This window comes from Chroicocephalus ridibundus, chromosome 12 (assembly GCF_963924245.1).
Source record: "Chroicocephalus ridibundus chromosome 12, bChrRid1.1, whole genome shotgun sequence".
NCBI lineage: Eukaryota > Metazoa > Chordata > Aves > Charadriiformes > Laridae > Chroicocephalus > Chroicocephalus ridibundus.
Genome location: NC_086295.1, coordinates 4,742,656 through 4,867,242, shown reverse-complemented (window position 1 = coordinate 4,867,242; position 124,587 = coordinate 4,742,656). Strand labels below are relative to the sequence as shown.

At 47.6% G+C, this 124,587-nt stretch overlaps 4 protein-coding genes across 7 annotated transcripts; 2 read left to right on the top strand and 2 right to left on the bottom strand.

The window, feature by feature from the left end:
* Nucleotides 1-5,565: 5,565 nt before the first annotated feature.
* GMEB2 (glucocorticoid modulatory element binding protein 2) lies at nucleotides 5,566-23,783 on the bottom strand. 2 transcript variants are annotated; one of them, XM_063350223.1, is made up of 10 exons: nucleotides 23,651-23,783; nucleotides 20,453-20,644; nucleotides 15,641-15,738; nucleotides 14,715-14,842; nucleotides 13,188-13,291; nucleotides 10,829-10,986; nucleotides 9,099-9,170; nucleotides 8,388-8,525; nucleotides 7,694-7,816; nucleotides 5,566-7,487 (listed from the first exon to the last, which is right to left on the bottom strand). In XM_063350223.1, the coding sequence occupies exons 2-10, from the start codon at nucleotides 20,581-20,583 to the stop codon at nucleotides 6,841-6,843; spliced, it is 1,599 nt and encodes a 532-aa protein (XP_063206293.1). In that variant the 5' UTR covers nucleotides 20,584-20,644; nucleotides 23,651-23,783; the 3' UTR covers nucleotides 5,566-6,840. The 2 variants fall into 2 exon arrangements, with proteins under 2 accessions (XP_063206293.1, XP_063206294.1); XM_063350224.1 differs by lacking the exon at nucleotides 23,651-23,783 and having other exon boundaries at nucleotides 14,715-14,837; nucleotides 20,453-20,479.
* Nucleotides 23,784-28,251: 4,468 nt separating this feature from the next.
* STMN3 (stathmin 3) lies at nucleotides 28,252-46,579 on the bottom strand. Its single transcript, XM_063349901.1, has 5 exons — nucleotides 46,282-46,579; nucleotides 37,042-37,137; nucleotides 36,406-36,581; nucleotides 35,396-35,587; nucleotides 28,252-34,460 (listed from the first exon to the last, which is right to left on the bottom strand). Exons 1-5 carry the CDS (start codon nucleotides 46,298-46,300, stop codon nucleotides 34,401-34,403), a joined length of 543 nt encoding a protein of 180 aa, XP_063205971.1. The 5' UTR covers nucleotides 46,301-46,579; the 3' UTR covers nucleotides 28,252-34,400.
* A 5,758-nt stretch (nucleotides 46,580-52,337) lies between these two features.
* Nucleotides 52,338-103,079, top strand: RTEL1 (regulator of telomere elongation helicase 1). The gene is made up of 36 exons (XM_063349977.1): nucleotides 52,338-52,369; nucleotides 52,781-52,898; nucleotides 54,041-54,239; nucleotides 54,604-54,697; nucleotides 55,624-55,705; nucleotides 56,311-56,371; nucleotides 56,607-56,682; nucleotides 57,406-57,490; nucleotides 58,652-58,717; nucleotides 60,608-60,761; nucleotides 61,081-61,119; nucleotides 61,778-61,856; nucleotides 62,964-63,061; nucleotides 64,376-64,431; nucleotides 66,837-66,911; nucleotides 67,800-67,881; nucleotides 71,981-72,113; nucleotides 72,272-72,385; nucleotides 74,703-74,743; nucleotides 75,869-75,954; nucleotides 76,738-76,815; nucleotides 77,526-77,603; nucleotides 79,984-80,127; nucleotides 80,956-81,071; nucleotides 81,887-82,010; nucleotides 83,102-83,255; nucleotides 84,839-84,993; nucleotides 87,343-87,438; nucleotides 89,412-89,622; nucleotides 90,895-91,032; nucleotides 91,598-91,714; nucleotides 93,567-93,809; nucleotides 95,414-95,590; nucleotides 96,177-96,362; nucleotides 96,875-96,978; nucleotides 102,123-103,079. The coding sequence occupies exons 2-36, from the start codon at nucleotides 52,797-52,799 to the stop codon at nucleotides 102,195-102,197; spliced, it is 3,918 nt and encodes a 1,305-aa protein (XP_063206047.1). The 5' UTR covers nucleotides 52,338-52,369; nucleotides 52,781-52,796; the 3' UTR covers nucleotides 102,198-103,079.
* Nucleotides 103,080-107,615: 4,536 nt separating this feature from the next.
* TNFRSF6B (TNF receptor superfamily member 6b) lies at nucleotides 107,616-119,007 on the top strand. Of its 3 annotated transcripts, none has more exons than XM_063349980.1 (5): nucleotides 107,616-107,729; nucleotides 111,187-111,366; nucleotides 111,914-112,292; nucleotides 114,499-114,696; nucleotides 118,072-119,007. In XM_063349980.1, exons 2-5 carry the CDS (start codon nucleotides 111,325-111,327, stop codon nucleotides 118,347-118,349), a joined length of 897 nt encoding a protein of 298 aa, XP_063206050.1. In that variant the 5' UTR covers nucleotides 107,616-107,729; nucleotides 111,187-111,324; the 3' UTR covers nucleotides 118,350-119,007. The 3 variants fall into 3 exon arrangements, with proteins under 3 accessions (XP_063206050.1, XP_063206049.1, XP_063206048.1); XM_063349979.1 differs by lacking the exon at nucleotides 107,616-107,729 and adding an exon at nucleotides 110,636-110,743; XM_063349978.1 differs by lacking the exon at nucleotides 107,616-107,729 and having other exon boundaries at nucleotides 111,030-111,366.
* The last annotated feature ends 5,580 nt before the right edge of the window (nucleotides 119,008-124,587 follow it).

Sequence of the window (124,587 nt, the reverse complement as noted above, 5' to 3'; positions counted from 1 at the left end):
TTCCTGCCCGGGAAGGAGCCTCCCAGCCTTTCCTCGCAGCTGCCATGAGAACAGTTATCGGTCGGGGCTGCGCGGGGGCCCTGTCCCGGCACAGGAAAGGAGCGGTCCCTTCCCCTGCGAAGGTGCAGCCCCGGAGCCAAGCGAAGCCAAAGAGCTCGGGAAGGCGCCAGCTCCGGTCCCCAGCCCCGGCACTGGGACATGTAAGAGCGACGGAGCCCGTCCTCGTTTGCGTTGCCTGTGGGTAGAAATCATCCTCTCCGCAGCACCGACTCTAAACCACAGCAAATGTCTCTGTAATAGCCCAGGCACCGCCAGACAGCAGTAAAAACCCAGAAACAAAATACTCTCGAGCAATTTCCGCGCCCCCCACAAGATGCCAGAGCCAGGACAGAGAGTGCCAGGCTCACCCGGGGAAGAGCAGCCTCGGCACTGAGGCTTCACTCTGATTTTACAGGTGGATATTTGGAGGTTCCACTGTGATTTTACGGGTGAGACATTTTCCCCAGAGCTCCAGCTCCAGGAGCGAGCAGCTTTCACTGCCGTAGATAAAGCTTCTGGCCGCGCTTGGCGTGCATAAAAGGCGATAGCAACAGAGAAGAAACCCAGGGGAGAAGCCGGGCTCTGCTGTTACTTAATCTCTGGCTGGCAGAGAGGAGGAAGCCTCTCCGGGCCGGGCAGCCGCAGCTGGAGCAGGGAGGAGGCAAAGCTGCGTCACCGCATCAGCAGCATCGGGGTGGGGGAGAGCCGAAAGGCAGGGTTTGCCGATTTTAGACAAACAAACATCCAGCTGAACACCCTGAGTTTCGGTTTCCATTCCCGAGGTGACATGACTGACAGCCACAGAGGGGTTTCCCCACGAAGCCATCGTTGCTGCCCTGGGGGGGGGGCGGGCCTCAGCTGCAGGCCCCCCCATCCCTGGACACGCTGCGTTTGTGCGCTGCACAACTGTCTGAGGACAAGCTGGGACCCGGGAGGGCCTCCTGCGAAGATGCTCGTGCTCCGGTGCCACCCCTAAACCAGCCCAGAGAAACCCAGCGACTGAGGAACCGGCGATTTCTTGCAGCCCCCCGCTCCCTGGCAGCCCCCGGGCAGCAGCGCCGGCAGGACCATGGCATGGCCCTGCTTGCACGGCTGCCGGCTGGATGCCCGGGCGGCCCTTTGTGCATCTTTCCCAAACGCTGCAGGCTGCTCCTGCGGGTACCCAGAGGAGAAAACGCAAGTGGCTCTGCTTCCATCACCAAACAATCCGGAGAAAAACAGGGACTTGGCATGAGTCATCCGCAGCCCTTATGTAATTTGTCTCTGGATGCGAGTCCTCCACACCCGGCTGGGAGCGGAGCAGCCCCGGGCTCCCCACAGGAGGGAAGGGGAGCACGGCTGAGCACCCGGGGGGACCCCGGGAAGGCAGCTGCCGGCAGCATGGGGCTGGCAGAGCGGGGACGTGGGACCCCCAGCCCTGCTGCAGGGACCCCAGGCTCACGCGGTGGGCTGACCCACTGGGATTCACCCCGATGCTCCAGTTGTGGGGTGCACGACCCCCGCTGCAGCCCTGGGAGCCCACCCCGGCTCCGTAACAGCACTCGGCCGGTAAGGGCAGCCTCACCGGGGAGGCCTCGGGACGTCCCCAATGCAGAGCCCCAAATCTCGGTGTTGCTGTCGGCGCTGTGGGGAGAGCCTGCCTCTGGCCTGCAGGCAGGACATGCTCCCCGTGAGTGATGCTTTACCACCGCTGCTGAAACCGGGCAGAAGAACCAGGAGACAAGCCAACCACACGCACCCCGGGACTTTCCCCTGGCCAGGGCGTCTTGCTCAAGCCCCAACAGCCGCATCCTTTCTGCATCCAGCCCAAGGCCAGTTATCCACAGGTGAACCGGGAATCTCTGTTTACAACTGGCTGTAGATAACTTCCCCTTGCTTCTCCTTCTCAAGCCTTAGCCCCAGACCTACCACGAGTTACCAACGGCCCTGCAAGTGCCCAGCCGCCCTCCGCAGAGCCGGGAAGCACCGCAGCACACTCAGGAGAGGCACAGCCCCCCCCGGGAGTGGAGCACACTGCCAGGGCATCCCAGAGCATCACAGCCGGTCCCTCTGGGGACACAGGGCTGCACCGGCAGCACCTCCCTGCCCGGCTGCCCCAAAAGCTGCTGCAAAGGGAGGGGAGGATTGCACCAGCCAAAATCTGTCCGCTGAGCTTTGTTGCTTGGATTGCTCTTTACACCCCTAGGAAGCATTGCTTTGCAGGGCAAAGTACACCCACACCGGGAATGCTTTGCCGGCGAAGCGATCTCTAGTCTCCGGGACAGGTAAAGGTGTGTGGAGCCGGGCAAGAGCTGCTGCCGCCTGCCAGCTCTGTCCCGGCACTCGCTACTCTTTGCCACGTCCCCAGCACAGCTCACACCAATGTGGAGATGTCACAAACCCTGTCCCACCCCACGCTCAGATGCCACCTCTCAGACACCCTTAAAGAGGAGCCAGGAGGCCCTTCCAGCCATGCCTCTTCAATCCAGCCATCTCCTCTCAAACCACAGCCCCTGGACAACCTGGATGGGTTTGTCCAAAGCAGAGGCGGCTGGTGCAGGGCGCTCAGCCCGCAGCTCTCGAGGGCTGGGCAAATGCATCACCGCTTTCCAGCCCCCGGCACTGCGAGGGGAAGGTGCCCCTGTGGCCACGGAGGGACCTTCACTCACCGTCGCAGCGCAGGAGCAGAGGGCTTTGGGCTAGAAACACAGCCTTGGGTCCGGCTCAGCAACGCTGCTCACGCTGGAGAGGCAAGAGGTTCACAGTGATCACAACCCTTTATATTTCCTCGGTGCTGTCCCAAGTACAAAGATAGCACGGAAGAAATGACTGCGGTATCTTAAGGTCAGGCACGCTGGGAGGGAAAAGCCTCCGATTAGGCAGGACTCCTCCTAATCAGCTGTGGCCCCGGGTTCAGGCTCAGCTGAAACGAAACAGAATCTAATGCCTTAGAGGAATAAATCATTTTTCTTCTTGATTGCGTATGATAACTCTTCTAAATACAGCTCAAGGAGTTGGCTGCTATCAGCGCTGGGTGCAGCCGGGTCCGCCCCAGCCGTGCCATGGACGATCAGACTTTGGAGCTCACCAGCCCCGCGCACACCCTGCCCATGCCGGGCACAGCCCAGCCCCGCACGGCACCCCGAGAAGCCCTTGGCTCAGCTTTGTAACCACCGAGTGCTTTTCTAAATTAAAACCGGCGCTTTGCAGGCAGGACATTATGGGCAGCACGGCAGCGGGTGCCTGGTGCCGAGTTTGCTGCTGGTATCGGAGACGGAGATGGCATCTGGTGCCAGAAGCAAAGCCCTGGCGTTCAGGGACAGCCCTGCCACCCCACCTGCACCGTTTCAGGCTGCGGCTTTCAGCGTAGGCACGGCTCCAGGGAGATTTTTCCCTGGGATGATGCTGCATCCACCCACCTTCAAATCCCAGGCAAAGGGTGGAAAAATAACAAAGTGACCCGAGTGCTCCTGAACAAGAACAGATGTGCAGAGTCCATAAACCCCAACTTTTTAAATGACACCTAAACTACCTCCGGAAAGACGCCGCTGCTCACAGCATCCACTGCGACCTGGGGACGCGCAGGCTGGACCGGTGAGCATTCGAGGGCTCCCCACCCACCGGTGGGCACACGGGCAGGACAGACAGACGTCCCTCTTCTGCTTCGCCCGCCTCATCTCAGCATCTTTTCAAACTCAAAAAGCCTTTTGAGGTAACTGCCCCCCGACACCTGCTGGTTTCAAAGCAAAGTGCTCCCTTCCTGATGGCCGTGTCCGTCTCACACGGGTTGGATCTGACAACAAAACTCATTCTACACAAAATTTGCTGAAACCCCCTGAAAATACCAAATTGCTGAAGCTACGGCAGCTCCTGCCCTCAAGAGAGGATGTGGGAACCTTCACCCAACCACAGAGGCATGAAGAGCTCCCTTCCAACCTCCTCCCTGTCCTCCAGGAGCACCAGGGACCCCAGTGCCCACCGCAGGGGCTGGGGGACACCAGGACCCCCAGCACCGCTGAGCCATGTCCTCACCCACCCACCCCAGTGACCGCAGCTGAATGGGCTGCAGAGCGGATGCCGTGCCAGAGCAAAACCCCCCCAGCCCCACACACCTCCTCACCTCCAGCCCCATGGAAGGGGCAGCCCGGCCACAGTCCCCCTCCCCGGGGTGGGGAATTATCGAATCACCATAGAAAGGTTTGGGTTGGAAGGGACCTTAAAGACCATCCAGTGCCACCCCCTGCCCTGGGCAGGGACACCTCCCACCAGCCCAGGTTGCTCCAAGCCCCGTCCAACCTGGCCTTGAACCCCTCCAGGGATGGGGCAGCCACAGCTTCTCTGGGCAACCTGGCCCAGGGGCTCACCACCCTCACAGCAAAGAATTTCTCCCTAATATCCAATCTAAATCTATCCTCCTTCAGCTTGAAACTGTTACCCCTAAATTAGTTAATATTGATTTACTAGGAGGAAGTAAGCGACAGTCGAAGCCGGCCGGCCTGGCAGAAGAGGCAGAGTTAGCCAATATGGGGTTGATTTAATGGTTTTGCTGGGGCTGTGACACACAGAACTGGAAGTTTCCGAGCAATGACCCCTTGGCTAACGAAGAGGGACTCTGAGAAATGGACTCTGCATCCATGCGGACACACAGCATCCATCCCTCTGCTGCCGTGGGAATGAGCCAAGTGTCCGCTTAAAGCAGAAATGCAGCGCAGCAACCCCGGGGCTTCGTCTCTGGGCTCTTCCCCTGGAGCAGCACATGCACACGAGCTCTCCGCTCCATCCCCTGCTCCCAAAGGTGCCTCCCTGGAGCTCCGGGACACGCCGGCACAGCCACAGCTCCTAACTCAGCCCAGGCAGCCCCGTGCCACAGCCAGGATGGAAGATCTTCTCCATGACTGCTGCTCTCTTCCAGCCTGGTCTTGCAGGGTGGCACCAACCTTTCCAGGTCCTGAAATTAAAAGCATCATCTGCAAAGAAAAGAAAATAAATCCTTCTATAGCATGAACACGTTTGGGATAAAGCCGCTCCCGCTCACAGAGGTAGCACTGAAATTGCCCAAACTCACAGGTCTGGCAGGGTCCGCACCAGCGCCGAGAGGTTTCTTTTCCTCCTTCCAACAGGACAATCGCCCTCTCCTAATGCAAAACTCGCTTCTTGTCTGCCTTTAACAAATCTAAAGGGTTTTTCCCCTCAACTTTCACTTCTCCCAGTGTTTTACCAGACCAGCATCCCCAGAGACAGCAGATTCAGACAAACAAAGCACCCCCTTGTCTTCCCTGTGGTTAATAAACCCCCCAAATGCAGGGGCGCATCCCAACCCAGCCACTCCTGAAACACCCAGGACACAGCCAGAGCATCACAACGTGCCCACCACCCTCAAGGGTTCGGAACATCTTTACACATGTGCAGACAACATGTATAGAGTACACAGATGTGTGCATTTATGCTTAAATAAAAGTGAAAAAGTTTTCCTGCACCAACCTCACCCCGCTTTGCAACCCCGGCTGTGGCAACCAGACGCAGAAATACAATAAACCAGCAGCGCTCTTTCAAAAAAAAAAATATTTATTAGCTCATTAAAGTGACCTGTCGTCGCTGCTGCTGCCAGATCAAGTTTGTAGAAACCCCAACACTTCAAGCACCCGCCTCCTTCCAGCCAGAGACAGTGTGAAATCGCTGCAGCCGCACGGCGCGTGTCCGGCCTACAACGGGACCAGAGGAGACTCGCAGCGAGTCCAACGGTGGAAGGAGAACGTGGGGGGGGTCATCACCTCATTAGAGAACGGCTGCTCGAACCCGGCGGGGAGGGAACGGCAGCGCCCGGCTCCCGTGGGATGAGGCGCCCAGCGAGATGCTGCACCAGGGTCACACCTCCTTAATGAAGCGCAAGCTCCTCGGAGCGCTGCCATTCAGCTCATCTCTCTGCACGTTCAACAGCACGTCTCTGCCTTACAGCACAATCTTCACAACAAAAGGGCTTTGCTTAAAGTTCCAAAGAATGGACTTTTTTTTTTTTTTCTTTTTTTTTTTTTTTTTTTTTTTTTTTTTTTGGAGAAAACTATAAAGAGACCCTAAATCCTCAGAAGTTACAGCTCTTCTCGGCCCCTCTGGGGTTTCTCTCTCCCTGCTCCTTCCCCCAGCAGACCTGGGCAACCCACCATGACCACTGCCACGACAGCTCCCGCTTGTTTCCACCACCAAAAGCCAGCATCACACGCAGAAGGCAACCTCCTGGGGCTTGCACCCGCGCTGCCACGCAGACCCTCTCCCTGCTTTCAATGACCACACGCATTCCATGGACAACCCGCTCTCACCGTCCCCGCTCCCTCCCCGGAGCCCCCTGGGGACGGGGAGCAGCCTGACACCTCCCATCGGATCACACCAGACCCCTCGGCAGCCGGATCGGTGCCCACTCAGCGCTTCGCCCGCTTTTCTTTTCGCTACCACCTTCTCCCTGCCCTGTGCCCTGCTCCTGCTCTAACTGATGCTCCTCCAGCTACGCCTGCAGACGAGGCAGGGCTGACGATCTAGAACGGAATAATTATTCCAAGAGAACGGGGGAGGAAAGCTTTATAAAAAAAGTAACATTTTGGGTTTTTCTCCTCCAATCAGGGCAGAGCATTTTTGCCTTTCCCTTCTCCAGGTATCTTTCCTCCCCCACCTTCCCTCTGACCTGAACCTCCTCATTACCGACGTGAGCTGCTCTGAGTCTCGTTAACCCGTGCCCCTCATTACACCGCTCCTCGTCCCGCAGCGCAGCCAGAGAAAAGGCAGTTCCACCCAGAGCGGCACGGCCAGCGTCCCTCCAGGCAAGTCCCCCTTTCACTTCTGCTCTGCTTCGTCGGCCACTGCGGTCACCTCAATGGCGGCGGTGGCGTGCTCATCCCCGGTGGCCTCGGTGGCACCAGAGGGGACAGTCACGACCGTACTCCCACCGGGAGCCATTTGTGTCACGTTCTGGATGGTCGTGCCAAGTCCCGGCAGCGTCAGCAGCTGGAAGGGGCTCACCACCTTCACGACCGTGCTGCCATCCTGGACCGCAGCTGTGCTCAGCACCGTCAGGTTGGAAGCGTCCGGGTGGATCTCCACCGTACCAGGGAAGGTGGAGCCGGCGGAGGCCAGTACCGTGTACCCTCCCAGCAGCGGGGAGGCCGGGGAGCTGGCGGCAGGAGGCTGGGACGGGCTTTTCCCCAGCACCGAGGGCGGGAGGGCTGAGACAACTTTGCCGAGAGGGAGGTTGGTAAGCTGGGAGACAGGCACGCCGGGGGTGACCGCGAGTTGCGCCGGCTGGGACAGGACTTGGGAGGTGATGGCAGCTGGTCCGGAGGTGGCCCTGGTCAGCCTGGGACGTTTTAAAGGCGTAGGGACGGAGACGGGCGTGAGGGTCATCAGGACGTTGTTGAGGTGCTGTGATTTGTGCTTCAGCTCCTTCGCTCGCTTGCGGTGCTCGTCACACTGCTGCTCCAGAGCTGGAGAGAGAAGAGGGTCAGCTCAGCCCAGACCTGGGATGAGCTTCCCAGGGAGCATGGCAATGCCTGGAGCAGCAGCAGCCAGTCCCACCGCGGCTGGTTTAACGGGTGCCAGCTTTAACCCAAATCCCACTTTCTTACACAGAAAGAAAACATGCTGGCAGCGATGAGAAGTGCCGGAACACCAGCATGTCCTGGGGGCATACCTGCCAAATCCCGCGTGTACTGCTCCCTCGAGCGATCCATCTGACACTTGTGGCTGGCCAGGACCTTCTTGACCAGATCCAGCATACCGAAGTTCTGGACTACGTTGTTGAGTAAAACAGCATCTTAAAAATAAAGACACAGATCTTTGAGGAAGCAAAAAAAAAAAAACCTACGCGGAGTATTTATAGCTTGGTAAAAAGCATTACGACAGCAAACACACTCAGCTGAGACAGCCAAAATCTGCAGGAGGGTAACGCAAGAGGCTGGGGAAGAGGATAAGACAGAAGAAGCCATGAGAAAGTGCAAGAGGTCACTAGCGTACCAACAGTCCCCTCCTGCTTAGCAGGGGTGATAAGATATCTGCTGGCACAGTAGCTGCTTGCTAGATCATTACTTGATGGCTTAAATTCCACCTCACTTCCTGAGCCAAGTGTTTGTCTAGACTCAAAGCCAGCAAATAGGAAGCCCCAGGCAAACAGAATTAGAGAATTAAGGCCACCAGAAGCATCCCCAAGCACAGCTGAAAGCCTGCCCGGAGAGCAGCCAGAAACGAGATTTACTTAGGATGAACTATATCCCTATTGTGCCATCCAGATATCCCTAAGGAGAAAAAAAAAAAAAAAAAAAAAAAAAAAATCCACAAGCTCCTCTCAGTCCTGAGATGCCTCTGAGCGCCTGTGCCCAGGTCCTCACCCCCGAGCTGCAGCGGGGGATCCTGCGCTCGCTGCTGCAAGCCCTTCATGGTCTCCACCAGCTCCTGGTGGAACTCGTGGATCACTTCTTCCAGGAGACCCGTGTCCTTCAGGCCTCGCCAGAAAGCAAAGGTGTCATCTGGAGAAAGAGAACACAAAGGAGAACCTCAAAATCCTTGGAGGGGGGTTTTAGTGGTGATCTGCTCTGAGGTCCCCTTCTGGCCCCTACGAGGGTGAAGTCCTGCTGGGCTGCAGGCACAGGGTGCTGGGACAAGAGGGTGCACCCGAAGGAGGGGCAGCTGGAAAAGGACATGCTTTCCCCATCCTCTGTCACAGACGAACAGGACACCAATGCTATAGAAAAGCCCATTGCTCAGAGCAACCACAGGAGCAAGAATGATTTTATGGCCCCTCTGATTTATTTTATTTTCCTCCTAGAGCCTCACCAAGCATTTGGCCTACGCTTGTGGCATCTTAGTGCTTAGAACAGTTTCATCCCAAGACAACACTGTGGTCAGACCGCACACAGGCAGGACAGAACGCAGCGCATGCGCTGGTAAGCGGCAAACGAATAATCCCGGTGGAGGCTCAAGCAGGGCTGCTCCGGCAAGAAGGGAGCTCCTCATCCCTGCTGCTTCCCCCTTTCCCTACATCTCCATCCTCTGTCCTGGATGCGCTGAGCCCAGCAGGATCCCAGGATCCCAAGCCATACCTCCAATGCTGGTGCTCCAATCGCTGGCCTCCTCACATGTTTCTATGGTAATTGTAGCCGGAGATCCATTCACTGCAACCAATAGCAAAAATGAAAAGAAAAAAAAAAAAAAAAGTCCTGATTTTTATCTGTATTTTTCACAGGCTGTTTCTGCGGGAAGCACTCCTTCACTGCATTTCTGGAACTTCTCCTTTTTATTGCATAGGACCCCTTTTATTGGAACGCAGCTCTCAAAGCTGAAGGGAGGGAGACACCCAAGCGGAAGGTGAAGCCGCATGCGGTTGCTGTGCCAGCAGTACTTATTTTTCCACACTGGAGGGCAATACCCCAGGGATCGCTTCTGCAACCCTTGCACAAGAGCACATGCCCAAGAGCAGCGTTTCCCTCCTGGCCCTCCCTGCACACACACTAGTACTGCTGAGGGCAAAAGTCAAACACATTTAGACTCTGATTTTTTTGGGCAGTCCTTTTTTGCCCAGCTTACACTTTGCAGGACTGGGATGCCTGGAGGGTTTCTAAAGCCTCGAAGGGGAGAGCATCCCGCCGCTGCGCAGGGATGAAGGGGGGCTCCCCTCCCTCCCTCCAGCTCTGCTGAATCTCAGCGGTTTTGTTACCATAGAGCCAGGGAACCGGCATCACTCGAGCCATGCGCAGGAGCGGGATGAATGGGAATCTGGCCAGAGACCCACGGTGCTGCACGGAGCGTTTGTAATGCTCAGCCGCTGCCATTAAATCCAATTACTCTGCAGCCTTCAGGGCGCTGGTTATTCCAGTGCAGCCCAGCAGCGTGGGAAGCGTCTCCCTGTTAGCGAGCTGATGTCCACGTCTAACGGGAGGGCTCAGGACAGGCTGCGTCGTGCATTGTCATCCCCACCGCAGCACTGGGATGTGGTGCCCGAGGCGCTCCGCGGAACCGGCCAAGGGCTTGCTCTGCCCTTGCTCTGCTCCCACAGACACCATCAGGAGCTCGGGACGTGGGGCTCTTTGCGGGCTGCTCTTAACTCTCAGAAACAAAAGGAGTTAAAAAATATAGATGTACTTAGAAAGCTTTCCAATAAAATAGTTGCCAGTAATTATAGGTCAAATTAAGTGTACGGCTACAGCTACGTAGCCACAACATCGTTTAAATCCAGTTTTACAAACTACATACACAAATGCAGATAAAAAAAAATAAATCTGTTGTACCCTCTAGTTCTCTTTAATCTTTCATCAGCAAACCCGATAATAATTCAGCCAGGGAGCCTTAAATGAAAACCCCTAAATTATTCTGGAAGCAGTCAGGTTAGAGCTGGGAGGAGGAGGGATTCCTACCCTGGCACCCTGCACAGCAGAAGCCGAGCTGATCCCTGCGGACACAGTGCCCGACCGGCAGCAAGTAGAGAGGACTTCATCGAGCAACGACTACAGTTCCCTTACAGATTAATTGCAGTCTTCTGCTTCAGCTACACAGTTTGGGCTAAGGCAGGAGGCCAGAAGGGCAGCTCTTGGGGTCACGCAGTGTTGCAGAGAACTAGGTGAGTTATTGCATCTCTGCCGAGATGCTCTAACAATGACCCTGCCTAGCTCTGCTACGGGGAATCCTGCAACAGAGCAGGGAGAGAAAGCAGAGGATAAAACAACCCGCAAAGCCGAAAGGAGAGGCAATCACAAGGGGCATTGGTTACACGGCGTTTGTTGTGCTTTAATGCTTCAAAGCCCCTGTTTAGGGTGCGAGGAATGGCTGGACGTACCATCTGCAGAAGCGGGAGTTAGAGGGATGTACTCCGTCGATGTCTGGCTCGTCAAGGACACCCTGGCTCCAGTCAGGTCGATTTTGGTGCTCCGGCAGGTGTTGGAACAGACCTTCGTGTGCTGGTAGAAATCCAGCTCTCCCGAGTCCATGATTTTCCTGCAAGTCAGGGAGCAAGCACAGGGACAGGCACGTCAGCGGGAGCAGAGAGCTCCGAGACGCGGCTCCTGGCAGCCTTCACCCTCAGACTTCTCAAAGTCCCAGATGAAAAGCAAAAGCCAGGAGAGCAGGCACAGGCAGCAGCCTGAGTTTCCCTTGACAAGTCCCCCCGTGTCCTGACCTTAGAGGTAGCATTAACTAACAGTTAATTAAAACAGCATCCACAGCCTGCTCTGTACTGGCGACACGCACAAGTCCAACCACCACGCAACATTCCAGAGATGGTAAAGCCTTTCAGGAAGCTGGGATGGGAAGGAAAAGGCCCATCGTGCTGCAGCTGTGGCAAAGGACTGGCGCAGATCCGGTTTCTGACCACTTCCCTGCCACAACCTGCATCCTCCTGTGGGATGGAGAAGGGGAAACGGGACTTCAGCCCTCTGAAAAGGTTCCTCTTCAAGTCCAACCCAGAGAGTATGAATTTCCTTAGTCCAAGAAAAAGTCCTTTTCTTTGCCGCCGGAGCACTCAACTTGGGCTGAGAGGCTCAAGAGACACATGAGCTTTTCCTAAGGATATATCCCTGTAAAACTAAACACACTTTGAGAAGCTTCAGCACAAACCACACTGCTCTCAGCAGACCTTCTGCTGGCTAGAAGCCTTCAGGGAAAACTTACTGTTTAGACCCCAACCACTGCCATTCCCATAACGGCAGTGAAGCGGGGAGAGCTCTTCCCTGTCACCCCAGGCTATGCTCCCATGCAGCGGTTTTATCCCTACCCTGTGACACTGTACAGGGTCCTCCTCCCCGGGATCTCCTGATCTGCTCTGAGGACACCCCTCACCTTTGTACGAGCAACACACACCAACCCCCAGAGCGCCCATGTGTCCCTGGGGCTCCCCACAGCAATGGCAGAACCACCCTGTCCTTCTGCTCTTCCACCTCCCAACAGTAAGGCAACACTTGGCCTCCAGACAAGCTGATTTTGGAGATGGTCCCACCTCTCTGAACAGGCTCTTCTGCATGGGGGTCTGTAATTTTAACTAGGAACCCGTGCCGGGACTGATGAACTCCTGGTTTGTTGAGGAATAAGGAGAAAAGAAGGTCCCAGTCTGGTCCCACCAGCACCCTTCCCCTGCAGCTTCCAGCAGAAGGGTCAGCTGAAGCCTCAGCCCAGGGTGAGACAGCAGGAAGTCTCTTCCTTCCCTTTTTGACTCTACACCTCAAAAAGAAATGTGGCATAACCCTATTTATAAGCTAAAATAAGGCCTTTCAGCTTAAGCAAAGGGGGTTGCAACATTGGCATATGTGATCTTCCCAGTCTAAGCACATTGGCTCCAAAGTGTCCCCAGGCTTTGCTGGCCAACAACAACCTGAGCTCCCATGGGCCACTGGGCTTGCCTTCACACATTCCTCATGAAGTTTTGTTTGGGTTTTTTTGTTTGTTTGTTTTGGTTTTTTCCTTGAAAGACCTGTCTTGCCAAAGCATAAGCCTATTATGCAAAATCTACAAGACCAAAAGCTGCTTAGAAGGAATATGGGAGATGCCTGCACTGAAGCAGAATAATACAGGCAAAGGCAATGTCACCCTGTGAAAAGAGCACAAAACCACTGACAACTCCTGGGCAAAGAGGTGATGCTTTGTTATCCTGCCTACAGGCAGAGACAGATTTTAATTAAATCACAGTCTCTGGCTGGTGATAAAGAAGACCAGAGAAGAATTAAATTGTTGTAGTTAAGACTAGAGAAGAGAAATGCTTGCATAAATAAGCTTTAAGTAAGTCCTTGGGGAAAAAAAAAAAAAAAAAAAGTGATGTAAAGCAGACGTGCTGCAATGGGAGCGTTAGTTGATGACCAGACTGACTTCCAGTTGGTAGGTCACACTGAAAACCCATAGACAGCATGGCCCGACCACCAGCAGCCATTAAGATTTTCAATGACCTTATGCCAGCTGAGAACTCAGGGCAGTTCAAGTCCTAAAAAGACCAGGGAAACATTTCTTGCCCCGGATTATTCCCTAGGCACAAGGACAAAGCAAAGCTGCACAGAACACATTTGGGGCCAGGCTGTTAAGACAAACGTCCAGCGGTGCATTCGCTCTCCCAGCGGAACAACTGTGCCAAAGGCTCTGTTCTACCCCACTGTTATCCCCCAGAAAGAAGAAGTCTCCATTGTTGTTCTGCAGATACAAACGAAGAGACTAACCGGAGCATGATCCCGTTCATCCGGATCGCCCGCTTCCAATCCTTCAGGGTCGACTTGCCTGCCAAGTGGACAAACTCCTTGGGACTAATTAGGTGATCGTCAAACTGCAAGAGGCAGAAGTGTGACATCAGCGTGACAAGCCATAAAACAACGCAAGCGTGTCCCGCGAGCATGATTCAGCAGCGGAGCCAGGCTGCCTGGATGGCATTTCCCAGTGCCCAGCAGTGGAGCTGCACCACAGCCTCAACGTGCTGTTTAAATAATAGCACCAAAACAGATGGCTGACACACACTTCTCCACCTTAGAGAACACTGACCGGGTTAAGACAATTTAAAGCCAAATATTGCTTTCATGGTCGATTAACAGCTGCTCAAAGCCAAGGGTGTGGGGTGTGTACAGCACAGAGGAGTTTGCTAAATGCCCAGCCCAGGCTGTGAAAAACACCCGTAGCTTGTTCAAAGTATCATTAACCGCAGTGAGCTGGTGACACTCCCACTAACAAGATCTGGGCTGCCCACGGTGACGTTTGGATCCAGGGGCACACTATGCCCTGCCCAACTGAGGGAAGGAGAAGCCCATTCAGTCTTTGACCTCCTGCTACCGAGACCAACCACTGATACCAGTGAAACCTCTGGCCTCTCTCATGGCACACACCCATTTCTACCGAAAACCAGCTTTAGGGAGTTGGCATACACTGTGTCAGCTGCCAGCTCTTCTCCCTTCTTTCATTGTCCTCCGTACCCAGCTGTGTCTGAACCCATGTGCTGAGCTAAAAGCAACCTGCAGAACAAGGCAGCCCTCTAAAAAGCTGCTTTACAGCCCCTCTCAGAAAGGATTTCCCAAGACCAAGCCTCCTATGTTGACTAACACAGAGCTCACTCACCATTACTCATGAGAAACTGGTTCTTCTGTACAAGTACATGGGCTTTGGTGCAAAGAGAGGACTAATTTTAGGCAGCAGCAGCATTATCTGTGGCAGTACCTGTCCTCTGCCTCTGGGATGGAAAAGACCCTCTCTCCTACGAAGGGCAAGGACCATCCTTTAGAAATCCCTCTTGCAACAGAGCCCAGAGGCGGCACTCCCTCAGTGGGATATTGTTTAGTCTGTGTACAATGCCCGTGATGGCTTACGACAACATCACTCATCATATGTTCCTGAATTCATGCAAATTTTAAGCATGAGTTATCCAGGACACAGCAGAAGCTCTTCAGTAGGTCCCCCACCAATAAGCTTCTCAACAAATTCTCAACTTCCCAACCGAGCAGACACTGGAAGTGCCCAAATTTCTCCAACTCTCCAATAAAGCAGCTAAATTGAGGCAGCATCTCTTCAGCCAGGACTGCTCAACTTGGCAGAGAAGACCAGTATCAGGTACCACGGTACCAAGAAATTTCCTCCTCTCCCACCACAATGTGGTTTTGATGCAAAGCAGCTTATCGAAGTCCATCAAAACCAGGATAAGTCAGGTGTGCCTGCATGTGGGCATGGGAAGGCACAAATCCAGCGTCGCAGCCCTTTATTCTCACCTGCACACACTTCACGTTGATCCCGGGGCACACAAACTTTCTCCAGATGAGATTGGCTTTGCTGTCCCCGCAGGTGATGGGGTAGACAATCTCTGCCTCCAAACTGTCCTCATCTTCAGCCATCTTCACTTCTCACAAGGAACAGAGGAAGGGAAAGATCCAGAAGAAATGTGAGTTGCAGCCCCCAGTTCACCACCCCAAGTCGCACATCCAGTGATAAAGCACTTTTGAAGCTCAGGATTAAAAACATAAATGTATACAACGCACAGTGTGGTGCGTTGAGGTTTCTGGCTACCACTCAGTTGCACTTCGCTACTAAAGCATCCAACCACCCAAATTTCTCAGGCAAAACAGCACAGGCAGATTTATACTGATCTGGCTGCAGCTGAGTGCACGAAATCTGAGAAGTCAATGGCCAGGGCTGAAAAAATTCCATTCGTGATAAAAATTAAAGGAATGATGTTGTTCAGGTAATTACACATTCACCTTTGGTTTTAGAGCACAAATGTTTTTAAGGCAACTCCAGCCCAGCTGGTTACAGTCTTTGCTTGCAAAATTCACTTTTACTTGTAACCAAAGCTGGTGAATTTGCTGCAAAACTGACGTCCCCCATCGCAAGCTGGAAGGGCAGGAGCCGGCGACGGCCAGACACAGGGTCTCATCCTGCACCAGGAGAGGGCAGCAGCAGCCCAGCCAGCAGCCAAGAGCTCCCTTCCAGTCACCCCGCAGCTGCTGGGCTCCCCTGGATGCTGAGGAGAGCATCCCTGGGGCCCCCAGGAGAGCATCCCCGGATGTTGGGGACAGCCAGCAGCTCTGCACAGCAATGGCTGGACCTTCTCGGCCAGCACCAGTGCAGGGTTGTGCCACATTGGGGTGGTGGAGCTGGCGCAGCTCAACCGAGGGGCTACTGCACGGGCTGAACCTACCTAGGACCGCTTCCTTCAGATGCGTGGAGGCTGTAAAGGCAGCAGCAGCTGCAGCAGCTGCATTTTCGGTCTCCAGCGTATCTTCGTTTATGTCACCACTGGTAAGAGAGTCAGAGAGGCAGAGTTAAGCCACGTGGATGTGCCACCCCCACACCCAATGCCCCACGGAGATATTGCTTCCAAAGTCACTCGGACTACATTTTCCCACAAGAGCAAAAAGTCAGCTCTGTTTTTGAGAGGCTCAGCTCTGTTTTTCCGTACGGAGATGAAGAGCCCCCTCCAGCAGGCAGGCATGCCAGCCCGCTGCCAGCAGCCCAGCCAGCTCTGCCTCGCCTCCCTTTTAATCCCATCCCCATGGAGCTGCCTCCGGCACAGCCCGTGCTGGGGAGCTGGCGAGGAGGGATGCTGTCAGCACAGCCCCTCGCTCAGAAGTCGCTGCCAGCTTCTGGCAGCTTTGCCTGAGAAGATTTCCCCAGGAAAAACATGTGTGAAACATGCTGCCGCTGTCTGGGCAATGGACTAGCTGAATCCCCCGGTACGCGGGATGCTCCCAGGAGCAGGACCTCAAAGAGCCACAAACATGCTATAAAGGAGTTTGACAAACCCTAACAGCAGATCCATCACCAGAGATAATGTAACGTGAGCTATAGACTCTCACAATGAAATCTCTAAGCCTTTTACAACTCAATATACCCATAATATTAACTAATAGCTGGATATCCGACTGCTTTCATCCTCCAAACCCAGAGATTTCAGGCTTCTCTTGGTGCTTTGCCAATGGAGACACACAACTGGTCCTGCACAGCATCCGCACCCCCACTGTTCACCCACTCCAGCTCTCACTGCAGCGTACAGAGCCCCAGGCCCCTCTAACGAGCTTCAGTGCACACTCAGATGGGAAAGGCATTTAGGGGACACACTCCTCGCCGCCTCGGCTCCCAGCAAGGGAGGAAGCCCGTGCTGGTACCCTTATGGATCCAACCTGTGCATCCCAGCCAGGTCTCAGCATGGACCATTCCTAATGGGCTTTAAGATGTGCATTTGGTTTTGATATTGAAGATGTCAAATTACAAGCAAGCGTGTCCAGCGGGGGGGAAAACCAGTTGACTTTTCACATACTTCAACATATAAATTTCCTAAGGAAGACTGCAAGGAGAAAATAAACTTGAAATCTACCCCAGTTTGGTACCACGGGTGAATTATAAGAATGGTCCTAGTGACTCACTGGCAACCGCATTTCCCACCCGCAGTGCCACAAGGACAAGCAAATTCAAGAGCAACTGGTTTTTCCATGCTGGCCTCTTAACAGATTGCTCCAGGGTGGAACTGCAGCTTCAAAGCATCCCTCCCCTTGCCAGCCGCAGGGCAGGTACCTGGTGGGGAGCAACCCCGAGATAAGGGAACCTGCGTGGGCGGCAGCTCAGCCTCACCGGGTGAGTAACTCGGGAGACGCGGCTTCCGAGAAGCGAGAGCTGAAGGCAGCCCCAGTTGTGGAAGAAAGGCACCACAGGATGCCACACTGCCGCTGCAGCTCACAGCGACCAACAGCCCAGACCCCTGGGAGGGAAAGGTGATGGACAACGCAAAAGGACTCGAAAAGGTAAACTCGGAGCTAACGCATTTGCAGACAGGTAACTATTACAGAAATGGCAGTTCGACATGAGAAAAATGGAAGAATTGTAACCTGTTTTTTCTTCATCAGCGTGCTCCTTGGTTCTTGCATTTCTCCAGATGCATTTGGAGAAAAGCCAGCAATACTACTTCAGCAGGACGACAGGGATGCAAGACAGCAGCCACGTCCCGACGTGCAAAGCCCAGCACTCCACAGCCCTGACTCTGATCTGCCTCCGCCCGCCACCAGCCCAAAACTCTCCACTGACTTGTCAAAAAGAAACACCCCAGCAGAAAGTGAGCACTTGAAACAGAGCTTCCCCCAGGACTCCATCACATTCGCACTGCTGCAAAAAATGACTGAAAGGCACTACTGGATTGGGAGAAATAAGCCAGCCCACACCTTAAACTCCATCCTCCAGAGAAAAACAAACAAACCAACTTGAACAGCTTGTATGAAAAACTCAAGCAACAAGTCTGTGTCTGCCATGGACATGTAACTGGGAGTGGGGGGAAGAAAACCACAAGAAAAGGTGAGTTTCTCCACGCTGCTTCCCCCATCCCATTCCAGAGGAACAGACTGAGGCAGATGCAGGAGAAAACTCAAACACCTTCCAAGCCCCAGCGGTGCATCCCACCAAGCCGGTCCTGCCTTCGCCGGTTGCCATGACGAAGCCAGGGGAAGGATGGCTCTTATCTTCCTCCCTGGGAGGATCCATAAACCATACGGGAGGGAGAGAAGAAAGTGCCTGCTGATAAAGCAGCGGGCTTGCGGCTCCTTACTCCTCCGCTCCTGCCTTGCCTGGAAACTTCAGAGAGAAAAAAAGTCTTCACCAGAAACCTGCGGTGGGGATGCTGATCAGAAATACAAGCACCTCAGAGCATCAAGTACAGATCCCTTCCAAATACAGAAGAAAAAGGAAAGTTTCTTGCTGATTATTACTATTTTCGCATTGCCCTCTGCCTTTTCCAGTCAATCTTAAAAACACGGGAACTAATGAACTCTTAACCACTGGTCATTTTTTTTTTTTTTTTAAATAGCAAAACCATACCCAAAGGAGCACTAGAAAAAGGCGCCAACCCCCAAACTGAGTCTGGCCGTGACCCCAGCCTCACGATTTTTAAGTGTCACATAAGACAAGTTCAAAGCTGGCTTCCCGCGCAGCAGTGACTGAGCCAAAGCCGAGGAATCCCAGCCCGTGCTTGCAGCCGCTTTCCTTACGCCAGCTGGGGCTGCAAAGGGAAAACAGAGGGAGAGGGAGCCAGCACCGCTCCGGCGTCTCCCCGGGAGGAGCGGAGCCCAGCAGAGGCAACCATCCAAGGCTACGGAGAGACCGTGGGTGGCTCGTGCTGCCACCCACCACCAGCCCCACTGCCCTGCTTGGCAAGGGGAGTCCCAGACCACAAGCCCAAGATCCACGTCCTTCCCATCGACCCACTGCTGTCCCAGAGCACGTGGGAGCGAGGAGCTTGCATGGAAAACCCTCAGGGAATCTCTTAATGCCTGCTAAGATATGCTCTGCTCATAGCTGCGACTAAATAAAAATCATCCTCTTTCTGCTGGGCAGAGCTGCCCTCCTCCTGACCATCCAGGGGACACCGGGAGGATGAGAAAAGGTTTCCAAAGAAAAATAGGAGGGGAAAATAAGAACGAAAGAAGACCAAACCGATTGAGCCAGCCTCTGCCACGATCCGTGTTCCTGCATGGCGCTGCGTTGCTGCACGTGGGTCTACAAATGCTCAGAGCCACATTAAAACCAGAAACTGTTCTGCATCCAAGAGAAGCCACATCCCAAGTTTCACATCTGGCTGCTTCCCTACCAAGGGATCTAAGGAAGTCAGTGTGGGCCAGAAGGCAAGAATTAAGAGGAGTGGAGCCTTTCGTCCCCACCATCACCCTCTCTTTTGGGAATGGAAAAGGCTCTCGGGAGCACTTGCAGACCCGGGATGCAGAGGAGGAGTGGGGCAGCTCCTGCCCGTGGCGTCTCCACTGCCTGCCCCAGCGCTGACAGCTCTCGCCCCTGCCTGCCCCTGCCTGCTCCCTACCGGAATTTCATCTGTTAATGAGCTTTATACGAGTTACAGCACAACAGGGCGAATGGTGCCCACGCTGTGCCCTGCTGCCCTGCCCCGAGCCAAAGGGAACCGACATAGGAACAGCAGGGAATATTGAGAAAAGGAGACGAATGTCTCTTTTTTGTGGACAGCAATAAACAGCCGCTCGCTTTTCAAGTGCAGGGACTTCTGGATCAGACAAACCTGCCTGGATCCAGCTTCAGGCGTAAACTTGGATTTTCTGTCCACCGAAAGAGCAAAGCACTAGAGTGTCTCTGGGCACCATCCCAGGAAAGACTGTAGAGAAATAAAGCAGAGAGTCCATCGCCACATGGGCCTCCAAGGTACCAGCCAAGCCCCTTGGCCATGGAAACAAAGACTTGACCAACGTGCACCTGAACAGGCCAGACCTGAACGAGCAACAGCCCCGAATCTGAAATGCCAACAAGAAAGGCAGAAATTGGGCAAAGCAGCAGGACTTTAAAAAAATCAGACGCACTCACTCTGTTTTTTTGCCTCTCCATCCAAGGCCACCTCTCTCACTGCTATTGCTGGCAGCGGAGGTTCCTGAAAAGAAACATGGCCCCAAACCCGCCTTGAGAAGGGGAGCCCTGCCCCTCATCTCATGCAGGCCCGCAGCTTAGCAAAGCCATCATTAAATAAATAGCAGAAAAACATTGATTTAGCTACTGGTGTCCTGTTCCAACCGGATTTGTGTCCACTCCAACATCCACATCCACTCAGAAAAGATGTTTTGGTTTGGTTTTAGGGTTTTTGTTGGTTTTGTTTTTTTTAAAAGACATTTCCCCCCATCCATCCAAAACAAACTGTTGCATTGCTTTTTATTCTGGGTAACACCAGCTTAAAACCACCAGCGGTAACTCAGCTTCAACAGGAAAAGTGGAGCCTGCTCTGCCCTGTAAGCTCGGAGCTGCCGAGCCCACAGCCCTGGGTATGGTCCCAGGGGTGTCAGCGAGGACCTAACGAGGAACTGGAGACTGCCCGGGCATCGCTGAGGTCCCCACTGTGAGAAGTGGTGCAGAAGTAAGTAGTAGGTGACAAAATAATGCCCATCCCAGATGGCTATGACCATGAGTGGGAGGTTTCCAGCACGTCACCTCGGTGTGCATCAACTCCATCTCTTACCCGTGCTGGGACAGGTTGGTGGTGACCAGCACCGTTTTCACCTCCTCCACGCCGCCTCCATCCACCGTGCCATCGGGCGTCGTCACCACCACCACCTCCTCCATGTGCACGCTGACATCCGGAGTGGCCATCACCAGGCGGGGGCGGGCAACGATGGGCAGCCAGGCAGGAGGGCCCTCGGTCACCGGCTGCCTGCGGAGAAACGAGGGGAAGCCCCATGTCAAAAGGTCTCCTTGCTAAAATTGGTCACGGAAAGACCATCGGTGCGGTGGGAACAAGGGGAGAGGGGGCTGCAGGGAACCTGCGCTCCTAAGAAGGGGATTAGCAAATCCCCAATGGCTCCATCCCAGGAGGAGGGATGAGGGGAGGCTGGTAACGCAACACACACGCTCCACAGGCTGGGTGAGGATGATGGGCACGGAGAGAGGCAAGAGGTGAGGAAGGACTGGGGCACGGGCAGCGAGGGGCAGAGTGGAATGGTCCTAGGGGATGGGAAGCAAGAAAACGGCCCTGGCATTCATCCAAACCTCTAGGAAGATATTTAGTTTGAAGGTGCGTTTCCAAATGTGTTTCAAACTACCTCGGAAGAATTTCACACTGCTGGAGGAGGTCGTCACCGTCTCCTCCACAGCAGAAACGGGGACTCTCCCCGTTCCTCCAAAGTCACACACAAAAAAAATCAAATTAAAAAAGCACTTCAAGCCTGCAGAAACAAAGTGATATCTGAAAACTGTTTCAAAGCGTGCATTTCTAATAAATCAGCAATAGTTTTAAGACAGCACTTAAAACCGACTTCAGCACCCACCCCTGCAAAGCCAGTATTTCACAGGCAAGAAGAAACCTGGAGGAAAAAAAAACCCGCAACCCCAGTTCACGGAAGGCACAAGGAGTCTGGCATCTTTACACGCTGCCGGTTGCGCCACATCCGCGGCTGCTCCAGCCTCCGTGCTCAGAGCACAGCGTCACCCACGGGGAAAAGCCCCGGTCCCCCGGGGACACATCGCCCACCTCTCCCGCCAGCTTTCCCGGGGATTTTAGGTAACTGTAGAATTAAAAGTAGTTTTAAGCCATTCAAGCAATAGGAGAAGAGAGGTCAGAAAGGGAAATAAATATCCTTTACCAACCCATGCGTATACACGCGTGGATAAACATCTTCCAAACACCCCTGTTATCATTAATGTTACAGGGACAGCGCGATAAAGCTAACATATACTATTTAGAGCCAAAAAGCTGTCTGCAAATCGGCTTCTGCTAAGATCTTCAGCCCTGTGCCACGAGGGAGCCAGGTCTGCGTTCCCCCCTAACGCCCGAGCGGCACTCGCCCGCACACGAACGCCCGGGAGTTGAGAAGCAGGGGACTACAAAGCATCTCCTACAGCACCTATAGCACGGTGCAGTCTGCACAGAGGCGCAAGGGTGTAGTTGTGCGAGCGCTGCCCTTGTCAACCTCCGGCTCCTCTGGAGTCCTCGGAGCACGGCGGAGGAGCCGCTCGGCCACCATTAGCCACCCGTGGAGCCATGCACTGACCCGGTGTGTCTGACCTGGCTCTGCAACGCCATTCACACCCTGCAGAAACACCTGCCTGACCCATGCGAGACAATCCACGGGGTTCACCCGTGCCATGTGGCTGAAGGTGGCCGGGTCCCTCCGACACAGCCCAGCGTGAAGTCACCAACACAACAGTTTTTGCAGCAGGACGGACCGAGGGCAAGGTGAGAATAACAGGAGGGTTTGCTAGAAACCAGCGTTTTAGCGCCTGCAGAACCAGGCAGGGCTGCAGCACACCAGCCACAGCCCCGTCCCCATCGCTCCTCCACCGGGACGGCAGCTCCCTGCGGCACCCGCTGCCTTTATCGAGATAAAAGCTGGGTGCCGCACGCTGGTGACCAAAGATGCAAAACACAGTGCAGATGCTTGGCTGCATTTTTTTTTTTTTTTTTTTTTTTTTTTTTTGCTGCTCTATCCCTACTCCTGCCTGCCGTTTTGGGGTAAAACCCCTCTCGCAGCCTTAGCGTTGCCCATGACGGGCTCTGCCCTAGTGCCCGCTTTCGGGATGCTCCCGACATCCCGCCCAGCTTGGATGGAGGGGCAGCTGCAGGGGCAGCACGGGGAGGCTGGAGCTCCCCAGGCGCGTGTTGTTGGGCTTCCCGCGGGCAGGAACCAGCGTGGGACAGGGAAAAACTGGGCTGAAAACACAAGAAATCAGCAGCAGTGGGGTGCAGCTGGGGGGCCGGGGGCTGGCAGGGAGCTCCCCCGGCTCTACCCAGGGCTCAGTGCACCCCCGCAGGTCTCTTGGGTGGCACTGAGCAAACTTTGGCGGCTGCAGGAAAGATTTGGGGTGAGGAAGGGGAAAAAAAGGGAAAAAGAAAAAAAAAAAATAGCATTGCGCCACTGGGAGAGGAAGGAGGGATTTTTGGGGTGGAGGGCACAGAGCTGGGGTGCTGCAGCGTGGGGAGGGGGGGACGACAGGGCTGCTTGGGGGGGGGTTGCACTGGGTGTGGGGGCGCACCGGGTTGCATGGGGGGGTGCACTGGGTGCAGCGAGCGAGGGGGGTGCACACAGAGGGGTGCTGAGGGGGATGCATGCGGGGGGGGCTGCAGGAGAGTGTGCTCGGGGGGGGGGGGGGGGGCTTCATCAGGGGTGCGGGGGGGTGGGCACAGCAGGTGGGTGTTGCACAGGGTGGGGGGGTACGGAAGGCGCAGGGGTGGGCGAGAGGGTGCACAGGGTGGAATGGGGGGGGGAAACGGAGTGCAGCGGGGGGATGCGCGGGAGGAGGGTGGCACGGAGGGGGGGGCACGGGGCGGGGGGGGGGGGGGGGGCAGCTCTCGGTGCTCCGCGTGGCGCCGCGCGGGGGGTTCCCTCCTCCTCCTCCTCCCTCTCCCCCCCTCCCCCGGCGGCGGCGCGCGCGCTCCCGCCGGCGGCGCCGGGCGCGAGGCCGGCGTGGGGGGGGAAGGGAAGGGGGGGGGCGCGTGGGCGCGCTCACGCTGGCAGCGCGTGAGGGAGGGAGGGGGAGGAGGAGGAGGAGGAGGAGGAGGAGGAGGAGGAGGAGGCGGGGGGGGGGGGGGCGGCCGGGCGCTGCCGCCGTCTCCTGCCGCTGCCGTAACGTCCTGACGCTCCGCAGGGACCCGCCGGCCGGACGGCGCGTGCGGAGGCCCCGCGGGCGGGCTAGGCCGGGGCGGGCCAGGCCCAGCTCTTACCTCAGGGCCGGGGGTCCCGCGGCCCCGCTCCGGCTCCGGCGGCGGGCGCTGCGGCTGGGCGGGCGGTGGGTGCGGGGAGGGAAGGGAAGGGAGACCGGGGTTGGGGGGGGGGGGGGGGGAAGGGGGGGGGGGGTAGCGGGGCTCCGCCGCGCGCGGCTCTCGGCCCCCCGCGCAGGCGCAGGGCCGGGCCCGGCTCCCGGGACTTATTTGGCGGCGGCGCCGCGGCCCGAGCCGCCTGTGAAATAGGTGCCGGGGAGCGCGCGCTGCGCCTGCGCGCGGGCGGGGGCGCGGCGCGCGCTGGACGCGGGGGGACCGCGGCTGGGGTCCCGGGTGTGTGACCTCCCCCCGGGTCCTGTGTGACACCACCCCCCCCCGCCCCCCGAGTCCTGCGTGTGTCACCCCCCGGGCCCTACAGGCCCCGCATGTCTCCTGCGTGTGTGTCCTCCCCGGGGTCCTGCATCCCCCCGTTGTCTGGGGTCCTGGATGACCCCCATGTCCCCCCCTCCCCGGGGTCCTGCATGTCCACCCCCAGATCGCTGGATGCCCCTCGTGTTTCCCCTGTGTGTCCCCCTCCCCGGGTCCTGCATGCCCCCCTTGTCCACCCTACGGGCCTCTGTATGCCCCCCGTGTCTCCTGCGTGTGTTTCCCCACCCCGGGCCCTGCATGCCTCCTTTGTATTCTGTGTGTCCATCCCCGTCCCCCCCCCCGGGGCCTGCATGCCCCCCAGGCGTCCTGCATACCCACCCTGTCACCTGCATGTGTGTTCCCCCACCCGGGGTCCTTCATGTCCCCTTTGTCCCCCCTCTGGGGTGCTGGATGCCTGCCATGTCTCCTGTGTGCCCCCCCCCGACACCCCACATGGCCTGCGTGCCTCCCCCAGCTCCCCACCTGCGTTCCAGGGTTCGTGCATGCCCTCAGTGGTGCGTGCCCCCCCTGGGGCTGTGCATGCTGCCCTCCCCTCGCATGCACCCGGCGTGTGCCTGCTCCTCCAAACGTGCCCAGCGCTCCCGTGTGCCCCGCCACGTCCCCCAAGGCCGAGTGCCGTGGGGGTGCTGGGTGTGCGTGCCTTCCCCCCCCTTCCTGTGGGTGCATGTGCACGGGCCAGAGGGTGTGCGTGCTGTTTGGGGGCGCAGAGCCATGCTTGTGCTGCTGGGCAGGGCTGGAGGCTGCCAGGTTTCAGAGGAGGCGTCAAGGTGCCATCGGTGACCTTCCAGCCTCTCCCTCCCCCGCGCCAGGCTGGCCCCGAGGGAGAGCTCCACATGTCTCCTTTCCAAGACGTGTTTCCCTGTTACGGTTTTAAGAACCCAGGACAATTTATTGTCATTTAGACAGTGATTTTATCACCCAGTGACCCCTCCCCACCCGAGAAGGGGGATCAGGAGAAAAACAAGGAAACACAGGGACTGCAATATAAACAGACTTAATAAGACTGAATAATTAACATTAATAATACTAAAGACCAATATTGATCCCAATACCAATATAAAACACGGTGTATTATCCTCAGCCCATTCCATCGGCAGGAAGCTGTGCACTCCCAGCAGGGGACAGCAAATGTCGGACACCGCGAGCCCTGCGGCTTCGGGCCTAGGGGTCTGGCACTGGGGCAAGGAGTTCTCTGGTCCGCCGCCATCAAGGGAGAGGGGAGCGCTACGCAGCAAACTTTCTAATTTATGTTGGGTGTGACCTTCACGGTATGAAATAATCCTGTTGGCAGCTTGGGTCAAGTGCCCGCGTTTCGCTCCTCCTTGTCCCTGCACCTGGTGAGCTCGAAAACACTGAGACTTGAAACCCACATAGCATAGCTGGCTGTCGAGTAAATATTTTCACAAATTCAGACACTAGAGTCTTCTAAAAATGCCATCTTCCCTAGCAGTAGAGGAGACCTTAACCGAAAAGTAAAATTACTGCCGGAGAAATTAATCCTGTGTTGCTCGGGTGAGGACATTCACTGGCGCCCACAGCACGCTGCGCGGCGCTGCTTCGCCTCCCATTCAAAAGGCCTAATAAAAACTAAAGAGATAAAGAAGTCCTCCGGCGACTCTTTTACTGTCCTTATCAGCAATGAATTATAAAAGGGGAGATAGAAAAGTGTGTTTTGCACCTGGAGGAGAAAGTAGCCATGTCCGTCTTTCGATGGAGTGGCAGTTTTTGACGCAGCCCAGGGACATGGTGCAGGTTTGCTCCGTCACCTCCCTCCTACCCCAGGTGTCTGCGAGCTGTCCCTGAGCTTTGCAGACTCTTCCGTGGGTGTCCTGTGCAAGTTGTCCCTGGAAGGAGGGGGGACACCACGTGGTGCCGGGGGTGCGATGTGCTCAGGCACCACAGGCTCGGGGGTTTTCTGCCCAGAAGCCGACCCCGAGCTGCTGCGCCCGAGACACACGGCTGCGTATCAGCGCTAAACATCGTGCTGCAATTCCCCTCTGCAGGGTTTTCCCCCGGCCACCTCGAGCTCTCACAGGTTTTGGTGTCATTTCTGCCATTTCTGGGATTGCCCTGCCGGCTGTGCCCGTAAGGTCTGGGGTTTGACTGACGTGCAGTGATTTTGCAGGGAGGCCTTTTCGCGCGATCTTACCACGTGGTGCTTTTTCTGCAAGCGGGTGGTTAACACGTTCTGAAAAAGGAAGAGCCAGACCAGAGGCCCGAAAAGTCATGAGTCCCTTTTTGGAAACGCTCTCGATGTGTTTTAGTTCTGTCGGCTTTTCACACCTGCTTGGCCAGTGGCTTTTTCTGCCTCGCGTTCAGCTGGTGTGGCTGGCCCCTCGCACGCGCGTTTGGTCTGGTTAGCAGCATTTTTCACGTGAATTTCTGTCTGATAGATTTGCAGTGGTTTATTTAATGCTTATTTTTCCCAAGGTTCTTCCTTTCCTTTTTCCATCCCCCCCATCCAAACCAACCCTGCCCGATAACCAGCTGCCAGCTCTGTTTTACTTTCCGATTTACCCAAGCTAATACTCACTAAAGTGATATTTCACAAGGAATTGTCTTTCTTTTCCTTCTCCAAGATAGCCAGCAATGCTAATTCACCCGCTGGAAGTGGTGACGCCCTTTTCCATGGAAGCCTGTCTGTATTTCTGCCGTCTCTGTCAGTGGCTCCTGGGGGCCCTGCGCTGGCAGCTGTGTCCTCGGGGCCTAAGAGGGGCTGGATGGGGCAGATAAAAGGTCCCTCTGCCACCATAACCGGCGCCCAACGGCAGAGCCATTATAAAAGCGGTGAGAAGGCGGCAAACCCACAGCAAGGCTGCTCTGCTCCAGTTTTCCCAGCAGCTGGTGGCCCCTTGGAAGGCAAAACCGTGCTTTTGCTGTCAGATGCTGGGCAAGGGGGTCCTCCCTGGGCTCCTCCGTGGGCTCCTCCCCAGCACCCAGGGCCAGGAGGAATTCGCCTCCTGGCACCTTATCTGCCTGCTGCTCCCCGGTCTTATCGGCGGGCAGGCTCCTCGCAGCCGTAGCGCCTGGGAGGTTGCTGAGAAAGGACGGCTTGTTATTGTTCGAACCTTCAGAAAATTACTCTGCAAAATTTTTTTCTATTTTTTTTTTCCTGCCCAGCTGTGCTTTTGCATTTACCTTGCCAGAGCCGCCATTCTCTTCCCCTCCCCACGCTCCGACGCGTGGCTTGAGCACGTTGTAGGGGTCCTTCCAAGAGACAATTAGAATATTTTGCTGTGTTGGATTGGTTTTGATCTTGGAAGAAACGTTTCAGTGGGTGACACAATCTGGTCCAAGACTTTATCATGCCCCGCCAGGCTGCACACGTGGGAAGAAGCTCGAGGGTGGTGGGAGCCTAGGCAACGCCTGCCTGCTCCTCCTGCCCACCCTCTCCCCGGCACATCCCATTCCTCTGCGGTTTTCTCCTTCAGATCACAGGAGGATGAAGGATCTGACTTGAATTAACTAGTTAGAAGGTGACCACGCTTGATCTCTCTAATGTATCTTGAATTTTGTGTCACTGATGCACTGTGACTATTTTCCTGAGACCAATGCAGGGGCTTACTTTACTACATCCACTTTTCTTTGAGAGCCTGGGTTAGTGGCCTGTCGCAAATCTCAGAAGAAAAGTGAGCAACGCTGCATTTGCCATTAGGTCGTTATCTCTAAAACCGGGAAGGTCACGCTGCAAAAATAGAATTCCTGTTTGTGCGGGCGGCGGTGTCCTGCGCACACATGGGGAGAGCATCGGCCGCCGCCGCAGCGACGACCCCCAGCACCGTCCTCCCTGCTCTTACAGAAGAGCTGCCCCGGGAGTTAAAATTGCCCACCTTCTGCCCTCCCCTCGGTTTAGCTTCTCCTACCCCAAGGTGGGGGATCCCTTCCACAGCAGCCGGGGAAGCAGCCAGGCCCCTTCCCCTTGCCTGTCTCCGTGGATTACAAAGCTCCCTGTGTTCAGTTGCAGCTTTTGGGGGCATTTTTGTGTATCGGGGCCCCAGGGATGTGATTTTGAGCGTTGGCCTCATGCAAGGTCTCCTGGGTTAGGGGTCCCTCTCCTTGGGAACCGCAGCCCCGCTCCCCCCCGCTGTATCCAGCCCAGGGGGAAGCCTGGATCGTTTCTCAGGAAAAGCTCATTAAGCAAGCACTGGTTTTCTTTTAAAAAAAGGAAGCTCACATGTTTTCCAGAAATGGATTTATTGTATTTGTAATTGTCTTATGTTTTTTCAATCTTCCTCTGTAAAGACTTTGCATACCCTCCCCTTGCCTGCCGCAGGGGATGTCAGCAGTACCCTCATTCAAGCGTTTTATTATTTTTTCCCTCCAAGAATGGCGATAAGCTATGAATCTCTGCATCTTTTATGCTGGGTGCAAAGTACTTGTTTAGCATACAGATGCTTAAAGTCGATTTTGTTAAATCTTTAGGTGAACTTTCCGTTTAATGCATTTTATTGATATTCTCACAATACAAAGAGAAGCCTCAGAACTGAAACAATCCATTTACGGAGAGAGACGGACACATTTGGTTTCATACCAAGTTTATTTCTTTTTTTTTCTTTTTTTTTTTTTTTTTTCATTTTCATAATCACTTCTTTTGCACAACAACAACCTCAAGTTGACAATGAAACGCACGCGGTAGACCGAAGGGAACCGGACAAGGCTCTGTTAGTGATGGAAAGTCCTTCCGCGACACCCCGCCGCCTCCCCCCGCCGGCCGCCCCCCCGGCAGGAGCAAAGGTGGCCCAGGCTGGGGCAGGAGGAGTGAATCCTGCCCGGGAGGGCAGCCAGGGCGCTCAGCCCTGGGGTTAGGGCTCAGCCCCGCGGCCACGCAGTCATCTTCCAAACCTCTGCCTGCAGCCCTGGGCCAGTTTATTCCTTCCCGGGGTGGACGGTTGCGTCCCACGACTTGGTACTTTGGCACTTTCCATTTTCAGAGCACTTTAGAAACATGGATGCGTTGGCTCTCCCGTGGTCCCCGTGGGGTGGAGAGCATCAGTGTCCCCTTGTCACGGGAATGGGGAAACTGAGGCACAGGGGATGCCGGGGCCGGGATGCCCAGCTGCCCCCCCACGCTCAGATCCCACCATCCCGGCGGCGGGTGGGGGCTGCTGCCTCCCTGCACCCCCGGGGACCAAGGAGCTCCCAAACGTAGGCGTTGGCCAGTGCCCCTCTTCTGCTTTACTTAAAGACAACTGACTACAAAGGTGGAGTTTATTGGTCTTACGATGTCATCTCATCCCTAGCATGGATAGTATGAAATCTCTAGCACCGTAAACAGCCATTCCCTGACTCATTTCAAGTGGTATAAGAGTGTATGTGCATATATCGTTTCCACGTACGCGTTTCTGTGCGCGTGTGCACAGCCGAGTGCACAGCCACCGCGAGGGAGGGGAGTAATGCAGCGGGACGGGACTGAACGAACCCCATGAGACAGGCTTTGCAGAGCCAGGGCCAGAGAGTCACGCTGGGCTAAGCAAAAGCAAGCAAGCTGAAGTTTACATTTTAAAAGGAGCAGCGATACCAACCTACCCCCAAGGTAGGATGCATGCAATCGTGAACTGCCACCGTCCCTGGAAGGTCGACTCAAAGGTAACCCCACAGCTGCGTTAGAGCAAGATTTTTTTAATGACTCAAAAAATAATAAGACAAAGAACGGGCTCAGTCCAGAAGCAGTCTGAGGGGCCAGCATCCTTGAAAGCACCCATTTACGGACAGAGCTGAGCTCTGCTCCAAGGGATAACATGAGCGCAGAGCCTTAATTTGGGATACGAGGCCAGTTGTCCCAGCTCTCACGCAGCTTCGCTCATCGCCCGGCTGTCGGTGCCAGATGGGAACCCATTTAGCTTCAGCTTCTCTGTTTTGCTCAGATCAGAGGCCCTTCTCCAGGAGAACTCTTTGAAACATCTCTACATGCACGTAATAAATTGTCACCATCTCGTCTTTCCTCCCTCACACAACTGCAAACGTTCGTGGTCTGGGCAGGGATGCTGCCAGCTGCCCGGAGGATGCTCTCCCTACCAGGCACAAAGTCTCGTGTCCACATGCTGCTGCAAAAGTGGGGCTGCTCACTGTCCTTACAAAGCTTGATTAATAAACATCTACGGGAATCAATGAAGAACCTCAAGCCCTGCCACAAGGAAGGTGGCCCCAGGAACTGGGGGGGGTTGCATGCCATGTCCATGACTGCAGTATGTGGGAAAGGTCCGGGAATGAGGGAGGCTGGGACGGTAAGGAAGTTAATGAGGATACTTAATTAGTCTCAATTGAGGCATGAAGTATGCTGCTGCACACAGCCATTAGCAGCCCTGGGAGATGGAAAGGGTGAAATATACCGTGATCCCGGGCTGTGCCGCGTGTTGCCAGCCGGGCATGGCACCGTGCGAGCTGCTGGCACCGGCAGCACCGTCCCCGGGGGTTTGGAGCGGGCGGTGGGTGGGTGGACACCCCGCGTCCGGCCGAAACCCCGGGAGTTGGGGCACGCAGCCAAAGCAATCACACATTTCCCTGATAGCGTCCAGTGGCACCGGACAAACGTCAAGCTCCCCAACATCCCTACTACATTCATCCGCACCGGGCAAACATCGCTCTGCTACACTGAATGCATCTGGCCCCACGGATGAGGTTGTTTCCTTGGCACGACGTGTCTCAGCAGCGGTAACAGAGCCGGTCCCCTGACGTTACCGATGCGAAACTCTCCCTGCACATCCCTGCTCCTCCGACACGGGAGCTTACCCTGCACTGACACGTTTTCCAGCCACATCCACTGTCCCTCACAGCACCGACCCGACGGAGGTGAGAAAAACCAGTCTCCTGGCGCTCACACCTGCATGAGCACTGTGTGCCGGGCCACTCTCCTGTGCATTTCCCATGGGATTTTTTTGCCAGACAAAGCTATTGCAAGAATAAGCCCCCACCTGAGATCTGGGCTGGCCTCCAGGGAGGGGGAGGAGAGCGGGCACGGGGCAGCACAAAGGACCGAGGTGGAAGATCCAGGCAGGAACCAAGTCCAGAGACTCAGTAGCTGTTTGGGGAGGACGGCTTCTGACCAGCACAACCTGCCACCGACCGCTCCTCCTCCAGCACACGCCAAACCTCACGGCTCCTCCGGCTTCCCCGGGGGCTGCAGGGAGCAGCCTGGACCCCCTCACACAAGGAGCTTTGGATTAACACTAAATTATATGTACCAGAATCGAAGCATCACCCCTATTCCACCTCTCAGCCCTTCCTCCTCCTCCCAGCACGAGGAGCAGCCCGGCCCCGCTCTCGCCGCCCTGCCCGCAGGACTCAGCTGCCTCCAGCTCCCGACTCCCTGGTTTTCCAGCTCCTCTCTGGTCCGGCATCCCACCCCGCCGGCACCCTGCCTTCCCCCGGCCCAGCCTCCCACTCCTCCTGAGCCCCAAGGAGGGAGTGAAAATGGTCGTTTCTCCTTGTTTTAAACTCCTGCTCATGAGTACAACATTTCTGATAATAATCATCATAATAATCATCATAATAATCATAGTACTAAAAACAGTATTTACAACAAGCTCCAGGTCAGAATTACACACCAAGCAAACACTCAGCACCACAGAGAGTAGGACGGGGTTAATATCTCGCAGGTACCTTCTCAGATCCCACCAACGCGGGAACACAGACATTTGACAGTTTCAACCATTTCTTACACACAAACATTTCGTTTAAATTACTTTTAGGTTCGTTTTTTTTTTTTTAAACTTTTTAAAATTTCTCGTCACTATATGAATGAGGTGATGCTGGCGGTGATGCCGCGCTCTACACAGATGCTTATCTAAGACAGCTGCTACTATAAACTGATCATTAGCTACTGTTAAGAAATTCAACCTTCAGTTTCCTTCCTCTTAGCCCCGAATCCTTTTTTTTTTCATCACTCGGCAGCGCTGGGGCTTTCTAACAGTCCTGTCCTGCCCCCCGCCCGGGTGGAGGGGATGGGAGTAAGGTAGCCCTTCCTTTTAGGAGCAGAGTGTCCCCTAAAATCAAACCGTGGCCATTGAGGGATCTCTCCCGAATCCTGCTGGGACTTCTGGGGAGATTGGCAAAGATCCCCGGGATTTGACCTCCAGCAGCTGCTGCTCTTTGGCTTTCCGTGGGGTTTCTGCAACCGCCTGATGCTCACCCCAGGCCGTAATCAGTTCTTTACCTAATTAAAGCACAGGGTAGGCAGAAAACTTCAGCTTCTGACAAGACTCAGTGACGATTTCTTTTTCAGAGGGGAGGAGAGGCAAGGGGATCGTTATTCCCCATGCAAACCCCTCACCTGCTCTAGCTCCTCCTCACCGCCTGGCACCGCCGAGCAGAGCACGGTCCCCGGGAGCCCCGGACTGGCGGAATAACAGGTGCCCACGTCTGCACCCCCTGCGCGCTTAATTATTCCCCAAGGATCCTCCCACCCCAGGAATCCCTCATCCCACCCACAGAATGGCTCTTTGGAGGCAGAGCGTGCAGAGAATGCCAATTACTGATAATGAAATGTCTCGGTGCCTTGGATGCCCCTTCGGTTTATTCCGGGGTCAGAGCGGGCAGCCAGGACGGAGGGGAGCCCTGGAGTAAATAGGGCACCCTGTGCCCTTTCCCCAAAACGCTGTCAAAAAAATAACAACCCAGTAAAATCTCTAATCACTGGAGAGAGGAGAATCCTTGTTACCTTCTGCTTCAAATGAAAGCAGCTTCCACCATCTCCTCTGCAAAACCTGGCCGTGGGACGGTGCGCCAGCAGGGCTGAGTCCCCAGCACCGCGGCCCACGAGGCCCCGCTTGCCGGAAGGTGGCCATTCCCTGCTCTTCGGATGCAACATTTCCACTGAGTTTTCCAAGGCAGGGGCGGAGCTGGGGCAAGGTGAGCAGGTCTGTGGATCTCAGCGGGAAGGTGGCAGCCCCTCGCAGTGCACGGCGGCTGCTTGGACCTTGGCTATCTCCATAAGCCGTGACTCCAGAAGATAAGAAAGTCCATGGGCTTTGACAGCCACCTAGTTAGATCCGACATTACTGCCACGCTTGCATGTTCTCTGCTCATCCCTAGCTTCATCAAAAGACAATTTTTTTCTTAAGAATGGGCCTTGAAAAGCTAAAGATAGACAAGGAGTGAGCATGGGGCCACCTCTTCACCCTTACTGTAGAATCGCTCCCCTCTTAGCTCCCTCTCATCCGAAGCCGTAGGTCTGTAGGTACCAGGCAGGCATCTGGCGTGTCCTGCCTGCCTCCCAGGGTGCTGCCTACAAGCCAGAGCTCCGGGGCTCATCTGGCCACCTCTGGTCTCAGTGTCTGCCTTGTAATGGCACCAAAGAGTCACATCTGTCTTTGGAAAGAGGGAAGGATGATTATTCGGTTCACTAAAAGGCTATTTCGCAACCATGCACTGTCTCTATTGCATTTGCTTTCTTACTGGAGTGAAACCACAAGCTTTGGGAGCACTGCAGAGCCCGCAGACCGAGTGCCCTCTCCCAGGGCTCCCGCGGAGCCGGGGATGCAATTGCTGTCTGTGGTTCTCCTGATCTGCTCAGCCGAGACCTGTCGGTCCCTGCTCTGCCGGGGAGGGGGCAGCTCAGCCTGTGGGCTCCTCCAGCAAGGGACAACCGGGCACCAGGCGGCGCCTGCTGTGACGGGGACCTTCCGTTTCCGTGACGTGGCACCTGGCACCGAGCTCTGGGTGGAGACCCTCACCTACTTTCACACAGCCTACCACAGAATCATCCGAGGATGAGGCCTTTGGGTCGCTGCCTGCCTGGGCTGGCTCCAGATACAGCCATGAGACAGGGGGGGCCGCAGGCCACGACTCCTGAGCCATCCCGTCCCTCTCATTCCTCTCTCCTACCACTGGCAAACACGGGGCTGTTCCCTATTCCACTTCACACACAGATATTATCACTTACTTCCCATTATTCTGAAGCTGATATTTGGCTCAGAGCAAACACCAAGAGGAGTAAAAGCCCCGGATAAGAAATCCGCACCCCCGTGACACTGCTGGTTGAATTTATTAATATCTTAATTTTTTTTTTTACATCAGTTTAAGAAATATTTTTTTTTAAAAAAGGACAAAACCCTCCAAAGAAGCTGTTTGATTGACTGATCAATTCTCTATTTCATGTGAACTAGTCGCTATTCTGCTTAGAGGTCCCTATGATCCGTGAATCCCCACAAGTACTGACGATTAAGGATGCAGAGATAGAGAAGCGTGTAGCTGGGGGACGAACACCAGGGGAGGGGGGGGATGGAGAACTGAATGTTGCATCTAGACAAACAAAATAAAATGTGTTGGTTGGTCGATCGGTTGGTTTGTTAACAGGAATCAGGTGCTAGATGTGTAGAAAAGCCCTTTATCCAGAGATCTCCTCCCGCTGTTCCTTGTTCCTGCGAACTTCAGCTGCGTGCAGTTCCTGCAAAGACGGGAGAGATGACACCAGGCTAACTCTTTCTGCTCTCGCAACCTCTATTTTCCTTCTTTCCTGCACACAGGATTTGCACCAGCCAAAAAAAAAAAGAGACCAGTTTCCCATCCGAGGCACCCTGAGGACAGTGGGTTACGCCTGCAAGCAGTGGAGCATCTCAAGTCTTATGAGGAGCATCTGAGGGAGCTGGGGGTGTTCAGCCTGGAGAAAAGGGGGCTGAGGGGAGACCTTATCTCGTTATAGATAGGAGGGTGTAACGAGGTGGGAGTCGGTCTCTTCTCCCAAGTAACACGTGACAGGACAAGAGGAAATGGCCTCAAGTTGCATCAGGGGAGGTTTAGATTTGGATATTAGGAAAAATTTCTTCACCAAAAGGGTTATCAAACATTGCAACAGGCTGCCAAGGGAAGCGGTGGAGTCATCATCCCTGGAGGTGTCTAAAAGACGGGTGGACAAGGAGCTTAGCAACATGGTTTAGTGATGGGTTTTGTCAGAGTTAGGTTGATGGTTGGGCTCGATGATCTGAAGGGTCCCTTCCAACCTGGGCAATTCTATGATTCTGTGATTGTATGATGTGCGGGAGCCTGGAGCTGATGCAAGCCCACAGTGAATGCATTCATGGCTCCCCTCTTCTGCAAAGCCCTTTGGCCACGCAGCCCCTGGACGCAGAGTGGGCCCGATCCTGTGCCTGTGAGCTTGCACTTATCAAGATCAGCCAAATGGTATTTCCTCTACTGACTGGAAAGACACATCCCCCCTTCTCACGCTGCTCCAGAGCAGAGCTGCTCCACAGCCCGCTTCCCACCAGCAACGAAACGCCCGCTCCCCTGTGCCCATTGCCCTGGGACGACCCCACAGGGACCAGACCCTAAACCCCGCCATAGGCATCGGCACCCAGCCCTCTCCCGGGACATCGCACTCGCCTTCTCGCGGAGCCGCTCCCTCAAGGCGGCAAGATGTGCTTCGCGGATCTCCCTGCTCAGCTCCATCTTGTAGTTGAGCTTCTCCTCGGCCAGGCGGCTGAAGTTGTTGTTCTCCTCCAGCGCCTTGTGCAGCACCTCCCGCTCGTGTTCCCGCTTCTCCGCCAGCTGCTTCAGCACCTGCGCCTCCTGGGTCTGCCGAGGCAAGGCGTCGGGAGAGGTGTGAGGCAACCAAAGAGGCTCTTCTAGACCTTAAGCTCCCCAGAGAGGCTTTCTGACCATCTCCTCTGCTCAAAACCACTTTGCTACCCTCCTCCATCCCATTCCTTGCTTGGAAGATGCTTTGGCACCTTTTTCCTGCTACGGGGCAACGTCTGCTGGGTCCGGTGCTCCAGGTGGGCAGGTGATGCCACGCTGTGCCCACCGGCTCAGCAAAACCGAGGTGACATCCATCAGGGTACGGAGTCCCCTCTCCGAGTGTCACCTCATTCTTTGAATTATTTCAGCTTGCTTTCCTCTTACCCGCCAACATTCACAACATTTATACTTTGTTTTACTCTGCCAATTTTCTCCTTTTCAGTAGTTTTCACAGGAAGACATTTTATACAGCACCTACAATAAAATATGTGGCACAGCCAGCTGTTAGAAACCCCACTCTGTGTTTAAGTTTGAAGTTTATGTGGGGTGTGTGACCAACTGCTACATCTCCTGCAGCATTACCTGGCAAGAACTGTCCCCCCTGCCCCCCCCAGCCAGGTCCCACGCAGAGGACCACGAGGACCCCATACTGTGTGGTTTCAAGAACAGGAGGACAATGATGATCATTGAGTCCAATTCCCTGCCTAAACCAGGCTGCAGAACCTCATTCCATGACTCCCACCTCTCACCTGACAATTTATAGTGAAAAATAATAATAAGCCATTTTAGATTGTTCCTGCTAAGCCAGTTTCAGGGTTTGGTGCAATTAGTAACCATCTCAGAAAAGTCTTTGCTTCCACAGAACATCTCATTACCTTCCTCCTCTCTTCTGCGGCCTCCAGCCTCCTCTGCAGCTCCTCCAGAGACAGGTCCTTCTTCTTGGGGGGGGAAGAAAGGATCGGGCTCTCGGGAGATAAATCTGAAGGGGACTTCAGGATCACTTCGAAGCTCTGGCCTGATGCCCTCTTATCCAGCTGCTTCACCTCCATATCTTTGGGGGGAAAAAAACAGAGACTCTGTGGACCTGTGACACTCGGGAGAGCACCTGAGGGCACCGAGCTCTTCACATAGGAATTAGGGTGTCCTGACCTGAGTGATTTTGTTCTGTCATCTCCAAAAAATTCCCAATCAGTGATCAGCTTCACCCCCCTCCAAGTCAATACAATTGATTTAAATTCACAGCGTAATTACAGAAAGGCCATATTGCTGTTAACGTCTTGTACGTCACCCCAGTACGAAGCAGGCAGCCTCTGCAAGCAGTTTCTTTCTGGGAAAATGTGGGTTGCATTAATAAAATAAACTGTGAACAGAGACTAAACAGAAAGAGCCCAGGCTGCGACATGGATTGCTGCTCCGGGATGGGACAGCCCAGCGCGCTGACGAGCTCTCATGTTGCCTGCAGGAGCATCACGCAAACGATGCTGTAGCTCCTGCGGGAGCAGGTTACGTACCTCCATACTGGTAGATGGTATTAGGATGGGGCTGGGTGTGGAAACAGGAGCAGATGAGGGAGAGCAGAGACAGCTCCTTCATTTTCTCCTTGTAGGCTGAAAAATACGAAATAGCAATGAGAAGAGAGTCCAATGGCAATGGCGGCTCTTTTTCATGGAGAAAGGAAGCAAGTAGACACAAGGAAACCCATTCGCAGCTACCAGACTCTATGGAGGCTTTTCCAGGCTGCCACAGCTTGCCAAAAGGTCCCCAAGGAGCATCTGTCCTAGAGCACACTAAATTAGCTGCCAGTGTGGCAAATGTCGTGGGAAGACACACAGCAGGAAGTTACCACATCTAGAGGTTTAAGTTTCTGTACAGGATTTTCCCTCCAAAGCAGCTGAAATGCTGCAGCCCCTGTAGTTAACCACGTCAGGACAGCTGCCCACCCCACTTCCAGGCTCAGAGAGAAAATGACACCCATCAATACCTGGAAACATTGCTCAGCCCCAGGCACATTCCTGGTATTTCACAATTCAGCATTTCTGCCATCAGGCTGAAGAGGCAAGATGCAGTTAGCTATGTGGAGAATAAATGGGCATCTGAGTGAAAAAACAGTTCAGGGATGCTGCTAACGGGGGGAGTTCCCGACTTCCCAAGGTACCTCCTTCCCTGCAGAAGCAGATGAGGGAGGGTGTACGTGGATTGTGTCACCACCTTGGCCCACACAGGCAGAGGTTGATACTGGTCTGCAATCACAGTATATGCTGTCCCCTGCAAAGGACAGGGAAATACACGATCCCTTTGACCTCTGCTCCTGCAAGCCCTCCAGTTTGCTCAACATTCCCGTGACTGGAGCACACCCTGCAGCATCCTCAGTGATCACAAGTGCACAAGGTGCTGCCCTAATGGCAGCAGCACCCAGAGTTTGCAGTGGGTCTGTTTCTGGGGCAATCTTCACCTGTATGTTTGGCGTTCAGTACATTTAAGACAGCGAACTGTTAGCACATACTTGACAAAAAAACCTCATAATAGGAGAAGGACTTGAAAACAGAGAGGTGCTCTGTCAGGCTGTCAATTTCTTGATCACATCAGCGTAACCCGCACAGCATCACTGCTATGTCACAGGTCAGCAGCTGAGGGCTCAGCAGTGGGTGCTGCTGTCTCACAGATGCTGGATTGGCTGCTCAGGGGACACCCAGGCACATGGGGACAGAGTCTTCATGGCCGTGTGTCTCGCTAAACCTGCCCTGAGCCTCCTTGTGCCATCCTTCCTCCTGCCTCCACCACAGTGCACAGGCATTCCAGTGTCCTGCCTTGGCTCTGCCTCTGGATTTCCCACACGTCCTTGTGCTTCTGGTCTTGATTTGTCCCTTCCTTACTGAGCTCCTGGTTCGACCTCCAGTCAGAGGCGAATCCGCAGGCTGGCTGCCGATGCCACCTTCAGAGCAAGAGCCTCCATCAAGCCAGGAAAGGGAAATCCCCAAAACTTTGTGATATGAAAAGGCATTAGAGGCAGAACACCTTTGAAAAAAAAATCATCCTGTGTACCATATGCCCCCAGGAACACCTTTCAGATCTTCTCCTCTGCCTTCCCGCAGCTACTCGGGTGAGAAAACAGCGGTTTTGTACGCCTAGTTCATACTTGCACTTATTTTTCCTCCTAGGTACAGAACTTCATCCTAACTAACACCCTCCTTTTGCTAACGACAGTCCCTGAAGCTCAGATCTTTACTGAGCATTTTCCAGTTTGCTCCATGTTCTGATTTTAATACCCTGCCCAGTCCTGCTCTTAAATGTAAACCAAATAGGAACAGTTTACATCAGCAGTTCCAGCCACAGAGCGGGACATCTTTGATTTTGCTCTTAATGAAAATAGTCTTTGGAAAGCCTCTGAGAGTGCTGTACTGTGCTAGAAGTCGTGGCATGCAGCAGCAGTAAGCTAATGTATCTCATAATGTGCTGCCGGGAGCACAGAGGAGGGCTCCCTGGACTAAATGAGAGACATTATAATTTAATAGAAACAAACCATGCACCGAGGTCATTGCTCTACCATTATGTCCAGTCCTGGGTGAAACCAAGACATTAAGCAGATGTGCCACATCCTTGACCCCCTAGTTTAATTGTCTCGTAGCTCTTGTTACAGAGCACAGTGCTTTCTATTTCATTACTTGAACTTCAGTAGGTCTCCCCAGTACTGGTTTCACGGTCCTCTGTGAAGATGAGTGCACGCTGCAGTCCCTGCCTTTCAGGAGGTCTCCTGTAGTGATTTCACAGCTGCCTCCACTCCATCGGGATCTTCCCTGTCCCGCTTTCCCTTCTGTAGAGCAAACTGACCGTCCCTCTCCGTCAATTAAAATGAAAAGGAGCGAGAGGACAAAAGGACACCGCTTCACTGAGAGGCTTTTAATGAGCTATGGAAGTGCTGTGAGTCCTTCTCCCGGCGCCGCAGCCTGCAGCTGCACCCCGGCGCCAGCCATCAGATGCAATTAGCAGTATGCGGGCACACGGGGCGGGGGAGCGGGGCTGGGGGCTGACAGGGCCCCGGAGACTGGGGGTGCGGTGGGGGGGAAAAGATCCAGAAGACCCCCGATCAGCCCTCACTGCCGGGAGAAACCGCTCCAGCCTCCCCGCTGCCGGGGTTGGGGGACACACGGGGAAAGCAGCGGGAACGGCAGCAGCGGACCGAGACCCCCCCGGCCGGGCCCGGGGAGGGTCCGCTCGGTCCCGGGACTCCCCCCTCAGCCCGGGAGCTGTCCTTTCAGCACCACCGCCCCGGGACCCCCCGCCCGGGAGCTGTCCGTTCAGCACCACGGCCGGGGTGCTTCGCGAAGGCCGGGGGCTTCGGCGTGAAGAGGGGGAAGGACCGACCCCTGAAGAACGCACCCCTGATCCACGTCCCGAGAAATAAATGGACGTCTGAACCGCCACCCCCGCCTCTCCCCCCCCGCCTCTGCTCCAGAGCCAGTGGTTACACCCGTGGGACACAGAAACATCCAAACCCTGTCCTCACGCCCTTTTGATCTTACACATTTAGTGATGAACAACAGGCGGTATGTGTGTCCAACACACTGTTAATAGGCTAAAATCACAAAATCATAGAATCATAGAATGATTTTAGTTGGAAGGGACCTTAAAGATCATTTAGTTCCAACCTCCCTGTCCGGGGCAGGGACACCTCCCACCAGACCAGGTTGCTCAAAGCCCCACCCAACTTGGCCTTGAACACCTCCAGGGATGGGGCAGCCACAGCTTCTCTGGGCAACCTGTACCAGTGTCTCACCACCCTCACAGTAGGGAATTTCTTCCAAATATCTAATCTAAATCTACCAGAAAAGGCATTCTGTGAGGAGAGGTAGATCCTCTGGTTCGGTAAATAAAAGGAAGAAACATAACCTCTGGGCCACTATTTAGGAGACTGCGTCAATGAAGATCAAACCCATGATCTCCTGAAGCAAGACTATGTCTCAATCACAGCTGCATCAGAAAGGGCATGCTTAAAACTCTCAGAGGTAAAAGATCAGCATTGCAAACCTCAGCACTAAAATTTACTTCAGAAATAACTGTGCTCACCTTTGCCAGCAGATATAAAATTTTGAGGACGTATTTATTCCAGCGGACAAAATCCTTGAACCAAGATAAGTTAAGAAAGCTGGCTGGCCAGAATATGACATGGCCAACAAGTCCCTTCCAGGAAAGACTGTATGTCTTCCAGTGCACAAATGTACATATTTTAAGAACAATTAGACAGGAAATGCTGAGCTTTTAATTTAAGCATCTAATTGCATTTTTTACTTCTGGTAAGCCAGTAAAAATAAATTCAGCTCACACTGAGCAAATCTGATCCTGCTCTGATTATATTCCATTACACACCCCATGCAACAATTAATCTTTATTAAAGTGTTTCACCTAACTATTCTCTGCACTGTATATATTGCATAGACAAAATTACTTTCTCCCTGTTGCAAGGAGAAGAAGGGAGATTATCTGGGCCTTCACCAAGCCACCCAGGGGGTCAGGGTGCACTCCACTTGCTTTCTCTCTAGCGACTCATTGCCTGTGCTCCCTCTAGTGCTGTACAGCACAAACTGCATTTCCATATCCCTGCTGCTTTGCATGAACACTGTCTACGGCATTTATCCGTGTACAGTGTTTATCTCCAATTTATCCCCCGGAGACACTACCCAGCTGCTTCCCAGCGGCTGTGGTGCAGGAGATGGAGAAACGGTTGGGGACGGGTGTGGTGCACGAGCAATGGGAACCATCTTTGCACCAGCGACGTGCCTGGACAGTGGGGCTCGCCACCTATTATTCATCAAAAAGTTCTGTTCTCTGCTTCCTAACCAGGTAAAATTAAACTGTAGACTGTTTGAGCAGCCTGTCTCTTTGCTCGGTGTTTAATGACATCCAGTGAAACAGAGTGAGGCCATTTAGGCACAACACCGATACAGAGTCATTCATAATGAACCAGAGGCACAGCAAGACTAATTTATCTGAATTCAGCCAAATTAAATGGATGAGACTGGATTAGCTATGTCTGATAGCAAGGTCAAAGGAAGGTTATTGCAAGAAAATCATTTGGTTTGCAAAGATAACTTTGGAGAAGTAAAAATTGCTTCCATAAGGAATATTATATCATGAAAAAATTGTAACAGTACAATTATAGACGTAGCCAAAGCACAAACAGAAGGTAGAGAAGCTAGAGAGACAGGGAACCAAGTCCTTCAGCACAAGGACTGCAATGCCACACACACAACAAAAGCAACCATAGTCCTCGATAAGCCTTGAGAATACAACAGACTCTAGACAGTCTCACCTCCTATGAATCCTATCAGGAAAATAACAGCCAGATCTTCACTTCAGTCTAATTCACTTCCATCTGACTGCTTCCCAACTTCCAAAGACAGGTCATCAGGAGAACTCACACAACCAGAAAACACTAGTGGGTGGTTTGTGGTTTTTTTTCAGATCAGCCGTTGTACCCCACATTGATGCCGTACACCATCTCAGCTGCTCTCCATGAGATTTGAGACCCAGAAGTTACTGTGGGCTCATGTGGAATCATCCATGAGAACAGGCAGATGCGAGGGTTACTCTGCCTTCTGTTGGACATCTGCTAAACTATCACCCAGGAACCATTTCCAATCACCCGGCTCCTTCCCCCCTAGGTTTCATTTGCATCTCATGAACACCACATCAACCTGTGTTATGCACAGCCAATGGATTAGCAAATCACTCAAGCTGTAGCACTGGAACATGTGGGCTGCCCTCAGGAAAATAACCGGGGAAATCTCCTCCTCTATGGGCTCAGCAAGAGAGAAGAGCCCAGGCTGTGCAGCAGAGACCCAGCAGCCTGGGTTGGATGGATGATTGATTGCCAAGAAGGAGAGAAGCACGGCCTGGGTTGCCTGATAAAGCAGAGAAAGGAGCCAAATGGAAGCAGCTGTCCCAGAGTGTTTGTGGATTTGGGGCAAACATAGGTTCAGACGGTCAGGTTTGGATAAGACAAAGTGCTACAAGGAGCAGGGAACTGGATAAAGCAGCAGTTCATGAAACAAGCCAACGCCATGATGTGTCAGGTACAGACATTCTGCTTGAACACAGACAGTAGTTTAGTCTCTTTGGGTCTTGGTTTCTTTTGCATTAACTGAGGATTATTGTACTTGCCCATTATACAGCAGCATTGTTCAAATAAACACATTCAGAGAATGTAAGATTCCCTAATACAGCACCAAACATGTAGCGGTATCTTGAAAGGACAAAAGGATTGTTTGGAAATATGCTGAGCAGCTCTTCAGCAGGTGGGATGTGCAAAGTGCTACAGCACATACACGTGGTCTTTGATTGCTCTGGCTCTTCTGTGTTTCTAAATCACGGGCAAAGATGGGACCATCGGAAGAACAAAGCCCATGTCAGTAGGGCAACTGGGAGGGATTAGCCAGGCATGTTGTTTCCAGTTAATTTAGGGGTATAGAAATTTTAGTGAACTTCAGGTCTCTTCAAGAATTATCATCAACAATCATCAGCTCTGTTTGCCCTAAGAAAGCTTGAAGTTGCAATCCATCCTGCTGCCCACGCTGCTGTCACAAAGGTCTTATCTGCAGCCTTCCAGTTACCACATCAGACCACTGAATCTCAGCTTTTCCTTTGCAGAAGGAGAATGTGTTCATCTGATAAAACAATGCATTCACCAGATCCGAGCCAACACTGATAGGCTCCAAGAAAGGGCTCTTTTGAGATACCTAAGGGATCTTCACTGAGTCTATATGGTGCCATTAAAGAAGATACGATTTATATTTTAGAAAGGACAAATATTTTCCCAGGATTTAGATCCCTTGTTTGGATACAGTGGTAAAAAAATAATAATAACAAAAAAATAGATTCTTTTGGCTTATAAAACTGATTTCCCAATAAAAGTATCATACATTTCTAAGGCCATATAGACTCCATCAGCACCTGAAGAAAAAGACAATAGTGATTTCTTGAGAACAGAGAGATGGAGAGCTTGATAGAAAGGACTCTGACTCTCCAGCATGGGCAGTAGAAGTGTCAGGACAGGGCAACACCATACAGTGTCCGCCAATACCATCCAGAAAAGGGATTAAGGGGATAACCCAGACCTACATAAAGCCACACAACTCTCACATTTCAGTGTAGGAAGGGAAAATTTTGGGATCTGTCAAGGCACATTTCCCAGGCCCAGTCATGAGGCCAGGAGTGACAAACCGGTGTTCCCTCTTGGCTCCACCTTCTCAGAGACACTAACGCCAGAGAAAAGCCCATGAGGCTGTCATCTTACTGCATCGTTTCATAATGTTGAGTCTCTTATTCAACCCATTTGCCTACAAATGGTGAGGAAAGTCATACAGTCCTGCAGAATCCAGCCGGACACCCCTTCCGTGGAGTATAAAAGCCCCAAGCTGGGTGCAGATGCTGTGGGGAGGAGGTGTGAGGGCTCTGCCCCTGCAAGGTCTGCCCGGCAGCAGGGCCAGCACCGCAGCTGAGCCTGCACTGAGCATGTGCCACCGCGTCCCCTGCTCCAGCACCGAAAACAACCACCACAGCCAGGAGAAAACGCCTGAGGCGGCAGGGAGAAGAGAGAGGGGACTGCTGGGCTGGGGGAAGCAAACCCCGTTTCTTTTCATCCCGGGGATTTGTTTGTTTGTTTAAACAAACCCAAGAAAATTTTCCCAAGGGGAATAAGCCCCCGGGCATCAGCTGCAGACAATCACAGCTGCTCTCCCTTCAGCATGGCTTTGCTTGTGCTGCGGATAAAGGAGAAAATAATGAAGAAAGCAAACAAGACTCTTTCCTTAATTTAAGCAATTGCTTGCCATTTCCTCCTGCCATTCCAGGCTATTCTCCATTCCTGCTATAAGTGCGATAGGCGATGGGGAGCTGCTCCCCACACAGGCAGCTGGGCGAGGCTCAGCCCCACTCCCTTCTTTGGCAAACGTTTCCCTATTCCCTTTCCTTCTGCCACAGCACTGGTTTCCCACGGCTTTCTGCTCCTTGAAATTGTTTCTCTACTTGATCTGAGCCACAAGGAAGCGCAGCTTCTCTGAAGCACACGCTTCTTCATGATCCTAAGTCTCCTTTGACAGCAAAACTGCACCTTCAGGAAGATGAAATGTGCCATTGGCTTGTGGCGGGTTGGGCGGGGGAGAATGCACCGGGCGGAAAATGCATGTTATGCCTCCGCCTGTTTCATCCACCACCTCGTCCGTCTCAAGTTCGATGCAACCTTGGTTTAGATGGCTGGTAAGCCTGAGCCGTCCCTCCCACCCCCACCCTGCCAAGGAGGCCCAATCCTGGTCTGTAGGAGAGGACAGCAGATGGGTGGGACCTCCCGAGCGCACACTGCCGCACACGTTCATCGAGACAGGGATACTCGCAGAAATATATACAATAGCCGGAGATTTTCTGTCTTAAACACACATTTTTACAACGCTGCTTTACCATCTTTAATTGCATGCAAAGCCCACTCGTGATCAGCTGCACCCTTACAACCCCACACCTCCCCATCTCTCTGTCCTTCTCCCCCCTGCATCTCCTGGTCTTTTAAAAGGAGAAAGGAATAGAAAACGCCCAGCAGGAGACAGGGAAAGGCCAGTGAAAGGAGCAAGAAGTGTTGCCTGGTCCCCTTCTGGCTGGTTCCGCCTGGGGCGGAGGCAGGGGGGGGCACAAAGCACTGCCCGATTTTCCTTTTTGTCTGCTGCTCCTGCTCAGCCCCACATCCTCCAGGATTTACCTTCCCCCACCCAAGCCCCTCTTTATGCACTGCAGAATTCAGAGCCGTTGCAAGAGAAAACTTATCTTTGGGTTTGGGTTTTTTTTTAAAGAAAAAGACCCTCTAAACCCACCCACTGTTCATTGTACCATTTCAGGCTTTTCTTCTCCTTCACCCACATTCCCAGTTTCAGCCATTTGAATCCCTTCTCCCCAGTTAAAAGGGGCAAGACAAATCTTTAGGATGCTGGACCGAAGCAGCAGAGCATCCTCAGGGCAGGCTGCCATCCTGCAGCCACAGCCGAGCCGGCGGGAGGCTCCTGGGCAGCCGCGCTGCCATTCCCGTTACTGCTGCAGGAGGGAGGAAGGGCTCCCTTTGCAGCATTTGCTTCCACCCAACGCCATCAGAGGACCGCTCCCCTCTAGCATCTTCTAACGAAGAAACGTGAGCTGTGGAAGAAATCTAGGGATGGGAAGCCCTGAGAATACAGAGAAACCCATCCAGGTTATTCTGGTTGGGTTTGGGGGATTTTCTAGGGCATTACTGGCAGTCTCTTGCCTGTGTCTTTCTTTCCATTACCCATTTAGGGAATACACGATCTTCACAAATAAAAAATGTTATTGCTGATTTCTCTGCATGCAGCTACACAGCGTGCAATTTTTTCTTAGGGGAAAAAAAAAAAAGCTGTATCATGTTACAAAAATCATAATTAATTGGCATGCAGCAGCATCTTCTTACGGCACAGCATAACGCCATCAATATTTTAAATTGGCAAGTTTATCACATGTGCATTTGTATTAAAATAAAAAGCCCACCTGCTAACTTGCCTCAGAGGGGTGTGTGTGTACAGGGGAGGAAGGGGAACAATGCTGCCATACCAGCAGAGAACTCCCCCAAAACGCAGAGAGAAAAACAAAAAACAAACCACCAAACCCTCAGAATAACGATTAAAAAAAAAAAAAATAATAAAATTTGCCGCTTCTCTAGGCGGGTTGACGCCAGACTCCCCCCGCAAAGATGTCTGTCCTACCTGAGACGGTGCTGGCCATGCTGCTGGTGCGGCGGGAGCAGGAGCGGGTGCTGCAGGAGCAGGAGCGGGTGCTGCGGAGGTGCTGCAATGCTGCGGGGAGGGAGGACTGACTCAGCTGGAGGGGGCTGCAGCCATCCGCGGCGGGGAGAGGCTGGAGAGCCCAGAGAAAGGGAAGGGGTGGAAAGAAAAAGAAAGGGTCACTAGTTCAGAATATTAATTAGCGTATCAGGCCTCCTTTCCTGGGTGGCTTTGACGGCAGATCCCTCCCAGGCAAGGCTGCCTGCCAGAAACACAGACCCACCGCGGGGGGGGGCGAGGAGACACACCCAGCCGGGCTCCGGCAAGAGATGGGTTTTCCTCCTCTTCCTCCCTTTCTTGTCTGCTCTAGACGGACTAGACTGCTTTTGCCCTTGCTGAAAGCAGAAATAAGCAAATTAATTGATTTTTATGTAGTTTTGTTTTGTTTTGTTTTTTTTTTAAACCAAGGCGGTGCCCACCCGCAGGGCCAGGGCTGGGGTCTGGCTTAGCTTAGGCTGGGGTGTAAAACCCAAACCCCAAACCTTGCAGCAGCTTTAGGCAAACAGCGGAGGGAGGAGGGATCCCAGGCAGGCTCAGCATTTTTAGGTTTTGGGGTTTTTTTTTTTGCACCAGCGCTGGGGCACAAAAGGGGCTGCAGTTTGGGGGTGGAGAAGGGAAACTGCTGTAAAAGTAGGGGAGGAAAAACAGAACGGAGCCTTCTGAATCCAGTGGGACTTCTCTGGGTTTCTACCTCCCTCCCCAGGCAGAACCTCTTTGCTTTTCCTTTTCTCTTCTGTTTTCTATCACTTCCATCATTTCCATTTGTGGCTGTTGCTAGGGGCTAATGCATCCGTGTTTTCAGACTATCACACACACATTAGGGACCAAGGAACCGTCCCCAGTCCCCATTGCCAGCGGCACCCATCCGACTGCAGCTGCACAAACCCCACCTCGGTGCCTGCAGTGTGATCCCATAGGATCCCACGAGATCCCACACGATCCTCCCAGCCTCTGGCCCTCTCGTGCCAGGTGTTATCCTGCCGGCTGCACATCCCCCATGGCTGAAAACACCCCAAATCTCCCAGCACGCTGCAATGCAGACACTCCCAAACAATTCCAGCAGCTGCAGGGAACTACAGGTTGCTCGAGGAGCTGCCGGCGCTCCGGCTTGGCCAGGGGCAGAGGCCACAGGCAGTTAAAAAGACAGAGATTTCCCTTTTTTCCTAATTTTTTTCCCCCGGTCTCCAAGTGTCCTATTCCCTCTACACTGTATGCAAAAGGAAAAAAAAATATCTAGAAAATAAGTCTAATTCAGAATAACGTTAACACGACCCACAAATTTTCAGTGTGTGTTTGGAACAGGAGCTTTTTTATCACCATTAATCCTGGTTCTGTCCAAGGCTTGTTTTGTAGTTGCAACTCCCTCTACTTTCTCCTTGGGTTGAATCTCTAAGACTTTATAGGTTACCTTGAAGGCAGCAGGCTGAATTGCGTATGTTTCAAAACCAAACTCCCCATTAACAGACGAAGGCAGCTATCCCAGGCACCTGAATGCTGGAATCATTCCCCCCGCCCCTTTATTCAGGATAAGGCCTGGCTTTGACTTACCTACCAAACCTGAGAGGGTCTGTCAACCTCTTGCGAAATTCTGGAGTTTCTGGGTATAAATCCGGTATGCATCCTCTTCCTTTTATTTAGCAAAAGGTGCAGAACACTTTCGAGGTGCCATGGCACGTGTCCCAGTGGAATACACTGTATGAGAAAAGGTGAGCAAACTGGAGGATACACTGCGGCTCCAATATTGTTCACACTTTCTAGGTAACCTCTCATATAGATAATGTTAATACAATTAATTCTGCATCCATCTGTAACACTGGGAGATATTTCTTCCTTATTTTACATGTAAATACCTTTTCAAGCTCTTCCTTAGGGAAGCATTCCACTAGGGAGCATCTGAAGCCACTGGGTATTTTATCCCAGATAAGGATTAGGGAAAATTGGTGAGTATTTGGCTCCTGTGTCCTGTGCCTTCACCACACATGACGTCTGACCGGGCAGACTACCAGGAAACAATAGATTTTTCACGGAGAATCAGCAAAGAAGTTGATTTTGTGGCATGCACTTCTTTCACTATCTCGTTACAAACATTATCAACATTTTTAACAATTAAATATATTCCTAGATGTCTTTCCACACAGGAAGGGCTTGTTCCAAGAACTCTTGCTTTCAACAATGCTGAAAACAAAAGAAAAATTCCAAAACGGACGGAAAAGATTCTCTCTTCAACTCCTCCCAAAAAAGGGACCCGTGATGATCCTCATGATTCATTCCAGGGAACATTTGCCTGGGGCACTTCACGGGGGAAGATTTGCAACTTGTGGTTGTTACCGGAAGGGTCACAATCCCGGCACGCTTTACGTTGCTATTTGCGGCCACGAGGCTGGCAGAAGCACACCTCGCAACATGAAATATTTGGGGAACAATTTTATCTATTGACTGATGAAATAACACTGAAAGATGAAAATCATCTGGTCTAAAAGGGAGACTGCGACACGGGAGGCTGAAACTCCTGGTACCCAGGCAACAGCAGCGGCGTGAGACCTCCCGCCACCATTTGCGGGCTCAAGCTGGGAGAAGCTGCCTTAGCTGGCAAGAAATAATAATAACAACAAAAATTACGCATAGGGCAGCAGTCAACCCCCTGAAATTGTAAAATAATACAAAAGAAAGGAGAAGAAGAACGGAGGGAGAGAAACCATGACAGCCACCTCAGCAGGGAACTCAGGAAAATGTTTCCCTGAAGGCAAGAGAAACAAGAGGGTTGTTCTGATGGTTCCTCTTCAGGATCCGTCGTGCGCCTGAGAAATGAGGCCACGTTGTACAAAGGATGTGGAAGAAGAGGAAGATTTGTACTAATTCAGTCACATAAAGGTGCGAATTCGGGTCAGCCTGGGGTCTGCCCGGCTACGTCGGGCATCGCGCGCACGTACAGCCAGCAGCGCCAAGCTTCGTGACTGAGCAGCTACAGATGGTGGAGAGGAGGGAATTTTGAAGTGATCTCTGTGAGCTCTGCTCCAGTGATTCCCTTCTCCACCACCGAAGCACTAATCCCACCTGCCTCGGTTTCTTCATCTCTAAAATGGGTGTTTACTCACCTTCCTAATAACAGGATGATTGTGATTAAAATTGGAGCGTCAAAGAGGAAAGCAGTTTCATTTCCCAACAGTAAAGAGGCAGAAAGGCTCTGGATTATCTGGGTTCAAAGGAATCAAATAATTTTGTGGTCAAACAAAAGTTTTAGGCTGTTGCTATGGGAACCATCACATCGCCTCAGAAAGACAATGAACAGCAACTTAATCCACTCCCATCTGAAAGGGGGAAAAATAACCTTCACGCGATCTGCGGGAGTTTCACAGCTGGTGGTTGTGGTTCTTCAAACTCTTTTGTCCCATTCCTCAAGATTCTTGCTTATCTGGGAAGAGAATTCTGCCTAGGCAGCCTCTGAAGAAAAATGACGATTATCCACTTTGTATTTCTGTACCAGACAAACGTTCGGTTTGCCGGGTTCTCTGCAGCTCGGTTCAGCCACTCACACGCCCATTTCCTCACAGAGTTTAAGGATCATCTTTTCCAAGGTTTTTCTTCTGTACGTTTGTTTTTTTTTCCCTTGAAGGCACCACTTTCCCTCAATAATAGCTCACCCAAGATCGTCGCCATGCACTAATGCATAAGCAGTGCAGACACCGTGGTTCCTGCTCTCTGGGTGGCACGTCAAGGCCGTTATGGGTGTAGGGACTGGCCTTTCATATAACCCTCTGTGCTGCTCCGACAAATTCTTTTACCTCTCCCCTTCTCCCTCATCCTCCCTCTCCAAACTCAGGGTTTATCCTGGGGAGCCAAACACCAGAACGACAATCCAGGCGCAAGACCAACACCTTTATTTATGATGTCTGTATCCCAACATAAACAGATGTTCTAGCTTCAGTAAACCTGCACAATTCTTTTGCAACCTTAATAAGAAATTTTTCTCTTCAAAATTTTGTTTTCTCCCTTCTCAGTCTTTAGAAGAAACTGGCGTAGTGCTGCTGGAGACAGACTCGCCAGTGCTGGCACTGCAGCTTTGGTCATGTAAGGTAAACGGTGCAGAGAACCAGCCCTCCAGAAGGATAAGGAGCGCTCAGCCGGTGCTGACTCACGTTGGCTGCTGGACACCAGCGCATCTGCTGACTCACATTCTTTTTTGGGTTTGGTAACCTTCCAGCTCCCCTCTCTCAGGAGGTAACGCTGCTTCAATCAATCAACATCGCCTAAAGAAGTTAAAATAATCTGATACAATACACTATTTATTCTTCAATGTAGAAAAGATATATTTAGAGGAAATAATAATGACCCAGTATTCCATGTATTTATGATGAGTTTTAAACCTTTATTCTCCATTATAAATATCTTATCCCACACTCTCATTTTACAATCTTTACAAAGGCATTGCTTTTGCAGCTTAATCTTGCACAGCCGGTATCAAGTTAAAGAGTTCAGAGTCAGGAACACGAACAAAACCAGTTGTTACATTTTGTGTGGAGTGCCATGAAGATCCCAAGGAATAACTCAATGCTCTCTAGCCCATTGGCTACAATTAAAGACCGTTTACAAGCCAGGCAAGTTCAGCTCAAGGAGTTTAAAGGCTGCCAACTAAAATAGCAACACTCATAAACTCCCCTAACTGAAGAATGTACCAGAAGTTTAAGAGATTACCTAATATACTCAAGATTTGTTCCTTTTAAGTTATTTTTCTTTAAATATCAGAACACTTCTACATACAAACGAGCTGTGCAGTTTACTAGGAAAAAAGGCATTTTGAAGTTACAATAAAATAAACGACATCCTGTTCCACACCTACGCAGCAACCACCTAACAGCATGGGATGCAGCAATAAAGTACAGAGAGATGCATGTAAAGTATTTTCTTCCTACCTTCTTCCTCATATAACTGCACCAAATACAGTTTTGCAAAATCTGGGGATACAGGTAAATGATGCCTATCCATTTATTAAAACACTTTAGTCTTACAGACTGAGTAATCCATCAATCCAGAGCAGTTCAGAATTCGCTATCATCACACATACGTGGAACCAACCCCCAGTCTGAGCAACTGAAATGCCGACGCAGCCATTTCTGGCCTTGTGCACGGATACAGAGAGGGAACTGAAGGCTCAAAGAATCGTGATGAAGCAAAGCAAGGAACAAAGGAGCTGCACATTCACCTCTAACAAAAGATACCCGTCAGACTTCATCAGTGTTGTCAGTGCAGAAGCTACAAGGCTCTATGTAATAACATAGAAACCCTTATATCTTAAATACTGACAATTTCAACAAAGAATCCTGTAATATTCTGCCTTCTCCTACATGCACTACCACTGAAGGGTGGCAGATGCATAGCACAAAGCAGAACAGTGTCCTGGAGAGAAATTCTGGTCAAGGGCATCACTTATCACATGGCTCCCCTGGGCCGTTAATGGAAGGGGAGAAATGCCAGTCCCGGGGGGCCCTCACCCCAGGGTGCTCACACACCCCGGGGGAACTGAGCGGCGCTGAGAGGCTTTAGAATGCAGCTGCTTTGCTACTTTTAGCAACCAAACAGCCAATCTTTTGCCTCTTCGGGCACAAACTTCGGCCTCAGCCCCGGGCACAGCGGGGGAAAGCGGCTGTGGGACCCTCCAGCTGAACCACCCAGTACCTGAGGCCTCTCCCCAGGCCCGAGTCCCGCTTCCCTGCGGGCCCAAACCCCACCGGCTTTGATCCCCTCCTGCCCGCGGCCCCTCAGGCCTCCACCACGGCTCACAGAAGACGGCAGCAGACACCCCAGCCCCCCGCCACCCAGGCGGGCAGGAACCCCCGCCGCCCCGGCCAGGCCAGGCCAGGCCAGGCCCACCGTCAGCCCACCGCCACCTCCCCACCCCCGTTCCCCAGGCAACGCCGCAGCTCTCGCGGGAGCGCCGGGCGGAAGTTACGCACGGCTCGTGAGGGAGGTGGGTGGTGGCACGTGACACAGGCGCGGGGATTCTGAACGGGAGGTGAGGGGCGTCCGCCGCCGCGCTGCCCGCGTTTCCATGGCAACTGCCGCCATGGGCCGGGGAGCCCGGGAAGGCGGGCCCGAGCGGCGGAGGGGCCTGGGAAGGCGGGATGGGGTGCCAGGAAGGCGGGCCGGAGCGGGCCGGGGGTCCCGGGAAGGCGGGCCCGGGCGTACTGGAGCAGGCGGGAGGTCCTGGGCCACGCACGGGCCGAGCCCCGAGTGCCCGTGAGCCTCCTGCCCGGGCTGCCGTGACCTCCCGTCCCGAAATATGAGGCGAAATGCGGGCTTTTCGGTATTCCGTTGTGCAAACGAACCTGCCCCGATTCCGGTCGGTCGCTCTTCGTGACACCGGCGGTGCAGCCCCTTCGTGGCGTGGCGGCAGGGTAAACCGCGGGCCTGCGCTTCCTTGCAGGTACGTGAGGGAAAACATGCCCAAGATAACGCTGAACGGCATCACGGTGGATTTCCCCTTCCAGCCCTACGAGTGCCAGGAGGCCTACATGGCCAAGGTGCTCGAGTGCCCGCAGAAGGTGAGTGCCTCCCCCCGCCCGGAGGCGTTTGGGTTCATTCATCTCTAACCATAATAATGAAAAGAGGTTGTCACAATTCAAGTTTACTTTTTGTGGTCTGTATGCTGCCTTTTCCAAATCTTCTCTGACCTTGTTTCACTTGTACTTTTATTTACTACATAGTTATTAAAAACCCAGCAATGTGCTGGTGGCAGTCAGTAGAAAAGTAAGTAGGATGTTTCTCGAGAAAAGGAAGAGAAGCTGAACAATCAGTCCTTGTGTTGTGCAGTTTTGTCTTTAATTATCTGGGATTTGGTTTTGTGTGATTATTCCCTGGACTATTAGTGTAATTAATCATTTTATCTACGATAGGATAATCTTACGGATCAAACGTCAAACAAGAGAATGTTTTTTACAATAGTTAATCTTTGTTCTGGAGATGGTTAACAGATCTCTGTGGTCCCTGTGCTTCTGAGAGATCAAACAAGCTTATTGTGGAAACTTTGGCTATCCACATGGCTCAGCATTCCTCCTTGGCGTGGGCAACGGCTTGATTCCTGCTTGGTACCGTCTCATTTTAAAGTAAAAGTGTTGTAAGCCTGTTAAAACTTTTTAATGTACTTGAACATGAATTGTCACAGCAGTGCAAGCCAAGCTGCTAGTTTTTCTGCAACTTTTAGTGTTATGAGCTTTAAAACTGTAACGTCCGGTAGGACAAGATGTTTAAAAGTGCTTGCAAAATTTTATGCCTAAACTATGATGTGGGATATAGTCTTAATTGTAAAGGAAACTGTCAGTCTGTAATCTACGGGTGACTTTCTGCCTTTTTTTTTTTTTTTGCAATGACTTCTAATATTTTCAGGTATTTTATGCTGAAATTGATGCATTCTAGTTATGCTAAGAGTGGAGAATTCTTAAATAAAGGATAATAGCTGGCTCTGGGTTTTTAGATTGAGCTTTGCTAAATTGATTAGAGGGTCCTAGAGGTTGTGCATTTGTAACAACTTTGTGAGGTGTCTGTGTGTTTCTGTCGTATGGTAGAGTTTACCAGGTAGTGATTGTTTTATTTAATGAGGAAATGCAGTACTGCACAAAGACCTGTTCCAGTTGAATCCCCAAATTGCTTATTTTTTCCCTTTTAATTTTATTTCTCTTCACTAAAGAAAGTGAATGGAATTTTGGAGAGCCCTACAGGGACAGGAAAGACCCTCTGCCTGCTGTGTTCCACTCTGGCTTGGCGGGAACACTTTAAAGATACTATCTCAGCCCGCAAAATTGCCCAGCGTATGAATGGCGTGGAACTCTTTCCTGACAGACCCATGTCATCCTGGGGCAATGCTGCCACAGATGCTGATATCCCGAGTAAGTACTGTGATTTTTATGCTCAGTAGGGGTGATACAGGAAGGTTAATGAACACTTGCTTTTATCTGTCTTTTGTAATAAGTACGTAATTATAAAAGTCATGGAGCCATTTAGCAGCTGAAGCACGGTTTCACCATTGTATAGATTTTAAAAGCGTTTTACATATTTTTAATTTTTCTTAGAACATTAGAAACTCATCTAGCTCGTTTTGTGTGTGAATACTTAAATGACAAAATTTCTTGCTCTCTCTACAAGGCAAACTGTTACCATAGTACCAGCCGGGAAAGGAGGCTAATAATATCTCTAGTTCTTCTTTCCATGCTAATAATATTTTTCTGCTTTTTTTCCTCTTCTATTTGGCAGCTTATTACACTGACATTCCTAAAATAATTTATGCCTCCAGAACTCACTCACAACTTACACAGGTCATTAACGAATTAAAGAACACAGTCTACAGGTAAATATGATTTTGGATAATGTTCCTATTCAAAGAAAAGGCAGAGAAACCATTAATTATTGTTTGAATTTATGTGGATAAATGTATAAAAAAAACGTTATCCAGAGAAATGTAGTTCTCTTAGTATGTATGTATGTAATCTGGATTTCTTTGTTGCTGGGTTTGGGCTTTTTTCATACTCACGGTTTCTCTTATCTCCTTTGATCATAGAATTTCTTGAATTTGGTCTGGTTTTGATTCTTTACTTCACACATTTATTTCTAAAATTACATATATTTTTTCCTTTTTTTTTTTTTTCTTCCTGGGGCAGTTAAGGCAGTGGGAAGCCGTTACAAAGTTGAATTCTTTAGGCTGATGTAAATCTGTGAGGAACTTTGGATTTTGCTATACCAGTTTCTGTCAGAGTTTTCAGGTGGTGACTGAGCTCCTTGGACAAGCAGTAATCATTTGTTTGTGTGTTTCTCATAAATATACAGCCTTGTAATAAGCAAAAAAAAAAAAAAAAAGTATTGTGAATGTTTGTAATGCATTAGTTCTTGTCACAACCTTACTCTAAATATCACAGCCAGCTTGGAAGAGCTTGTCATAGATGAGAGGCCGCGGCTTATGCATCTGAACTGTCATAACAGAACCCAGATTTATAGTGGATGATTTAAGTTGCTACTCATTACTTCCTGCTGTAAACTGCTGCTTGTTACCACCCACTGCTACCAGGAGAAATACAGTACCATAAAGTCAAGTAACATATACAGCTGTTATAAACACATTAACTTACTTAGTGTCTCTGATTCTGACCCTTATTTTGGGCTCATGTTTCTGCCGAACCTTTCGTTTTTGATATATTATAGCCAACCTGGGCGTGTACAACTGTGTTCTCCTTTCTTGCCTTAATTTTAACATCAGCTTTGTGTATTCTGTTTGAACAGGCCAAAGATATGCGTTTTGGGTTCCAGAGAGCAGCTTTGCATCAATCCTGAAGTGAAGCGACAGGAGAGCAACCACATGCAGGTGAGAGCAGAGCCTTGAAAGCACAGTGAAAACATGGAGGCTTTTTGCTTTGCTTTGGTGCATGGTGTGTAATTCTTAACTCTGACATTGTTTAACTGCTGGAGGCTGTAGGGAAATATAGTAGTTCTAAATGTGTTTCGAGGAACTTTTACTTTCTAGTTTTATGAGTGCAAAATTTAATTCTGAGTTTCTGGTAGCATTTTCTGTCCAGAGAAGGATTGTGTAGAACGTGAGAGTTAATTGTTTGCAGTTTCTGATCTGCCACTTAAGTGTTTTTCAAGAGCAGCAATAATTTCAAAATAGTGCTTCAGTTATTGATTTACCCATTATTTTAACAAATAATATCAAATATTACTGTTTTGAGAAGTATTAGTGGCAAAAAGTAACAAAATTTCCTCTGAGCATCTGAGGGTTCTGTGCTGCATAAAAGAGAGCATAACTTTTAAGGTGGACAGAAGGACACGTGATTTTAAAACTGAAGAACTGTGATTAACATGTATTGATTAGCTGATGTTACAGAAAACTAATAGCTCTTAAACCCTTAACCGGCTTTTCAGTGCTGACAAGCTGTGCTACTCTTGGCTAAAATATACTGTATTTTACAGATCTACATGTGCCGAATGAAAGTGATGGCTCATGCGTGTCATTTCTATAACAATGTGGAAGGTGAGTTTGGCCATGGAAGTAAAGCCCTGTCTTTTGGAGAGGGAGAGATTTGCTAGGCAGGAAGAGAAGTTTGGAAGAGTTGGCAGAATCTGCCTGTGCGCGAGTGTTTTGCTCTGTGTTAGTGTCTTTCAAGAACGGAATGTTAGGAAGTGGATGAGCGCGATGATCAGGGTAACAACAGGTCTTTGTGTGATACCTTTACCTAAGCTTGTGGTTGTGATGTAATTTTTCACAGAAAAGAGTACAGAGAGAGAACTGACTGAATCAATCATGGATATCGAAGACTTGGTTAAAAATGGAAACAAGCACAGGTAAGTGATCCCCGCTGACTTTACTCCCCCTTACTTGTGAAAATAGTGAAAACTATTCCTCTGCTCGTTTTTTATTAATACCTTGGTATGAACTTGACATACGCTAAAGTAGCAGAACAGTGATGAGCGCAAAGTAGAGTGGCTAAATATGTTGCAGAGACAGCTTCCAACAAAATCATGTGTGCACTACAGCCTTAGCTTCTGTTACTGCAGTTTTCATCATACAACGATTTATTCCAATCCTTAGTTGTGTAAAGACTGAATCGGATCAGAGTCAGGCTCACCAATATTTTATTTCTTGCTTGAGCAGAGGCTGCCAATATCATCTGTCATGACAAATGATATTGCAGTTTTGTTTCAGATCGAAGAGGATGAGGTGACGGATTTGTTGCGATAAAATAGTCTAGTGCAGCATTGACTTCTAGCCTAAAGAAGCAAAATGATAATGCTGTAATGAATGCCACTATTTCTCCTTTAATTTCTTTTTTCTTTGTTTTGTTGAACTGCACAGCTAGGTATTATTTCCTGTACTTCTTTTCACTTGTGTTGTGTGAATAGAGCTAATCATCTGCCCTAAAATTAAACATGCCAGTTTCAACTCGTTAAGAAGTTGATTAGAAACCCTTGAGAGTATGAAATATAGTACATGAACGCACTCTTAATATTTCTGCAAGTGTTACTTCATGGTTTGTACTACTTTTTTTTTTTTTTTTTTTAAAACAGAGCTTGCCCTTATTATCTCTCTCGAAGCCTGAAGCAGCAAGCAGATATTATTTTTATGCCTTACAACTATTTACTAGACTCAAAGGTAACATATATCTTTGCTGTTAAATGCAATTGTTCTTCTATTTGTCTTACACTGGCTATTAGCGGGCGAGCTGTGGAGAACTGATGCAGAGCAAGTGAATGCGTTATGCGATATACTTCAAAACTAATCAAAACCTAGTTAATTCAGAACCCCTTTTGTGTTTTTCTCTGTAAAGTTCTTTAACCCAGTTAAGAAATATTTCTTTTTTTGTTTGAGGTCTTGCTGTTGTTATAGAACTAGCTTTGCAGAAAGTGATGCCTTTCTTGTTTGTTGATATTCACCTCCTGAATGCAAATCTTCAGTTGCATACTCTGCAGTATTTTTGCACGCATTCTGAGACATTTTTGTTTCTGCAGCCAACTATAGGATTTCTAGAATAAGGAATCTTTTTCAGTAGAGTTTGGACATCTCTCTTGGAAAAAATTGCTGGCTTTGTTAAAAAAAAAAAAAAAAAAGTGGTTACAGTAAGTTGTCCATATTTCATGGATAGAAAATGAAACCTTTGAAAACTCTATTGAGGAAACAAATCTGCTGACATCTTCATGCAACTTGCAGTAATCCATGAATTATAGTAAAAGCCAGATTACATTCCATTGCTACAAATGGCAAAAAGACCAAATGTTTATAAATGAAAAAATAACATAAAATTTAAAAAATCTCTGACCACCTTAAGCAAAGAAGCTTTGTGAAATGAAGTTATATGCTCTGGTAGTGTTGGGGGTGTTTTCGGAGCACCCACTTTTCGCAAAGATGACAGAAGCATGAATTTGTAAAAACAGGGCAAATCCCCCTGCTTCGCACCCCACTCCTCCCACAGCCCTGCCTGTAAAATAGGGACTGAAATTAATTCTGATTAAGCTTCTGTATCGTAGTACAGTACAACAGGTTTTGGTTTTTTCTTAAATTACAATGTAAATAGTAACCTCCATAAACTTCTATGTCATGCATTTTATCACCTTCGTTTCCAGAGAAAACAATTCTATGGTTTATATATTAGGTAGCCACAGCAATTACTTGCTGTTTTCTTAACAATAAATAAATAAATAATTTGAAATACATGAAAACACAAATCTGTCGCCTGAGCCCATTTCTCAGTTAAATCAGTTCTATATTTCTCGCTAACTTTTTTGTCCATCTCTCTCTCTCTTCTTCATCTTTCAGAGCCGGAAAGCGCACAACTTAGACCTGAAGGGGACTGTGGTGATACTTGATGAAGCTCACAATGTGGTAAGTTTTTTCTGGTCTGTTTCCATTTTTCAAACTTCACCAAAAGTTTCACCAAACTTTCACCAAACTTCACACAAACTTCACCTGTGCCCTATTACAAACAGCCTGTAAAATCTGTACTTAGCTATTTCAGTTCTTAATGTTCATTATCATTAATATTTCTTGTTTCCGTGACATTTAAAGCTTTGTAGTTTAATTAACAGCCCTTTGATGCTACTGTGATTTTCTACAAGATGATAGTTTCTTCCTGAAGGGCGGATCTCCAAATTTATGAGGGCACTCATTTTCTTATTTGGACACTTCTGTTCCAGGGTGTCAGAAGTCATGAAAGATCCATTCTTGAAGCTCAGCCGCATCGGCTGTCCAAGTGCAGTAGACACCAAATGTCACTCTTACAAAATTTTCAAGTCTTCATTCATAAATAAAAAAAAAAAAAAGAAAAAAAAAAAAAACAACAGAAAAGTGTTGCATTATGAAATCTTCTCTTAGTTGGCTCAAAACTGCAGCCCTTTGCCGAAATAATGAAATGCAAAGGAACATTTGAAATATGTCCCTTTTTTTCTGCCACATGAACAACCTCCCAGTGGGACTTCTGATAAACAGCTGCCAGGTTTATTTTCTGACTGTGTGTTGTTCTTTCAGTAAACAGGCCACTGGAGCACGTGCCATGTTTCACTAGAGATAGTTGCAGAGTTGCGTCCAGTATATTCTCCTTTCATCGGAACATCTTTTTTTTCTGTTGAAAAATAGGTGGAAATCCAGTCATAGTTGTTTGGATTTTTGGGGTTTTTTTTTCCCATTTATAGTGTTTTAAAAATATTTATTGATGTCTGCATGCAGAAATTAATTAGAACGTCTATTGTAGAACTACTCGTTGTGCAATAGTTCTCCCGTGGTACTGTCTGTTTCATGTTAGTATGTGGAAACTTAGTAATTACTCTGAAGTAAAACTGGCTTGCAGCTAGTTCAGTGCTTTTTTCTTTATAACTTATTTCTTCATAGCTATTGCAGTCCAATTTTTGTGTAGGTTAGTTCTTACTATTTCTCTTTATTCTTCAGGGAAGATGAGTCTTCTTGTGAGTGAAAAATTTGTGACAAAACAGTATATGACTTATTTTTCAAGGTCATAGAGAGTTTTGTCAAACTTACCAGTTTGGTGAGTGTTGAAACCATTACTACTTTTTTTTTTTTTTTAATTGAAAGTTTGTATTTTTCTTTCCTTCTCTATAATAATATTTGTTCTGGCATACATTTTGGCCCGGGTTTTACATAGAATAATACGCATTTTACTGATTTTTTTTTTTTTTTTTTTCATGGTTTCCCTTCCCTTTTTTTCTCTATGCCCCCTTCTCTGAATGCAAGATCATGAGGGGCAAGGACCATGTCTTCATATGAGTGAATATAGGGATACAAGTATTTCCTGCAAGTGCGAGAGGGGCTGGGAAGTAGCTCTTTCAAAGGACAAAATGATTCTGCAACTAAAAAATTTGCTACTTGAACAATTTGTCATCAGACAGCAAGCTATTAGGTGACTGTGTAGGAGAAATAAAAGGATGTCAGGGAAAATCTATCAGCCGCAACACTAAAAACACAGAGAAGGTGATGCCTATTAAAAACAAAAGGGGTCTTAATGATGACAGTGATTTGCTACTAGGTGGAAATGGTAGAATGTTGATAATGTGGAAGAGGCAAAATCTGTTCTATGTTTCAGAAAAAAGGATGTCTAGTAATAGTCAAAGTCTTAAGGTGTTTGTAAAATGTCCTCTGGCCTGAGCTGGAGATCAGAAATGAAATCAAGGCTGGTCATCTGGATTTTATCACCTATGAAATTGCCTGAGCATAGAACACACAGAGCAGTCCAAGTAATGCTTCCATTCCGTATATTTTTAGGAGAAGTTGTGTGAGGAGTCATCTTCTTTTGACTTGACACCCTACGATTTGGCTTCTGCAATGGATGCTGTAAATGTCGTACTAGAAGAACAAGCCAAAGTAGTTCAACAGAATGAAATAAATGCTGAATTCAATATGGAGTTGGCCAGTTCAGGTGTGTTGACAACTACAAACCACTGTTTCACTGGGATTATAGGGTGCCACTGCCAAGAACTAGAAAATAACTTTTCCTAACATTTTCTGGAAAATTTACTCTCATTAGTAGATACATTATTGTTAATTAGTAATCACTGTCAGACAAACATGAGAAGACTTGGCCAAACCAATGTGACATGAGGGGTGATGAAACAGAACAGTGAGTGGAATACTTATGTTTTTTCATATACACAGTTCTAGCCTTCATATGCATAATTTCAGAAAAGCCATAAACTAGGAATGAAACATCCCCTTGAAGTCTTTCCTTTCTTCAACAGGACTGAACATGGAACTTGAAGATATAGCAAAGATAAAGAGTAAGGTTATTTTTTGTTTTGTTGAAAATTGTTATTGAAACAGTTTCAAAAGGTCAACAACTATAAATCAGGTTCATGTAGCATTTCTGTAGACATTGCTCGTAATTGAGAAATTCATGGAGGTTTAAGTTGTCTCTTTTTTTTTTCAGAGAATTTTGTGGAATATTTAGTTAGTTTTTTCCCCAAAAGATGAGAGATTTGGCAGATGAATGCATCACTTCCTTCTTCGCTAGGAAGTTCCCTTGTTTTCTAATCTCGTGAGTGTGCTGGAATTGTATTAATTGCATCATTCTTCTGTAAAAACATGATGCTACATAAAGTTAATAGCAAGAGCTTGAGATAGCTCATGTTTACAAAGGATTTCCAAGAAGAACTTTCCCCGTCTATATAGAAGAGTTTAACATTTCGCTGACAACTTAAGGTTCATCTAAGAATCAAGGTTATAGAAGTTCTTAAAGTTGAATACGAATATTTAGAGATGATAGCTAGGAAGGTGGTTTTGATCATTTTGAGTTGTTTACAGAATCAAGAAAACAGCTATGTTGCTGCCTTTGGTAACAGCCTTTGTAATAAAGTACTTTTGAAATTGAGGCTCAGATGTGTCCCAGAAGTGAGTTTCTGTGAACTCTAACTTTTTTCCCTCTTGTTTCTCTTAAAGAAATTCTTCTTCAGCTAGAAAGTGCTATTGATGCAGTGGAGCTGCCACCGAATGATAGCGGAGTCACCAAAGAGGGAAGGTAAATTTCTTCTTGTTAATATGTTTGCACATTAAAAGTACAGCAGGTTCTAGACCCGGGGGAAACTGAGTCAGGTGTCAGGATTGAGAGTACCATTCTAATTCCTGGGAATACTGTTTATTCAAGGTTTTGGGTTTCTTTAAATTCCCTTTCTGTAGTAATCTTTATTTCTGGTGGAACTCCCCTTTAAAGTGTTTCAAGAGTGGAAAATCCTACGCTGTGTGTTTGCCTATCAGGTATCCTGAACTGGAGGAAGCTCCACACTGTGCTTCTTTCAGTTTTGCATCATGGTTTAAACAGAGGTACTAGTGCTGCAGTGATTTGATTTGAGGTACCTCAGAGCTCTGTAAGTCTATTTCTGAGCTAAAGCGTATTGTACAGTGTAAAAAAATTAAGGGAAATTGCATGCAAATCTGTTTCTAAATTTCTACAAACCTTATGAAGAACGACTGAGGGAGCTGGGGGTGTTTAGCCTGGAGAAGAGGAGACTGAGGGGAGACCTTATCACCCTCTACAACTACCTGAAAGGAGGTTGTAGAGAGATGGGGGCTGACCTCTTCTCCCTGGTGACAAGTGATAGGATGAGGGGAAACGGGTTCAAGTTACGTCAGGGGAGGTTTAGATTAGATATTAGGAGACATTTTTTCACTGAAAGGGTTATTAAACATTGGAATAGGCTGCCCAGGGAGGTGGTGGATTCACCATCTCTGGAGGTGTTTAAAAAAAGGGTAGATGGGGCACTTAGGGACATGGTTTAGAAGTGGCTCTTGTCAGGGTAGGCTAAAGGTTGGACTCGATGATCTTAAAGGTCCCTTCCAACCTCAACAATTCTATGATTCTATGATTCTAATATTTATTGTATGTTGTAGAGAGGTCACGGAAAATGTGAAGGGTGTGGTCAGTACGCTTTCTTTCATGTCAATATTGCCTGCTGTCTTTACAATCAAATGCTTAGTTTTATTCCTGTAAATTTTTCTTTCTCATGGAGACAAGAACATGTTTTGCTACTAGGTGGTGAAATTGTTGTGATAAAAGAGTAACAGTAATTGTGTCCATGTGATTATTTACAGTGTTTACCCATTTGTGCTTTTTCTCTGTAAATTGCAGCTACATCTTTGATCTGTTTGCAGAGGCGCAAATAACATTCCAGACCAAATCCTCACTCTTGGAGTCGCTGGAGCAGATTTTACAGTTTCTTTCAGGCCGTAAGTTTAAATTTGTTAGTTATTTCACTCAGACTTTTCTCTGTAATGTAAGTAATCGGAAGTTTGCATTGATCGGGGAGAGGACAAGAAAGGCTTCTTTGGTTAGATTTAAATTATAGTGCTTTTAAAAGCTAAAATCTGACCCTGAGGACCTGTCTTTTTATTAGGGCTTTCTGTGAGGCCCTCTGCTGGGAAACATGGTTTATGTCTGTTCATGCAACAGAACTAGTTTTAGGAACGGCTTTGTGTCGAAACCTGAGTGTGCGCTAACACATGGGTGCACATACACGTGCATACATAGAGGATTTTTGCACACAACGCTCTTTCTCCAGACCCAGAAGAATTGTGGGGTGGAGCTTGTTGACATTTTTCTGATGGCACTTTTGATGTCTTGAGTCCTTCCTTGGTCATGGAGTCATGAAACGGGAATATTGGGAATCATGTAATCTGTTTGGGGTTTTTTAAAATTATTTCTAATTGATTTAACAAGCTTCTACTGTCTGTCAGCATTTGGTTCTTAATTTGCCCTTCTGCAAAGAAAAATCTCCAACTTCTACATGTGCTAAGAAAATGATTTAGTTAGTTCTTACTAGCAGACTTTTCAGTAAAAGCATTGAAGAGAACAAGCCCATCCATGGAGACTGTCAGTTCTGCAAGTGCATCCTTTGAGAGCACATCTATCCTTCCGTTGTTTTTTTTCCCCAGCATCTTTCTCCTTTTTGGGTTGTTTTTGCTCTAGCTTAACAGGTGCATCTGTTTATCACTTCCATGCTCAAATTCTCATCATGGTGTATTTCATATGTTCTTTTAACTGCTCCTCTGTAGTCACTGTTTTAAGCATACTAGAGTCTTGGATGTGATTGTAAAGGGCTAGTTATAGCTGTAGCAAAGGTTAGTTTTGTCTCTTTTTGCATAATGGGGTATTCGGTTTTCTATTCTTTTTTTTCATGAGACTAAAATTAGTTGTGTGAGCTTTTGAAAAAGCAACGAAACAGTTTAAGCATGCTTATCTTTGTCTTAGTTCTCTCCTTTCCATTTTTTTAATGTGGAGGAGCCTTAAGAAGTTTATGTAATTGTCTCAGGTGACAGCTTCCCAATGCATTAGAGACATGAAACTTCCTTTGGGATGCCAGTTTCACGTTTCTCCTTGCGTTCTGAATAATGGGGAAAAACTTGAAATAATTTATTTGTCTTAGATAATATTTTCAAGCCATTATATTCAGTGTTGTGCTGTTCAAATAGCATATGGAGATATATATATCCAAGTGGATGTATGTTGGTGTTGTAAAAGTAACCGTGCATTACTCTCTCTAGGTACTGGGATATTCGTCAATACATCTGGATTGCATAAACTCTCAGATATTATCCAGGTAAGTAATTAAGGCTGCTTATGTATATGTCTGAAAGATAAAAGAATCAGTTTAAAATATGTGGAAAGATACTGAATTGATTTTATTCTTGATTGTACGCACATTTGTGCGTTGATAGAAGTCTACAGGTTTTTGAGGAGAAAGCTGCTGCCTAATGGGATGTTCTCCTTTGATTTTTACCCAGATTGTTCTCTCATAGTTTTGATGTCCCTTTTTGGACAAGCTCAATTTAAATTTGTCTGGTTTTAGCCTCCACCAGGTGGAGCTTGGTTATTGAGCTGTTTCTAGCAGTAATGTTTGGAAATATGAGACCTTCTCATGAAGTAACAGGACAGGCTAAGGAAAAAAGCAAGCAAAATGTTAATTTAACTGTTGGGGTTTTTTTTTCCCATTTAATTATTAAATTCGGGGATCTCTAAAATAAAAATCTTTAGTGCCACAGGAACTGAATGTGATACTTGTGGGTACCCATATGGTGCTGTCAGTCCTCTCCCTGTTGTGCACTCGCAAAATATTCATTATGAAGAAACTGTGCCCCGTAAAAATAGAAGGTACAGTGGACCAGTGGCCTGAAATTCAATTTCTAGCTTCCCTTGGAAGTTTTCTTGAGTGATACTCTGAAAGAGGGTAACGTTTGGAGAGCTTAAAGTTCAAAAGAAGTAGCACCTTAGCCATAGTGTTACATATTGGAAAATCTGATGATGCTTGGGATTAAGTTCACTATATTCCCAGAATTTGCTGATTTAAGAACATCATCTTGGCCTGAGTTACTGGGTGTCAGGTTGAATAAAGACCTTTTCCTGACAGTGAAATAAGACCTTTACTTCCCAAATACTTGTGGTGTTTTTGGATCAAGAAGATCCCTTTACTCCCATCTTTAGTAGGTGGGTGAAGACAATGACAACATTTTAATGTGTGTTAATCATTGCTTTTCTGTCTTGGTTCAACGATTTTAATTATATTTTTTTCTGTTAGAAATTATAATTCAGCCACTGATGCAAGAAATTCCATGATATTAAAGTCTGGTGTGCCTGGGAATGTTCAGTCTCTTCATAGTTTTCTGGTTTTGTTTTACTCGCTGGTAACATGCCTAATAGATTAGCTGCCAGATTTTTTTCAGAAATCCTTGTTGTCAGATCTTTTTTCTGGAAAGAAAGCACACAGATTAGTATGTGCTGTGGGATAACTGTTGGTGTGTGCTTTTTTAGCCTGTGGATAGGCGAAAGGTGATTTGAACTGGAAGAGCAGTCTTCTGCTGAAAGCTAAGATCCCTTTGCTGCTGAGGATGTGCACATGGACAATTATTACAAATCATCTGCCACATGGTAGTTTGTTAGCTTGACATATTTTTAAGTAGGACTAGGTCACAGAGTAATTGTTGTTTGAACGCAGTGCTTTCTTGTTAGAGCCTTGTCTTCAAGACTTAATTTATAAACAGCTTGTTTTTATTAATAATAATTTTTTTTCTTCCTTTTGGAAGAACACTTACTAGAATCTTTTTCATACATCATATCTTTGGCTATTTTTCAGAAGTCGGTATTTCCAGTAATTGTACTTTCTTTTCACTGGTAGAGAACATCTTTCTTGTTGCAATTAGCTGATATTCTTATGAGCTTGGATAATTCCTTTTAAATGTCTGAAGAAATTTTGTTTAGAAAAATTAACAGAAGTTATAAATATTTGAGAACCACAGCTGTTTTCACTGAAGTTGCACTGGAATGCCATGTGTTTGAAAGAGCATCGCCCTTAGTCATAAGACATCACAGGAAAGGGGAAGAAGCATAACTCTGTGCAGAAGAGTTGATAGAAGCTTTTAATTTAATGTATGAACAACTAGATATGATTACAACTTGCTTTTTTTTCTAAGCAGAATATTACTAATGTAGAGTACCATGGCGGAAATTTTAAACTAAAGGAACTCAAAAAGTTCTTTTACACTCAGTTGTGACTGTTCTTTTACACTCAGTTGTGACTCTGATCTCATGAATGTGTAGTGTGTTTATGTTTATCCACAGCCAGAAGTCTGAATAATCTAATTATTCAGGCAACAGTCTGAATAATAGTACTGTCATATGTATGGGTTGAATATATTTAGACACTGGCTAACATTTTTTGGATCAATGAGAAAGCCATGTGGCTAGCAGGAATTGCCTGTAAAAAATTAATTTATTCAAGATTCCTTGTCTTTATTTAATAACAGGAGCAAGGAGATACATTTAAGGTTATCACAGCAGTAACTTTTGTGGAGATACCTTGGCCTGAGTTACTGGGCATCAAGTTGAATTAGACCTTTTCCTGAGAGTGAAATAAGACCTTGTGGAGATACTTCTCAGTGCAAAGATGCATTAGACAGTTTGCTGGAAACAGTTGTTAAATCTTTCCATTTGTTTACATCCATTTTCCAGACAGTATTCAACATCGATCCTCCAGAAGGCACAACAGGTTTCATGCCACATCGGTCAATATCTAAATATTATAAGGTACGGGATGCTTTGTGTTGTACGTTTTTCCTCGCTGGCATTTAATGTCTGTGCTTAGTGTATCCTAAGACTCAGAAGGATGTGGATAGTATAGCAAACGATGATGTTGATTACAGGGAGGATATATAACTTCTTCTTAAAAAAGCAAACCAAAAAACCACTAAAGGAACTGTGGTTTGTTGTTCAGGTTCCAAGGAAAAAGAGGACCTACACAGTATTTTTTAAAGAAACTCTAAAATGAAATTAGGAAAGTGCAGCAAATGTGCGTTATTGAAAACTTTGATACTGCATATTATGCAAGAATTAATGTGTTCTTCCAATAATCTGTTCTCTTGACTTTAGTTTAGCCTATTACCAAGCAAGTGCAGTTGAGCCACTGAACCTCCCCCCTGAAGTCCTGCTAATTTATTTTGTCTTTGGGACTGATGGGCTGGGATGCTATAATGAATTTTAGGAGCAGATCTTTTTTTAGATAAAAGGTAACTTTTATGTTAAGACTTGGTACTATTTTTGTTGCTAAATGCAGCAAGTTAGAAACACAATAATTTTTTTTTTTTCTAGTCTGTGTGTTTTATTCTAATGGACAATACCCAAATGATGGGGTTCTTTGTCTCTGCTTAGGGCGGCCCAAGAAAAGCTGCTCCCATAAACGGAGTCAAAATGGCTGGTTAAATGGGGATATTCTTCTTCGCTCCTTGTTAGATGCATTATGGAAGACTAGAAACAAAATAGGAAAGACAGACAGGAAATAATACAACCTTACTAACACTATAAAAGTGACACTAATTATGTTAACTACCCTTAATAGGGGCTAGCTTTTTTGAGGGATGAAGTCCAAGTTAATTTCTGTAGCTATGTCTAATAATGTTTCTGGTTTTTTTCCTTCAGGTACATATTCATCTGGATAACGGTAATCAGAAAAAGAAACAAAGGACAGATTTCTGGAATTCATCGTCCGCAAAAAAACAAGGTATGGGACTCGGTTTTGGGGAGGCTCATGCAAAAGCTCAACTGCTCCTTTCTGTTTCAAATAAGAGAAAACAGTTGAAGACGTCCCAGTTTGCATTACATCACATTTGTGAACAGGGAGTCCTCTTGCAAATTTTGGAGTGTCATTGTAGGATTTTGAGTTAAACACCACCTGTTATCTTAATGTTAAAAATGACTCTGAGGAATAAAGGGCTGAACAGAATAACTCAATGAGGGCACCCTCTGGATCTATATATATGCAAAATATTTTTTAAACCCAAACAGCATGGTACTATGCCTCATAGAGCTGAAAAGTCTTCGGCGTGTGATTAGTAAGCCTGGTTGCTGTCGTCCAAGTTAAAACCATCAGTACATGTGGGATTGGGAAAGGTTATTTTTTTTTTTTCCTCCGCTAAGTGTCCTGGTTTGAGTTAACTTCAAACCAGAACACTAAGTTAGCAGAGAACCAGTGGGTGTGGTTTGGTTGTAGGGGATTTTTTTGATCGTCTTCTGTAAGATGAAGAGACTTGGAGCATTCGTGTTGCCCTAGAGCTCTCTTTCTCTAGAACAGGGTAGGTTTTTAAGGCTTTGGGACTTTAAGTTTGAGGAATTTTAGGATTGTTTGAGGGTGTTCCTTTGCAGTTTTATGTTTCCAAGTACAGCTCCATTGTAGATACAATGAGTCGAGGAGATGTGTTTTGCTTTTAGAGTTACTTTGAAAGGCAATCTCAATATAAAACATTCTTGTACCAGTGCTGCGTTGTGCGCTTCTGGAATAGTTCTAATGCAATCATTCCAATGAAAGAAAATCATCTCCATTATGGAATGCTTGCTTTTATTGGTGTAGAGAAAATCTTCAAACCAGCCCAAGAATGAGAAGCTCTCCTTCCAGATTGACGTTGAGATTTATGAAATGCTCTGTTATCTTCATATCAGCTATATTTCTCTGTATAACTGTGTTTTGTTAAACACAAAATTAGTGTAGCTAATGCTGTAACTACCTTTTACAAGAAGGAGAGTCATGTATAGATATGATACTGAAAATGTGTGCTGAAGGTATTGTAATAGTAAATTCCATGAAAGTTCTTAACATCCGTTGAAATTACTCACATATAGCGGAGGAGTTAGAATTGGTTGGCTCATTCTGAAGCTCTGTAGTGAAGATTCATGTGATGTGCCAGAGAAATAACGCGTGAGAATGTGAATTCTTAGCCAGGAAATGCCTGCCAGGTAACAGCCTGAGAGCACTGTTACCTTCTCTGAGATGATCTTTTTTTGAGCAACTTCCTAAGTACTTCAGGGCATATTGTCACTTCTTGATAGTTTCAACCTCAACTATACTTTTCGGTCCTCCTTGTTCAACTGAGATTTCTCCCTCTCCTTGTCTCTCTCCTCCCACCTGTTTTATTCCTTATGCTCTGCAGAACTTCGCATCTGGAACTACCTCAATATAACCATGCTTCAAAACAACATATTTAGAAGAAAAAAACCCACCTGGCTTCTGAATCAGAGGCTTTTCCTAAGGCTGCTATAAAGCAACACTGTTGTTGGACTTCAACATTCTGTCTTTCTAGAATTTTTATTTGTCTATTTATTAAAAAATACAGTTAGGTGGAAAACAAAATGTTTTCTGATTAGAGAAGACAGATGCATATCCCTTTACCTAAGCCTTCTCAATAGAATACTCTCCAAGGATCTTTGTAAATACTTTGCCTCATAACGGTCTGCTTAATTACTCAGCTAAACACTCTTGAGAATGTAAGTAGTTGTTTCACAGAAGTCCTTTTCTTAAGGACAAAAGTAACATTTTTTCAAAGAATGAGTTTACACAAATTTAGTGGTTTTGCACATAATGCCCCCTTAAGTGTTTCCACAAAGTAAGTTTTCCTTACTAGAAGTAAGTTTTTCTGAATAGAAGGCATGCTGTTTAGTAATCTGCAATTACTGTTTTCCTGAGATATTGCTCAATTGGAGTTTGAAGTTACAGGAATAATTCTAAGTAGATTTTGTTACATATGTGTGCAGGAAAAGGCTAACAGAAACACTTTCTGTTTATTGCATAATTTGGAGGATTTATACACAAAATCAGTACAAAGCAATCACAGAATTCTTCTGGGACTTAGTAGACATATACTGATATATTTGCCTTTCAGATAAAACCAGTGTTTGCAAGTATCTATGCAACAGACTAGCAATTTGTTGAGACTTGCACTATGTGGAAGCCTAGCAGAGGCCAGACAAGACTGATCAAGTCTCCAGTTTCCTGTAGTGGTAGAGCAGATTGTATAGAAATAATGCAAACCTTTTAAGAATAGCTGTTTTCAAAGGATTTTGTGGAAGTTATTCACTCAGCATAATTCTCTACAAACTATAATTGGTGAGAAGTGGCATAGCTTGGGTCAGCTGATGAGATTACTGCCCTGGGTATCTATTCTGTGTACAGATGCCACAATAGTGAACTGTTGCAGTTTTACATTAGGATAAAATACTCTTACTCTCCGTTTGCTCTAAATCACCATGTTGCAAACTATTAGCAAACCATTTCTCCATGGATTAGCTGCCCTTATATCAGGAATGAAAAAAGCTGCTGCAGAGATCTGCTTCGTGTAACATCCAACAGCTCCTGCTGGTGAATGGGACCTTTAAAATAGATTTTAATATTGTTAAGCTTAAAGACATAATTACAGGACATGAGGCTAAAAATGTACTACAATTCCAGCTTCTCTAAGAACTGGGCAACTGGTGGCTGGCAGTCCTCGTGCAGGGTTACAGAGAAGTGTATTTCAAACTGAGCATTGGCGAGGCAAATGTGAGTGGTTGGTGGGATTCGCTTCTAAGCCATCCCGTACCAGCACAGTTTGCTTTTGTGCCGGAATTTCTTAGGCTGCTGACATAAACGACTTTACTCTTGTCTGTAGATACTTACTGGCCTGTCCATATACAGATCCTGACTGCAATTTGCACCAATTCATACTGTGAATTAAAGAGATAAAGAATTTGCTAATTTTTGATTCTTCTAGAATCTGCACATTGTCTGGATGGATTTGCCCTAATGAGATGGAAGGATAAAACTTTAGCTTAAAGTAAATGTTCTCTTGTAATTCTAAGCAGTAAGTGACTCACTGGGCACATATGACTGGGGATTTCCTGAAACTGTCGGCTCCGTTTTGGAAATAAAGTCTTTGAATAAAGCGTGAACCTTTAAAAGACATGCACATGATATGTGTATGCTAGGTGGTTTTTTAACTGAAACTAATAATGCAAAACAGAATCAGAAACCGAAATAAAAGCTAATGTTTTATTTGACTGCTGTTGTTATTGATGTACATGATTGTTTCGTTGCCTTGTTCCTTTCACTGTCTCTGAAAAGCTGTTGCTAAGTGTTCATCAAGACCAACAATGGTACAACTATAGCTGAGCAATGAAAGAAATGACTAGTGTGATTTATCCATTTTTCTTTATATCCTTTCTATTGATAATTTATAGTATGCCGGATTTTCAGTGTCACACGCATTGTATATCCACCTCCCACAAAGGATCTGAGCAGAAGTTGAAAGGTTTGGCCGTTGACTGTGGGGAAAAATGGAAAGTTTAGGTGAAAGGTTTATAGCCATTGGAAATTCCTGATGGAGAAGGGGTTCTTCTCTTTTCAAGCAAGAGCAGAGGTGGAGATATATTTTTATTTTGTTTTAGTAACTTCAATTGTTTGTCCTTCATCCCAGTATTCTGCCGTTCTACCATGCTTCCCCTTCCAGTTGTCCTTGACAGCAAGAAGTGAATCAGCAGATGAAGGACTGAGTAGTCTTATCTGCCGACAGAAAGACTTGATACTTTGGCTTTTCTATAACCATCTTTTGATTAAAAGTATAATCTACCTAAGGTGCGAGGGAGCAATGACTTTTTAAACTATATTTTGAACTGGCATAGTAGTTAAATCTGGGAAGGACCAAAGCAGAACATACCACACATCTGAAATTTTAGCTTCAGACGCTGGCTGTTTTACTTTCAGAAGTTCAGATGCAATGTGCTATATGCTACTCATATTCTAATTTTTCCACTTACGGACTTGCTTCTTAATGTCTTCTCTTTATTTGATACAGGAAAGACCTTAAGCTACTGGTGTTTCAGCCCTGGATACAGTATGCATGAGCTTGTTCGACAGGGAGTCAGGACAATAATCCTTACTAGTGGGACTCTCTCCCCCCTCTCATCGTTTACAATGGAAATGCAGATGTAAGTACCTAGATTTGTGAACAGTACTACTACTGAAAATGTGCCATCTGCTTTTGGGACTTCAGGTTTTATCTCAACATTTTTGAGTGTTATGGACTGGTAGCTGGTAGGGAATCATGTAATTAGTGTGACTGGGATCTTACTTTTTGTTTGTTTAGCCCTTTTCCTGTTTGCTTGGAGAATCCTCATGTTATCGAGAAACACCAGCTCTGGGTTGGGATTATTCCTAAGGGACCTGATGGAGCTGTGCTTACTTCTACCTATGAAAGAAGGTAATGAACTTCCATGTGGAATTCTGCTGTGAAGTCTTGGGTTCTGACACTTCGGGTTCTGCTTACAGGAGGATGCTAGTGAAATGAGTGGTCTCTGTAGCTCTTTTCTTGGATAAACACCGTGCTGAATAACAACACCCTTTAACTGCTTGAAAATTTAGAACTGGAGGGCTAGAAGGGAGCAAGTATCAGGGCACTAATAGTCTGTAATGGCCCTGACCAGCCTCAACTAGGACCCCCACCCACAACCATCAAACCATCACCCAGGAGCTCTACTTAAGGTCTGGCATAGGCCTTCAGTCACTGCCCAAGCTGTAGAACTGTCTGTCTCCCGCTCCATCATAACCACACCTGGCCGTGGACCCAGTTGATCTGACCCTGACCTACTGATTGACTTCCCGGTTTGACCTCGGACCTGCCTCGCCATCCCTGGACTGTGACACTTCTTACTGTCCCTGGACCTGCTTCTGGTTTACTGACTTGCATTCCTGGCTTGACCTTGGACCTTCCCCATCACCATGACTTTGCCTGATGATCTGGACTTGTGTTTGAGCCTGGCTACTGCATCCCAGTCTTTCCTACTTGCCTTGCTCTGCCAGTGTAGGTCTGGGCCAAGACCCCTGCCCTGCATGCCTTCAGAGCATGCTCAGGTACCACCTCCCTGACATGGAGCCCCATCCTAAATTTCTGCTGAAGGCTTAATTGATTTGAAACATGACTGGCCTTTGCAACGACTATTTTCATATCTAAAGCTTGTCACCATGACGAGCCTCTCTTTTACCTCTGCGGTGCCTTTTTAAGCAAAATACATCCAAATATTTGTCAAGCTTTTCATTATAATTTTTCTTGCTTTTCTCTGGTCTTACATCATTTTGCCTGCGTCTGTCTGTTTTTCAGAGCAGGCAGTGCTTCTGCTGCAGCTTCTGTCGACAGCGGAATATACTGCCAGCAAGGAAGGCCAAAACTTGATTTCATTGTATCTTGACTTCCGTTGTGAAACACAATAGTCTCATTGGCATCTCTGCATATAATTTGAAAAGGCAGTTTCATGCTTTGGTGCACAAGGCAGAGGGTTCTGTGCTTGCCAGTTCTCTGAAGTTACTAAAGGGTGTCATCACACTGGTGCTAGTACTGTGTTCAGGGATGTAATCCTTCTGTAGCATCTTGAAATGAGGATCAGTTCCTTGGGTATAGATACATGTGTTCTTCCGTTTAACTTTCTTCCTGTAGTATACACATTTTTATGTGTGGGCACATTCTTAAATCGATTTCAATTTTAACACTATAGACAAACCTCTGGCTGAGAATTCTGTAATTTAGGTTACTGCAGGCCTGACACTCTTTTTCATCAATACAGAAAAAAAAATAGATTTCCAAGAGCTTTCACTGAAAAAGAGGGGAAAAATGCCAGATGTTCCACAGAACTGGAAAGGGACTCAGCAATTGTAATTGATTTTTACAGAGAAGAAGTCTGGAAAACCCTTATACTGTAATTTTCATTTTCAGAAGCTTAGCGTGCTGTCTCAGTGTGTTTTGTTGAAGATACTGTCTTTCGAAGGAGGAAGGTTGGGGATTCACTGCACCTAGAACACCTTTTTTTTTTTTTTTTTTTTTTTTTTTGAAGGAAGGGAATTCACAGTGTTTGCTGTGTTTTGACAACATCTGTGCCGTGACACAGGCATTTGTAGGTCTTATAAAAATAAATATGTTCTTTTTTTCCACTGCATGTGTAAGTTTCCTGGGAAAACAGTATGCAAAACAAGAGGGCACTAAAAAGAAAGACGCATAAAGGCATGAGAGAACAGGTGACTTTTCAGTCAGGGCTGGAAGAAACAGATAAATACTGCTCGTTGTAGAGCAGTACTTTTTCAGTCAAAGCAAAAGCAATTTATTTGGCTTATACCACAAGTAAATAACAACCATAGTAACCAAATTCACCCTTTTTTGCCCCGCAGCCTCACCACACCTAATTCAATCATTATTTTAAATAGTTGTAACGTTAGTCAGGCTTGGCAGCACCTGCAGGCTTTTCTGGCAGAACTTGCACCCTTACATTGTTAGTATTAATCATAAAACTCATATGGCTGCCCATTTCCACTTGTTACATTTTGATAATATTGAAGCTTAGATCATCTTCAGTGGTATTAGTAAGAATATTGAATAGTAATACTAATGCATAGTCAAGGTATTACTAATTTTGTGTCCATGGCATGGGTGCTTGCCACAGGAAGGAGAGCAATTGGGAGTATGAGTCCATATGTATGAAAAACAAAGAAAAGGAAATACAATGATGTTACTTGATTTTTCTTCTTCCTAGGTTTTCAGAGGATTATTTATCTTCTCTGGGGAAAACAATTGGTAAGTGGAGTGTGTGGATTTCAGAAATGGGTCGTTGCACAGGGTTTTTAGAAATCTGCAAGAAGGAGAAATACTACAGAAGACATAATAAGGTAGAGAAAGGTAAAGGATTGCATTGCATATCTAAATGCTGTCTGGTTTTGTATGTTCCTGTTTCTTAAGCAGCTGGCTACTGTAATTACACACAAAAATGAGTTTGAGTCCTTGGCTTAGTATTTCCAAGTCAGGAGTTCATTTTTATTGTCAGTTGTTTGTGTTTGGGTCAAAAATGTGGTTCCTACACACAATCAGAAAGTGGGGCAAACTAGAAAATCCGTGCACAGAGATGATGGAGCCAAGTGTCATTTGCAGAGCAATTAAGGATCACAAGAAGTCAATGCAATTTCTTGTGATACTTTTAAAGGCACTGTGTCAAGCGTGCTTTAAGTCAGCATTTATTGTTTTGGTAATGTTTTACAAATATGATAGAACTAGAAAGTTTTAACACATGAGGACAAAATAGAAGAGCACTTAAGTAGCTTAGCTGAGATATGATTGAAAGGGATCTGTTAAATCTAGAAATGTTTGAAGGAAATAAAGCTTTGAGGTATGCAGCTTGGCCTAAAAGGTGAAACTAAGAACATGCTTTCACAAAATATCAGATTCATGTTTTTTTCAGTAAAGCGTATACTATTTGACCAGAAAAGTGTATACTCTTTGACTAGAAAACTCTCAAAAGCCATCTTGTAGTACCTCATCCGTTGCTTTGTCCATTGTAGTCTAAACATTCAAAGAGTGGAGAAAACGATCTAAAAATAGCTCCTGCTGTTCTAAGGGAAAATATAGCAGGTGATGCTGTATCTCTTCCATCTATGGTGTTTGGTGTCACTGATAATATCTTTTATCCTGTTAACACTATGCTTTAGAAAGGTATTTAGGCATCTGTATTAAAGCTTATACCTTGATGACAAGATTATTGAAATTATTTTTAAAATGAAACAACTTCTAATATACGAATGTTCATGTCAAGAAAGCAGCAAAGCTTTCGGAAGGAATCCACGATGTTAGTTTGTTTCCTCTGCAGTCTGTGTCCTCCATCCCAGGATGAAAACGCCCTCAGCTGTACACTGGTCAATCTCGTTGCAGGTAACCTTGTGCGAGTTGTACCGCACGGACTCTTGGTGTTCTTCCCATCATATCCTGTCATGGATAAGAGCCTGGAATATTGGAGGGTACGTTAATTGCTCTGCCTTTATTAGGTGGTTTGGTTACATGCTCAGACAGTTTGTACTTAGGCTATCTAACCAAGCTCATTAAAAAATTCTTTGTTAATAAGTAAATGATAAAATCTGGAAAGTAAAAATCCAGGTCAGCCTTCTTTTACTTTGGTCACAATACACTGAAATGCAGTGTTGTAGAAACCAAACCCAAAAGAATCTTAATACATTATCTCATCTGATCTGATTTCAGAATTCATTTAATTTCACCAGACTTCTCTTTATTAAACTTCCAAATTATAGTTGGTCTAAGTGTTTTAACTCCTAGGAAAAAAATCCCAATATGAGCATTTCTCTTTTATTTTTAGTTTGTAGCTGCTGCAGCTGTAACTTTTGTAACTACTGTGCTCGTGACTTGAGTGTGCCTAGTGAGACTTGGTAAAACAATTCTGTTCTAAGTGCTCCTCCTCCTTGAAAGTGAATGCTGGGACACAGGTGTCGTACTGCGGAGTGGGGCTCTGGGAGGTGGGTGTTGGCAACTTGCAAACTGGAAGGAAAAGAAATGGTTCTCCCATCTGCACAATGTCTGAGTTGCACCAACTGCAAGGGGTCACCGTTAGTGGTCTTAGGATTGCACGTTTCTTCTTCCATCTCTTCCTATGTTTGGCAAGAGAGGAACAGACTGTGTTGGGGACGTCCGTGGAGACCACTCCTGAGCATTTCCTTTCTTGTGGGCACTTCTGGTATGTCCTTACTTTCACATGACCATTTCTGATATGTTCATTGTCTGTTTAACAGGAGCATGATTTTGCTAAAAGAATAGAAGACGTGAAACCAATGTTTGTGGAACCCAGGAACAAAGGAAGCTTTGCAGAGGTTGATTATTCGTGTTGTATACCCATAACGTTTTCAGAAACTGGTTTTGTGTTTAAATACCTTCCCTAAGATGTGTTTGAACACAAAGACTTTATCCTAGGATAAAATTAAAACTCTCTGAGAGCTTCTTTGAATTATAGTTCTCTATGCGTCCCTCTTTTACTCTTTAGGACAGTTGCACAGGGCATAGTCTTCATTTGAAATCCAGTGATGTGACTGCGGCTAACAGACATATGTACTGAGTAACTGAAATGTTAGAAATCTGTGACTTCAGTAGTCAGCACCCTTTAATGTTCTGCGGGACATTTCCTCCCAGCTTGTTGTGCTTTGGGTGTTAAGGAATTGTGCAGCGTCATCTTATTTATTTATAGCCACGCTTCTTAGACTAAATAATATCTCGCTTTTCCTATTTTCCTCAAGGATTTGCAGAAACACAGGACAGACCATATTTTACCTTCTCATCAGAAGTATCTGTTAGTAATCTTTTATGCTTACACAGATGTACTCTAGATTTCACACTAGTGTAAGGGTTTTGCTAAGCAAATGGCTTCTGACATTTGCAATTAGTAAAAGTAAAGAAAATTATACTAAGCCAAATTAATCACGTTTTAAATCTTAGTATACAAGTCAAATTCAGCTAGTACCGCTTTCTATTTATGCATATGCAAAGGATGATACCATTCTTGCTCTTAAACTAGTTTATCTTTTAGGTAATGGATGCATACTATGATAAAGTTGCCTGTCCTAAGTCCAACGGAGCTGCTTTTTTGGCTGTATGTCGGGGGAAGGTAATGTAACAGAGAATTTGTGTCATTTGAGATGGGATTATATAGTGGCATCTTCGCTCAGAGGCTTTCCAAGCTGGTGAAGAGGGCTTTAAACTAGAGTTGCCAGGGGAGGGCAACCTCAATTCATCCCACTCCTATCAGTATGATGCCAGCAATAGGTGCCCAGAGCCTGGAGAAGGGTTGCAGGTCAACAGGAGAGCACCTGGAGTGTAGCAGGAAGGTATTCCAGCCACTCTAGCCAGTAAGTTGGCTTCATCGGAGGCCCAATTTAAATGCCTCTATGCAAATGCACATAGGATGGGGAATAAACAGGAGGAGCTAGAGATGTGCACGTGCCTGCAGGGCTATGATTTTATTGGCATCACCGAGACATGGTGGGATGGCTCCTATGACTGGAGAGTTGGAATGGAAGGATACAGGTTCTTCAGGAAAGACAAGCAGGGGAGATGAGGAGCGGGTGTCATCTCTATGTCAATGACCATATGGAGTGTGTGGAGCTCCACCTGGGGATGGATGAGGAGCCAACCAAGAGCTTATGGGTCAGGATTAAAGGGCAGGCTGGGACAGGTGACATTATAGTGGGGGTCTGCTACAGGCCACCTGACCAGGAAGATCGAGCAGATGAGGCCCGCTAGAGACAGATAGGAGCAGCCTTGCATTCACAAGCCCTGGTCCTCATGGGGGACTTCAACCACCTTGCTGTCTGTTGGAGGAACAGCACAGCATGGCATAAGCAATCAAACATGTTAAACAACACTGCTGAAAATCAAAAATATTGCTCAGCTTTAAAGAATTTACATTAATTTCAGGTTCTCTGGGCACATTTGATGGCCTTTAATTTACATTTTCCAGTGCTGATAAATTGATTTACGGTATCGGTGGAAATATTTGCAAAATCATAAATTACTCATAGGGCCTTTTTGCTGCTGCTGCTTACTGCCTACCAAGAGAAGGTTCAACTTATTTTGAACCTTCGGTCCCAGTCTCTAAAGTGGCTGTTGGATCACTGAAGAAAAGACGTAGCTCTTTTCGGGTGGAACTTCCAGTTGAATATGCCTGTCCTTCCAACAATACTGTATTACCCTGAGAGGAATAGAGTCTGTGGAGAGATCAAGCTTTGCAGTAACACACAGTGGAAGGATGGATTATTGTAGTCACAGGGTTAGTAGTGTGACTGCAAAATTGGAAATATTTGAGAAGATAAACCAAAAGAGGCATGTTGTCAAAAGCTGTAAAACTAGCTCCATTCTCAGCCATCACTTCAAGATTCCCTCCCAGGTTATTGCTCAGCTTTTACATTGGTAGTAGATTCTAGCAAGCTTTTTGTGTTCTCTGTTCCCCGAAAGAAAAATGAAAAAACAGTCCTTTTTGTAAAGGGGAGATTCTGTCCCAGTTGCTCTAGTTCTTTTGCTAACTGTATCTAGGCCCGGAGTGTCTTTAAAAGTTCATAGGAATTGTCTTTCCTATTTTGGGGGAGTGAAGGGCAAGGTTTGGTTTTTTTTGTTTTTTTTTTTTCTTTTTGTCTAAGGTTGGTCTTCTTATGCTCTTATTGGCCTGGGGGACTTCCTTTGTGCCCCAGAGAAAATGCCCATAAATACAATTTAGGCAATTGCTAGCTCCAGGTGGATTATAGTGCTTGCTGTGATTGCTCTTAGTGGCAGTGCTGGCTTAAGCTGAGCAGAGTTGGTCATTCCATCTGCCCATCCATCCCTAATGTTATATTTCATCACAACTGCTTATATGTCATGGTAAATGAGATTGGATAATGGATTCAGATGAAAAACAAACCAACTTTTTTTTTTTTTTCCCCCCTGAATTATTTTTCAGTCTGTTCAACTCTGATTTTGTTCATTTCACAAAGTGATTTGGCAGCACAGGATGGGACGTGAGCGTGTACGGGGGGAAGAGCAACAAATACTTGAGCAGCACAGCTGGTGGATATCACACTATGATTCTGAGCAGATTTCTGGTAGCTTTCCATTACTGCTTTGAAATGATTCTGTTAATTTTTAATGTCAGAGAAGGTTTGCTATGTTCTCACCACATCTCGTTAACAATTCAGGGTGTAGAAGGCTTAAACAAAGGTATCGACTCACATTTAAGACATCTTCTGAATACAACTGCTCTGCTTATCCAGGAATAGGACATATGTATCAGTGGTGTAGGCTGAGGTTATGCTTTGTGCAGGGCCTCATAGAGAAAAAAGCGAAGTTTAAAGCCCCGGTAATAAAAGCAAAAAATCTAAACTATTCATAATGTATTCATAAACTACACTTGGCTAGGGATTTAATCTAATGGAGGGAAAAAGGCCAATAACTGCTGAATTGCTCTGAAATGTCACTTCAAATCCTGTTGATAATGGACAACACTGTCTCTTCAGGCCAGCGAAGGCTTGGACTTTGCAGACATAAATGGACGAGGAGTCATCATTACTGGGCTTCCATTTCCTCCTCGTATGGAGCCCAGAGTCGTTTTAAAGATGCAGTTCCTGGATGAAATGAGAAGAAGTGGTGCAGGTGCACAGGTAATACTGGGCACCTTCTCACTATTGGCTCTTTGCAGGTTCGGGTCATTGTTTCTCCCTCTTGTTGTCTCTGTGGATTTTGGCCTTTGTTATCCTCCCGGCCTCATGGGACCTTGAATATCGAAAAGTCAAACATCCTTGGGAGTTTGTCACAAATAGTCACCTTTTTTTTTTTTTTTTTTTTTTTTAATAATTTTAAGGGTTGCAAATTCTGTCTTCATTGACATGGTCTCAATCAAATATAGGCTCAAAAACCGGTATAATGAAAGTTTCAGTCAAAATCTTTGTATGGATGTTATCCGTATATCTTTCTGAGGGAATTATTTCATCCAGAGAGAGGGTGGGCAGCAGGAATTGCCTGTGCTGGCTGGTTTGGGGATTTTTGTCTTGGTTGGTTGTGGGGGGGGCGTGTGTGCGCGTGTCTGTTTTGGTTTTTTGTGTTTTGTTTTGCTTTGGGTTTGATTTTTTTTTTTTTTTATTCCTTCAGGCATGAGAATGGATGGCATTATAAACGTAGTTTATAACATTTTAGTTTGCAGGATAGCTATTAGGTCTTAAATAATATGGTGAATCTGTTGTACTACCAAGGCTATGTATAGTAAATAGCCCCTCAAGTTGGATATTACTCCTAGAGTTTTCTGTGCACCGTCAGTCAGGTGCGATATTCAAGTCAACCTGTACTTGGTTTTCCAAGGCTTGTAGAGATTTGTCAGTAGATCTTGTTGGATACGTTTTTTTTATTTCTTTAGAAAGAAATAGTGAATGTACAGCACGGAGAATAAATTTTACCTGGTAAATAATGTTAATTCTTTCTCCCACCTCTTGCAGTATTTATCAGGGCGCGAGTGGTACAGTCAGCAAGCTTCCCGGGCTGTTAATCAGGCTATCGGCAGGGTTATCAGACATCGCCAAGACTACGGTGCTATCTTCCTATGCGACCACAGGTGAAACCTTGGCTCTAGAACATAAACATACGTCAACATCTTTATATCTCAACATGGGTATTGGTATTGAGTATGCAAATGTGGTGACGTTACTGTTTGGAGAAGGCTACAGTTCATAAGTAATTAAATTATTATATATAACAGGTTATGTAAATATTGTAGTATTCAAAAAAAAAAAAGTAACTAGCTTGTTATCTTGTGCTCCCAAAATATATTGTCTTGCAGCTGCAGGAAGAGATTAATGGTATTAATGCAAAATAAACCAATTTGTTGAATTCATGTTTGTAATGCTACTGGAAATTATGTGCTGATAACTTAAGGTTTTGCATTTTCTCCATCCCTCATTTGAGAAGGCAGTCACCAGCACTGCAGTTTTTTGAGAGAAGGAGGACAAAAATGAGGAAAGATTATATTGCTGCAACAATATAATCTATACTAATAAATTTAATATTGATCAATATGATATTAATTAATATAATGTGTATATAATAGGCAACGAGAGTTTAACTGATAGCCTTCAATGCTGAGGCTCGACTGGGGACAGTGAGTACATCACAGTTCAGTACTACTGTTACTGTTGCACACTTAAAGATTTTACGGATGCAAGATAAGAATGGGCTGATTGCATGGTACATGGTATCAACAAAGCCCTTTTCTCCTGAGTGAGGACATCGCCCTATTATATTTACTGCGCTATTTCAATCTTTTGTTGTCTTGCTGATCCTGCTTTGCCCTTTTGCACCCTGATCTAGCATTTATTTAATTCATGTAGGCCAACCTGGCAAATAATTCTCTCCTTGTCCCATGCCACACAGGTTCACCACTGGTGATGTGAGAGGCAAGCTGCCTTCGTGGGTCCGCCCTTATGTGAACGTTTATGACAATTTTGGGCACGCAGTCAGAAGTGTCTCCCTCTTCTTCCGTGTTGCTCAAGATATCGTAAGTGTCTTTAAATAAAAATAAAAAACCTGGCAAATTTTCTTGATAGAGTTGGAAACTGGAAGTACTAATCCAGGTGAGAGATGTGATGGAATCACTTGTCTTGTTACTTGTAAACATTGGGAGCTTTACGGGAAAGGAGATCTGCCTCATCTTTCTCCAAGAGTGAGCTGGGACAGGATGTCTTGTTATGATCTAAGTCATTAGGTTAGTTCACAAAAATAACTTCTTTTTCCTGTCCCTCCTAAATAAACAAAGCTTTCATTTGATGGTATGCAAATACTGGAATTGGTGTTAGCATCAAAAAGCACCCTCTCAGGGAGAGGGTGCATGTGTGGAAGAATCAGTCAAACCCTTAAATTTAAATCTAGGCTGACTGGTATAAGGATTGAGACAAACCCATCTGTTGTTATTACAGTTCATCACTGGGTCATCTTTACTAATATGGCTTCTCTCTTAGCATTAAGAAACTCTTTCTCTCAGTAATAGCTCCTTGATTTAAAAAGTAATATTGTAAAAAGACTTTCTAATTGACGGGAGAAAGTCACAGCAAGAAACGGACTGGAAGCCAGAATGGGGAATTCTTGATCCCCAAAATGGAGATTAAGATTAAAATAAAAGCTTAAAATGTCACATACAGACTTGGATGACTTCATGGAAGATGCATTAGCCAAATACAAGTTGTTCAAAACAATAAGTTACAGATGGATGATACTGGATGACTTGATGATCCTCTCTTGTGATAAATGGGAGTTTCACAGTAAATAAGAACCACAACCCACTGTGCTCTGCCAGCTTTGTTGCAGGGGTAGTGTTAGGAAGCAATTGTTCTTTAGCAGAGTCATGACCCTTTTTCTGTTACGTAGGTCACTTGGTGCGAAGCCTGCTTACTGCACTTTGTCTATTACTTCCTAGTTATTTGATCTGTCATCAAAAGCACATAAATCCAGAATGATTAACAATCTTGCTGACAAGGGTTATTTGGGAAAAAGGAGATGTCTTTGGGTTGTTCCTGGGATTTTTGGTTGCAAATGGAGAGGACTGGAACAGTAGCTTTTGCCTACAGTAACATTTTTGTAAACTGCTCGCAGATGCCCCTGCCCCTGCCACAACGCCCTCCTGGTTCTGCTAGTTCCCTAAGTGAAAGCGATACAGGACCATCTACTTCATCTGAACAGATCCTCTACCTGAAAAAAGCCAAAAACTTGGACGACCATGTTCCCAGTTTGAAAAGGAAAAGAAAAGGTACGACTGGGTCCTTACTTTTTTGTTTGGGAAGTACTTTTTTGTTTTAAACTGAACAAAGGAGGAGCAAGAGACTAGAGATTGGAATGGGAGAGAAAGCAAGGAGAGTTCAAAGACCGGTATAGAAGTCTGATCAGCATTAGAAAATGGGGGAACCAGTTGCAACTACAGAACAAAGAGGCAGATGGGGCCTGACAAGGTGTCCTGCAGAACAAGAGTTTGGCAGAATATCATAGATAGTTTTAAAAATAAGAACTAGAAGTCTGTTTCTGACCAGCAGTGACTTTCATATGCCCATCTTCCATCCTGTTGTAGAAATGACTCTCACACAGTAATCTGACTAAGAAAACAGAAAGAGGGCATTGACCTTGGAAGAAAATAGTATTTTAAAATTTGTGGTTAGTTAATACCAAAGAATAAAGTATTTCTTATGTCAGATGTTCTTTCAGAATGTTCCACTCTAGATTGCTTGCTGTTTTGTAACAGAACAATAAAGTTGTTTTTACAACTGTGGTTCCAAAACAGTTATGACTGAGTGTGAGGGTGATTTCCCATTACATCTAAGCCAGTGTTACTGCAGGTTGTCGTTGAAAGAGAGCGCTTTGGCCACCGCTTTTTTCCTCCCTCAATTTTCAACTGTGCACTTATGGTCCTTCCCTCGATTTGAATCCATCTATTGTGCAACTGCGGAGCAAGTCAGATGAGCTTGCTGAACCAATTTCCCTTTCACCTCTGTGACTGGTGGATCTATCTCAGAGGATGGGCTGGAATGTGTGACTGGAGGTAAAGGGAAGAAGCTCTTGCCTCTTTTGATACAGATATTTAGTTGCATTGCATTAGCTGTAACATCAAACCGCACCTGTAATCATAGTTTTGGCTAAAGAATTTATTGGACTAACTTTTTAATTTATAGCTTAATATACTTCTGTTCTTCTCAAAATAGTGACTAGTCTTAGAAATTGACTCTCTTGAAGTCATTTCACAAAATAGTGGAAATATATTTTGAAGCGAATGCCTTTTAGAAGTAGCAAATTGATACTAACTTAATGCTACCTACAGCTCTAAATTCTTATATTTAAAACCAAATATACCTGGATCCTGATGAGTGAGAATATGTATTCTTGGGGCCTGAGGGTGACTGTGGAAATTGTAGGCTTAAAAAAACTTGTTCTGTTTAAAAATAATGAATCCTATTTCATGCCAGGATTTCTTAAAAACAGGAGCTCAGTTTTGGGGAAATCCATAAAGCTAAAGTAGTTAAACACAGACAACTCTTGGAATAAGGCGCTTTTTTTTCCCATTGATCCTAAGCCTTTTTGAAGTTAAATATGACTACCACTTAAGAAGAAGTTTTAGAGAAGTCCACCGGGTTGTGGTAACGAACACTTGAGCAATTTTGGGAGTGATTAACCAAAGCAATTTTCTTACTAAGTCATATAATGCAATTTTGCAAGATGTGGAGGATTAAACCAACACATCTGTGTGGATTGCTACTTAAGATTTTGAGGTATTGCTAAATCAAAGAAAATGCAAGAGATAATTTGGAATGCTAATTTGTCATCTGTATTATGCTATGATGCCAGTAAATGCAGATGGAGCATCCAGCCTATGCATGGAATATGAACAAGAGCTGGTCTCGCCTAGAAGACAATGTATTGGGCTCTTGGATGCATTGGAACGCAATGAGAAGAGCAGTGAAGATGCAGAGGAGGAAAGTGACTTGTCAGGAGAGGAAAAGGTAACGGCGATGGTGTAGCAAAACACTTGCCTATAAGTAAAACATATAGGCTCTCAAGCAAAATGAGTTTGGCGTTGGTTTAAGAGTACCAGTTCAACCCTCTTTCAAGAAAAACTTACTGTGATCAGCGCATCAGTGATTAGTCTGTGGTGTTCTTGCTTTCCTAAAATCCCTGTTTGCACTCATTGGTGGAGTAGCTCCCTTACCTGGCTACCATCAGCAGGAATTAAAGTGCTGGCTTGCAGACTCAGTTTGGCTGGTGACTAGTATGTGGACTCCAGGAATGCCTGTTGCAATAGATTGCAGTTTGCTTAGGGGAAGAGTGCCTGAGGGAAAGTGTGGAGCTGTAAGGAGTATCTGGGGAACTTGTATGCGTCTGCTTGAGAAATCGGCTCCATCACCCATGGGCCACCATGGCATAGACACCAGGACTTATTCTTTGGAAAGCTTGGCACATCTCCAGGGTCTTGGTAAGTCAGCTACAGTATCTTGTTAACACAGCTGCACCGCTTTTGGCATACTTAGCGTTTCCTTAACTCAGATAAGTTGATGGTCCTAATAGCTTGGCAGTGAGTCACCTCGTATCCGCTTTCTATATTTGGCGTTATGACTCATCTGTGGCTTGCAGAGAACTGTGGTGTCATCCTGTGCTGCCCCTAATTGGTGACCTCTGGCACCAGAGAAGATCTGGGGAGTGTAGTCCTGAGACATGCCGTGCCTCTTTCATTATGAGTCTAGTATTGAGCTGATTTTAGTAAGCACTGGATTTGGACTGATAATAGGGTTGGTGTGCTTTCATATCATTCTTCACCATCCATCATAGTATCTGTGTTACCATTTTTTCTTTTATCAAGGTTATCCTGTCCCCTTGTTCCCTAAATAAAGGAAATTTAGCTGCTGTCATTCTGAAACAATTTCCTTGCGGTGAAAAAGAAGAAAAGAAGCCTTTGTCACCTCAAAATAAAAAAATCAAAATACAAGAAATAGTTTCTCAATCCATTTAAAAATAATGATTTGGCAGTTCCCCTTAATCGGTTTGCCTTGTGAGAGATGCCTTTATGGAAACTTGTCTTTCAGAAGCCTTATTTCTTCTGAGTCATGCTATCCAAGGTGGTGCCTTTACATCATTCAGGATTAAGATGATGTTTTTGATCGCTTTTCTGACTCATTGCGTGTATCATAAATGCTTGGCTTGCCACTTGTATTCCAATTCTTCATTCTGTTACCTGATGCTTAAATAAAATATATTTAAATGTGCCCTTAAGTCATGGTCAGGCAGTGTTATGAGTGCACTGAAGGTTGTATTTCTCAGTATCAGCAACTGACTCTACAAACTGGCAAAACTGAGGTGATTGGCGTAGGGCCTTGTTTATTTTTAGTGGTGGTGTTTTTGTTGTAGTTAGTTTAATTTGACTCTGAAGCCCTGTGATCTGAATAGGCGCATTTAGAAGTCACAGTGGAATATGAGGGTACTGTTAGGTTTCACTGGTTCCTCTCACAAACAGTATTTTGTAAATGCACTGATAGTCACATACTTGCTATGAAATTCTTTTATTGTGTAAGAGCAAAGAAATGAATCACTTCACATACCTGCTTTCTCAACAGGTGTGTAGACATCAACTGGCAGTATGGGGCTGGCCCACAGTTTCTTCTGTTACTTAGGTGATTGTTTTTAATGTGGTTGATACTTGCTTGACCTAATAGTGGAGACTCTGCTATTAAGAAATTCCAATCCTTTTATGCCCGCTCAGTTTCTCTTTTGAAGCTTTGCGTATACCAAAGTTCCCAGTCACTGCGGTACAAGTGCGATTCTTTGTTACTGGGAATGGGAGATGCTAAAGAGCTTGTCAAGCCACAGGTGTTTCTGATACTGTCTCATCCTATCTGCCCTGGTGTTTTCTACGAGACTGCGCAGGCTTCCCTTTTCAGTACCCCAAGAAAAAAGCCTGTTAGAGGTTTTCTTCAGAAGTACTTCCAGGCAGGAAAGTGGAGGGGGATGTGAGGCATCAGTTACGCACAGGTATGTGTACACTCCCAGGACTGCCCTGAAACAGTTAGCTCTAAGTCCAGGTTTGCTTAATCGGAAAGCTGCACCCTCAAGACCAACTGTGTCTTTAATTTCCTCTGTTTTGATCTGTCTTTCTGATTTGTCCAGTAAGTGATTACACTCTAGAAACACTTATGTGTCCCAGGCTCTGTTGCAATAATTAGGTTGACTTGTTTCACTTTCTTGAATGGTGTCACAAACTGGGTTAACAAGCTTTACTACTGGAAATGGATAAATTAAATGGACAGTAACTTTGACAAGCATTTTTATGGACCTTTCTTCTTTTCTTTTAATCTTCACAGGCACAACTTTTGTCAACACTTTCCCTTCAGTATGAGAAGCGGTTAACAGATGAACAGAAAGGAGGAAGGAAGAAAATAAAGCTAGTCAGCAATACAGTATGTGTTTTCATGTGTCTGTGCCACCCCTTTGATCTACAGACTGCTTTAATTTGAATTGGAAATTCACAGGCAGAGAGATGACTGATGCCAGAACAATTATGTTTTTTCTCCAAATCGTAAATATTCATCGATGCACATCTGAAATCTGTTTCTGTCATGCTCTTTCTCAAATCTAGACATCACAGACCCAATCAAGCACTGGTCTAGGTAGGGCTAGTAGGTGAAAACAATTGTCAGAGGGCTGGAGCACCTCTGCTATGAGGACAGGCTGAGAGAGTTGGGGTTGTTCAGGCTGGAGAAGAGAAGGCTCCAGGGAGACCTTATAGTGGCCTTCCAGTACCTGAAGGGGGCCTGTGAAAAAGCTGGGGAGGGGCTGTTTGCAAGGGCATGTACCGATAGGACGAGGGGCAATGGTTCTAAACTAGAGCAGGGCAGATTTAGGTTAGACATTAGGAAGAAGTTCTTTACAATGAGGGTGGTGAAACACTGGAACCGGTTGCCCAGAGAGGTGGGGGAGGCCCCATCCCTGGAGACATTCAAGGCCAGGCTGGATGAGGCTCTGAGCAGCCTGATCTAGTGAAAGATGTCCCTGCGCACTGCAGGGGTGTTGGACTAGATGGCCTTTAAAGGTCCCTTCCAACCCAACACATTCTATGATTCTGTGGTTTTCTGACATTGACCAGGTGCAGTGGGTGATTTATTCTTTTGATTAGAATAGAATAGTTCAGTTGGAAGGGACCTACAATGACCATCTAGTCCAGCTGCTGGTAGAGCCTCAAATGGTATAACTGACCAGTTTTGTTTGGGTAAGCAGTCACATCCTAACCCCACCTGTGGTGCATCATTGTTGTGTGTTACACAACAAATTCAGTTAACTCCTTATGTGGCTAGTTGCTTAAGAGTCACGATAAAGTCATGAGAATCCCCTGGGTGATTGTGTGTGCCAGTAGTTGTCCTAGGTACTGTCCTAACTGGGTGCTGTCTGTCTGTCAGACTCTGTCACCTAGCAAATGAAAACAATAAAAGCAGTTGCAGATCCTGAAGCTGATAATATCCAAGGTTTGAGGAAGGGAGCAGGTTCATTGCAGAAGGTTATGTTTGCAGTTTTGTTGCTCACTGATGTCATGATGAGTCAGCCTTGCCCTCAAGTTTTGGAGTTAATATCATTTCTCTTAATTAAGCCTTCTCCTAAGAGTAGAATTGTGCAACGAGACTTGGCTGCCTTCTCTAGGAATATTCCTCTGAAGCAGTCAGTTTTGTCAGCAGAGGTGGTGAATAGCATCACTCCTCTTCTGTGAGGGAATGAACGCTCACAGATGTTGGATTAATGTTTTAGCAATAGATATAATAATCATCTGGGGAAATTAACGATATACTTGTGCCTCGGGATTGTCCCAGTGACAGTTTTTTGTCATGAAGATATGTGACAAGGATCCAACAGCTCACATGCTCAAAGGGTGTGAGCACATTGTAACGCACAGTCACTTTGATAAGGGAGAGGTTGTTCTGAATCCATATCAAGTCCCTGCTGCTTGTGACTGTAGAAGAACATTTCCCAGGAGAGAGTAATCTAACTTGCTTATTTGTATAGTGTCTTCAAGAAATGTCTTAAAGGAACCAGAATGCTTTAACACATTCTGTTCTCTGTATCTCCTGCTTCAGAGATTTTTTTCTTTTTCAGTTAATTGGAGGTAGGCCAGTTAGATAGTTAGATTTGTGTTTATTCTGTGGCGCTGAAGCTGGGGTTTTTGGTGGGGTTTTTTTTGTTTGTTTTTTTTGGGTTGTGTTTTCTTTTTTTTTGAAATAACACATGGATATGGGGGTGACTGCCATAATTGCAACCTGTTTGTTGAAAGTATTCATTGTTCCATTTGCTGGCAGAATTGTAAATATATTGCTTCCATCTGAATTCATGTGAGAGTGACTCCTCAAGTCATACTCTTTACTGAAAAGTCGTCCTGTCTTCGCAGCAAGCTGATAAGAAAGCAGATCTGACGGAGCCAAAGAAGGCCCGAGCTACCTTGTACATCGCAACAGTGAAGGAGACCCTAAGCCAACAAAACTATGATCTCTTCTCTAAGGCTCTTCAGCACTACAAGAAGACAGATGACTTCCCTGCTATGTTATCTCAAATGAGCTCCCTCTTTATAGAGGATGAAAAAAAGCATATCTTGTTACGAGGTATGACAGCCTCCCTAGTATATTTGTATGTCGTGACCTTTGTCTTTTAAATGAACTTGGGTATTTCAGAGGTGTTTTAGATTTGAAATACAGGTCAATCAGGATGATAATCATTAACCTTCATCACTTTATATCCCCAGATCACACAGAAAAATCTTCTCAATTTTATTATCATATGTTAGTTTGCATCTCGACAGGCCTGGAAAAAAATCACTTTCCGTGGAAGCTTGTGTTATTTTAAACTTTGCCTAAAAGTAGTATAGCTTATTTCCTGTGATTTAGGAGGTAAAATCAAGAGTGCGGTTGTGTGAGTTGGACAGATGCACTCCTAAGTGTTAAAGCAGTAAGTAAGTAAACAGAGTATCTAGAGAAATTTTCTATTTAAATAATGGTGAGTTAAAGCAAGCGATCTGGGCAAGCATGGATAGTTCACTGGTTTAGCTGGTATTTTCTTGGCTTCTAGCAATTGCATTGACAGGAACGGGACTACCACCAACGTTTCTTCATGTTAACATAGTCTTTTCTCTGGGAATTTTCATTTCCCTCTCAACTTGTGAGCAAATGGGCAGATTTTTCTTTGACTTTTTTCATCTACTGAAATAAAGAAGCGTAGTTATACATCTTGTAAATTGTTTAAGGTTAATTTTAAGGTTAAGGAATGAGAAGCTGAGTATGAGTACTTAGTACTAATAGTAGCCACAGTCTATTTCTCAATTTGCTGATCTTAGTATATAAATAAGAACATATTTGATTGCCAAATTAAGGCCTAAGTCTAGTTTTCAAAAGTGACAGGCACCTGAAATCTAAAGTTCATTTGGTGTTTAGGCTTTTGGTTGGCAAGTATTTCATGGTAGGTAACAAAGATGAGGTGTAAAATTAACAGTATATCAGTTATGCAGAGTATCAGCTTAGCAGATACTTTGACCCCACGGTTTATGAGGTAGTTCGTGACCTTTTGCTCCAAATACCTGTTTCACCAAGAGGTAAGCTGTCATATTCACGGTGAAAAAAAATTGCCGTTATTACCTACTGGTAATAATATTGTTGGAAGTTTGCATCATAGGTGATCTTTGTGTATCTTATAAGCATGCTTATTGTATAAATATTGGATAACGACATTTAGATTTTAAGTTATTTAACAGCACTCTTTTATCTTCATGTTACCTAAGCTAGAATTCCTGTCAATGTAGGTTTCTGTGGCATTTATTGCATTTATTACCTGTTGTGGACTGATTTTTGTCCCCCCACCCCCTTCCCTCTCTCTAATGAAAGAATTTTACCAGTTCGTTCGACCTCAGCATAAAAAACAGTTTGATGAAGCCTGTTGCAATCTGACTGGAGTGGGCTGTGGCTACAAACCTGAGCACAGCCTCCTGCGGGAAGAGAGAGAGATACTGGCCAAGAAAATGGGTAAGGAGCTTGTTACAGCACTGTGCGGGCAGTTGTATCGTTTGATGGACGTTGTCCAATTGTAGAGCAAGACACATCTAATATGTAGAAATATAAGTGTGGAAAGCAGCTTAGTTCAATCAATATTGAGCTAAGTGTCTGCTCTGCATGATCCTCTTTTCTGCCTTCCCAGAAGCGCACACGGATGCCTGGGCATTAGTTACTGCATAGTTAGTAATGATGCCATTTTATTTCAAAAGGGGATTTTACAGATCTATTTGAACCTTGAATCTGATCTGTGGATTTAAAAACGTTGCGTTTATTCCTCTGTCTTCTTTGCTACCCACATAGTGGCACCAGAACAGCGCGTAGAGGGTAACCATGTCCTCACATTGCTTGTGAAATCTTGGAAACTCTGCAACAATAAAGTCCTAAAAAAAGCAGGGTGTTAGCTCATCCCCTCTTATCAGAGAAATACATCTACATCTTCAGGTGTTTTCAGCATAGAATGGTGTACTTTAAAATGCACCATTCTGTGTTCATTCTTCCCTAAGTTCACTGTTAATGGGCTGGTTTGATTTAACAGAAGAAAAGCAGAGTCAGCAGAAAACAGCATTCTCAAAGGACTCGTGCGCTCAGCTAAACCCTGGGCTCCACTTGAACCGGGGAGGATTCCACTTGACAACAGGACTGAATAGTGCAGGTACCCTTCATGTTAAATAAAAACACAGTCCCAAGGTAATACATGTTATGTTTTATTTCGTCACTGTAAATTCTTCTGGTGGGAACCAATGTTTTTTGTGTTCACCTCGCACAGTGGATCACTATCAGTAGGTAGGAGTGATGGTAATTTTCAGCAAGGATTGTACAAAAGGAAACACAAAAGACAATAAATTAGATCAAGGTGAATATGAAAGAAACCGGCTAAAGCGAAAAGTTTGTGCTAGAGACTGACCTGGCATAAGTCAATGAGAGAAAGGGTGACACAAGACTGCTGGGCTTCTGTTTGTCCAGGGTTCATAAAAGAGAGCCGTTTAGGGAATGCAATTTTAGATCAGGTCAGTATGAATCCAGGTATGAAGAAGAAAACCGTTCCGCTTTTATTATTGGTAACGTGTACCCTCCTAATGCGAACGGTCTGTTTTTTGTGCAGAAACAGACTAGTAAATGTATTCTCACAATTGCATGTAGTCTGTGAATGCATCCCTCTAATCTCATGCTGTCCAGTATTTGTCTTTGAAGTCAAAGGCTCGGTTATGATTTGATAGCAGATCTTCCTGAGAACAGCTGGGAATTTTCTGTGTTTCTCACAAGGAAATGAGTAGGATAGTTGGACAGCTTAGAAGTCTTTCTTTAGAGAGTAAAGAATAGTCAGAGGCTAATCCTTTTTCTTAAAAAAGTATAAATAAAAAGCCAATGTTTCCTGGAGGCTTTAAAAGCTTTTCATGTATGAAGTCATATTGTTTCTTTTGATTTCTTTTCCTGTTTTGTTTTGTATTTTAAGAACATTTGCACAAAACAGAATCTTTAGTAATTATTTTGTCCTGAGGTCATGAGATTGATTTTCACAGACCTTGTTTCCACTAAAGTAATTGAGAGAATAATAGCAATAAATGCATGCATTATTTCTGTGGCTCGCTCCCTAAGTAGGGTACGCTCCCATGAAAGTGTCAGAAAGCTGTATGATATGCAGTAGAAGATACCGATTATAAAATTCACACCCATGTTTTTCCCCTTTCAGGAAGTTGAACTAAGCCCATCTTTTAAAAGTTCGTTGTTCTCTTGAATTTTTTTTTAAAAGTTCTTTAGTGAAGAATAAAAATCTAAATACCCAAAGATATGGCTGGTTAATTTCAATCAATTTTTTGTATTATACTTCATCCTTATTTGCATTCCTTTAATAAGCAAAAGAGAACTTTTTCCTCTAAAACGTATCAGAAACCAAAGACTTGCATTTTGAACAGAAGTCTGCTTGGAGTTTAGCAGGATGTTCACAGCTGCTCCCACCTTCCCTTATATTTCTGCATTGCTCTTGTGCTCTCTTGTGTATTATTTCAGGTCAGTTATTCTCGTTTAACCTTATGCTTTCCTGTTGGCAGGGGGGAACAGTGCTCTCAACAGTTTACTTGCCCCTGTGTCAGGCCAGCATTGTTGGTTAAGCCATCTGTTTCAAATGCGTCTACCCCTTCAAAAAGTAGCACAAAACCTGATTTATTGCTGATCTCCATGCACGGTGTCTTCTGTGTCACCTTTTTGTCATTCCTCAGTGACCCTCTGACACATTGCTCCCTTTAGAAGATCAAAAAAACTCCAGAAGATGCTACAAGCAATCCCCAGAATTCATTTGCTCGGTTGCCGTTTGGAGGAGCAGGTCTTGGCTCTGCCCGAGGCCATGCCAGAGGGAGGTGTGTGGCTGTGTCGGCAGTGTGGGCTTTACCACTTTGAAGGAGTCCAGGAACCCCCTTCTGAATGAAAAAAGAAGTTGATACAGAAGAGTGACCTGTTTGTCTCTGTTCCTCCCCAAGCCCTGCTCATGTGTGTTCTTTGTCTCTCAGGGCAGAATGCCAGTCGAGCTCCAACACAAGACATTGAGAAAGCTTCAAGCTCTAGGAGAGATCACCACCAGGTCCTCAGGGCCACCTACCTCAACGACGTGAAAAGGGCTTTAAACAAAAGCACTTACAGCCGTTTCTATGAAGCGTTGTTAGCTTACAAGAAGACAGATAACTATGATGCTATGATATCAGTGATAGCAGCCCTCACCACTGAGAGGCCAGAAGATTTTCATCTCCTACAAAGTAAGGGATTTTTTTTAAAATCATTTTTATTTAGTTCAGAAGAAGATGCAGGTGCTGTGATTTCATGTGAGCAATAATAACCTCTCACTGGTCATTAGCTTGCAAATCTCCACTTGTAGGCAGGATAAACTAAGGATTGGTAAAGTTCAACTCTCCCATCTTTTGGTTTAACAAACCAGATACACAGGGCTGCAGGAAAGATGTGTTAAATGAGTGTCAGTCAGAGATCAAAAAATGTCAAGGTTATAAATGCTATCTCTGTTTTTCAGTTAGAAATTGTCTATTAAAAACATCCAATAAGACCTCAGTAATTCCAGTTCTGACCTTGAGTCAAGCTAACTTCATTCAAATGATTTCATTACCTTCCCCCCCGCCCCCCCTTAATTACTTACTACAAGTGATTGCTTTTTAGAAAAGACAGCACTGACTGTTGCACTGGCTCAGTTGTGTTCTTGTGGCCATTGATTGCTCTCCTGGTGCAAAGCTCTTACAACACTTCCAGGTTTTGGGAAAAGCAATCACACTTTTGATTCACTGTTCTTCTACAGAACTTTACCTGGGAATAGTTATGGAACTGTGTCATCATTGAGTATCCTTATCATTCATAATAATCTGGAAATTTCAAACTGATATTTATTTTCTCAGAAGTGGTTTGGTTTGGATATTTTTCCTTTCATGGGTTTAATGATGAAAGGATTTAGGAAGCAACAAGTTTTCAACATTTGAAATTGGGTTTTATTGTTAAAAAAAAAAAAGAAAAAAAAAAAAAGAAGAAAAGGAATTATATGCTGGTCTTGATTGCCTTGCTGGAGCCCTCTTGTCTTGTGCTATGTGACACCTCGGTTCTACCTTCTCCCATGTCTCTGGCATGAAGTCCCCTGCAGGAAATGATGCATAGAGTGTATGCTGGGAAGTGCTGATGTAGTTTCGTTTGTTGTCTTTAGGAAATAAAAACAAGTATTCCATTGACCTTCAATAGATGTCATAATCTCCAAATTTTTGAAAATACTTATTTTCTTATGCATTAACTAATCAGATTAGTCTTGACACAGTGAAGAGTGGGAGGGAAATGAACTGCGTGGCATCGTGACTCATGATCTCCCCCTGAGCATTCTTTCTTACAGAAAGTCAGTATCTTTACCGAGCAAATGTTTTGACCTCAGAGGTAGAATTGTCAGTGCTTGGCAGTAAGTCATAATTGGGACTTTTTAGAATTTCTGTATATGTGTTGTGAATCCTTGTCAATCAAATAGTAACAAGAAATTTCCTTTTGAGCAGGTCCTTTCAGATATTTTGCATATCCCTGATTTCCCTAGATCAGTTGTCAGGTGAAGGGCTGGAACAGGTATTTATGCTTAGCTGTAGAGAACGGAAGAATACTGAGGTAAACTGAGGTTATTGTTAATACTAAATACTCGTCTGTCTTCTGGCAAGGAAAACCCCATAATTATAAAATCAACAAAAGCATCAAGTGTTCCACCAGCCTGAAGGAATATGGCTAATATCGTTCAGCTTCCAAAGAATTTCTCCCCTCCAAAGCAAGGAGTCTTCCATGGTCAGGCAGTTGTTTTCCTATGCATTTGACTGTATTTTCTTTTGGACAGGGTTTTACATGTTTGTGCGCCCTCATCACAAAGAGCAGTTCAAACAGATGTGTAAAGATTTGACTGGAACGGTCTGTGGCGAGGGAGAGAAGCAATTGCAACAGCAGGTGCAAGGTGAAGGGAACCCTCTGAGTTTGGAGACCTGGTGCACTAAAGGAGAAAACAGCCACGTTCAAGGTTGGGAATGAACATTTGTCTGAAGTTTAAAATCTTATTTATTATTGTGATAGCGTCCAGCAGCCTTAGCTGTGGGCTAGGGTCTCCCTGCACTAGATGTCTAAAGGGAGATCAAAGCAATTGGCCACGTCCAAGTTGTGTTAAAAAAAAACCCAACCAAACACAGGTGTAAGACAGAAGGCAATGTGAGATGGGGAAGTGCAAGGAAACAAGAAAAAAATCAGTTATAGTGCCATTTTCTTTAACCTGTGGAGTGCATTATGGGTGAAGACAGATTTTTTGCATCTAAATGGGAACAGGAGTGGATCGAGATCTACTCTGTCTAGGGAGAATTTCCACAGAACTCTTTCAATGTAAAGAGTCCCTTTCAGTAACAAGATGTGGTTTAGTATCAGAAACCTCTGTTACCAACCAGTATGGCAAAAAACAAAAATAGTTATTCAAATTGTGGTTTCCTTCTTATACAACGAGAACTTAGTGAACTTACTGCTAATTTTGTTTCATGGAGTCTGTGGATTGTGTTCTGCATTATACTGTTTTGTGTGCTAGGTTGGGTTTTGTTGTGTTTGGTTTTTTTTATAACCAGATGCGGCCACTTCTAAGGGTGAGGTGCCGGAAAAAATTCAGAGAAAGATTTCCTCCTTCTGCTTTAACCAGAAAAGCAAACCTGAATTGCCAGAGACCAAAGTATCAAAAGAAACCAGTAACGTGAGAGCACCCACGGGCTCTGGAGCTGTGCCTGTCTTTCCCCTAGAAATGGAGCCAGAGTGTGGTAGGTATAGGTGAGATTTTGGATGCAATTCTCTAATACTTAGGAATAAAGATACGTTATAGAAGTGATAATTTAGCTCATGATCCATTAAATGATGACTGGCTCATGCCAGTATTTGCTCAGGTGCAATGATTACCATGGTTTGCTAAGTAGAAATTGTACTTTCTGCCCCTTGCATACGTTTTCTCAAAGTACTTCATTGTCTTTATCACAATGATGTAATAGTTTCCTAAGAACTTACAGATTTTTCTCAACAACTTCCTTGTAAAGTGAGGATGTAACCTCAGTTTCTAAATGCGGATCTGAAGCACCGAGAGACTGAGTGAGGTCATGCAAAAGAAATAGCGTAACAGGGCAGGTATTGCACTGTTGAGGTAGTTCGTAAAGCTCATGGTCATTGTTTTCTGGACTGCGCTGAAAACGTACGCATGAGAATTTCACAGTTACTGGAATTTAGTCATTTCCTCCCTCTCTTTCTCTCTCCCCCTCTCCCCGCCCTCCCTGTGTTCTAGGAAGATTCCAGTGCTCTAACTGCAAATCTGAGGATGATGTGCCTTTTAAATGTCCATTATGTGACTTCACTTGCTGCAAAACATGCTGGGAGCAGTTCTTAAAGGTTATCTTGCTTTACCGGTTTCGTTTTTTCCTGAAACTGCTGGTGAATTTTGTGCTTTTCAGGAGAACCATGTGGACAGCCCGGGAAACAGACTTGCTCTGTTTACAGAGAAAACACCTAAATCCTGATGGAAGATTTACCACTTGTTTCATTACTTCCCATGTTCTGCGATGTGATTGGAGGCAGACCGCTGCCTTATGCTGTCTCTTTTACATCTTTGCAGCTCCTTCTGAACTTCCTTCAAATGTTTTCCTGTCTAGAGCCATGCAGGCAACAATCTGTGGAGTCAACTTGAAAAAAATATTTATTTTTTTTTCTACATCTGAACCTTTATTTTAGTGGGTTTTTTTTCCTTGCTTAGTTTCATAATTTTCCCCATCTGAAACCCTACTCTAAAGCACTATCACGATGAGATGAGGCAAACTCATGCTCAGGTATCTCCTCTGTTATCCTGTCCTTTGTTTTTTCTGGTGGAAATTCTTTAGGTAAGAGGATGTAACCGATCCCCCAGTGCATGTGTTTGGTGGCATCTTACCCAATATTTGATTTGGCAGCCAGGTATTAATAACCTATGGCCCTGGGAATGGAAGTCTAATACAAGAGTTGAGTGCTTTCTAAACATTCATAGGTGATAAAGGCGGCTACTAATCAATGGAGGCACCTACAAAAAGAGGACGGAAGGAAAAGAAATTTCTTCAACCTGTGAATCTATAAGCATGTAGAAAATAATCAGTCATTCCAAGTTACAGAGAAAGGTCTTTTTCGCAGGAAGAAGACACTGAATTATGTCAGCTAAGTGTAGAAAATAAGCAGTATACTAACATCAAAATAAAATATAACAACCAAGACAGACTTGGTCCGAGAGGAATATAGAATAATGTCCAGACTGACGTTCTCAGACATGTATCTCCTGGAGGGAATTCAGAACAGCTGTTCAACAAAATTCTGTCCTCAGTCTTCTGGGCCATATTTCTTTAAAAATGTTAAAATCCAAAAGTATTTGATGATAAGGAATATACGTAAGAGTGTACAAGAAACCCAAAGGAAGACACCTCGTGTTTGCTGCAGATTGGGCAGTCAAACCAATTGCCTTGAATAGACATTACCGCTGAATACTCACTTGTTCCTTTCATGCTGAAGTATAATGGGGATCAACATCTGACAGTCAACATACTGCACTTCAGAGAAGACTCTGAGAAAGTTGTGACAAGAATTTTATTAGCATGTGTTTGTAATCTCTGCTGCTTGAGACTTGAGTTGATTAAGGAACAGAATGAGCTCCCCGGGGAGTTTTTTTTCGTTAGGCAAGTGTTTATCATCCCACAGGGAGATCATGTTATCTCAGCCCACAAATTTTTACCTTATAAATGTCTGGGGAAAAACTCTCCCCTTTTGCCAGTAAGATTTATCTTGTAATTGTTGTTTCGTCAGCTTAAGAATCCACAAAATTAGGACTGTTGTATATTGAGCAACTGTACTGCCCTGTTCTGTGTTTTTTGTCTCGAAATTGGTGATTCTGAGGTCTGGTTTTCTCCTTAATGCCAAGTTAATGTGCATTTTCATAGTTCATAGATAAATCGCAGAACTGCAGAACCTGCTCAGCCTAAAATTTTTTTTAATTGCTCATTTATCTGATTGCGCAACTCTTAGTCTGGGGATTAAAATGGTCTGGTCTACTAGATCAGACTGTATTTCAGATTCAGGTACTTGAATGCATCCAGAGGAGAGCCACAAAGCTGGTGGAAGGCCTGGAAGGCACGTCCTAGGAGGAGTGGCTGAGGACTTTGGGTTTGTCTAGTTTGGAGAAAGGAGGCTGAGGGGTGACCTTATTTCTCTCCCCAGCTTCCCAAGGAGGGGATGTGGAGAGGGAGGTGCTGACCTCTTCTCCCTGGGATCCAGTGGCAGGACGAGTGGGAGCCATTCAAAGCTGCCAGGGGAGGTTCCAACTAGAGATTAGGAAACATTTCTTTACCAAGAGGGTCAAACGCTGGAATAGGCTTCCTGGAGAGGTGGTTGATACCTCAATGCCCTTAATAATACGCTTTAACTTTTGTTCAGCCCTGAAGTGGTCAGGCAGTTGGACTAGGTGATCATTGTAAGTCCCTTCCAACTCGAAGTATTCCTCCTGTTCTATTCAGATTTCTAGTACAAAGCCATGATTGAGGAAACGAGCCATTTCCCATGGGTCATTTGTTATTAATGGCTTCTATATTTGCCACTTACCTGAATCATCTTGCCTAGTTATAGTGAAACTTCATCCCACGTTGTATCGGGTGATGGCAGGGAAAGAAAATATCTGTGTTTTTCTTAGCAAGGTGAATCAGAGCTTTGCTTTGTGGTAGCACACCACAGCCCTGTGAGGTAAATACAGTCTTAGAATTTGTAAAGATCAGGGAAGACGGATATAGTTTGAAGCAAATAATCAGAACATAATAGCAGACATACTGAGTCAGAGTAAAGCTCCATCCAGCCCAACGTTCTGTCTCTGACAGTGGCCAAAAAAGGATGGCTAGGAAAGGATAAAAGAACGTGGCAGGCACGAGTGATGATTCTTCCAGGTGGTCTCTCGGCCCCAAAGCTATTTGCAGCACAAAAAAATCCCTCAGCCAAAGATTGTTTCTGTATATAAGAAACCTCTGATGCATTTCCATTGCATTGTCTAGTTCCGTTTGAACACAAATGAACTTGTCATCCGTGTCCTACGGCAGGCAATTCACAGCTTAGCCGAACGTTATGTGAGGAACCATCTCACTTTTTTGTTGTCATTTTGAACCTGCCTCTTGCTAGTTCAGTTTAACGCCCCACTTGTTCAAAAAGGACAAACAAAATATGCTAGCAGTTCTCAAGAAAACACACCATGGATATCCTGTCCTTCGTAAGTGCACCTTTGGAGCCTTTCTGCTCAACATTTCACCAACAGCATTGAGCCATTCGCCTCCTCCATAGACAACATACATCAAAGTCCTTATTTCTAAGAATGTTTTTTTTTCCCCTTGCTCTGAACAACAAACTATTGGGTGTGGAGGATGTAAGAAGTGTCTTCTCATCAGCTGAGACCTTTTGCTCTACTGTTCAGGCACCTCTCAAGGCTCAGCATGACTGACATTCTAGTCTTTGTTGTGGAGAACATGAAACTATGTGGTCTCGTCACCTTTTCTTACCTCACTTATAGCATACTTTTCTAATGATGAATGGTTCTCAGTATACAGTAACGTTAGCTTGCTTATGACACGATTCAAGTGTAGTTTGGTTAATGAAAAGTCAAATATCTCGTAGTTTGGGGTATTACTTGAGGACTGATGGAGAGAAACGCTTCTCCCAGGGATGAGGCAAAACTGTTCTCTGCTAGTCATGCAGACGAGAAGGAAGAACAGCTTGGTTGAGAGCAGAGGATGGCAAACAGGAAGAAGGCTATTCCGCGTTTCTGTGAAACCGTTCCCAGAGGGACCATCTCGTACCGCTTTCATCTGCATTCCTACCCACGTGTTGGTTGTACAGACAATTGACTCCATTTGTGACAAGGGCCGTGGTTGTGATAGAGGCACCTTTACCAGCAGGAAATGAGCAACCATGTTTGTTGTGTCTGAGCTCTGAAGTCTCATCCGATGGCACTGGGCTTTGTCACCACTGACTGGGCTGGGATTGAAAACTCATCTTTTTGTCTTTGCTAACAAGTTACTCACTATGTTTCTTCAGCCCAAAAGCTCTTTAGCCTATATTGTCCTCTGAGGAAGTGACTAACAGCCTGTCATTTAAAATGCAATGACTTGGGTTTTGCAAATTGTGATGTCTCTTCCAAATTGTTGTTTTACTGAAATGGTTTAGTGGAGGCGAGAGGCAGTGAATAATTTTGGAACGTTTTGGAAGCTTTTGGAGGAGCAGACAGAATTTGCTACAGCTGGAGGGGTATTAAGAGGGATTAGTGCTGGTGCACGTCGGGTGTTTTTCAATGCGTTAGGGGAAGCCTTGCCAAGACTTTGCCAATATACGCTGCGTTTGGGTTTAGTTTTCTGTGCAGAGGTCTCTTGCTGCTTTTCAATGTTTAAGTGCATCTTTTATTCATGCTCTTTTTGCAAGTATTCCAAGAGAAACTGATTATTCTCATTTGGACTATCTGTAATGTGGGCAAATAATATAAGATTTCACAGTTATATGTTACGCTTAAAATTTTCAGAGCTCTTTGACAAATCACTGTTTATGGGGAGGTAAGATGACTTTTCCTCTCCCCCTCCATTTATGGCATTTCAATTAATGTTTCTAAAATCAAAATACCGGTGCTCAAACCTACTTTGCAGTCTACATCTTTTGTTACAATGATTAACTTTAATACTGCAGGGAAGCCTGCACAGTGCCACTGATGCAGGTAACCCATCACTTTAGCCTACTGAGCTGGTGATTTGCTCACAAAGAGTAATTTTTCCGAAATTTTTTTTACTTTCTCACTTTTGAAATAAGCAGAGCGTTTTAGTTTTACTAGTAATTTTCAAGATAGAAAAAGAACGGTTGGGGTTCATCTGCAGGTCAAATGGCTAAAGACCAGACCTTAAAATTTAAGATTAGTGAAGAAGCAAACTGAAACCTGGGTGGAGAAATAGTTGCCTCATATGCCCAGTCTTCTGCTGTTAACCGAGAAAGGTGTGTAACGGTATGAAGAAATAAACGTACATGGTTCCCCTGCAAAACTCTTGGTCATGACCACGTGTATCACCTATGTCCTGGTATGCCCAGGAAATCACTTCCTTCTCATCTGTGCAAGAGGAAGCAGGATTTCAGGGAACTCTTAAGCTATCTTACAGGATTTTGCTAATAACAAGTACAGCTGTGCTTCACAACAGCTCTTGCAAGCTCTGTATTTCCTTGTTCCTGTATTTCAGTGTTCCAGGTATGTCATTGCTGTAGCTGATCTGAGACAACTGCTGTAAAAAGCTTGTTGTTACCGTACTGTGAGACTTTCTTTTTCTTCCTTTGTATTACTAGCAGTTAAATAACTGACTGAACAGTAACGCTGCATTTAAAAATAGTAGGTACGATATCTTGGGGACTGTCAAATGACTAGCGTGGCTTATAGTTCATACTGGACAATAACAAACTTGACAGAGAAATTTAATATATTATCTATGTATTTTGTTCATTTATTTATATAGATGGTGAAGAAGTGCCCGGGGTGCCAGAGTGATGTGAAAAAGCAGCGATTAATCCAAGTTTTCTTCTGGTCATAATCTCACTGACAGAAAGGGCAAGTATTTTGTATCAGCAAAGGAAATTGCTGCACTCTCGCTCTCAACCTGAACAGAAGCAGGACAAAGGTTCTTTTAACCTTGGCTCTGGGTTTCACGCTGTGCACCAACACGTATCGTTTCTTCCTACAAAGGTGATCAAGTCCGAAAGGTCTCTCTCCTGCAGCGCTGGCAGGAGACAAAGCAGAGTATTGTCCTCTGTTGGAACTAAGAAGGTTAATTTCTTATTTTTATTAGCCTATAAATTCTACTGTGGCCACTCTTAGGCTGAAATTTTATATCCTGGGCTGTTATTCATGGGCCCTTCAGGTAATACCAGATCCTGGAAAAACCCTAACAAGAGTACTACAGTGGAACTGAGCTGGCTAAATAAGGAGACCAGACTACCCATCCTTACCACACTGGTGTTCCTGGAAGAAGTGATTCACATTCGTTGCTTGGTGTTTGGCAGCAGCTGCTGTCTCCAATACCAGAAGATACTGAAAGAATGACTTTTTAAAAGCAAATTCCAGTGGTTGGGTGGTGAGCAGAAACACTCCCTTGTGTCTGCTGTGCACCTCAAAGCCTGATTCTTTCCATCATGCTGGGATTTTTTGGAAACTTGCTACTAAGGAGGCTTTATTTTCTGCTCAGTACAGATATTTCCATTGTGCCTGTGTTATCTGATGTTTACTTTCCACGAAGAAAAAGGAACGAATTGATTTAAAACTTTAAATCATGTTAGATGGGTTAAAAAAAAAATTCCTTAATGCTTCCACTCTCTGTGAGTAGTGGATATAAGTGGTTAACCTGAAAAACTTACCAATTTTAAATCTTCAGTAGCTGCTATAAATTAAGCTATAAATAAAACCATTTTTGACTTGATTAGATTTTGTTTGATTTAAAAAAAAATAAAAATAAAATTACCAGATACAAAACCATTGGGTTTTATAGAATTCAAAACCGATGTCACTTCAAATCTCGGAGTTGCTGGGATATTGGTCCTCATTGAGAAATTTCTTTTTTCCGATTGGAATCCACTTTACCTAGAAACAGCCCGGTAGTGCCTGTGATACTCTGACTCTCGTGCCTTAAGATGTCAAATAACATGCGTGTTTTCAAGTCGGGGTTCACTGCGGTCAGACTATCAGAAGAACAGGAAAAGTGGCGTTCTTAAATGGCAGTGAAACAGGAACTTTCTGTACTTCATTAACTAATAATTGGAAATAATGAAGATTTAAACAGGAATGAAGGTGATTTGGGGCTGGCATATATTCTGACTTCTAAATCAGTGAATGAATTTTACCTTCTATCCATATATCTATTCAGTGCACTACCGATATGGGTTAAGATTCTGAAAACAAGAATAAATAATGCAGAGAAAACCCTAGGTATTTGAAATGTAAGTAGGAAAAAATACATGAATGTATGTATGTGTTGTAAAAATGAACAGAAAAAGATTTGGAGCGGTGGTGTCAAGAAGGCCGTAGTGTTAAACTCCTGTCTTTCAAAAGGACTCTGAATTCTGTAGCGTGGTGACTGCATTGTGTTTAATGATGGAAAAGCTGCATTTTGCTGGACTGAAATCTTCCCAGAAACATGGAAGACAACTTTGTTTCCCAAAACCAAAGTAACTCCATACCTGAAATGTGCTTAATTTTATTTGTTGAGGTTGCAGCTACACAAGTCATGCCCTGAGTGTTCTTATCAATTCTGAATTATTAATCTTTATCACTAATCTTTATCATTAGTTCTCTTTTGCTTTTTTAACAAGTATGGCAATAATGATTGCATTATAGATGTTTTAAAAAAAAAAAAAAAAAAAAAAAAGAGGATGCTCTCAGGGGAAGCAGATCAGGTCAGTGCTGATGTTTTGCAGTCGGCAGCTTTGGGGTAATCTGAATTCTCTACGTGGGGTAAAACCTCGCAGCTGCTTCCGAGCTGGTCCCTGCTGCTTCTTTCAGACGCTCGTTTTGAATTCTTGGTGCATTCTTTCGGCCTGGGCAGGCGGTGGAAGGGGAGGTCTAAGAGCTGAGTGAAGGCTGGGAGCAGTGAACAGTAAAATGTTATTTAGTGGTAAGATAGGGAAGAGCTCTCCCTGGGGAGAGCTGCAGCTTGCTGCTTATGCCACTGGAGGGAAACCACAGCACGGGACATGAGCTTTGAACACCTTCAGCAAAGCTTTGAACATCTTCAGCGAGGCGATGAAATGATGGCTTTGTTTAGGTTTGCCTGATGGAAATTATCTCCTATAGACTACAAAAATGCTGTAAGATCCAGCAAGGCTAAAGGAAATACTTAGAAGGTATGCGTGATTTGCTGGGACAAACATTATTACACACTAATTTTTTTTTCCTCTCAACTAGAATAGTTTCCTAGCTGTGCTTTTTCCTTGCCACTGGAGTTGTTTTAATTCTGGAGACTCCTCCTACCTGGGAATGCTCTGTCGTTACTGAGACAAGGCAGAGGAACTGCCTTAAAATATCTCAGTGCCTTCAAGAGATGTACATATTCCTTCTTTTATTCCTCAACAGTTAGATCATCTTGCTGAAGAGATTCACTGTTAGGTGCCTTCGCTAGCTGAACCCACCCCGGCAAGCTCTGAAACACTTCAATATCCCCATCAGCAAATCTGCTCTTTGCAGATGGAATCGGTTTGGAACCGGTCTGGTTTTGTTGCTGCTTTCTGGTGTTGTGGGAATTGCACTGCAGCAGGTCTGGAAGTCTCCCTCCTGTCAGCATCTCTCGGGCAGGGCAGATGGACACTAACGTGTACTGGTGGTGATGAGAGAGCATCCAGCCAGCAGGAGGGTTGTCCTTGTCTCCTCATCACCTAGTTTTAGTTTTAATAATGAACAGAATTTAATGATCCTGTCATTCCTCACCTATCTTGGAGAGGTTTGCTGAGAAGTTATTCCCATCAATTGAAAGAAAAAAAAAAAAAAAAAAAGGCAAACTGCTGCAATCCTGACCGGTGATGAGCAAATAGTCTTTTATGTGGTATTGTCCTTCACCAGGTTTTAGTGTAAGCCCAAAGGAACTCCTCTTGAGGGAGACCACAACTCTGAACTAAGGGTAAGTCTCAAGGTCTCTACCCTCGTAGATCACTTGGCATTACTAAATAGCAACCCCGTCACCTGTTAGGAGAGTGTTTATGGTGGGGCTTCCAGGGCATCCTTGCCTGGTTCATGGCAGACGCCCAGCAGCGATGTTATCTGACCGGTAATCAGACCTCTGGCCCTTCCCATTCCCAGCTCCCCAGCCTCTGCCCGGTAGCGGAGCGCTGTGTTGACGGTAGCAGGTTGCTCAAGAATTGCTTCTCACAAAGGACTACGTGCATGTGTTTCCAGCCCCCATCTTCCAAAGAAACGTTCAGAGGCCTGTGTGTCGCTGAATCTTTCATGACCTTGGTGTGGTCCTCCTAAATGTGTTTAGAGTCTTGCTTCCTCTCACCCCTGTCCCAGCAATAAAGCTGCTTCCAATGAAGCCTTGAAGAAGAGGGTCTCCAGGAACCAGCTGTCAGGGCGTGCTGCAGATAGAGATCTTCTGTCATCCTTGAAGTAGCTGGATTTACAAGAAGGAGAGACAGAGCGAATACATTATTTATGAAGACCAGAAAGTGAAAACGAATTGTTTCAGAAAAATCTATGTTGCTATAAGTGGTTAGAGGAACTGATCCAAACTTCTGCGTGCTCGGGGAGAGGGAAATCTATCATGGACACTCCTTGCTGATTTTGGGAAGCAAATGACACATGAGTTACAGATCATGAAGGAAGTAGATATTAATCTCTCTATTGCCCCTGCCTTGCAGTCCTATGACTATACCTGGAATATTGTCTCCAGTTTTAGCGGTGTGTCATTGAAAATTTTTTTGCCATTGTTTTCCCAAATAAAGCTGAAAGGACTTGGGAAAGAGACCAAAAATAACAAAGCAACTGTTTTATCCGGAAAGAGATGAACTGTGTTATTGCTTGGAGAAGTGGCTACTAACAGAGAGAGAGGAATTTCTTTGCTTTTCAGATTTTTCTCTGAATATTAGTGAGAAAACTGATTGTGCAAAAGTAGTTTCAAAAAGCAGTGCTGCCGTCGCCCTGAAGCTCTCGGAAGTGTGAAATGATGCCCTGTGTGGGGAAATGAAATCACAGCCATGAGAATATGATGCTGAATTCCTTTTCTAAGCTACCTCTGCAGGTCAGAACGTCAGCAGTGAGTTGAGTTGTTCTTTCCAGTGATCGGGCAGTGACCCCATAAACCCACTCTGGGAGGTTCATTTGGCAAGTAAAAGAACAGAGAGAAACAGATTAATTGAAGGTTGTTGTTCTGCCAGACTCGTATCTCCCTAAAAGATGGAGGTTGCCTGGGGAAGCCCTTGCTGTGCCATTGATGTGGTATTTCACTCTCTAAGTATTAATCTGACAAATCTTTATCATCGTTGAATTCAGAATGAAATTCATTGATGGTACGACGTTGCGGCGTGGTGAGGAGCTGCGTACTCCCTGGCGCATTGCATCCGTCCCAGCACTGGTCACAACTAGGGTACAGGGACTGCCATGAGGTGCCACCTGGGATGTGCCACCTACCTTTGTCTTGTGGGTTCCTCCATCTGTTAACAGGTGTAACCAGATGTTCTTTGGTGGGTTTTCTTTCACTTTAAGCAGAATACAGAGGGAGACGAGGAAGAAACTAAGCCGTTCAGATTACTTTTGAGTAATCCTTTCACAAACATCGCGGTATGACTGTTCATCATTTCAGCCGACTCACAAGTTTGCAAAAGTCTGGATGACTTGATTTCTGTTGCAGCTTCTTGGAAGAGTTTGGATGTGTCAGAAAGAGGGCTGGTAACAGCCTGAAGAACCATGTGAAGTCCATGTTAGGAAGACTGAGATCAGCTTTCTGCCCATCAGAGAAAGAAACGTGCTGGTGTTGCGCTGAGGCTGCTCTGAAATGCCGGCCTGTCCTCGGATGGGACGTGCCTCTGACAATAAAGGTCTCGCTTAAACTCTCCAGCAGAGCTTAAACTCTCCTGCCCTGTGCTGCAGGGTGAGCTGCAGTGCGGGCCGTCGTGCTTAATTCAAACCAGTGGTGAGTTTCACCCAAAAGAAATACCCTCCAGAGGCCATGCCTCAGTCCCAGAGGGAGTCCCAGGGGAGTGCTGCGAGATTAATTGATACCTTTAATTACGGAGGTGATTCATACTGAGGAAGCAAAGCCCCAGTAATCCTTGCCTCGGGCGTTATGTCAAAAGGTGTTACATATCATCAGGATTACTTTGAGGAGCTGCAAGTGACTGAGATAAACCAGCAGTAGAATTAACATCCATTTTAGAGTGGCCTGTGAAAATCGGCCAGTGCCCAGGCCCTGCCCCCTGCTTACCCAGCAGCGCTCTCGGACCGAAACGGTGAGCCCCTTTGACTCCACCTAGAGCCAGAGCTGCTGCTTTAACCATGGCGGGTAGAAACTGAGCTTACTGGAAGGAGCTTTGGATTCCTTCTGACCATCGGCGTTTAGTTCTCCTTCTGGGCAGCAGAAAACCAGGTTTGATTTTCTTTGTAAATTGTATGTTTAGCTCTTGTAGGTTTGATCTTTAACAGAATTAAGAATAAAGTCCAAGAGATTCACCGTCTGCAGATCCAGTGACTGGCACCTGGAGGTGAGAGGTTCATTCTGGTGCTGCGGAAGGCAAATGCTCAAATATTAATTCTCTCTAGTGATATGCTAACTGATTTGGCTGCTGGCTCCTGAGCAAAACAACCTCCGTGTCCTCCTGCCTCCTCACTATGGCTCCTTCACGGTTCCAGAGACTTTGCGTTTGCTTTTTGAGTGCGTGATCTGGTTTCGACTCTCCATGAATGCCTGTTCAGGGGGTCTCTGTGAGAATGAGACACTGCCTCCTCCTCGGGGGCTGCGGGAGGACGGGGGGAGGCTGTTGGGGACGAGCTCTCCGTTCCCTCTTCCCCAACAAGTGCCTGCGCACCTCCTCTAGGTACAGTCCTCTTCAGGACTCCTAGTTAGTGCCTGGGTGTAAACAAGGTGTTTGTGCCTGGGCTGTATATGTGGGATAATACTAATGTAACGGATGTAGCTATACGTGGAGGGAACAAGTGTGAGAAGAATATTTGGGAACACTGAGAGATGAGGACATAAGGAGCCCAGTTCTTGCAAAGGAGAAAGATGCGGCTGTACGGGGTTGCAGCTCAGACCTACGGCTCGGTCATGTGTGTTACAACTCTAACAAAATGTAAAGAATGCCACTCACTGTGGTGTTGGGCCTCCTGACACAAAACGGAGTACAAAATTCTCCAAACTAAATTTTTGAGTGATTCTGTATCTGGTGTTTGATGCTCATAACTGCTCAGCGGCCTGAGCTAGCCCGTAGAGCGGAGGGTGCGCAGAGGGATGGGAGATGCTTGAGAAAAATACGGATTGTGACAGCTGCTGGAGAAGCCTTTGTAGAGAATGTTGGGCTGGCTTATAAAACCAGTCTGTGTTCCTTGTGGGCAGCTGTATTCCTGAGTGGAATTCCTTTCTTGCAGCTCAAACAATGGGGGGGGGGAATTTTTTCAGACCCCCAGCGTTGGGGCAGGCAGGGATACCGAGGGTTGCTGTTTTCCAAGACAGCGGCTGGGGTCCTCTCCATCAGAGGTCTTCAGAGCAGACGGCAAAGCTTGACCTGAGAGCAGCCAGACTATAAATGGCAGTTCCAAAGAAAATGACTTGTTGGGAGGATATTTTAGAGGTGCTTCACATGGCGACGTTTGAGAAGTTGTACATATTAGGCAAGTGTGTTTATGGACTGGCTACTCTTTTCAAACTGGTCTCCTACATGCTTTCGTTGTGAGCAAGCAGGGCTTTGCCGGCTGATGGTTGTTATCCCTATTTTCTCTCAAGAGACGGGACGGGTGGTGGTGCTCTGTTGGTCTAAAACCTCCCAACTGTTTTTTTCCCAGTCGCATGCCTGCTGTTCCACATGCCAAGCCGGGGATGAGCAGAGCCCTGCCTGAGGCACAGGGGTGGCTGGGGGTCCTGGGAGCCGCGGGCTGTGTCGGTAGGAGAGGCCATGAGGAGCTGGTGGGGGTTTTGTGACGGGCAGCGACAGCAGCCCAGGGTGCGGATCACAGCATGCTCTCTTGCCCTTTTCACAGGTGAAGACGGCAAATTGGGACATTAACAGGGCTGTAGTACAAAACCCATCAGATTTCCCAGCTGAGTGCTCTGTGTGTTAGGATGTGATTTATATGTAGGTGTCTTTTCTTCTCTTCCATTGATTGGAAAGTTTAAAAACAAGAAAAAAAAGCTAAACTTTTTTCTGAGTTAGCTGGTTGGAATCGGTTGCAGCTACTCCCTTCCCCTCTCCCTTGCGGCACCGTTCCTGATAGGAGAGATGGTGTTTGGGAGGAGATGAAAAAGCAGGTTTTTGCATACAGAGTGCGCTGTGCTCTGCATGGGCTCGGTAAGGAGCACTCCTCCTTTTACCCCAAAGAATAGGTAAATTCTGTGCCCTTTCTCCTTCCCCTTCTGCTTGTGGTACCTGAGCAGGTACAGCTGGAGTGGAGGGATGGCCAGCCTCTGCCTTCCCAGCGTATAAAAGCGCTTTGCAGCGGTGCCCTGGGATTTTCCTGCCTTCAGAGGGAAGAACAAAGTACATGAGTCTGATCTATTTAGGCCATGCCGAGCGAGCAGGCATCGGTAAACATGCTCCCTCCTGGCTCTGCTAAGCAGGGTACTTATCAAGCTAAGTTCAGTTTCCATTGAAATCCTCGGGGTCCAAGACTTATGGCAAAGTGTCACCCATAAGATATTTAAAAGCCAACCTCCTCCGCTGCTGGATGTTGTTCTCCCACAAAAGGTAACTCGTACGTGTTTTAGTGTTGCGGTGGGAGTTAGTGTCATCCTCAGTGCTCCTGAGAGGAGACAGCTGAAGCTCTGAGCCGGCTTCAAGAATGCGTTGCCTAACCAGTAACAACCTGGGCTGTTTTAGCAGGGTCAGCGCCCTCACAGCGTGCGGGGGGCAGGATGGGGTCTCTCAGCGGAGCCCCCGGGCAGAGCAGGGGCTTGCTCGCGTTCTCAGCAGCCCCCCCAGTGCCGCAATCGGTGTTTACGGCCAGGGCAAGCAATGACACCTCTGGGCTGTATTTGGGGGCAAACTTTGTCCCCAACAGCAAGAGACAAATGCCGTTCCTGGGAAGCTATTTATCATTTGCAACCAGAGAACAGCGCGTTCGCAGGGGACTTTCCCTGCCTTTCCCCAGCCAAAAAAAAAAAAAAAAGAGTCCTCAACGTACCACTATAAAACTTGCAGATTCCCAAATCCCACCTGCCTCCTCCCTCCGCCCAGGTAAATACGCTCTGTTGCCCTCGGAGCTCCGCATCTTTACGCAGAAGCGGGAGCGAAAGCAGCGCTCGGGGAGCAGCGGGCGGCGGGGGCCGGGCGGGGGTGAGGGGGCCGGGCGGGCCCGGGATGCCGCGGCCGCTTGCGCAAGAGGGGTCTTTCCCGGGGCCCGGGGCTATAAAGGTGCTGCCCGGCGAGGAGAGCGGTGCGGAGAGGCGCGGTGAGGACCGGGGATGCGGGGCGGGGAGCGGAGCCGCTCCCGGGAATGGGATGGGGGGGTGGGAGGGAGGGCGGAAAGGCAGCCGCTCCCGGGGGACGGGACGAGATGGGATGGGATGGGGAGGGAGGGAGGCCTCGGCTGCTCCCCCACCACTTCACCCCCTTCTGCCCGGTCCTTGGCCGCTGCTGCAGGTCCCGCCTGCTCCCGGGCTGGGGGTGATTTTCCTCTTCCGAGCGCTTACGCATGTCGGGGCGATGAGTGCGTCAGGAGAAGTCGCAGCCTTCCACCGGCGAGCCCGTTCTCCGCCGTGTTATAAGACTCTGTTCTGTCCCTGAGCTGGGGAGAGACGGCATCTCCCTCGGAGAAAGGACTGTCTGAAAAGCAGACAAGAAAACAGCCTTTCCAAACAGCCCTTACCCGTCTCTTCTCTCTCTGCTTTAAAGCTGGACAGCTGGATCGGCGCTGCTGCTACAGAGAGGAGCTCCAACCCAGCTGTTCTCCTCAGAGCCTGTGCCAGCCTCTGAGGAACCCTCCCTGACTCCCCAGGTTTCAGATCGCGGTGCTCGGAAGCCCTCGGTGCTATGCTGCCCTGCCACGTGCCGAATTTAAGGCATCCGTCCAAGGTAACGTACCATCTGCTCTTAAGGTTGGGCGCACGTGCTTTGAAAAGGAAAGGGAGGATGAAGAAGTCCCTGGGATTCTCTGGTCCTATACTGAGTAGCTGGGTTTCAAAAAAAGTTTTGAGTTCCTATGGAGCACCCCTGCATTTGCTAGTTTGGGAAACTTCCCGTCTGCGAAGGTCTCACCCCAAATGGTGGGGAAGCGAGTGGGCTGCAAAGAGGAGGAGAATGTGCTGGAGCTGCTTTTGGTGCCAAATGAGGCAAATGGGGTTGCGAAGGCACCACAAAATGGGTTTGGGAAGCGTTGTTTGGGAAGGATGCTTTGTCACCTGGGATGGCAAGTGGAGGGCGATGGGGAGGCACACGGGGCACAGCGGCTGGTCCCCGGTACCACTGTTGCTTCACCCCCGGGGCTGGGGGGAGCACCAGGTGGGAGAATACTTTATTGCATCTACAAGAGTAATGAATTCTGTAACACAACAGCCGTGTTTGCTGCTTCTGCCTCTGTGAGAGGAGGAGCTAAGGGCCCTTTGCGCTCTCTTCGCTGTAGTGGATGTTTGCCCCTCTCCTCCTCGTCCTGGCTGAGCTCGGCTGCAGCGCCCAACCCACTTACCAATGGAAAGACGCTGTGACAAAGGAGCAGCTCACCTGCCAGCAGTGCCCGCCGGGGACCTTCGTGGCACAGCACTGCACCAGGGACAGACAGACGGTGTGCGCACCCTGCCCGGATTTGCACTACACGCAGTACTGGAACTACCTGGAGAAGTGCCGGTACTGTAACGTCATCTGCGAGGAGAAGCAGGTGGAGGTGCAGCAGTGCAATGCCACCCACAACCGTGTCTGTCAGTGCCAGGAGGGCTACTACTCGGACATGGAGTTCTGCATCAAGCACTCCGAGTGCCCGCTGGGCTTCGGCGTAGTGAAACTGGGTAAGTACCCTCGCCAGGCGGCTGTGGCAGTGGGGTGTGGGCTTGTGAGGCTCTGTCACACCCCGAAATCTCTGCTGGAGCTAAAAATCAAGGAGAAATACAGCAGCTGGTGATTGCCCATAGCCTGACCTAGTCCCTTTTTGCTCACCAGCGCAGTGCCGTCCTCGCTGGCGTGCGAAACTGCTCCTGGCTCCTTTTCCAAGGAGTGATTTGTTGGGGGGAGGGGTTTTCTCCTGCTTTCATTCTGAAAGCCTTTGAAATCCCCCAGCGCCGCGCTTAGATGGGGCACGGCGATCCTGGTTACCTGCTTCGCCTGCCGCGACAGGCAGAGCCGGGCCGTGATTCACCCGTCCCCGGAGCAGCAGCTCGTCCTGCCGGGGCTCTCGGCAGGTGGAAAAGTCCGGGCGGCTCCTACTCCTCTGTCAGCTCCCTTCTCCTTGCAGGCAGGTAGCCAGGGAGCGGGGAATACTATCTATCTGGACTGAAAAGTGCTGCTAATGATGCAAGGGTAGGGCCAGTGAATGTGTGTAGCTCTGGGGCTGGGTTTTGTGGTTTTTATTGAGCAATTTTGAGAGGCTGTTTTTAAAACATGAAATGGATATGTGGAGAGGTTCCAAAACCATAAAATCAGCCTAGTTTCGATTCACATCTGGGGGAGATTCACGAGTCCGTGACTCGGTCCCCTGGTGAGCTGTAGGTCATGGGGGATGTTAGGGGGTTTATTTTGCGCTGTTTCCCCACACAAATTTGCCTGCTCCCTTACCCCCATTTGTGTGTGTGCATGCTTTCTGAAAATACACGTTGCCTACGTGTGTGTTTCCCTCTCGCTCTCCCCTGAATCACCGAGGACCAGGCTCTATGTGGGAACCACGGCTGGGTCTAATACAACAGTGTGGGCAGCAGCAGTAAAAACAGCATTATCTTGCTCCGTGCTTTGAAACGTGGAGGCTTTTGAAGTCCTTCCGTGCATGGCACAGGAGAGCGCCAGGCTCCCAGGCCAGAGGAGAAATACCTGTTGCCTTCAGCTGATGCTTATGGTTGAGTTTCGGGGTTTAATTTTTCTATAGGATGTGACTGTTACAAAATGAGGTAATGCAGCCAAAGGTGAACTGGTTCTCCAGGCAATGCGGGGAAGCCCTTTGAAATTAAACATCAAATTTGGCTGGAGGGTTGGCTGTAGGACTGAGGAGCCCTGCCAGCAAGTTGGGCCATTTGAGGAGAAGCTAATTTTTTGTCATTGCTGTTTATTTTTTACCAATGGCTTCTTGCGTGGGGAATGATGGCATCCCAGCCCAGACATCTGAACCAGCAAGGACTGAGCATCCAGCGCGGGTGGGCAGAGCCCTGGATGGGGACAGTGCGGACCCCGTGATTGCGGAGCGGTGGCTGCGGGCAGACCTCGCTGGTTCTCGGGTTGGACGGGTGCTTTGACCCATGTGCAGTTCCTCTGGGGGCAACGAGCTTCTTGTGGGTTTCCCCTTTGCAAATACTGACTCGGGTGTCGGGGTCATCAGCTGGGCTGGCTAGGACATGTCCTGGTAAAGCCAAAGCAATGGCCTCGAGTGGGTTGTGACAAGGTAGAAACCTTGTCCTTAACTAAATATATGAGGAGGAGATGAAAAGGGGTGTGAGATCTGCTGCCGTCAGGGCCCTTCCGTCTTCTCGCAGAGAATGTGTAAGACACCCTGATGCAATCTCGCTCGCATGGCACTGTCCCTGAGAAACAGCGGCGGGTCTGGCCCGGAGCCTGGGTGGGAAATGGCAGCGCTGCAGAAGTGAGCAGAGCTTTCACCTTCTCAGCGACTTTTACTTTCACTTGGCCAGGAGCCTCCTGACTCTGCTGTGAATCAAAGGGCTGCTTTGGCACTCGGCTCGCCCATCGCCCCAGCTGGTGTCTCCTGCCCAGGACGTGGCCCTTTTCAGTAGCAGATGGGATCTCCTCTTGTGTCTGGAGGCTGGTGACTATTTATCAGCACGCGCCGAACGCTTTGGCTTGGGAAATGACTGGGGAAAGTGTTTGTGTTCACCCAAAAGATGGATGCTTCCTAGGGGAGTTGCAGGCGGTGATCATTTCCAAAGCATCACTCTCGTGCTCGAGTGGTATCTGGCACTCTTTGCTCTGCCGGCATCGGCCCCAGCTCTTGCCCCTGCTCCCTTGCCAGCTTGTCACCCTGGGCTGACTGTCCCCTTGCCTCCCTGTGCACAGGTACCCCCTTTGAGGACACCCAGTGCCAAGCATGCCCCCGTGGCTTCTTCTCTTCCTCCAACTCCAGCACCAAGCCGTGCCAGCAGCACCAGGACTGCGAGCAGCAAGGGAAGGTGACCAACGTGCAGGGCAACCAGTACCACGACACCCTCTGCACCACCTGCAGACTGGGGAGAAGCAACAGCACGCAGGGACCAGGTGAGCCGCGGGCAGAGGAGGGGGGATGCTGGGACCACGGTGCTGCCAGGGCGAGAGCGAACTTTCTGGCGGCTTTTTCCTATTTAGATCCAAAATGAGGTGAAATAGCTGGGAACGGTATGGAGGGATCCATAATTAATAGTAATTATGGATAAAATATAGACGGTCTGCCTTCCTCTTCCTCCAGGGTCGGTCGTGTAGGGCAGGGACAGGGTGCAGGGCTTAAGCAACGGCCACTGCTCAAACCAAAGCCCGTGCAGGCTCCTTGCCCGGTGAGAACAAAGAGCTGGCAGTGAAATGCTGCCACTTCTTACCAGGGACTGGAATAACCGGGGATACTGGGACACGAGGACAGATTTGGCTGTCACGGATAGCTCGCAGTGGTAACCGATGGCCGGCAGTCATGTAACCAGGCGCGGTGTGAAGGGCTGAGCCACCCAGCTCAGCTCCTGGTGCGCCTCCTGCGCTCCCTTCTCCCAGGCTTCCACCCCATTTACCAGGAAGGTTTTATTGGGGCCGCAAACCTTGTCTCATGCAGATTAAATGGAGCACAGTCCAAGATACGTTGGAGGCTCAATGTAGGGTGGATTTTGACCCCTTAGGTGAAGAAGTAGGGCCACGGTGCCAACTGTGTCACCATGATAGCGCAAACGTAGTGCTGAGCCTTGGTGGAGGCTGAAGGTTGGGCAGGAGCTGCCGGCAGGCACAGATAGGGCAAAGGAGGGGGGGAGGGTGAAGGGCTGGCTTTGGGGTGCTTTGTAACATGCACCCCGACAAGTAAGGGGATGAGAAAGGGACTGAAAACCATCTCAAGGGCCTGATGGCAGCTGAGGTGAAGCAGGCAGCCGTTTCGAACTACCTGCTCTACTCAGAGCATCCAGCCAAGATACACAGGGGACAAATCCAATGTGACTGGTCTGGGTGCCAGTGAACCTGCACCCTTGGACTACTAAAAAAAAAAAAAAAATAATCAATTATAGAGCCATAGAACAGCCTATGCCAGAACAGGCTTTGAAAGTTCATCGATCCGACCTTTTACGGAAAAGGGAGCCTGGATGAGATCGTCTGGCACCCTGCCCAGCCGTGTCTTGAAAACCTCCAGTGATGGGGACTCTGCTGCGTCCCTGGGAGGCAGTCCCAGGGATTGACTCTTCTCACCGTAAAAAAAATTTCTTTCTTCCATCAAGACGAAGCTTGAGCTTCAACAAGAGCGTCTCCTCCGTGGTGACGCAGCAAGGAGGCTGGTCCCTGCAGCAGCGTGCGAGAGGAGATCTTGCCTTTCCATCCTCTCCTGGCACGGCCGACGCGGGCCATTTCTGCTTACGAAGCCTGACTCACGCCACAAGCTCCTTGCCAGGAGCGTGATCGCGCCGGAGAGCGGAGATGGAAAGCTCTGTCATCAGCGGGCCGCGGTCCCGGGGAGGGGGCGGCTGTCAGGTGAAGGCTGCATCAGCAGCACGTGCGCTGACACTCGTTAGGCAGCAGCACCCGCGGCCAGACTGGCCTTTCAGCTATTTATAGAGCGAGAGGAGACCCGTGAGCAATGGGAACTGAGGGGTATTTTTAACTCTGGTTAATCATGATTTCACTCGGGAAGCGTGCGGGCACCTGCCTCCCTCCCGGCTGCAACGGCAATTGCAGAAGCAATTCAATGTAAACCCCGAGTTTGCAGGAGAGGCAGAGTGTGGGCAAGGGAGCCCAACCCACCCCGCTCTAACCGGCAACACCGTTCCCAGTTTACAACGGCACAAAGCTGGGCCAGTCTCTCCCTGATTGAGTAATCGTTTGGCCTTGATCTCTTGAAAATTCTTTGTGATTTCATTCCTTACGCTGGACGCGCTCCAGCGGCACTTTAACCAGCTGGGACAGAGTCTGTCCAAAAGCTCCCGTCTGGGCTGCGCCTGCAGCTTGTCCTGTCCCGAGATGTAAAAATCTGCGTGGGAAAATAGAAACTTTCAGGAAAAATAACATGTGTAAATACTTACTGTGATTACTTCACTTTTTGTGGACTTTCCCTCTTTCCCTGCTCCCCAGCAGGGAGGAGCATGGAAAAGGTATGTTTACCTTTTTCAAAATTACAGGAACTTTTACACATTGTTTTCCTAACTGCCCTGTACAGGATGGGCCACTGCTGGGAAATCCAGCCTGTGGCGGGGGCTGGACCCAGCCTTGTGGGGCAGTTGGCTGGCAGAGGTGGGCCTCAGCCAGTTCATGATACTGTATTCGGTGCTTTCCTCCTCCTCCTCCTTCCTTCCTTCCAACCTCATTTTTTCCACTTGCAAAATGTTTATTCTGACCCACTTGTTCCACCGCACACCTGCCAGCAGCACAGCCGGCAGCTCTCCCTCTTCCCCCTCGACTTGGGCAAAGGATGAGCCCCTGCAAGCCCGATGCTGCCGCGTCCTCGGGCAGGGACTCGCGCTCTGCTTGGGCACCCGCGTGCGTGGGCAGAGCGGGGTAGGGGGCCCCCAGCTCCTGTTCATGGATGTACGTGGCCACGTGAGCTAAAATACCCTCCCGAATCTGGAAGAAGGGTTGTGAGTGGCAGGTTTCCTGGCCAGGGCTCACTGGGCTGGGACCCCTGGTCCCAGCTGCAACTGGAGAGCAGCACCCAGGTGAGGACAATGTCATAGAATCATAGAACAGTTTGGGTTGGAAGGGACCTTTAAAGGTCACATACTCCAGCCTACCCTGCAATGAGTAGGGACGTTGTCCCAACGTGCTGGAGGGAAGGGATGCCATCGAGAGGGACCTTGTTAGCCTTGAGAGGTGGGCCTGTGTGAACCTCATGAAGTTCAACAAGGCCAAGTGCAAGGCCCTGCACATGGGTTGGAACAATCCCAAGCACAAATCCAGGCTGGGCAGAGAATGGATGGAGAGCAGCCCTGAGGAGAAGGGCTTGGTGGTGTTGGTTGATGAGAAGCTCAATATGAGCTGGCAACGTGCACTGGCAGCTCAGAAAGCCAACCGCACCCTGGGCTGCATCCCCAGCAGCGTGGGCAGCAAGGCGAGGAGGGGGATTCTTCCCCTCTGCTCCACTCTGGGGAGACCCCCCTGCAGTGCTGCCTCCAGCTCTGGGGCCTCCAACATAAGAAGGTCATGGGCGTAGTCTAGTGGGAGATGTCCCTGCCCATGGCAGGGGCTTTGGAACTAGATGATCTTTAAGGTCCCTTTGAATCTAAACCATTCTATGATTTTATGAAGATCAGGTTACTCAGAGCACCATCCAACCTGGCCTTGAATGTTTCCAGGGATGGGACATCTGCCATCTCTCTGGGCAGAAGTGCCACGGAGAAGCTCAGTGTGGCTGTGACCTGCTCTCCTGGTGTCCCATGTCACCTTCCCTCTAACCTCCAGATGGTTTTCTCCCATCAGCTCTAGGAGACGACGACTGTGAGCAAGCCATGATAGACTTCGTGGCATACCAGAACATCCCCATCAGAAAGCTGAAGCGCCTGCAGCAAATTCTGGAGCGCTCGCCTAGGAAGCAGGCGCTGGAGAACAGGGCGGTCATCCAGGAGAAGTTCAGGGCTTTCCTCATCCACCTCAAAGAGGGGCACTACGAGGTCACCAAGGAGCTGCTGGACGCGCTGCGAGCTGCCAAGCTGCACTCCATCGAGGAGAAGGTCCGCGAGCGCTTCCTCCTGGACTGAGAACATGACATGAACTTTTTGGGTGGTCTTTGTTTTTTTGTTTGGTTGGGTTTTTGTTTGGTTTTGTTGTGTTTTTTTTTCCTTTCTCCTGTGGCTTCATTAATTTATTAATCTTTCCAAACCTAACTTGAAGTGCAGCGTCGAGATGAGCGATGGGTCAGAGTGAAACCGTCCTGTGGCAGCTGCAGGGGGTCCCGCGCTGCACGTGGGTACCGCTGCCTCCGGGCCGGGATGCAGCAGCATCCCTGCGCCAGCAGCTCCTGGGCGCTCCCTGGGTGCTGGCCGCTGATTTTCCAGCACTCGGCAAGGGCCAGTATTTTATCAGAAGAGAAACGTGTGACCAGGGTTATATTTTTTTTCTGCGGAAGAACCCAGCTCTCCCTTTTTAGACAACTGTCTGGCTTTGTTTTAAAATGTGTAGGTTTGGTTTGGTTGTGGTTTTTTGTAGTTATTTAACAGTATTTCCTGCAGAGGATTCATGTATGTTTGTCTGTCGTGCTTTGTTTTGAGAACATTTCAGACACACATTGGGTGTAGGATGCCCATGAAATCACTGGTACAGCCGGCTTTAAAGTTATTTCTAAACTACTTGTTTTTATACTGTGTATGAGAGCTGTTTTCTAAAGAAAGAAACCAAAGAAATTATTTTATTATACGATTCTCTGTCACCAGAGTCCTTTCCTAGTCTCATTTGGAGGAGAGAGGTGATGTTGCGAGTCCCAGACCGTCGCCTTCTGACTCGGTTTACCCTTGCCCCTTTTTCGCACGTGCTTCGCCCCACGATCGCACACCAGCCACCCGCATGATACGCCAGCCTCCGTGAGCCGCGGCGAGGCTGAATGCCAGCGGGACGTGGCCTGTCTGCCTTGGGATTTGCCGCCGGTGCGGCCGGGGTGAAGCTCACGCCTCTTGGGTCAACCCAAGCGTGTCACCCTGAGCCCCCAGTCTGTCCCCGCACCCCACCGGACGCTGTGGCCAGCGAAGAGGTGCTTAGTCAGCCAAGAGCCGTGACTTGGGGCAGTCGTGCTGACTGCAGGCGGGTTTTTTTTAGAGCCTTGCAGATGTCACTTAGGGAAGTCAACAAGGGTGACCCTTTTCCAGCTTGTAGCGATGATGACGCAGAGCCTACATCTTCTGCCTTGAATGAGTTTGGCTTTTTTATAGCTCTTTTTTAGCTGAGTAATTGCCAGGAGTAGTTTGTGGTTCAAAAGCAGAATATTTTTCCCCAGCTAGGAGCTGTTATGAGCACTCTGAAACATGTGCTATGTGGAAGTGCCCCCACACTTCCCCCGGGCGAGGAAGGCTGACATAACCCAGTACAAGAGGGGATTTTATCCTCCCCTTGCTGCCCACAGACTCATCCTGGGCTTTTCCTGCTGCAATGACAAGTAGTTCATCCATGGCGGGCTGGATGAACAGGGCTGGACCTGGGGGCAGCTCCGGAGCTCCAGAGTCCCCGGATGACTGCTCGCGTCTCCCCCTTCCAATGCCCAGTTGTCACCAGCTCTAATCTCTGCCCTTCTGAGCTGTGTTATTCCAGTGGGCTGCAGCTGAGTCCCCTGGCGTGACTTAATCCCAGTCCCTTGGCAGCAGCGAAAGGCCGATGGCGCGGTCCAAGAGCAGCTGGGCAGGAGACAAGGCGGGCTTCCATCGGAATACTGTGAGCAACGAATTACTGCTGCAGCGTGGTGGTTTTCCCCGCCGCAGGGGGGAAGGCAGGACACCCAGGGCTGATGGGCCGAAGGCTGGAGCAGCCGGAGCCTCCGGCGTTGGCTGCGGCTTCTTGCGGGATTCCCATCCTGCTGCATTGCAGTTAGTCTTGACTCGGCACCAAGGATTCGGCGTCCTTGGTCTAAAGAAGAGGAATGGAGGGTTGTTAGTGTAGGAACTGCCTCCTGGTCTCTGTCCACACCACCCTGGCTTCTTCAAATACTTTTATCCTGAGAGCTGGGAGGGGAGGGAGGGAGGGAAAATGAAAATATTGTCGGCAAGAAGCTGGTAATTGTTATCTTGGATGCTGGTTTAGTTGGGTGATTTTTTTCCAGAGAAAGAGGTGCCTTTTCTGCATATTTTTTGTGATAAAAGACCTCAGTCCTGAGATGGTAGTGCCCATGGGGCACCATGGCTGAGCTCGGGGTCTTGGGACACCTCGTGTTGTCCTTGGAGCTTGTTGCCCTCTCACCAGCAAGGCCAAATCCGGGGTGCAGGCTGGAGGCTTCCATCAGTGAGCCAGAAGGCAGCCAGCTCCGGTCCCTGGGCTCCCGGTGGAGCTGCGGCTGCTCACCGGTGGCTTCTCACGGCTGTGACGTGGCCGGGGGCTCCACGCGGGCCCAGGCACTGGCAGAGGTTAAGGCGGAGCGGCTGCGGTTCAGCCGTGCGCCGTCCTGCGCTCGTCTCCCCGCGTCGACGCGCCGAGCGATGCCGGAGCCCAGCGGCTGCTGAACCCAGACCGGGCAGGGATCCCCCCGCGCTCCCAGCACCCCTCCTCCTGCCGGGCTCGCCCGGGAAGCATCTTTCCTGCTGAATGCCAGCACAGAGTAGGGGTGTTTGGGTTTTGTTTGGTTTTTTTCTTGTGGTTTTGAGGGTTTTGTTTGACACCGTGAGTGCTCCGTCCCACCTGGACATCCGTCTGCACAAGACCCTGGGCAGATAAAGCAAATGCAGCAGCTGCTTTTGCAGGCTCGTTCCCACCCAGAGGTTTGCGAGAGCTCGGGTGCCACCGCTGCGACCCCGAGGGGACAAACACCCCCACGCGTAGGCGGCGCAGGCGTGAGGAGCCACCGGCTCCTTCCCGTCCTCCTCTCCTGAGCCGTGCTGCCTTGCTGAGCCCCCGCGGCCCTCCCAGCACTGACCGTGGGTCGACCGCGTCTGACCAACGCTGGGACGGGCGTCTGTCACCCCTCAGCCGCGCCAGATTGCAGCGGGGGCCACAGACCTCAGCTCACCGGAGCAGGAGAGGATGGTTAAATAACCGGGGATGGCCCAGCCTGTGCCAGACGAGCTCCGCGCTGCCGGCCTCCCCCGGTACAACCGGGACCGAGGGTCTGGGGAAGGCAGGAGATGCTCTGAGCCACCCGGCAGCTCCCAGGATGTCTCACGAGCACCCACGTGTTGTTCTCTCGCTCTGCCCAGGTGGCTTTGACCCGGCGGTGGCTCGGTGGGCGTTTGGATGCTGGCGTGTTACAACCCAGGTTGGAGGGTCCCTTTGGGAGCTCTCCAGGCCGGCGGCGTTCCGGGCAGCGGTGCCGTTGGCGGGCTGTGCGTCAGCAGTGCTGAGCTCTCCCCAGGCCCCCCACTGCCGCGGTCCACAGCCTCCCCCCGCCCCGCGTCCCCTCATGCTGAGTTAGTTGGAATTTCTGCCCAGCAAAGGTTCTCCTCCTGTGGGCTCACAGACGATGCGACAGCGGGGGATCTTTCTGGTAAATATTGACCTTTCTAACAGCGTCCAAACACCCCAGCGTGTGAGTCCCGCTCGGTTTCCAGGAAATGGGCTTTGCTGGAAAACCCTGACGGAGCACCGCGCCATGCTGGCTCCAGCTCCCACCCCCGCGCACCCAGACCGCCGCGGGCAGTCACGGACCAACCTCGGATTGATCGCGAGTTTAATTAATTGAAAAGGTGAAATAATAACTTCAGAGGATAAACCCCCCTTTTGGTTTTAACTGAAGTTTCCAAAGCCCAGAGAGAGAAGAGGAACAGTTGGTAGCGTGAGCTTCTTCCTGGTAATTTAAGTGACTGCTTTCCCTAAATAAGCTGCGGCTGAGGACAAGCACATGGTAACATTTAAATGTGGATGTAGCGCTCTCCTGGCGATGACTCAGATGTTTAGTGCGCAGGAGATGATTTCCCCAAATGCTATGAGAGCACATAACAAGCCCAAGCCCACACCAGCCAGGCTTCCCCTATCACCCTGTGCTGTTAAATGCTTACAACAGGTGGGGGGGGAAAAAAACCACGCCACACAAAACCACTAGTTTATTTAAGGTGCTGAGGCATGGCCGCCTGTGACGTCTGTGCCAGGGGCTGACTCCAACGCCTCTCGCCGCAGCCAGGTGCGGCCATGACTCAGGGTGGCAACGGGTCCTTAAACCCACGAAACCGCCGTCGGCAGGAGCCGACTTGCTCGTCGCGAGCGGGGTTGGGACACGTTACGCGGGCTTTCACGCAAGGAGGGCACCACGTGTGCTGGCCCACCTAAACGGGGTTAGGTAAGCGATGAACGTTTGTTTGAAGTGTTGGTGCGTGTTTTTCTAGTGAGGTCACGCACAGCCGGTTTATGCCTTGACGTCACGAACCAGGACAGCTGGGATTGTAAAGGAAACCGAGGGGGGATTTTTCCAGGCGTGAGAGGGATGCAGAGGGGATGTCACCAGTTCTGACTCATGATCCTGCTTGTCCGGAGCGGCTCCAGCCACCCTTGGCTCTGGGGTTACAACCTAGTAACAGCACAGGTAAATTCACTCTTCTGCCTGCGCTTTTCCCGACGCTTTTGTTTTGCTGGAGGCGGTTCTTTGTCCCCTGCCCTGCTACGTCGCTCCGCGGTTGATGGTGGGCTGAACCCTCCAGACACTGTGGGAGAGGACTCGGGGAGTGCTAACACACACCGATGTGTTTGAATTTGCCCATCATTATTCCCAAGAGGCGCCGATTTTATCTTCTTTTGAAGCGTGCGTCTCATTTCCTCTGATCGTAGGGTTTTTTTTTTTTCCTTCTGATTGCAATCCCCTGCGTTGCGTGCCGGGGCTTTCCCCACTGAGACTCGTCCCTCGCTGTTGCACGTGTTATTTCTGCAGTGACCTGACGACGGGACCGAGCTCCTGCGGTGCCAGCGCTGCAGGTGGAGAGCCCTGGTGAAGCAGAGGTGAGACTGAGGAACTCGGCCATGTCCAAGAGCAGGAGCAGAGACAGCTGAAGCGTGCAGGGCAAACCAACCTCTGCTCCATTTGGGGGTCCCTCAGTTGGGGGGGTACCTGAACTGAGGTGCCAGAGAGGACCCCTGACATAGGCAGGGAAAGGGGTGCCATGATGTTAAGACAAAGCCACTGCCACCACCCCCACCTGGGATCGCACCAGGGATGCGGGGTGCACCAGGCTGCCCAGGGAGGTGGTGGAGTCACCGTCCCTGAATGTGTTTCGGAGTCGTTTAGATGTGGTGTTGGGGGATACGGTGTAGGGGAGAACTTTGTAGAGTGGGGTTGATGGTTGGACTCGATGATCCCAAGGGTCTTTTCCAACCAAGTGATTCTACGATTCTATGCTGTCAGGCCGGACCCAGACCTGCTGCGATGCAGCAGCAGCTTTCACACACCCTGCTGTTGTTTCACAGCCCTCCTTTGCTGCTGGGGCTCTTCATACACGCTGGTTTCTGTCTGAGCCTCCCATGGCTTTCAGGGGGCAAAGTCTGAAAACGAGCAGAAGCAGAAGTTGCAAAGGAGAGGAGGCTTGGCCAACGTGACCCGTCCCCAGCCCGGGCCGGTGGGACACAGGGACCCGAGAGGTGAGGCCCAGGCAGCCCCGGGGCGGGTTGGTGTGGGTTCGGCAGGTGAGGAGATGCACCAAGTGCTCTTGGGCTGAGCGTGGCTCAAAACCATTGACCTGCACCCGGCCAGAGCTGGGCGAAACTCTGCCTCCTGATCACTTCCCTCATATTTTTTTTTAATGAAATAGGAATTTTTGCCTCATGTCGACCAAAACCAGAATCCGACTGATAATTCTTTTTAATGAAAATGTGAAAAACTCAATGAAAACCATTAATGAAAAGGAAACACTTTGGTTTGTTGATATTATTCTTCGTAAAGAAGCTCAAACACTTTGACCCTACAAGTGTTGCCAAAGGGCCCCCACTTCAGAGCCACGTCTCACCTCGGGGTTGCTCCTCCCTGCCCCTTCCCTCGCTGCCCACCTGCCTGTGCTGGTCCCCAAAGGCCCCTTCCTTCCCCCTTGTAAAATGCGATGGGCTTTCTACGTTCCACGGTTCAAAGGAGTTTGGAGGTCTTTGCAGTAAGCAAGTTCCAAAAAAGCAATTTTTTTTGCATTTTCCTTTTTCCTTGCTTTGCTTCCTGCCGCTGAGTAAGGCGAGAACAGGTGACAGGACCTTCCATCCATGACTCCATAAGCAGATGCAGTTATTCGGGAGTATTTAGCACCCCGCAGACTTGTTCAGACGGTGCTGTAGCACTGACTCAAGAGTTAAAATGGGAGCTAAAGAAACATTAGCATGAAACTGTTTTTTTTTTAA

Coding starts and splice junctions, on each gene's coding strand:
- GMEB2 (XM_063350223.1), bottom strand. CDS start 20,583: ATGGCCACTCCGGATGTCAGCGTGCACATGGAGGAGGTGGTGGTGGTG. Junction 13,292..14,714: donor TCAACGTGAAGTGTGTGCAG/GTGAGAATAAAG, acceptor TGCCTCTTGCAG/TTTGACGATCACCTAATTAG. Junction 10,987..13,187: donor ATGAACGGGATCATGCTCCG/GTTAGTCTCTTC, acceptor CCTGACTTGCAG/GAAAATCATGGACTCGGGAG.
- STMN3 (XM_063349901.1), bottom strand. Junction 36,582..37,041: donor TACCATCTACCAGTATGGAG/GTACGTAACCTG, acceptor TTCCCCCCAAAG/ATATGGAGGTGAAGCAGCTG. Junction 34,461..35,395: donor GGGAGCGGCTCCGCGAGAAG/GCGAGTGCGATG, acceptor CCGTCTTTGCAG/GAACTGCACGCAGCTGAAGT.
- RTEL1 (XM_063349977.1), top strand. CDS start 52,797: ATGCCCAAGATAACGCTGAACGGCATCACGGTGGATTTCCCCTTCCAG. Junction 82,011..83,101: donor TCCGTGTTGCTCAAGATATC/GTAAGTGTCTTT, acceptor AACTGCTCGCAG/ATGCCCCTGCCCCTGCCACA. Junction 83,256..84,838: donor TTTGAAAAGGAAAAGAAAAG/GTACGACTGGGT, acceptor CTATGATGCCAG/TAAATGCAGATGGAGCATCC.
- TNFRSF6B (XM_063349980.1), top strand. CDS start 111,325: ATGCTGCCCTGCCACGTGCCGAATTTAAGGCATCCGTCCAAG. Junction 111,367..111,913: donor ATTTAAGGCATCCGTCCAAG/GTAACGTACCAT, acceptor TCTTCGCTGTAG/TGGATGTTTGCCCCTCTCCT. Junction 112,293..114,498: donor CTTCGGCGTAGTGAAACTGG/GTAAGTACCCTC, acceptor CCCTGTGCACAG/GTACCCCCTTTGAGGACACC.